Source organism: Cricetulus griseus, chromosome 6, assembly GCF_003668045.3.
Source record: "Cricetulus griseus strain 17A/GY chromosome 6, alternate assembly CriGri-PICRH-1.0, whole genome shotgun sequence".
Taxonomy (NCBI): domain Eukaryota; kingdom Metazoa; phylum Chordata; class Mammalia; order Rodentia; family Cricetidae; genus Cricetulus; species Cricetulus griseus.
In genome coordinates, this window is record NC_048599.1 from 91628811 (window position 1) to 91762943 (window position 134133).

The 134133-nt window shown below is 40.4% G+C and overlaps 1 protein-coding gene and 1 non-coding gene across 3 annotated transcripts; both read right to left on the reverse strand.

Annotated features, from left to right (window-relative positions):
• Positions 1-3154: 3154 nt before the first annotated feature.
• Itgav (integrin subunit alpha V) lies at positions 3155-82111 on the reverse strand. Of its 2 annotated transcripts, none has more exons than XM_027420065.2 (30): positions 81800-82111; positions 70004-70131; positions 58348-58439; positions 54131-54245; positions 48537-48598; positions 46497-46542; positions 45658-45783; positions 44917-44961; positions 43961-44004; positions 43497-43553; positions 42188-42240; positions 41193-41395; positions 37375-37566; positions 35287-35332; positions 33169-33276; positions 31428-31486; positions 29814-29968; positions 25802-25939; positions 22038-22105; positions 21093-21240; positions 20460-20552; positions 18196-18275; positions 17748-17828; positions 17238-17343; positions 16535-16693; positions 15494-15592; positions 8104-8217; positions 7900-8007; positions 7004-7126; positions 3155-6753 (listed from the first exon to the last, which is right to left on the reverse strand). In XM_027420065.2, the coding sequence occupies exons 1-30, from the start codon at positions 81982-81984 to the stop codon at positions 6658-6660; spliced, it is 3129 nt and encodes a 1042-aa protein (XP_027275866.1). In that variant the 5' UTR covers positions 81985-82111; the 3' UTR covers positions 3155-6657. The 2 variants fall into 2 exon arrangements, with proteins under 2 accessions (XP_027275866.1, XP_027275865.1); XM_027420064.2 differs by having other exon boundaries at positions 70004-70134.
• A 14614-nt stretch (positions 82112-96725) lies between these two features.
• LOC113836293 lies at positions 96726-96851 on the reverse strand. Its single transcript, XR_003486361.1, has one exon. It is a non-coding gene; the product is annotated as a small nucleolar RNA SNORA69 (small nucleolar RNA).
• Between the last annotated feature and the right edge of the window lie 37282 nt (positions 96852-134133).

Genomic DNA, 134133 nt, shown 5'->3' on the forward strand with positions numbered 1-134133 from the left:
TTGACAAACTCGAATGCTTTGTATTTGGAGCATCTGCAGGAAGTTCTGAAACCTGGCTCATCTGGCTGTGACATCACTCTACCTCATACCTGGCAGAGCACTTGAGCTGCTTTCTCCCCCCACCCCAAAGTTTCCTGCTTGGTGGAGACAACAGTCAACACAGTGGTGGAAAAACTACTGTGATCAAGAATATAAAAACAATGCCAATATAAAATAATAATAGATATTACAAACATGTTCTCCTTATATTCTCAGAGAAGTTCTAGAAAGTGACTCTCATTGTCTTTTTAACAGTTGGAGGCAGTAAACATCTGAGAGGCTCAGTGCTTTGTCCAAGATTATACCAGGAGTATGTGGCCATTTGCAGTTTGATATGTGTAGTTTCAACTTATATTGATTTTTAAAGTGAATTTATAATAAAATATATATGGACTACATATTGCTTAGAAAATACATGACAAAGGGAGATGCCTCACAATGCACTTTTGTCTGTCAGCTTTGCCTATGTGAGCAGGTGGTATTGGAAGAGGGGCTCCTGGCTGCGAGCCCTCCTCAGCCTCCTCAAGCTGTCTTCCCTGCTTTGTATTCCAAGCTACCTCAACATCTGAACAGAATAAAGGAGAAAATGCAGACAACTCCAAAGACCTGACTGGTGATAAATCACCTTTATTTTCCCAAAGTCAAACCTTCTTTAAACAAAAGTGCTGAAACACAGCCGTACTACAAGTGACCTACATCAGTACATATCATGGCGTGTTTTTAGAAATGAGTTTTGACATTCCTAAGTGCTCAGATGGTTCTTAAATGTTCCGTTTCTCATATAGTTGATGTGGGCAGTATCAGTATAATTTACAAAATCCACACTATCTGATTCAATCAGGGCTAAACGCTGGTAAATCAAAAATATTGGCTGAGATACATTTAAAAATCAGTATCTGGAGTATATCTTAACTATTTTACCTTAAAGTAAATGAAAGCATATTCTTTACCAAACTTTTCCTATAGAGCCAAGAAGAGTTCTAGTATCTAAGCACAATCTAGGGCTTAAGAGAAAAGCCAAATCATAACACACCACAGTGTTCTACACTGAGCCATCTCTCCAGCTCAGAACTGTGTCACTGTGTTAACTGAAGCTGTGTTTGAAACTAAGGCAAGAGTGCTTTGCCGCAAATGGCTCCCATTTGCAAGAACATTCTCTGGATAAAAAATGCTTATGAGAAAGGTGATCTAGGACAATGGTATTTAAAATGACACTAAAACCCATCAATCTGCCAGTAAAAATGTTTCATTTTTAGCAAGTATTTCCTATCCAACCATTTCTAAAAATGTTTTATAATATATATATATATATATATATATATATATATATGTATATAAATTATATATATTTAAAATATATATAGAAATATATATTACATATATATATATGTATATATATTACATATATATATATATGTATATATATAATATATATATATTACTTTCCTGCCACTTTGGTTATGTGAATATTGGAACAGGAAACCTAAAACGGTGGTTTTAATGTGTTACATTGTACAATGTCTGCATCCAGCTTACTGTTCCCATCTCAAGCAGTTAGGATGAGACTACACTACAACAGCACTCTTGAAGCACCTCCATAGAATTTGTATAGGACACTTTCTCCATGTTGACTTTCTCGGGGACAGCAGTGTTTCAGATTTGTAGCATGTGCAGTCTACCACTTAAGCATCTTGACACTGATCACCAACCTCACAGCTGAAAAGTTTGGAATATGGGAGCTGTTTGGATTTGGGTATTAAGAATGTTTTATTCTGATAGAATTGTAGATACGTAACAACCTAAGAAATGAAGAGGTAAATGTCTATTTATTATTTAAAGCAGTCAAATGGAGTAAAAATAATAAAGTTCCATGCAATGAAAATTAGAGACCATTTATTTAGAAATATTTGTATGTTTGCATTTCCAGCAAACTCATATGTATCCTAACAACTTCTATTTTCTTGGTTATTTTAGTCTACAAATCAATGAGTTGCACAATGACGTTTTCTCAAGCGATTCTTGTACTATGAACACACCCCATATTTTCCTCTCTTCATCCTCCCCTCTGCCACTACTTGCCTTCCTCTTCCTCTTCAGCTTTCCCGTCATTTTTATGTGCTATAGTCAGAAAATGAGAGAAAACATGCAACATGTCTCCCTGACTCTTATTTTACTTAATCTGATAAACTCCAGTCCCATTTATTTCCTTCAACTAATGGCATGATTTATTACAGAATAAAATTCTATTGTAAATACATAACGTATTTGATTTATCCATCCATCCGTTGGACTCCTTGACTGATTCCATAGCTTGGCTATTGTAAATAGTACTGAATAGTGCCACGATAACCATGGATGATCAAGTGTACCCTGTGTGCTTAGATGACAAAGAATGCTATACCTGAGTCATATGATAGTTCTAATTTTAGTTTATTGTGGAACTTCCATACTGATTTCCATAGTAGCCATGCTGGTTCATATTCACTCCAGCTATGACAGGAGTTCCTTTTTCACACATGTTCCCTATCACTTTATGTCTGCTTGCTTTTTAAATGATAACCACCCTAGGTTGGAATTGAATTTAACTTTCGTTTCCATGATGGCTAAAGATATTGAACACTTTTCATTTATTTACTGGCTACTTATACTTCATTTTTTATGGAAATGCCTGAATATTTCATTTGCTCACTTAGATGACTGGATCGTTTAGCTTTGTGGAGTTTATTGTTTTCTGAGTTCTTTACATAGTCTAGATATTAATCCTCTGCTGACTATAAAGCACAGATTTTCATCTCTTCTGTAGGCAGCCTCTTTACTCTGCTGATTGCTTGGATGTGAAGAACTCTTTTAGTTTCATGCAATCTCGCTTGTATGATTCTTGCTTATTTTTGAAGCTGTTGAAATACTAAGAATGTATTTTCTCCCTAAGAATGTAGCTTGACATTAGGTTCCCTTTGCTTTTGATTTGGATAAGTAGTCCTCAAAAAAAAAAAAAAAAAAAAAACTTCAACTTTCAGAGCTGTGTCACCTCCCTGACGTCACGGTTTTGATGTATTTGATGCTGGTTTGTGTGATTAGGAGACAAGAGACCTTAGGAGAGGGAAGAACTCACATATGAAGTTGGCACCACACGTTCAAGTTTATTGTACAGCCACGAGTTACACACTGGAAACAAAGCAGAACAAGGTACCTGCTTTTACTAACTCAAACCAAGTTAGCAAATGACAGATTTCAGAACAGACTCATTTTACGACTCACCCAATGTGGGCGGTCACCAGAAGCCAAAGAATATTACCTTCCATGTTACTTAAAGAGCAAAGTAATTTGATATACACAGCTTCCAAGTTACCTCAAAATCCTGGAAAGTGTTTTAAACATACGGAATAGTTCATTTTCCACCTAAAATAAAGTGAAGAATGGATGGTTTAGAAGTAAAAAAACAAACTTCACCTGTCTATCTACAGCTACAGCAGAATTGCTCTTTTCTGAAAAAAAAAAAAAAAAGACCTCTAATAAATCCTCTAATAAATGTCTATTCAGATTAGGCTTACTAAATTAATAATGACTTATAAGCTTCGTTACATTGTTATATTGCACTTGAGAACAATGACAACAAAAATCGAAGATGCAGTACCTCTCAGAGAAAGCGTGACATATCAGGAATTACAATGAATGCCAGTGTATACTGCAGACAGCACATCCACAGGTTCAGGGTTCAAAGGAAAGGAACAAAGTTCAAAGAAACCTTTTACAAATCACTGGACATTAAGCCATTTTATTTGCCCTTTTGGATCCCATACTATAATTTTGTTCATCTTTTCCCCTTAGTCATCAAATTAAACGTACAAGCCACCCATGAGTAAAAACAAGGTGACATTCAGATAGGCAATGGCCACACAGGTATTCTAGAACAACTAACTCGTCCCCTCCATGAAGCCCTTCACAACATTCTGTCATGGGAACAGATGCAGCTTAGCACTCTATTGCCCTACCAGAACCAGCTGTTCTAGCTATACTTTGCCACAGAAATCCCTCTGTGGGGTTAGGCTCACTATCAAAACCTTCACTGCTATTAGCGAATTTCTTCATTCTACAAATAATGTTGTAGCCATGAGGATTAACTAGTCAGTAATTTAATAATTCAGGTAGAATTAAGACAATAACATTGTGACTCTTTCACCTTTTATAGTCATAATTATGGTGATAATTAAACATAAGGGGGAGAAGTGACCCTGACACAGATGTTTTAAAGTATCCAGTCTAAAATAAATACTTCTGTAAGAAATCAGTATCAGCGTCAATATTTCTCATGTGTGTCAAATGTCCTCTGGATTGCTCAGTTTTTCTTTTAACTGAACTAGGTTATGAGAATTTTATACTGGCAAACGAATTTTAATTCTCAGTAAATTATAAATATTAGTCTAAAATAGTCCTTTTGATATTCTGTCGAACATATTTATATGCAGCTATAGAATAAAAAGAATCAACATGTCTTTCAGGGTTGACTTTGAAATTACAGTTCCTAAATTTACAGAGATACAAGTTTATATTTTTAAAAAGAAAATCCGTGCTATTGGAGAAAACTACACATCATGTTAACTTCTAGTTACAACATCTTTCCATCTTTAACAGAAAGTTACTCCTTGGCAAAGAAGCCATAATAGGAATGACTGTAAAAAATCAATATTGATTCTATTGTCAAAGAATGAATTTCAATGATTTTTGGGAATGACAGCTATTATGTAATAAGACAGAAAAGATGAAAGTTTTTATAGGTCAGCTTAGTGACTGTGTGGTGGTGGGCATCACTTGGCCCTAAGATAAAAACATTTTTCAAAAGTATTTAAATTTATTGGTTAAAAAATATTTGTGTATATGATTATGATCTTTCAAGCCATTAATAGAGTCTATACCCCAAAAGTTATTACTTTTAAAGTTCATTAAAGCTTAATGTAGGGTCCTGTCTATATTCTAACTTGTACAACTCACCTACATGTGTTTCATGTTATGAAAATAAATTCTCCAAATTAGCTCAGCCATATGCACATGGAATTAACATAAGATATAATGAGACAAATTTCAATTATTTTTAAAATGTAGAAAAATATTCAGTTATTTAGGAGAAATATTTTTCATTGCTTAATGAGGGCAGCAGTTTATAAAGCTATTAAAATTCTTAACTTCTAGTGCATAACATGATGTAATTGCACAAAAATAGCTATAATTGATAGTCATCCCATGGCCTTGAGGAACTGTGAATAAATCAGGGCCACTTAACTTGCTAACTCTGCTGCCTTCATTACAACCCCAGAAAATTTATTTTAACAAATATAAGAAAACTTTGGAAGATATTCAGTAACAAGAGCTGCTTATAAAAATACATTTTTTTAGCATTTATTCTGACAACTGAGGCAGGTTTTATGCATTGCCTTGCTTAACCTGAGTAATATCTATGCTAGAAACAAAGGAATGAGCTAGCTTTGAAATGTTAATTCCAAGCATTTCTCATAAGATAAGGGTGGGAGATCCAGGTTCCTATAGGTTATAAAGACAGTCTTGACCCATCCTCGATTTTGGAAATAGAAAGAAAATATGAATACAGGACAAAAATAAATTAACACCAATTAAAAGCTCCAGTCTAATTGAAGAATGTAATTTTGATGAGCAATTACAGCAGAGAACTTCTTATATGATGCAAACAGCCAGACAAATGAAATAGATGTACTTCAGAAACAACTTCCAACTCATAAGGTTTCAATCATCATCATTATTTAGCTGAGATCAGACTATTGCTTCATGGGTATTTTTAATTATAGAATTTTCTGCATGAAATGGCTTAAAGGATTTGATGTAGAATTTAAATTACAAAAGTTAAAATACAATAAAACACAATGCAGACTAAACATAAATAAAAACCTAATTTTCATATAGAAATACTGTACCGTTGTTAATAAAGGAAACCGTTGCTTTCCCCAGTGCAGAGGATTAGACCCAGGGACCTGACATACCAACTAAGCACATGCTTTGAAGTGGGCTACAGCCCCAGGAAAGAGTTCTGATGGTATCAGATTTTTTTTTTAAAGTTCAACTATGTAAATGATATTAAAATCTAAGTCCATGCAACTGCCAAGCCTTCAGTAGCTTACGACATCAACTGTAGTGTAATGTGTATTATAATGTTCTAAGTACCTGTACAAAATCATTGATGCTAAGGTCTAGATTGGAATTGCTTTAAAAATTCTAGTTGCCTTAACATAACATCGAAGAGGAGAGAAACCTCACATAGTAAATTAGAAACAGTAACTAAAGAGGTACCATGTTATATAATGTGGTAACTCAGGTGCTATCTTATGTACACTGAACAAGGATTATCACTTGAAATTTCATCACTTCGATGCCTAAAAAACACAGGTCAGTGTATGTGAAGTAAATGTAATCTGAACCTATTCATAAAGAGAAGTTGACAAATACTCATTTCAGTTTTGTGGGTAAACTGAGACTACTGGGTACCCTCAGCAATACAATCTTGGGATTTTGTTCTTCATGAAAGACATTTAACTCCATCATCAAAGTGGTAAATTTAGAGAATCCAGAAGTGGCACAGCTTAAGGACGACAGTTAGGTTTCAGAGTTTCCTTCGCCGTTCTCATGAGGTTGGAGCTGTTCTCTTTCTTGCTCTTCTTGAGGTGGTCGGACACGTTTAAAAAAGCCCATCTGTCAGTTAAAGGAAAACACATCTCTCACTAACAGAATGCTAAAAATATAATTGAGTGACTGTTACCTTCTTGAAAATTCAAATGGCATTTCTGTTTAGTTCCCCATCCTGAAATGAGCCCTGCTCACCAGGTGGCATCATTGTGGCTCCCTCTCTTCTTATCCTTACTCTTTTTCATCCTTTTTCACCACTATCCCTTCCCCTTTTCTCCTAGTCTCTCCCCTCGCCCTTCCAAAGTCCATTCCTTACCCTGTACATTACAAATACCAAAACAGCCAGTAACAGGAGTCCTGCGAGAACTGCCATGATGATCACCCACACGGGCACAGGCATGGGTGCCGGTTGAATGCCCCAGGTGATGTTGGTGGTGACCTGTTGGGGAAAACACATTGAGCTTTAGATAACTCTTTGACTTGGTAAGTACAAGTTGTAACTTTTAATTTCGATTTTAGTGGTATTCACATCATATTCTTTTTTCATGCAATAATCCTGTGAATGCACGTTAGGTGTCAATAGCATGCACACAAAGCTTCAGCTTTCATATGAAATGTCCAGTAAATAACCCAATACAGATTATGACAGCTGATCCCACTTTCAGTACTTAAATATCTTCAAAATTTGGTTACTTATTGTACTTAGTTTCCAACCATATAACTTTGTGGGGAGAAAGTAACCAAAAACATCTCCCAGCAAATTTGGGACACAGTAAAAACCCTGTTACATGGAACAAAACACTAAAGAATAAGGCCCAGCTCTAGTAATCCTAGGATAAGGAAGTAAAGGAATACCATAGGATAAGAGTATAATCCTGGGTCAGTGAGATGATTCAGCAGCTAAAGGCACTTGCCACCACAACCTGTAATCTAGGTTTAATCCTTAGGTCCCAAATGACAGAAGGAAAAAAGTCAGTCCTCTGACCTCCACATGAACACTGTGGCATGTGCCCCTCCTCCTCCACCACCACCACCACAACAACAACAAATATAATTTTACAAAAAGAGAAGGAAATGCTTTTAATTCTAAAATATTAATCCTCTCAAATAACTTTATTATTTTCAATTGTTATAGTTAAACTCCACTTTTTTAAAAAACCTAAGGTATTTCTACCACATACATTCATTCACTTTTGGAAACCAGTAACTTACGAGTGTGGAGTTGAAGAGGTCCTCGATGGGAAGATTCTTGTAAGGAAACTCTATGATATTAAATGAAGCCGATGACTTCAGGGAATAAGAATGGTTCTGGTTCTCCTTCTGAATGGAAATAACAACAGGATGGTTGCTTAGGTAGCAGGCCTTTAGTATCCCTCTGGAAAATGTGTAACTCTGCCAGTACATCTATCTGCTTACGTTCATAAATGTCTCGGTCCACAACAGGGATTTGACATACAGGATTGCACTCTTCCCTCGGTCCAGTCGCCCAACCTGGCAGATGATCTGCAAGCACTTAGCAACTCCACAGCCCTGCCAGGATAAACCATTTTACTTACAGAATAGCATTAACATTTAGCATTTGAACATTAAGCATTCTCACGTGAAAGCCAAAGAGAAATTGTATAAATTCTCCTTTAGGAATCATGCTTAACAAACATGTTAATTCTGTGCTTTTGGTTACATTGTTTTTGCTTTATTTATTTTGTTTGTTTGTTTTTGCATTGAGACAGGGTCTCCTTTTATAGCCCTAGCTGTCCTGGAATTCACTAGGTAGACTAGGCTGACCCAGAACTCACAGAGATCTACCTGCTCCTGCCTCTTCAGTGCTAGGATTAAAGGCATGAGCCACCACACCCAGTAGAAGCAGTGTTTTGTTTTTGTTTTCAACGCAAATTATTCTAGAAACATAAAATATATAATACTGAAAATTCATTTTTACGACAACTCAGCATTCTTGAGCCAATCCCTCAATGTGGTAATTTTAAGTCATCAACATCAGATCACAGTAATTGTGTAGAAAAGCAAAGCAAACAGTGTATCTTTAACTGTTCTTCTGTGTGAGACCTGCAGAGAGAAAACCACATGCTGATGATATCTGCCACAACCAATGTTTTCAGCAAGAAACTTGCAGGTTGACAGCTAAGGGAAACAACTATCCACCACCTGCCATGTGCTGGTCACATTGCACTATGTCACAGGCATGCATTTCACAATGGTGCTGCCCAGTGGGTAGCACCAGGAGATGAGGAACAGGAAGAAAAGTGAACTTCCTCCACCCAATAAAGGGCATCTGTGACAGAATCGCAACTAATACAACATTTAACAGAAGACCACACACAAGGCAAGAGGGTCTAGACATGCTGTTTCTAGTCAGTATGGTTCAACAGATACAGAAAAGCCATCTCTCTGTCGATAAGGAGATCTTTTGTATTAAATATGTATCAAAAACAGACAACAATAAAACAAGCTACACTAAAACTATTAGAGAGCTAATAAGTACAGAAACAAAAACAGAGCAGCGATCTTGCAGGGTACAAGTTCAACATTCAAATGTGACTTGTAGTTTGTACACTAGCAACAGCATCAAAAAGGACAAAAAGCATATCAATAACTACAAGTGCAAAGTTAGTACACTAAAAACTAAGAACTATTGTTGAAAGGAATCAAAGAAGACCTAACTGCATAGCCCATGTTCTGGGAGACAGGAGTTCTCAAACTCACAGTCAGACTCACAAACTGCTAATGAGATACAAATGGCCATAAGAATGTAGAAGCTGACCCTAAAGTCCAAAAGGAGTTGCTAAAAATACCAAACATGCAACATCACCTTGAAACATAAAATAAGCCAAACATAGTGTCACAAGCTTGTATTCCCAGCATTCAGGAAGCTGAGGCAGGAGGATCAGTACAAGTTCTAGACCAAGACCAACATGAGTTAGAGTGAGATCAAGAAAGAAATAGAGAGAGAGAGGAGGAGGGAGGGAAGGAGGTGTGGAAGGAAGGAAGGGATGAATGAAAGAAGGAAATTTCAAAACTTACTGCAGAGCTACAGTAATAAAAATAATGTGTTATCGTCATTAAGAATACACATATAAACCAATAGAATAGAATTAAGCAAGAAGTACGGGTGGATGACATTAAAGATGAAAAGGGTGACATTAACAACAGACACCAAGGGAAATTAAAGAATCATGAAGACATACTTTAAAATCTGCATTTCGCCAAATGGGAAAACCTTAGAGAAATGATGAAATTATTGATATATATATATATATATATATATATATATATATATATGGCTTACCTAAGTTAAATCAAGGGCGAATAAGCAATTTAAACAAACCCACAGCCTCTAATGAAATACAAACAGTAATTAAAACTCTTTCAACCAAAAGCAGTACAGGGCGAGATGGATTCAGTACAACATTCTACTAGACCTTCAAAGAAGAATGGATGTCAATACTCCCTCAAATTCTTCCACAAAATAGAAGCTAAAGGAACACTGACGAATCATTTTAGAAGGCCACAATTACCCCAATACCTAAATCACACAAAATGATCAAACAAAAAAAGAAAATTATGAACACAGACACAGAAGTCTCTAACAATACTTGCAAATATACAATCAAAAGAATTATCCACTGTGGTCAAGTTAGTTTAATTCCAGAAATTCAGGGATGGTTCAACATATATAAATCAATAAAAGTAATCCATTATACAAACAGACTCAAAGACAAAAAATTATAATCATCTCATTAGATGTACAGGAGGCCTTTGGCAAAATCCAACACTCTTTCATGATAAAAGTCCTCCAGGGAGTAGGTATACATGGGACATTCCACAACATAATACAAGCAATTTACACCAAGCCCACCACCACCATCAACCTAAAGATAGGGAAACTCAAAGGCATTTCCATTAGAATCAGAAGCAAGACAAGGATGTCTATTCTCTCTCTACCTACTCAATGTGGTACTTTAAGTTTTAGCTAAAACAGTAAAACAACTGAAGGAAATCAAGGGGATACAAGGGGAAAGGAATAAGTAAAAACGTCTTTACTTGCAGATAATGTCTGATTATACATAAAAGACCCTAAAGCCTCCACCAGGAAACCTCTGTAGCTGACAAATACTCTCAGCAAAGCAGCAGGAAACAAAATGAACACATAAAGATTAGTAGTCTTTCTACAGACCAATGACAAACAGACAGGAAAAAAATCAAAGAACTAACAGCCAAAACAAACAAACAAACAAAAATATGGGGATAATTTTAACCAACCAAGTGAAAGACTTGTATTAAATCTTTAAGACAGCAAAGAAAAAAATTGTAGAAGAGACCAAAATATGTGCTCATAGATCAGTAGTATTAATATTTGGAAATTGGCCATCCTACTAAAAGCAATCCCCATCAAAATTCCAATAGTTTTTTTTTGTACAGAAATTGAAAAAAAACAAAACAATCTTTAACTTCATATGAAAACTCAAAAACTCAGGATAGCTAAAACAATCCTGCAAAATAAAAGAATTGCTGGAGGTATCACCATTCCAGATTTCAAATTGTACTACAGAGCTCTAGTAATAAAAACAGCATGATGTTGGAGTTAAAAAAAAAAAAAAAAACAACATGATGATTTTTGGAATCTAACTGTAGACCCAGACATAAATCCACACATCTACAGAAACTTGATTTTTGACAAGGAATCAAAAACACACAAAAAGACAGCATCTTCAATAAACGGTACAGGTCAAACTAGATGGCCATATGTAGAATAATGAAAACAGATTTATATCTATTACCCTACACAAAACAGAATTCCAAATAGATCAAGAACCTCAACATAATATCAGATACCCTGAATCTTGTATAACAGAGAGTGAAGAACAGGCTGGATCTCGTTGGCACAGGAAAGGACTTTCTGAACAAAACACTGTTAACCCAGGCACTAAGACCAACAATTAGAAGATGAGACATCATGTAGCTGAAAAGCTTCTGGATGGCAAAGGACACCAGCATTCAGGCAAAGTGGAAGCCTACAGAATGGGGAAAAAGCTCCACCAATCTGATAGAAGGTTAGTATCTAGAATACAAAAGGAAAGAAAAGAAACCACCTCAACATCAAGAAAACAAATAACCCAATTTAAAAATGCTGTACAGAATTAAACAAAGAGTTCTCGAAGGATGAAACACAAATGGCTGGAAAGCAACATTCAATGTCCTTAACATTCTTAACTTCCCTAATAGGGAAATGCAAATTAAAACTACTTTTACCCAAGGCAGAATGATCAACATCAATCAAACAACAGTTCATGTTGGTGAAGCTGTGAGGAAAGGGCAATACTTCTTCATTGCTGGTGGGAGTGCAAACTGGTACGGCCACTTTGGAAATCAGTGTGGCAGCTACTAAGGAAGTTAGGAATTGGTCTACCTCAAGATGCAGCTCTGCCAGTCTTAGGCATATACCCAAAGGAGTCTACATGATGCTACAAAGATACTTGTTCCATGTTTCTTGCTACTCTATTTATAATAGCCAGAAATTGGAAACAGCCTAGATGTCCATCAACTGATGAGCAGATGAGAATCTGGTACATTTACACAAAAGTGGCCAAGAACCTGAGACTAGATAGGTCATGGAACAAGGGGAAAACCTAGTACTATTTATTATTCTGCTTAAGGAACATACTGATAAAATGACTCCTAATGACATACTGTTATACCCATAGCTCAATGCCTCATTCAACCCACATCAGAAAAGCTTCTTCTTGCAGGAAATGGGAATTAATGCAGAGAACTACAACTGGACAATGTGCAGAGAACAAACGACTTTGAAATACTCAGTCCTAAATGGAATGTCTTTATCAAAGCCCCTCCCCTTAAGGCTTTAAAGTGGCATCTAAGTGGAAAAGGAGGCAGAAAAATTCTAAGAACCAGAGGTAATGAATGACTGAGGAAAGGTTTTGTAGGGACAACAGGACTGGTGCACATCTGAATTCACAGAGACTGTAGCAGCAACATGTCCAAACCCTGCATAGAGTCAAGTCCAGCACTGAGCGGGAAGTGGACATGGTGTCCTACCCCTAACCAAGAACCTATCAGCACCTGATCCCTCTGGCAAAAGAAAAAATAGCTTTCTTCATAGAGTCTCCCTGGGCATGTCAACCACACTCCAGGGCAGACCCCATGCTCAGGAAGAGTTGGTTAACACAAAGAGGACTCAATAGTCCCCTTTTTTTTATTATTTATTATTTATTATTATTGTGGATTTTTTTCATTTTGCTTTGCTTTGGCATTTTTCTGTCTTATTGGTCTTTTAAAAATATTTTTATTTATTTTATTGGCTTTTTTCTTTCTTTCTTTCTTTTTATGTGCATTGGTGTTTTGCCATGGGTGTTCGGTCCCCTGGAACTGGAATTACAGACAGTTGTGAGCTGCCATGTGGGTGCTGGGAATGGAACCTGGGTCCTCTGGAAGAGCAACCAGTGCTCTTAACCACTGAACTATCTCTCCAGTCCCCGTCTTATTGGTCTTTTGCTTTTGTTTTGTTGGGCTTTTTTTCCCTTCATTTCTGTGTTTTTGTGGGACTTTTTTGTGTTTTTTTTTTTTTCCTTCTTGTTATTTCTTTCAAAGAGAAAGAGAAAAGGAATGTAAAACTGTGTGAGTAGGAAGGTGGGAGAGCATCTAGGAGGAACTCATCAAAATACATCGTATGAAAACCATTCCACTCTTTTTTAAAAAGAGAGAAACAAAGTGTGGGAGACATGTGCAAACAGAGAGCCAGAGAGGGCCTGGATGCGTGTGGCTTCCAGACAGCAGTATTCCAAAGCTCCTATTACATTAGGAGCTCTGATTATTTTTTTATGAATATTTTATTTTTAACTATGTGCGACTGTGTGGGGGTAAGCAAACACGAATGTGAACATGGTGCCCTCTGAAACCAGAGGTGTTGGCTCCCTCAGGAGCTGTGGTTGTAGCTGTGAGCTGTGTGCTGTGAGCACTGGGAACCCAACTCCAGCCACCTGTGACTTTTCTGAGACATCTGAGAAGGTCCTGGAGTGAAAAAACCCCAACAGGGTCTGTGGCAAATAAACTCAAGGGGAGATGAGGGCATAAAGCAGTCAGAGGCCAAGGTTGGAAAAGTCAAGAGACAGAAGGTGGTCTGAGTCATGCTATGAAGAGGTGGAGCTGGTCCAAATGTGTTAGAATTGGGTGTTTCACAAAGTAGACAGTGATGAATTTGATGGAATGTAGGATGGTGTTGAGAGACAAAGAAATTTGTACAGAGAATGGAGTTTCTATTCACTACAGGTGGGTCACTGTGGAAAGAGAAGTGTTGGGAAAACTCCATGATGTATTTTTAGATTTGCTATTCTCTGATAGACATGTAAGAGTACTTCAAATCAGCAGATAAACAGTCCCCGAAGTTCAATATAGGATCTGAAAATGGAGACAAAGGTGAAGGAGTGGCAGATGGAGAAACAGGAAAGATCGATGCCCTGAAAGTTAGTAGTTGAACAGTGATCCTTGTAAAGGACCCTAGAACTAGCTTAGGTAAAAACAGTGTCTGTAGGCTGCCAAGATGGCTTAGCAGGTAAAGGTTCTCATCCCCAAGCATGAGGATGAGTTCATTCCCAGGAGCCCCTATACTAGAAGCAAAGAAGATACTCTCGAAGTTGTCCTCTGACCTCTACAGGCATACCATGGCATGTGTGTGACACAAATACACAAACACACAAATGTGTGTGTTTGTGGTTGTAGCACAACAAATGAAAATGTAATACAAAAACATGGGTTTTTTAAAAAAATGATTGTATGCAATGGTGGTGCATACCTTTAATCCTAACACTTGGGGGTAGAGGCAAGTGAATCTCTGAGTTTGACGCCAGCCTGGTCTTTGTAGACATAGATAGATAGATAGATAGATAGATAGATAGATAGATAGATAGATAGATAGATAGATAGATAGATACATACATACATACATACATACATACATACATACATAGAATGTTTTTGTGAGGTGGTGTACACTTTTGATCCCCAGACTTGGGAGGAAGAGGCAGATGGATCTCTGAGTTCGAGGCCAGCCTGGTCTACTGAGTGAGTTCCAGAACAGGCAGAGATACACACAGAAACCCTGTCTTAGGGGCTGGAGAGATGGCTCAAAGGTTAAGAGCACTGGCTGCTTTTCCAGAGGTCTTGAGTTCAATTCCCAGCAACTACATGGTGGCTCACAACCATCTATAATGAGATCTGATATCTTGTTCTGGTGTGCAAGCATGCATGTAGGTACAGCACACTGTATGCACATTAACTAAATAAATCTTAAAAAAAAAAAACCTGTCTTGAAAAACCAAAATAATAATAATAATAATAACAACTAGTGGTTGCTAAGGGGCTTTGTCAGTTTTTCTATGTGTTGGTTTCAAATCTACTTACTTTAAAAAATAAAAAAGCTAAACAACACATTTCTTTCCAACAGGAAATCATTGGACTAATTATCCCCTTCATAAGTATTCATCCCTGGGCCTTCTGCATCCTCCTGCTATGTGGCATTGAAGTATCAAAGAGAAAGATGAGATCAAAAAAGTTCAGCTAGAGGAGAACAGTCAAGGAAGTCAGTTAGGATGCAAAATGCTTTTATTAAACAATCTATTAAATGAAATTGGTTAACTAAGAACAAGAAGGGCAAGAGGAGTGAAGGGTATGATACAGGAAGATCTTTTAGCCGCTGCTGCTGTGACTTTGTTGTTGGTCTTGTAATCGTGTATTTTTAGATGCTTACCCTTTGCATTCTTGAAATGGCACTTACCAAAGTGTGAACATCTCCCTCACTAAGGGTGAGATCACGCTTGGTGATGAGATGATGCCGGTCTCCTTGTCCAGTCGATGTGTCATTCTTTTCGGGTGTCTGCAAAGATGTAAAAGAAAGTGTAAAACACTGGTTAAATGATAAGAGTAAAACATTTCACATGGACATTTGGACATTAGAACTTAGCTATGATTAGCATACAGTCCATGAAAATGTGGGATGACAGAAATTTATCACTTAATACTCAGTGAACAGGGAAGACAGAAAACAAAAGATCAAAGTCACTAATGTTCCCTACAAATTGTCATTAATGTACATACCCTTTTCCTAACCATTTTTTTTTCCCATGCATCCCTAGGATACTGGTACCAACACTGAAAAGAACCTGAAATTCTATAGTACATCTGTGATGAGTGTCATTGGGAGTTTTGAGTTTAATTTGTTTGGGGTTTTGCAAACATATTATTACTATACACAGCAGACTGGCCTTGAACACAAAATGTAATCCCTGACAGCCTCAAACTTGTTATGGGGTTACAGGTATATGCCACTAAGCCTGGTTTATTTTTGTTTCTTGAACTTTCTTTAGACAATATATGATGTAATGTTCTTATGTCAATATTCTAGAACAAAGATCAATCCCACCAAAAATAAATAAAATCCTATAAAATGATATTTTCTTAGACTCTGCAAATCAAGAGTTACAAGTAAAATGTTATATATCTTATTCTAAGGACAGAAATTCCAACAATAAAATAGCCTCACATAATACATTTAATAAACTGAGATGCAGTGGATCATGGTCAAGAATAATTCCTGAGGCTAACAGAACACTCAAACATATGGTCCACGATGTTTTCACAGAATTGATTCTTACCTATTATATAAATGGACTAATTTTTAGTGTACTAGTTATGAACTAAGATACTTTTTGCAGAGTTCATACATGAGAATAAATGTTTTTACTTCATGTGTTTCATTTATATTTTTAGAAAGAAAATAAAAAGTCATGGTAATGAAGAGCTGCTTAAAGCACACTACCTTAATTCTCAAAGGGTTGATCTCTGTATCTGCAGTACAGTTCATTGGCCCATCGATGTCGTAATGAAGGATGTACAACAAAGTGTTGTTGTTGTATTTGTAAGGCCACTGGAGATTTAGGATTGCCTTGCTGAATGAACTTGGACCATTGTTTCTTAGCTAATAAGAAAAGACAAATGTAAGCACCTTGGACAAAGATGAGTTCTATTTTCCTTCCACTAAATCATTACTAGAAATCATATCAACAATGGGATCTGAATAGCAGCAGTTTCTACTGCTTGACTTCAAACATGACCATTATATACAAAAGTCAAACAATGTTTATCTCTCAAGCACAGAAAGATTTACTAGGATGAAAATGGCAAGGAAACAGTTAAATGCTGACTTAATAGCCTTTGTATAGACAATACATCTTTTCTTAATTACAGGCAATTCCAATTTTTAGTCAGAACTTCAAAATGCTGTGGAGCAGGCACAAAGATTATTTCTTTTTTTCAGGTGGAGTTGGTTTTCCTTTTTTTTAACACTTAAAGATATATATCTATAAAAACCGAACTTACAAAGAGTACTTCTGGTATATGTTCAAACTATGCAAACTCCACATAAAAATCACATAGGATTGGTTTTAAAAGAAGTTTAGCTGCTCTCTCCATTGCCCATTCCCCCCTTCACCAGCTTTCTACTGGGTCCAATAACTGCAGACCTCATAGATGTGCTGAACAACAGGCCCAACATCTTCTTCAGTCTCTGGGTTTTCCTTGTACTCCCAATTTGGAATTGGAAGAAAGATGTGATCAGGACTTGAGACTCTAAACAATGACCAAAGAAAACCTACCATGAATATCAAACAACATAGTCAGTTCTATTCTATATTCAGTATTCTATATTCAGTAATAAAATCAGACCTAATTTTTAAAAGCCTCAAATGAAAAGCTTGTGAATGAGCAAGACCTGTGCATAAAATTGACCATTGTTGAGTCAGTGTGCATCAGATGAACCAGTAAGCAATTGCCGTGAAAGCTCAAGCAACGTTTTGTAAGTTTGCTGTTGCTTCGCCTTTTGGAACACCCTTGGGGCCTTATCTCTACAGGGTCCACTGCCTTGGGAAACCAGCACTAAGCTGCAGTGGCTGCCCACAGGAAACCAGGGTCCAGCAGCTACGTTTCAGAAGCAATCACAACAATGTAATACTCAGCTTGAGACTTGTGCTTACCCTCTTATCTCCACAGCAGCCAAAACAGCAAGGTCAACTTTATAAGACACAACTGGGCTGACATTGTCAAAAGAATTAGAGCTGAAAAAGGAAAAAAAATGCTCAGGACTCAATTCTGCACATTTATCATCAAAGCAATAAAAGAAAAAACTCAGGAGAACTAAAACTAAACAATTATAGCAGCATAGAAACTAAAGTCCTACCGATTAAGCAATTACTTTAATTATCATGTAATTCAAAGCTGAAGATAAATTTTACTTCCTAATGATTAATTTTGTTTTATAAACTCAATTTAACAATACAATCATTCGTATAATTAAATACTGACTAAAGAATCCTATAATACAGTACTGAAATTTTAATCTACATTATTCCATCTTAAAAGGGCAGCGTGTAATATATTTATAAGGGAAGATGGCTATTTTATCCTAATACATTCTTTTCATACCTTTGGATTTTCAAGTCAAATTTCACAGAAGTATCCATTTCTGATTGCTGATGCACGCTAAAACGAAGGCCAGCAAGCAACTGGAGAGGGGAAACGTAACAATGATGGTCAGGGTCTCATTTAAATCAGAAACTTCAAATTTCACACCCAAATAAAAAGATGTGTCCTAAAATATGCTTTTTATGAGTTTAGGCTAAAAGTGACCATAAATAACTATATCTGATTTTCTACTGATATCATGATGGAGGCTATTAACAATTATAATTATCAATTATAATCATACCTCCCTATGATATTAACTGTCTTTCTAAACATTACAGTGTTTGTTGTTGCAATGAAAACACTGCAGTTGAGTGTAAGACTCTCTATAGGAAGCAGACAACTGACTGAAGAAGCCAGACAGATAACACTGGAGGGTTTACCAGCGTACAGAGTTAGAGGAGTTGGACAAGAAGCAGAATGTCTCCCTCACACTTCTCATAGTCCCCTTCCCCAGCACTTAATATGCTAAGCCCCGGGGCATAATACTGGTTGATTTTAAAGAAAACAACTCAACTGAAGGTATAAGACAGCAGCCTTCTTGAGGATCACATAAATGAAGTGTAAATATGGCCCCTCGGTAAATATGGCTACACTCACAAAGTCTGGAGTTGGCTACTTAGCAAAACGAGGAACTAAAGGAGCGATGAGCTAGAAAACCAGAGAGAATGAGAAAATAAAGAGCTCTTGCCCAGGAAGCATCTATCCAGAATAATGACTGCCTATGGAAACACACCTAAATAAGTATGCAATATTTAGACCATGGGAACGGCTCTTCACATAACTGCCATCAGTGTGCCACTCCATGAATCTGCTTGGAAAGACCACAGGTACAGCTATGTTTTCCTCAATACCAGTACCACACAAACCCTGATTCCTTTCTAGGAGACTTGGAAAGAACATTCCTGGGCACTTGGATTACTGCTCTAAAACTCCCTGCTCACCATCAGAAGTGGAGCCTCACCCAGCGGAGTTTCTTCTACTTGGATGATGTAAGGGTCTAAGTTAAAAGGATGACAGACACCATCTCATCTAAGAGTAACAGGCCTCAGTGTTTACCAGGGTGGCTTCAAGGCTCCATAGACACTCTGGCAGCTCAAAATACTAAAATCATAATTTTAGTCCTTAGTTTAAATCATGTTTTCATCTATTTACCAGATTTAAGGCAGTGTAAAGAGAAGTTTATGGAAGAGTATGCAGCTCTACCTGTAATTTTAGTATCCTAGTTAAACTGAACAGAACTCTACTAATAACTAAATTCTAAATCAAAACTAATTCAAAGATGCTACTTTGAGGGCAAGTGAAATGGCTCAGTGGATAAAAGCACTTGTTACCAAACCAGATGACCTGAGTTCAGTTCCCAGGTCCTACCATGGTGGCAGAAGAGACTCAAGTCCCAAAATGTGTCCTCTGACTTCCACACAGTGTGTGTAGCATACATGCATGCATGTGTACATAATAAATAAGGAAATAAACAAATAAAAATTGTAAATAAAAATAAAGATACTGCCTAGAGCTGCCATGATGGGCCACACCACCCTTGTAATCACAGCACTTAGGGGGCAAAGCCAGGAAGAACTTGAGTTTGTGAGCATGCTTACATGGCAAGATCCTATCTTAAAAACTACAAGCCAGGTGGTAATCCCAGTACTCGGGAGGCAGAGACAGGCAGACCTCTGAGTTGGAGGCCAGCCTAGTCGACAGTGAGAGTTCCAGGACAGCCAGCAATACACAGAGAAACCCTGTCTCAAAAAACCAAAACCAAATAAACAAAACAGGGCTAAGTATGTAACTCACTGATACGCCATTTTCCAAGCATGCTCAAGATCCTGGGCTGAGTCCTTAGCACTACACACCAAAACAAACAACAGTAACAAAGAAAAACCCAAGCCGGGCATTAGTGACACACGCCTTTAATCCCAGCACTCAGGAGGCAGAGGCAGGGGGATCTCTGTGAGTTCAAGGCCAGCCTGGTCTCCAGAGCAAGTGCCAGAATAGGTTCCAAAGCTACACAGAGAAACCCTGTCTCGAAAAACCAAAAAAAGAAAGAAAGAAAGAAAGAAAGAAAGAAAGAAAGAAAGAAAGAAAGAAAGAAAGAAAGAAAGAAAGGAAAAAAGAAAAACCAAACTTAAATTACTATAAGCAAACAGAGAAAATTATGTATAGGGAGAAATATTTATATTCTATCTAAAAGGAAAAAACTCAATGGAATTAAAACACCTTACTTGAGTTCCAGCCTTCATTGGGTTTCCAAGGTCACACACCACCTGCCGGGTTTGGTTTTCTGTCTTAAATGCACAGGAAAGTCTTGCTAAGGCCTTGGGTAGACAAAAAAAAAAAAAAAAGAAAGAGGAGTGGGGTTGGGGGTTCTCACTGTGGACTAGCGAGAAACTTAGTAGTTGCCAAAAAAGAAGAAACTACAAAGTCCTTACCCAATACCAAGTAGATATTTAAATTCCCTTTTTTTATGAAGCAAATAAATCTACTTGAGCAAACAGAAAAAGAAGCCAGAACTATGGACAACTGCTGCATGTAAATGTAAAAGCACTGGAAAGATCCCTGGAGAGCTCCCATTCTGATCAGAGTGCTCTGACTAATAATGTGATGGGCAGGTTTAGAGACTTCATCTAGCTGACCTCATTTTCCAGATGCTAGGCTAGCAAACCCAATAATTCCATACCAATTTATTATTCAAAGTATTAGGCCTGAATGGAATTAAGCAAGATATGCACTCTATTGTCTAGCAATTTTGTCTTAGATAGAATGGCTAGGCTTGGGCTTGACTAAATAGGGACTACCTCATTAATGTTAATAAGACCTGGGAGCGCGCTGTGATTTTCAAAGAGGCAGCTGCTTACTTCATTGTTTCGGACAACCCCGATGAAATCAGCCTGCGGTGGGATGGAAACGATGAGCTCCGCTTCATAGGCTCCTTCCCCTTGATTCTGCGCCTTTACAGACAGTGTCAGAGGGTTGTCATCCCCAATATAGATCTTCTTTTGATCACTGGAAGTTAATTCAAATCCAACAGTGAAAAAAGACTACATGGGAAGAGTGTGACTGTTCAAAGAGACAAGAGATAAGTCAGAATCCTCCCATCTCACGATAGTTCAAGGCGTCTCCACAGGAAACAGAAAATAGCACACTGGGTGTAAACTCAGTGCCCCTTCCTGTGACTGAACACTCATGCCATTCACATGCCACTGCTGTCTACATGTATGACCAAAGTCACATTGTATCTGTGCATGTGCTTCTAATTCCTAGATGTTCTTGCTAAGAGATGAACTGCTCTTTTGTCATAATTCTCATGACAGTCTTCCCTGTATCATATCAAACGGTAAGGACATTCCCCATTTCAGAGCAGGTCCATAAGGAAGTGTACTGGGGCAATTAGTAGGACTCATGGCACAACCAAAGCTAATGGTCATAAATTTGCCAAGCCAGGCACCCAGTGAAAACACAGTGGATATTCTTTGTTTTGTTTTGTTTTGAGACAGGGTTTCTCTGTGGCTTTGGAGGCTGTCCTGGAACTAGTTCTTGTAGACCAGGCTGGTCTCAAACTCACAGAGACCCACCTGCCTCTGCCTTCCGAGTGCTGGGATTAAAGGCACACTCCACCAATGCCCGAGCACAGTGGGTAATTTTTTTTAAAACATGGTATTAATGCTTTTATTGTGAGGAAAGTCATGAATTATCCTTTACTGTAAGTGTTTCTCCTTAAAAACTTTAGCATTTTGAATAGAAAAGTGTGCTATTCCATTTAAATTTCTTATATTTTTTTTACCGTTTGAAGTAAAACTTACCTATCTACAGAAACTTCCAGTTTAGGTTTACAAACATTGTCTTCCCCACAGTCAAGTAGAATATGAGCCTAAAAGAAAAATGTTTTATTATTTTCTACATGTATCCTGGCCACTCATCGTTAAACATGTCAGTGTAAGTAATCAAGAATAAGGGAAAAAATATGATGAAATAGAAATGCTTAGAATTTTGCATATCTCAAATTAGCTGTTAACATTTTGGAATAAAATCTAGTATAAGAAATGAGGGTTCGTTTTAACTGCGCTCCTGTCTGAACTGTATGAACTGGGACAAAATACATGTCCTTGTAGGAACTCCTCATTACGACAGTGGCCTCCACTGCTATTACAGACACTGGCTGCAAACATCAATCAAGGAGAAAATGGTCAAAATAAGCCCAGGATGAGAAAGATACGAAAAAAAGAAAAGACAAGACCAGCAAGCAGTAAAATGATAAAACAGAAGAAAGTAGTAAAAAGTCTAAACTTGTTTTTTCTGGATCCAGCCAAGGGAATATGCTGAAAGCACAGTGTGGGGAAAAAAAAAAAAAAAAAAAAAAAAAAAAAAAAAAAAAAAAAAAAAAAAAAAAAAAAACTCAAAAGAAAGAATGCATGAACACAAATCTCACTAGAATTCATAGAAGGAATAAGAAACATGAGAAAAAAAAGGAAAATAAAGGCAAAGTGATTCTTGGTTTATTTGTTGCTATTTTAGTGACACTTTGTCTCAAAAAAAAATAGTGACAATAATAGAGATTTCTAAAATAATTCTAAAATTATGAAGAAAAAGTTATCATAGCCCATATATTAAAACACACACTATAAGGCACAAGTGCAATGTTGTTTCTAAATAAAGTGCCCCACTGAAGCACACCTACTAAGAAGCTCAATATTGCCGGGCGTTGGTGGCACATGCCTTTAATCCCAGCACTCAGGAGACAGAGGCAGGCGATCTCTGTGAGTTTGAGGCCAGCCTGGTCTACAAGAGCTAGTTCCAGGACATCCTCCAAAGCCACAGAGAAACCCTGTCTCGAAAAACCAAAAAAAAAAAAAAAGAAAAAAGAAGTTGTATTAAATGAGCCATCGGTACAACATCCATCCACTAACCCAGACTGATATAGTTTGAATAAGCAAAACCCCTGAAGCAGTAGCCCAGGGGTTCCAACATCCATAACAACTGAGACCATTCAACCTCATAGACCATATAACCAGGATTTTCCCAGGGTTCTGGGTTTTCTCAGGATCCCCTTGGGATTGACAGCACCCTCAAACAGTAGGAAGCAGTTTGGAGAGAACTACGACCAAATTCCCAAATACTGTTTATAAATGTTTGCTTTTATTTAAATGGGGTTGCTTATAAATGGTTAATAATCACAATCAAACTATTTCTTAAGAAAAAAGAGAATACAATATAGAAATGAATACTTTACATTGGTATGGATTTTGATTTATTGATATAAATTTAAGGTCAATTTTGTTATATGTATATTTTCTACTCTTGTTTAGATATTGTGTTTATTATACAGCTCATTAAAATGTAATATATAAATAGAGATTATAGATAGTCACCTATAATAGTCAAAATTTATAGCTATGTTAGTTAGTTTTTTAGATATACAGAGGTTTATTTCAAATGGATAGGTATTCTTCAAAACCTTTCAAAGGCCTACAGAATATGGCATTTAAAAAGATTTATTAGGGTTTTTAATGACAATGAGATACATCTCCTGGCAGCACCAATTACATCAGAGAGGAAAATGGGCATCAAAGAAACTTGTTAATGGAGTTTGCCTTCAACATGGCAGGGACAGCTATTTGGGCAAAGAACTGTCCTTGTCTCAACTGCTGACAGTAAGCACAATGTCCAAACTGGAGAAGCAAATTACAAAGGAAAGTGACTGCTGAACTTGCCAAGAGACAGGATGGTCCTTCAGAGTTCCTGCTTTACAGAAGAAAGCAACTGATGAACCTTGCCAACACAAGACAGAACAGATCTTCAAATTCCCTACTTCATTAAAAAGTTTGCCAGACACCAAGGCCTATGGGCTGAAGATGGATGACACAATGTTACAGAGGAACTTTGGATGACTATCCAGGCAATGAGATGTCTCTATCAGTTCTAGAGTTTATATATTATCCCTCTGGGGTCTTTGATGGAGTTGAAGACAGATAGTTATGGTTATGGTTTTCCTTAGTTATGATAACAGATAAGTTATATATGACTTTAGACTCACAAATATAGGATAGATGATAAAATATTTCATTCAAATTTTGCTAAATTTAGTGGACTAAATATTGTTAACTATAATTCTTTCTTGATAACTCTTTTGGGGTGTGTGTGTGTGTGTGTGTGTGTGTGTGTGTGTGTGTGTATAATTAAAGTTAAAACCTTCCTTTTTATTTAGACAGAAAAGAGGAGATGATGGGAGATGTCCTTCTGTATGTTGTGAATGTTTCTCCTATTGGTTGATGAATAAAGCTGTTTTGGCCAACAGGCAGGCAGGATGTAGCCAGGCAGGAAGTATAGGCGGAGCTACCAGACTAGGAGAATTCTGGAAGAGGACCACTGGGAGTGAGTTACCAAGGAGACACTATGTAGCTGCTGAGGAAACAAGAGGTCCAGGTATCGCCTGGTAAGCCATGACCATGTGGAAGTACACAGATTAATAGAAATGGGTTAATAATTAAGAGAGAGCTAGCCAGTAAGAAGCCTGAGCCATCAGCCAAACAGTTCATAATTAATATAAGCCTCTGTGTATTTCTTTGGGACTAAATGGCTGCAGGACCAGGCAGGACAAAATGGTCCTATGAACATGAAATAAAATACAGAGCAGAGATAGGTAATAATAACATTTAAAGAGAGATGTTTTGTAAAGGTTTTTGCAAAATTACCAAACTGAAATGTTGTGTTGCATTATGAAAAGAATTGCTTGTGGGGAGCCAAGGGAGCCCTGAAGGAACATGTAAAGAGAGATGGAGTCCTGAGTGAATATATATTGTTTGACATGGGCATAGCCATGTTGAGAGCCAATGCCTCCATCCAGTAGGAATGGCAAAGTCTTCCCCATATAGGTCAGGCTTGGAAGTGGCAAAGCCTTCCTCTGCTTTCAGTGCAAAAATTGGCAGTGTATAAAAACTAGAAACTGCAGCTTCTTCCTCCCAGATGTTTACAGCCTGAAACTGCTCAGAGACCTCTTACAAGACTAGCTAACCCTCCCTCTGTGCTGTACATAACAATCACACTGAGGTCCTCAGTTGTTGAGTGTTGGATGGTGCCACCCCATCAGAGTGCACACACAATCCACCTGACTCCAGCTTTTCTGTACATGTATGTTTGTCTCTCCTTCATTCCCTCACCACGGCAAGTCAGGTTTCAAGGACCAAGCAGTGCTGGACTCAGCAATACTTATATATGATGTATACATAAAAGTACATATATATACTTTTTCAACATAAAATACACACCCAAAATAAAAGAGTTATTGTAGATGTTTGGTAAGTGCTAAAAACTGCATGCAAATAAACTGGTATTTTGTTCTTTTCCTTGGATCACTTTACTATTCTATGATATGTGACTTTGTCTTCCAGTGCATATGACTATTGAAAAGGTTTAAAGATCTCAGACCTAAATATTCGGATTATTTCTCCTCCAGTTTCTTTAGTTAAACATCTACCAACACTATTAAAATAATCCCTTATGATATTTAAGAAGGCAAACTATAAAACTTTAACAAAAGATCAAAAGATGAGATTGGGAAGTGAATTACCTGCCGGCTGACATTGGCAGGAGTGAACTGGTTCAGAATGGGTTGCAAGCCTGTCACATCAGCAGCTGTTCTGTGGTCCAACCGATATTCCATAAAAATAGTGATGGGAGTGAGTTTGTCTCTAAATTCAGATTCATCCTGAAACAAAAGAGCTTCAAGTTAAAGATGACATTAAACTAAACTGTTTTGAAGAAATCCACATTCAGAGAAGGCACAAAACCAGCCGAATTCATCACTAGAACCTTCAATTCTAACAACCTCTGAAACACTGTGGTAACTGTAGTAAGCATGAAGCGAAACTCACATGGTTGTTCAGTAAGAACTATTCATCAAGTTTTGTTTCATGTAAAATCTGACTCACAAAAATACCTATGAAGCACATTAATTGTCAACCAAAGTTCTCTGGAGAAACCACACATGTACAATAACAGCCAGCCAATAACTGACCTCTGACAGTTACAGAGAGATGTAACATTGCAGATAAAGAACCAGAGTAGTTATAGACTATCATTAGTCCTTTTTAATAGCTCTTAGCTATAAATCTAGGCATCTGGCTTGTTTCTGTGGTTGCTAGCTGAAGCTATTGGAATTCATCTGTGAGCCTGGTGGGTCTCTCACCTCCAGCAACCAAAGAACAAGATAAAGATCTGAATCCTGTAGATTTTCCTCCCTTATTAAAGATGACATCTGAACTCTACAGAATATATTACACTGTTCTTTTTTTCTCACCTAGCTGATGACCCTACTAATCTCCCTTTGTTCTGTGTCTATAAAAATACACACAGCACAGCCTAGACTCTGCTCCAGGGGAGGAGGCTTCCAGGCCATGGTCACGCACATTCCCAGAATAAGTTATGTTCTTGTCTTCTTTAAAATGGAACTGTTATTTTATGTCAGCATGGTAAGATTGGCACTCAGGCAACTACCCAACATAGAAACAAAACAACACCAACATGGCTTTAAGTTGTCCCTGTCAACTTTCCCTTCCCTTCTCATCGTAAGGGCTACCAAAACTTCAGTTTGCCAGTCCCTGCCTGCTCTACTGACACCACTGTTTTCAAGCTTTGTCTTGACATCTTGTGTGGTCACTTCTTTTATGATGTCCTATATTTATATATCCAATTTGCTGGTGCCACATTTTATATAGATCTGATAAACACTGCGTATGTCACCGAGCAGTGTATTCTTCAGTTTTGTTTCTCTTTTGGCTATCTGGAAAGGAGCTCATACATAATCTCTGATTCTCTTTCTGTCTAACACGTTAAGCCTCATCCATGTCTTCAAGATTAATCTTCACTGCAGGTTAATATGTTATCTTCGGGCAAAGATTCTTTTGTTCTAAGATTACTTGTGTTATATGGATTTGGTTTTATCATCACAAAAAATTGTTGCAATGATGATTCTTATAGATCGTGACAAGATTCACCAGTTCGGTGTTACCATACTATTTATCTTCCCAAATCTTCTTAACTACTAAAGCAACAAATGAATTTCCATCGCTCATCCCATGACTAGTTAACAAACATTAGCGGACTTCAATTAAATTTAAATCTGGGTTCCTTCTTCATGACTGAAGAAGCTTGACTCTCCTGTCTCTTAAGTCCTGACTGTCTCTTCAGCTCAGAGGATTTTCTGTTTTGTTTTTTTCTGCAGCTAAATAAAATAGTCAAGTTGTTTTCCTTCTTTATTCATGGAGAAAGTTCTCCTTCTAAATTCTTAGTGTTAGTCCACCCTAGAATGAATTCTCTTTGGTCTACTTATTGATTTGATGGTTTGAAAAACTTCATAAAATATTAGAAAGTTTCCAGCTTTACTATTCCCTTGAAGTGTGTTTATTATCAGAAATGGCTCATTCCTGAACTGGAAAATTCCATTTAAAAAAATCATGGAGGCCTTATGTTAATTTGTGTAATTTTTTTTTATGGGCACTTGGTATATGAAGGCAGGAGGATCATGAATTCAAGGTCATGCTCAGTTACAAAGCAAGTTCAAGGCCAACCGTGACAACAGGAGACACTGTCTCAAAAACAAAACTGAAAAACTATTTTCAATGAAAGTTCCATTTTTAAAATAGCAGTAAGATCACTCATATAAAGATATAAGTATATTTCATATGATGATTGTATATAGAATACAATATATATTCATTATATATAATAAGCATATATCCTAGAAAGATATGAGTGATCCTATAGCTATCGGTTTTTCTTCTTATGGTAGACGTGTTATGTGTGTCTAAGAATTTTTCTTTTTTTATCCAAGTTTCCTATATGTTGGCACATAGTTATTCAAGGAATTCTTTAAGTCTCAATTTTATCATTTTATCTATCATTATGTCCCTTTTCAATTTCAAATTTTGTGTTTGTTCCTTTTTTTCAAATTTGTTAAACATTTCATGTAAATTAAATAGCATTTAAAGTACACAAACATTTTCCCTATATTCAACTTCCATGATTCTGTTGTGACGCACAGAGTTCTCAAGATAAGCAGATATAAATAATTCTCCATTATAATTGCTTTCACCTAAAATCACATTTCTGGTGGTTTTTTTTTCCAGAAAAGTCACTTTTTCAACTTATTTTTCTTTTTTTATTTTTCTTGGCTTTTCGAGACAGCATTTCTTTGTGTAGCCCTGGCGGTCCTGAAACAAGCTCTGTAGACCACGCTGGCCTCAAACTCACAGAGATCCTCCTGCATCTGCCTCCTGAGTGCTGGGATTAAAGATGTGTGCCACCACTGCCTTAAATTATTTTTCTGATTTCCAAAGTGGTTTGAATCTTAAGTATCCACCATAAATCTATGTGGTAGAGGGAGGTGACACAATTTTCAGAAATAAGCCTAAGGATTGCAGAGATGGCTCAGGACTGGAGAGCACTGGCTGTTCTTCCAGAGGACCCAGGTTCAATTCCCAGCACCTGCATGGCAGCTCACATCTGTAACTCCTGACTATCATGGGCACCAGGCATGCACATGGTACACAGTCATATATGGAGGTGACACCCACACACATAAAACGCTCTAAAAGTAAGCCAAGTATAAGGTCTTACTCTTTGGAACATGCCTTTGAAGGGAATATAGGAAGCTGCGGCTGCTTCTCTCTCTCTTTACTTCCTAGCTGTGAAATGTGAGGTGTTTTGATTGTTGTTTTCTTTTTTTTAATATGAATCTAATGGGACTGGAGAAATGGCTCATTAAAGAGCATTTGCTGCCCTTAAAGAAGCCCTGTGTTCAGTCCCCAGTACTCACATAGCAGCTCACAGGGGATGTAACTACAGTTCCTGAGAAGTTGGTGCATCCACATGCAAGTAAAACAATCACACACGATAGATAGATAGATAGATAGATAGATAGATAGATAGATAGATAGATAGATAGACAGACAGACAGACAGATACATACATACATACATACATACATACATACATACATACATACATACATACATACATAAGATTCCTGCTTGATTGCACTTCACCTGGCTCCCAAACTGTACAACTCCTATGCAACGGCCCTGCATTCCTTCATGCTGGTGTCAAGGTGTATCTCTGTGCCAGGAACCTTCCGTGTCAGGCAAGGATCAATCAAGTCTCAAACTGCAGAAGGTCCCAGGTAAATCTCAATCTCTGCCTGATGCCTATAGTCAAAACCATCCCTGCTTTGGATGGTTTTGCCTCAAACTAGGCTCACACAGTAGTTTACAACTCAGACTTCAAATTTGGCCACTGGGGACTTCCAGTGGATTGCTTACTTTTTGGACCCTAGAGAGCCCAGCAATATTTTAAAATATGTTTTTTTCAGGACTTATTCAGAATTACCACAGTGGAAGGCTTCCTCAATCACCCATCTGATAGGGATAAACTATCTCCATTGGTCTTTAACACTGGAAAAGCCAATTTTCTCAGGTATATTTCTCTGAGCTTTGATTAAACACCCATTTACAGAAAGGAAAAGACACACACATGAAAGAGAAATAAGCGACAAGGAAAAGATAATGGTGCAGAGTGTTTCTTACCCGAAGATAGGCGACCAGCTCCTCACACTGCATCTGTCCCCCCCTGAAAACAGTCATGTTCTTGGAGTGCCCTGGGGACCTGTTATGGAGAAACAGTGCTCGTCGGATTGCTCCCTTTTGCTTGAGTTTATCCAAAAGAAGCTCCACCTGGAAGTCTATACAAACCAAAGCATTTATAACCAACACATTCCTTGGGGAAAGGTCACTGTCCTAGCAATCTAGAGTTTCCCTGGAAGCAGAGAAACTCATTTCTGAAAAGTAAATTACTTCTAAATTCATTAAAATGCTTAAGCACTGTGGTAAGACAGCAACAAATTAATTCCAGAAAAAGAATAGCTAAATAATTCACTTATCCCCCGTCCCAAAAGAATACCATACATAATTTACAGTGACAGTAATGAAACCAGGTTATCAGAAGGAAAAAAAATGACTTTTAATTTAAGCTTAGGAAGGAACATTATGGACTGAAACATAAGTAAATTAAAACTTTTACCATTGGATGAGGGGTACAGATTGGTAATAGAGTATGTGAGACCCTGGGTTCTACCCCCCTCACAATATGCATAATCACACACCACACATACAACTTAATCCAAGTGTCTTGCTGGTTTCATAAGTATTGACTAATGTGTATCTAATCATTATATTGAGTACTATGAACACTTTATATCACTTGAAATGGTGTTTCCAATGAAGCTGGCCCTTAAAGTGAAAACTATGTTCTTTTTTTTTTTTTCCCAGAGACAGGATTTCTCTCTGTAGCTTTGTAGACCAGGCTGGCCTGGAACTCTCAGAGATCAGCCTGCCTCTGCCTCCCGAGAGTGCTGGGATTAAAGGCGTTTGCATCACCATCTCCTGGCAAATATAGTGCAATTTTTGAAAACCTCAAGTCTCTTTGTAAATTTCTTTAGATGTTCAATTTCAAAAATGCAGACATATCCCCTTTCTGGTCTTGACAACTACTTTGCCCTATTCTTGCAGCAGTGAGTTCACTCCAGCACAGGCTTCTTGGGGCCATTCTCAGGTGTGAAACAGTCCCAGCAACATCCCTTGTTCCCTCATTTCCTTGAGGTCTCTACATACATCTGATCCCCCAGGGAGATCCCGCTTGCCATCCTCTGTACATTCCCACTGAGAGTAGTCAGCTCTTTTAGCATTCTTCTTGTCCACCCTATCTGCACTAGCAGAAGTCAACTGGCAAATCTGCTTTCAGAGCCACTCCCATCATTCCAGCAAAGAAGGGACACTGTCGGCTCCACAGACTGAATGTAGCAACAAAGACCTTTCTCCCTGTCTAAGGACTCAGTAGAGCATAAACAATGGGTCTCCTCCAGACCTCATTTACCTCACATCATTAACCGCTCAACATTCTAAATGCTGCCTATTCACCACTCTTACCTTCACAATGTCCAGTAACAAATACTCTGCATCTGAGCTGGCCTAGGAGCTGCTGAAGCAAGCAATCACATATAATTATGCATCATAAATGCCTTCAGCATAAAAACACAGATCACAATGATGATAACAACTATTCAAGTAACTGATGGTCTGTCCTGAAACATAAGCATTGGACCGTAGTACCATGAGCACACTAATTCTGCACAAGATACTCACTGAGCCTCTTCGGAAGAGTTCCTTTGCCATCCGCCTTTAAGCAGAACCTGACATTAAAACTGCAAGAAAAAATGTTTGCAAATGTAAATCTTACAGTCTAGTTTGCGTAGAGTATTGAATACCACCCAAATTCATTTTCTAAGGTAGCTATCCCTTGGAATCCTGGGTGCTGGGGGTTGGTTATAGGAACTAGCTGTCCACTCCCAGAGACCAAAATCAGTGGATACTGAGGGCTCTGGTAGAAAAAGGTGTTGTGTCTGCAGACAGCTGACACCCTCCGACTTTCAGTCACTCACAGAATAGTTCTGACAGTTAATATAATGGAAATAGTATGTGAACACAGCTATATTGTATTTTTAAGGAAGACAGGAAAACAGTCAGCACATAGCCAGGACAGACACAATTTTTATTGTGTATTTTTATCCGCAGTTGGTTGAATTGACAAATACAGGCGTAGAGAACTGATGATACAGAGTCTGTGCAAGAAAACACTTTCGTCTTCCTCCATGTCTTCATACTCTTCCCTGTCAGTGTGTTTGCATGTATGTGTATGTATGTATACATGCAGGGAGGAGGTCACAATTCCACTTTGGGTGTCTTCCTCTATTGTTCTCTGCCTTTTTTTTTAGACTTGGTCTCTTATTCACTGAAATAAGATGTAAAATATATTTGTCACTCTGTACCACGGTCACAATTACAAAAGCCTGAGGGCTCCTATAGAAAATGGTGTTGTCTCTCCATACACTGCTCTACGTATCCTACTTGAACCTTTTAATTTTGACTACATAGCAACACTAACTCGACACCCACAGGAAAAGCAAGTGTGGAGGAGAGCAGTAAAAACGACGCCAAAGCCTTCACAACTTGGTTGCCAGCCAATAAAACAAAAGGCTAGTGTTACATCATGTTTAACCTAATTCAATGGAAAATAAGAATTACAAGCTCTCAGTGCTTACAGTAATAACCGAGTAAGCTAGGAAAACATCCTCCTCAGACTCCTTCCTATAAAGTTTTCCCATCTGCTCATGTGTCCATTACACCCATAAGTTCTACCTAGCTTTTCTGTGTAAAAACCAGTGAAAGTATTCCTCAAGACAGGTTGCTCTTTGTGGCTCTTGTTATACATGAGTCAAGACTTTTTATTAGTTAACTTTTATATTTACTTTGACATACATGAAAATAAAAAAGTTTGTAAAATAACACAAGTCCACTTAAATAAAAGATAACTATAGGACAGTTGAATGAAAATGTAGTGAAAATTATGAAAATTGCATATGCAAGACAAAAGAGAAAGTATAATATAGAGAACTCAGTTACTGGATTTATGAAAATACATTCTGTGTGTGTGTGTGTGTGTGTGTGTTTGTAACAAACATATGACCAACAAACTATTAGAGAAAAATAATTTTTGCAACATTCACATATATGATTTCTGAGAAAAACATAAATTTTCAGAATGGCCTGTTTAGAATTAAACTAAAAGGTTTTGAGGGATGCTTACCTTCTTGTTGATGCATTTTTTACCATATATAATACATTGAACATTGCTTTCATATTAGCTTGTACTTAAATAGCTTTCCTGAAATTTGACTTCCATAACCTAATCTGTGACAAGGACATAGGCTGTGTTCACAGAAACTGCCTCAATGATATTTCAAACCTGCCACCTAACTCTGGGTTGTTGGTATGGTGACTGAACTATTAATCTTATTCACAACAACTACTAAACAAAAATCCTTACCAGGAAACTTTGAGAGATGTCCCAGGTAGCGGGCAGATTTTATTGTCTTGATTTAAAATGCTAGGGTACACTTCAAGGCCAGCATTTACAGTGACAACGGGTCTGGCTCTAGTTTTAAATTTAAAAAGAGGAGGAGGAGGAAAAAGGGAGAGAAAATGTTATTTAAAAATAGATGGATTAAATTCTCATTCACCTCAGATGCAGTTCAATGCCCATTACTGTTGGTAATGGCAACAACAATTGTACTAGCCTAATTGTAAACATAAGATGACCAACTTTTTCATTTTACCCACAACTGACCTAATTCAGTCCTGCATCCTGGCAATTGCTCTACTCCAGGCAAATGAGACAATTGGTCAACCTATCTGAATTTAGCACAATAAAGCCCTACTATTAATAACTTTAGGACACCCAAAACTAATTAGAGGGGACACAGTGAGGAATGTGAATGCCATAAACCCATCTGTGCTGACAGGCAGATTAACAGGAAAGGTCAAAAGATCTTGCAACACAAGTAGAATGCCTACAGATCACACATACAGGCAAACGCATGGCTTCTTAATGAATAGAATATTTACAGTATAGCACACACATGTTTACGGTATGCTCTTTTTTAAATATTTATTTTTATTTTTTTAATTATGGGGGGTGAGTGCAGATGCATGCAGAGGCCATAAAAGGACATCAATCCCATGGAGATGGAGTCACAGACCATCGTGAGCTGCCTGACATGGGTGCTAGGAACTGAACTTGGGTCCTCTGCAAAAGCAGTACATGCTCCTAACAGCAATGTTTAAATAATTTATTTACTTGTATTTTATGTACACTGGTATTTTGCCTGCACGCATGTCTGTGTGAGAGTGTCAGATTCCCTGGAACAGGAGTTTCCCCTGGAACAGGAGTTATGGATAGTTGTGAGCAGCCATGTGGGTGCTGGGCATTGAACCAGGGTCCTCTAGAAGAGCAGTCAGTGCTTTTAACCACCAAGCCATCTATCTCTCCAGCCCTCTAACTGCATTCTTAACTGCTGAGCCATCTCTCCAACCCACGTTCACCCGCTCAATTATTTGAGTATTTACCTCATGCAAGTGTTTCCTTATTAACAATAATTTTTAAACTAAAATATATAATGAGCATTACTATAACCTAATAAATCCAAACGGAAAGGCTATGGACTCTCAAACCTAAAACAGTTCAAATACCAACAAGATGCTCAAAAAATGTTTTGGACTATTTCAAGTTTTGGATTTTTAAGACTAAAAATGCCTAACTGGCAAATCTCTGCAAATACTTGAAAACCCATACAGCTCCAAAATCTGAAACGCTTCTGGTCTCAAGCATTTTAAACCAGAGATATTCAACTTGTAAATATAGTTTTGCAAAACTCAGGTGCACAACTCTAAGTATTATGCTAACAAACAGTGGGGTCAGGTCAATGAAGCTGCTTCAAATGATAAAGTCTAGAGCTCTGTAAGTTTATGTTCTCCATGGCTATGAAGAAGTTGATGGATCACAGTTCCTTAACAGAGCCAGTGGTAACAACCTCTTGCCAAGTTCACCCCATAACAGTGCAGGAACCTCAGCCTACTTAAGAGGCCAGCTGGTGTTCTGAGGCTGAGGAAGTGATGACACACAGAACTGAGAGCATGGCTATAGCTGAAGCATGAGAATTTATACACTATGCTATAGTTTAAATGAATGAGTTTTGGTACCTATGACATACCACATTAATGGTCATATAACGCTGAGGAGAATGTAGATCTCTATCACCTCAATTCATTTCTGTGGAATTTAAGAATAGAGCCCAGTACTACCCAAGGCAAGGACACACCCCATCTACTAGTCTTCCATTTTTGATGACTAAAAGTGAAGAAGAATGTCTCCAAGCAAAATTTAAAAGTTAATGAGGAGAAATTCTGAATGTTTTCCTTAAAATATTTTTTAAAAACTCTAACTCTCTGTTCTTTGAGACTTCCTTGAATATACACTATTTTGAAGCAAATATTGAATAGAACAAATAATTTTATCAAATTAAACTGAAATTCAAAAATGAGTACTTAAGTAAAATTTTTTTCAAATAATTCTGAATATTCTTGTATTAAGGAATATGGAACATACCTGTATAAGATAGCTCGATCCACACCAAAAGCTCCTACAACTAAGTCTTGAGAGAGTAAAAAACATGTTAAGAACAAAAATGTTTTTTAAAATATGCATTATTCTATGACATGCTTAATGTTCCCAGATTTTATTCTCAAAGCCAGGAAATTTTAAGATAATATGCACAAGGCAAAACTATGTCAAATGGTGAATAAACCATCAACATCAACTAGACTTTGGTTTGAAAACCAAACCCCAAACAAACAAACAAACAAACATTCTACATATGAGAGTAGATAGAATTCAAGCAGCAAGGACAAAATGCATTTGTTTTTATGTAAAACTGGTTCACAATTTGGATAAAATTAAGTCAGAGTTCTATCCCACAAATACCCAAGCTAAATTTGAGGAGGCTCTCTCAACACAAAAGAAATGTAAGAAAACATAAAGATAGATTGGATTTCAGGAAGATCTAAAATTTCTGTACACCTCATACAAATATGAGAAACTGGGAAATAAATTTAAGAATTAAGAAGATAGTATCTCAATATGTGAGGCACTGAACAAATTAAAAAAAAAATAAATGAATGAAAAGGGAAAAACCACTTCAAATGAGGAGAAAGATATTTTTAGTATTTACAAAAGTGAATATTCAATATGCAAAAATACTTATCCTTACTAATATCCAAAAACTACCCACTGAAATTATTACTCACCTACTATATAGACAAAACTATTATAAAATAAGAACAAGTGTGGGGAAATAAGCACACACACTGTTATTGGGTGTTTAAAAAGTTGACAAAAGCCACTTTGTGGAGGAAATAAAACTGAAAATTGGCAATGTCTATTAATGGCTTCAAAAAGGGCATGCTTCTTGGGGCTGAGGAGACAGCTCACTGGGTAAAAGTGTTTACCAGTTAAACCCGATGACCTGAATTCAGGCTGTCACAACCAGGTAAAAGCTGGACATGATACAAATGCCTACAATCCTAGCATGTTCCTACTAGGAGATGGTAGAATCCAAAGCTCCCAGGCAAGGTATGCTGCAGCATACAGACCCTGTCTCAAGTAAGGTGGAAAGGCAAGAATCAACCAGAAGGTTATACTCTGACCTCCACACACATCCTCTAATCTCCTCATATGCCCTCAGCTACACATACAAACAAGCACTACAACAGTACGTGTGCATATGTATGCACCTTCAGCCATGCATACAAAGAAGCACAGCCACAGTACACATACGCTCTCTCTCTCTCTCTCTCTCTCTCTCTCTCTCTCTCTCTCTCTCTCACACACACACACACACACACACACACACACACACACACACACACACACAAAGAGCATGCTGTTGAAATAACAAATACAGAATTTTGTCCTAAGGAAATATTTAGGGACATACAACAAAGTTATAAGTATAGGTATAAACACCAAAATATAAGGTAAAGTAAGATACACAGTTATTTGTTCCTATGGGAACATGAAATTCATGTTTTAGAATAAATGTTCCCGATATTCTAAAGAAATACACACACACACACACACACACACACACACACACACACACACACTCCATTGTATCAGTCCATAAAAATGCTCATTAAACGCTGGGTAGTGGTGGCGCATGCCTTTAATCCCAGCACTAGGGAGGCACAGGCAGGTGGATCTCTGTGAGTTCGAGGCCAGCCTGGTCTCCAGAGTGAGTGCCAGGATAGGCTCCAAAGCTACACAGAAAAACCCTGTCTTGAAAAACCAAAAAATAAATAAATAAATAAATAAATAAATAAATAAATAAATAAATATGTTCATTAAAAACAAACATCAATGGGTGCCATTCTCAAAACTTGTAATGTTCATTTGGCTTTTGTTTATTGCTTCTATAATTTTTTTCTGATACTTTAAGTGATTAGACAATGGAAAAAAGTGTGTTTCGTATTGCACACTCCCATCAAACATGACTGTGTTTTCTTCCTGTCTCTGTTGATGATGACAGTAAAGCCTTCATCAGCATTTGGACATCACATGGCATGACAGACAAGAAGAGAATAGCTAATACAGTTGGGACTGAAACAGCCAAGATCCACGCGTATTTGTAGAAAGTACCTGGATATCCATTTCTGTCTACATCTGTAGCTCCTTTCATTGAATAGCCGAAGCTTGGGGGCATGCTCTGAGCAGCCCACTGCCCCTCAAGGATCTGAGACGGCACTGAATTCAAGCCTGTCGATCTTCCATTGAAGATGTAAACAAGTCCCTTTTGATCTTCACCTCCGTATGGAGCGGCGATTGCGATATCTGTGGACAGAGGGAGCAGGTGGAGAAGATGAATGACACAGGGGAGGAGGAGGAGGGATGAATTAGGAAAGTGGGCAGGGATGGCCAGAAGAGATTCTCAGTACTAACATGATTCACACAAACCATGTTATGATAACTGTTGATTTGAAGTTCTGCAGAGTAGCAGTCTAGGGTGTCACAGGGTCATGTGCCCATAATCTCAACACTCAAGAGACTAACACAGGAGGATTCTGAGTTTGAGGTCATTCTGAGCTACAGAGTTGACATTCTCTCAACACAATAGAAAACAAAACAAAAAGTGACATTCTAATCCAAAGAGATCCAAGGAAAACTGCAAACATGATGTTAATTTGGAGGCAGAAGCCCTGGGTCTGATCTTGGACGAGAGGCTTCAGTTTTCTGAACTTAAAAAGAGTCATCTTCTATTACAGATGTGATTTACAGATCGTCTAAAATTCACCCTGGTTCTCCTTCTAATTTGTGCATTAGTTTTATTTTACAAAATTAAAATCTGGCTCATCAATTTCAAAGTTCTGACTTCTTGATGTTATTCAATTTATACTATGATGGGGGAGATCCTTCTGTGTATATGTTTGTCTTATTGATAAAAAGTATTGTTGGCCAATAGGAAAGCAAAAATGGGTGGGACTAGGAGTCAAGGAGGATTCTGGGAAATGTAGTAAAGAAGTCTTGCCATCCAGGCAGGAAGTGACATAGCAGGCAGACTCATATATAAGCAAGGACAAGAAGGAAGTCATCCTTTTTCTGTTGCCCTTCCTCCTGGTTTCTGCTCTAGAGTCGCCATGTGATCTGCCAGCAAGAGAGGGCGCCAGCGGAAGGCATCCTCGATAAGTCTTATAAAATATATAGATTTATGATAATTAATAATGAGCTAGCAGATAAGAAATTCTAGTCTTTGGCAAAGCAGCATTTGTAACAAATATAAGTCTCTGTGTATTATTTGGGACCTTAACGTGGTGGCAGGTGGAACTTGGGCAGCCTGGCGGAAAGCGCCCACATGGCAGCAGGGCTTGGGCAGCTTGGCAGAAAGACTTATTGTTACAATACTGAAACAACAAAAACATATAAAAGTTTTAATTATTTAAAACAACCCTAAATGGTACTAAATGGTCATAATGGCCACAACTAACTTGAAATTAAATGCCATATATTAATTTCTCCTTTCTCTGATGCTACCAGTCTAGACATGGATGTCTCTTTGGCTTATAATGGCTTCTCTGTACTGACCACACCAAACTGCTCTGATGTCCTCACTGTACTAAACCACCTCATGCCTCCTCAGTGATATCCCGAGATACCAAACATGCCTGGATGGCTCATTCTTTATGAGAGACCACCATGCCTGGGAATATCTCAAACACCATGGTATTCATATTCTAGTGTCCTTTTAAAAACAGTATTTCCTACACATACACACTCTATTGTATGTTGGGTTCCCTAAGAATTTTTGTGGATGATTACCCTCTTTTTTGCTTGTTTTCTTGGAGACAGGATTTCGCTATGGAGAATTTGCTCTGTAGACCAGGCTGGCCTCAAACTCAGAGATCCACCTGCCTCTGCCTTCCCAGGCACAATGAGACCAGGCCCTTTATGCTTCTACTGCCATTGCTCTCCTGGCCATGAGGGACTGCACCCCCGAAAACTGTGAGCCAGAGTAAACCCTTCCTCCCTAAATTGCTTCATATGGATGGGCTATGGTGGCGCACACCTTTAGTCTCAGCACTCAGGAGGTAGAGGCAGGCAGATCTCTGTGAGTTCAAAGACAGCCAGGACTGTTTCACAGAAAAATCCTGTTTTGAAAAACAAGCAAAAAAACAAACAAACAAAAACTTGCTTCATATCAGGTAACAGAAGCAAGTAACAAATTCACCTTTTGATGATATCTAAGTTTTCTTTTTGCTGGGGGTTTGGGAGACTGAAACAGTGGCACTCACTGTTATCAGATCTGAACAAAATTAGATTGGAGTTAGCTAACAGCACATATGAGCATAGTTACATAAACATAGCTCAGGAAATCTTCCACCAGAGACAATACTATTCACAGTTCTCTAGACCTTCAACACTTCTCTTTTTTTAATGATTTATTTTTGTTTTATGTGCATTGGTGTTTTGCATACATGCATGTCTGTGTGAGGGCACAGGGTACACCAGAACTGGAATAACAGACAGACAGATAGCTGGGAGCCGCCATGTAGGTGCTGGGGATTGAACCTGTGTCCTCTGGAAGAGCAGCCAATGCTCTTGACCACTGAGCCATCTCTTCAGTCCCCAACTGTCAACACTTCTAAGGTATTTATCTCTAAACATTAAACTTTTTTGTAAAAAAAAAAAAAAATCTTTATAAACCAGGCAGTGGTATCATGCCTTTAGTCCCAGCAGGCAGAGGCAGGTGTTTGAGGCCAACACAGTCTACAGAGTGAGTTCCAGGACAGGCCAAAAAGAAAGGAAGGAAAGAAGGAAGGAAGGAAGGAAGGAAGGAAGGAAGGAAGGAAGGAAGGAAGGAAGGAAGGAAAGAAGGAAGGAAGGAGGGAAGGAAGGGACAGGTGTCTTAGCTGTTCCACAGAGCCCAGTTACAATGCAAGGGACCCATAAGATAGAAAATCAGACACGGTTTTCCTTCTTAGCTCAGGTTTTGTTATCACTGAGTAATGATTTGGCCTGACCCACAATTGTCGTCTTTCCAGATATTGCTATGAGCTTTATTCTACAGTTGCTTCTATGTTCTTTGATCTAAAAAAAAAAAAAAAAGATTTAAGACTATTTTAGGAAGCAAAATATAACTTTAGCTAGGTGGTCACTGAAGCTGAAATCCTCTATGGTTATTCGAGCTGGTGTATGATATACTACTGTCCACAAGGCAGGAGTGGAGGCATTTCCTTTTCCTAGATAGTCAGAGTCAGCTGTACTATCGAGTTTCTCAAGTCTTTTTCTTAATAACTTTCTTTCTATTACATTATATACAGCTGATAACACAAACAAACCAACAGCTCATCTCTCCTTACTATTCTTTTACAAAAAAATCCTTCTTATTTATTTCATGTATCTAATTTTTCATCTGTTTTTCAGGTTCTGAAAAAGAGCTGTGTAGTAAAAGTCAACTATTGTTTTTAAAGGTATCTTTAAAAACTATTGAAATGGGACTACTATAAAACTACAGGCTTATGCCCTTTACAGGTCCCCATGAAAAAGCACACAACCTCTCTCCGAGGTTTCACAGCCACTATAAAGCTATAGCTATAAGAGAAATATTAGTGGAAACTCAGACTGGAGGCAGGCATTAAGTCATCATTGCTTTGACAATGAGCCTGGGAGCTTTTACATGGAGTCAAATGGACAGTAGAGGGCGCTACCGTGCAGCAGGATGCAGAGGGCTCCCTGGGAATGAAGGCTCCTTTCAGAATTTAATCAGTTGACATTCTAGCTCATGACAGTCACGTTTTGAAAATTTTTGCTCTTTTTTCAGAAGAAAAAAAAAACAACTTGTTTTTAAATTTAGTGTCAGTGATGTGCTCGCCATCTTTCCGGCGGGTAGGTTTGCCCATAAGAGGTTCTACAGATGGCATTTTTGGACTTCTTCGGGTGACAGAAAAGCACTTTGATCTTACCATTGAAACCATCCTGGTCCAAGTCTCCCAAAGGCGCTATGGCGCTTCCAAATCTGGCAAAAACCTCAAATCCGTTCAGCTTTGTAGTCTGGAAGTCTCCCAACGCTCTCTGCAAAGACACTGAGACCTGGCCCACCTCCTGGAGTTTCCCGTCAGAGCCCCGGTCCATGAATAGAGGTGCTCCAATAAACACATCTGCATAACTGAAGGAAAAGAAATGTCCTCACACACAAGATCAAAGTCCATCCAAAAGCATTTCTCTTAATTTTCTATTTTATGTGTATGCGTGTTTTGCCTGCATGTACGTCTGTGTGTGCCCGAGTGCCCTCAGATGCCAGAAAAGGGCGTTGGATCCCTAGAACTAGAATTGAGATGGTTATGAACCACCATGTGGGGGCACTGTGAATCAAACCCAAGACTTCTTCAGGGTTAGCCAGTGCTCTTTCCCGCTGAGCAGTTTTTCAGGCCACCCCCCCCCTCACCCCCTCATCAGCACACTGTTAATAAAACTATTTCCCACCCCCTTTGCAAGCCTCTTATGGCTACATAGAAGCATTGCAGATGACTCATAAAATCACATGGTCGTGTTTAAGACACCGGTTCTCAACCTATGGGTTGTGGCCCCACGGGGTCTCATATCAGATATCCTGCACATAAGATATTTACATTACAATTCTTAACAGTAGCAAAATTACAGTTATAAAGTAGCAATGAAATAACTTTATGGTTTCGGGGTCACCACACCGTGTGGAACTGTATTAAAGGGTCCAGATATTAGGAAGGTTGAGAACCACTGCTCTAGAGTTATTTTAAAGCTTAGGACCAACTCGGAGGTCTTCCCAAATTCATGATTAGTTAGTGTCAAATTCCTTTCTTAGAGTGACAGAAGATTAACAGGGAGCAGACAAAGAAACAGAAGAAATACTGTTTAGTTTTAATCAAGCATTTATAAACACAGAAGAAAATGGTTTCTGGAAACATTTTTTTTAACTTACTCATCCCCATTAATGTCCGTGGCAGCTACAGAAAATCCAAAATATGCAGCCATCTGCAGAAGAAGATGGGACAAGACATGTACATTTCATCTTACCGGAATATGTGGTTAGCATTTATATCACATAGATAGGATGATTTCTTTTTCTGTGCATTTAGCGTTTCAATCTCAATGTCTTTGTCTATTTTACTAACATGAAGACAACTGCTTAATACAGCTTTTTAATTTTTCTAGATCTATGGGAAAAAACACATTTCATGGTCTCAGCCATGAGGTTTCTCGTCCCCTCCTCCTCTCCCAAAGCCCAAACACGAAATAAGAAGGTTGCTACTCTGGATACAAAACTGGGAGGTTTTTCCCCCTCTGCTTCCTGTGAAACTTTTCCTTTATTGTTACCAACTTGTAACCTAATTCTGAGACACACAAACAAGATATACTCATTCAGAATAGCTTGTATCACACTTAACTGAAGAATTTTTATTTTGAAGTGCAACTATGAATATATCATCAATAATACACACATCTGTGTTGTGCCCTTTCTGGCATCTAATAAAACTGAAACACATAGGTCATTCTTTTCTTTTTTTCTCTTTCCTTCTCCTTTTCCTTTTCTTTTTCCCTTTGGGTTTTTGAGGCAGGGTTTCTCTGTGTAATTCTGACTGTCCTGGAACTTGCTCTGTAGACCAGGCTAGCCTCAAACTCAGAGATCCACCTGCCTCTGCCTCCTGAGTGCAGGATCAAAGGCGTTCCACCACACTCAGCTCATAGGTCATTCTTTTAGGAAACTTTAATGACATCAAGGGGAAATTTTATGCTTTTGTGTATGTACAATTTTACTTTTATTTTTAAAAAAAACCAGCAAACAAAAACCAACTATTATATGCAAGGACAAAAAAGTTTGCTAAACTAAAATATTTTGGTTAAAAACAAAGGTAAAATACCTAAAGCTAGGCAAGCAGTGCACCTTGAATCACAGCACTTGTGAGGCAGAGACAGGTAGATCACTCAGTTTAAGGCCAGCCTGGTTCCAGCACAGCTAGGGCTACAGCTAGAGAAACCCTGCTATTTATAGCATTGTATGTGTAGACTCATTAAGCCATTTCCACAAAATGCTGACTGACTAAAGACACAAACTGGAAACAAAAGAAACCAACCAACTTTCACACACACTTGCACATGAGAGAAAGCAGCAGCAAGGAGGCCCTTCGGCAGCTGGGTCAAGTTATACTGTAGATGACATCTGTATTTTCACTTCCTACATACTCTTCAGTGAATTTTTATAATGGAGGTGTGACATTTTAATAGCATACCTGTTCACCAGTAAAATTGTGTAAAGAGGACATGTTTTTCCCATCATAAATATAAACCTGTGTAGGAAAACAAAAGTAAACGAAATACAATAAAATTGACGATAGCTACAGATTTTGGCAGGGGGTGGGGGGGTGGGGGGTGTTATGAACGTGTCTGTAGGAATATATGCATGGAGGGAAGAAGGCATGTGTATTTGTGTTGTGGCCAGAGGCTGAAGTCGGTTATCTTTATCCTTTTTTGAGACAGTCACTTTCTAACCCTGGAGCTCATCCACTAGTGTGACGACAGGAGGCCCCTGTCTCTACACCCAAACCCACAGCAGCACTAGGGTTACAGTGTGATGGTCCTGCTTTTACAGGCATGTAGGAGATCCAAACAGGGGTCTTCATGCTTGTGAGGCAAGAACCCTCCCATCTTCAGACCAGCTCCCAGCCCCTGCCCCCAGATGTTGAAACACTCTTACCATTCCCAAAGTCCGTGCTGCTCTGGGAACTCCTGAAACAAAATCTGGGGGAAGAAAATAAAAACTTAATTACTCATTTTTAAGACAAACACTGGAATTTACAGATGTAGGTATTCTACCAGAGAGCTTGAAGTTTTATTAATCCAGTAGGAAACAAACTAAAGATTTTTTTTAAATAGACATTGCAAACGAGGTAACCCTCACATTTTAAATTATAAAAACGTGATTTATAAGTCATAAAAACATTACTAACAACTCAAATACGATGGGTGGTCATGGTGGTGCACACCTTTAATCCCAGCACTGAGGAGGCAGAGGCAGGCAGATTAAATTCAATGGCAGACTGGTCTACAAAGTGAGTTCAAGGACAGCCAGGACCTTACACATGCAAGTAAGACCTCAAATTGCTTGCCATTTTACTAAACAGGAATAGAAAGAGCAAGCTCTGCAGCAACTAAGAAAAGCTATATTTACAGTAATGAAAAACACCTCAAAGTAAACTGAAATGAGACTGGTGGCCGGGGCCAGAAGCATGACCTATGTGATATCCAGGATTGCTACACTCACTTCTGAACCAGGGCAAGGAGGAACAGCCGGCTCCCAGGCTTTGCCCACAAGCCACAGATCAACCTAAAAGAGGAAAAGCCTCCTCTCCACACAGACAGGTCTTGTCAGGGCCTAGAAAGGGATGGGGAAAGAGCTCCAGCCCTTCAGCCACCCTGCCAGGCAGAACTTATAGCAGAGACCAGGGGTAACTTCATCCATGTCCCGACCCATCACACACACACACACACACACACACACACACACACACACACACACACACCGGCCCCGTGCCCCTTCTGTATATTATTCCTTCTGTATATTCCATAGTAATGGTTTGCAAACTGCTGAAATTGTCTTGTGTTTCAAATGCTCATTCGAGACGCGTTAAGGATAGACCAAACTCTTCCTACCTTCAATGCCGTCACCATTGAAGTCTCCCACAGCCACAGAGTACCCTAGACAGGAATGAAAGGCGACACCATGAATCCCTCAAAGTATTTGCAGCTTCTCCTTCCTCTGGGGTAAAGAAGTCATGTGCATATGACAAGCAAATTTTAAAGGCAGTAAGTCAGTTAACTACTCAAGAAGGGGGCATCCCTGTTAGAAAACTACGGAGTGTTAAAAACAGGGTAAATCTGCAGTTTGTCCAAAGGGAACAAGGAATAACAGACTCTCTGAGTCATCAAGTCCTACTTCTGCGATGTAATTTGTTTCCATAAATAACAAAGAAATTTAAAGGGTGAGAACAGACACTAATAAATCTTGAAACCTATGTCTAAAAGTTCGGTAGTCAAAATGCCTTTGCTGGGACTCAGCACCGCCTCTGTGCCTGCCTCAGCATCATTACCTATAAAAATGCGAGTGGGAATGGTGCACACTATAGACTTGTGGGGATTACATGAGCAATACAAGGAAAACACTTAGACAATGCCTAGAACACAGGAATCAGGTTTCAAGGTTAGTGTCTATTACTAGCAGTGTATAAATAAGTACTTTCTTCATTACTGAATGGCCATTTGATGCTGTATGTCCCTTAGATTTTTTAAAATTAATCTATTTCCCATTTCCCATTCTTAAAGTAGTATATGCAAAATAATAGGGCAACTACACCACAATTTCATACAAAGAGTCCATATTTTGCATTTACTTACCCAAATAGCTGTCATCAAAAATTGCTTGTGCAGCCCGAGTTGCTAACTGGTTATTATATTTGATGCTGTAGACATTGGGGTCATATTTAGATATGATTTCTGCCACTTGATCTGAAATGAGCTGACCTGTGGTAGAGAAGACATGGATGTGTAAAATAGCCTTCTAAGGGGATCTTCGGGTTACAAACAATGGGTGGTTATGTGTGGACCAAAGTCCTGAGGGACATTATTCTAGTGTTTTGCTTAATTCTATTGTTGGTGGGGTGGGGTCCTACTATATAGCACAGGCTGGCCTTGAACTCTAAATTCTTCTGTCCCAGTGCCTGAGTGATGGTGGGCTTATTAATGTTCACCACTAGTCCTGACTAGACATCACAATTTCTACTCATTGGTCTCAAACAACCCTAAACCATACACACACACACACACACACACACACACACACACACACACACTGTCTAAAATATTCTGTGAATTGAGTCTTTAGCTGTATATTGCAGGCCACTTATATAGTCATGATATCAATATATTATAGAAGATGTATCTTACATAGATCAGTGGGATGGAGTATAGAAATAAAATACATGCCACTTACAATTAAAAAAGAATTTCAATGATTTTATATGTTCACTTTAAATTTACCTTTAAAACTGTTGATCTGGAATATATGCACATTTAACATATACCATAGATAGCACATCAAATTCAAATCTAAAAACACTGTATAACAGATAATTTGTACACTTAAGTTACATTTCATATTTCTTTCTTTAATGTAATTCAAGATACTTCATGGGCAAATGAGTAGCCAAGTATTCAGTTGAAAAATATGAACCTACCTTGCCAATAAAAGCTACCAGGACCACCAAGAAGTACTCTGTCAGCCTAGATCAAATCACAGAACAGAAGGAAGATACTTAACAAGCTTGGACAAGAAATGAATATGCTAAACTTTACAGATAACTTACACATATATTAAATTAACATTATTATTAAGTAACACCGTTGTTAACTCAGCTAACTCAGTTTCAAGTAGTATGCATTTACATTTCTAAAGGAATCAAGAATTTAATTATCACTATTACCAGTATTAAATGAGTCTAATATCTTCATCTTGACTGTCCTATACCCTGAGTGAGGTACTGGTGGAAGTAGTACTTGTTTACAATAAGGAAAAGGTTGCTTCTTCACTTCATATATTAGATTTATGCCACTTGAGACACATTTTCTAATGATCACTAAGAAATGTTCTGCCAAAGGGAAACAATGTTAGTGTCTCACCAACTTATAGATGTGTGGCTTCAGAGGGGAAAAAGTTCAGTGAAGAACATCACCCCTTTTTTTGTTTGTTTGTTTTGGGGATTTTTGTTGTTTGTTTTGTTTTGTTTTGTTTTTCAAGACAGGGTTTCTCTGTGTAGCTTTGGAGCCTATCCTGGCACTCGCTCTGGAGACCAGGCTGGCCTCTAACTCACAGAGATCCACCTGTCTCTGCCTCCCGAGTGCTGGGATTAAAGGCGTTCGCCAACAACGCCCGGCAAACACCAGCACTTTTTAAACCTGTAAGGAAGTGCAAGGATCTAATTCAAGGTATTTTGTGTTTGTACATGATGTCTTGGAATTTTTTCTTGCCACAGTGAAGGTATTTTTTTCCTCCTAAATGTACATACATAACTTCACATTCTACTTTTATTGCTGCTATTGTTGCTTTGGGTGTTGCTTTTTGCTTTGTAACAGGGTCTCATCGTGTAGCCAGAGTAGTTCTGAACTTGCTTGCAATCCTTCTGCCTCAGCCTTCTGACTGTTAGGATTATGGTATGTGCCTCCTCTCAGGCCCAGGAAGCTCTAATTAATCAATCTATTTCTGTAGTTTCTCCCAAGAGGGATTAATATCATCAACTCCATGCTCAAAACTTTTAGATAGCTGACAAAAAGATGGTGAAATGAACAAAAAAAAATCATCTAGAAGCATACTTAAAGTTTGTCTTTAAAAATGTCAATGAAATTTTTATTTAGACTGGAAACTATCAAGTTTGAAGAACATGTCAAGTTTAGTTAAAAATATGCTCATGAGCTTTTCCACCATTTTTAAATTGTCTCTGCTTCACTTGGCACCTACATACAAAAAACAGATGGTAAACAGATACATTTCTCAGCTTTTATGTAATTAGACTAATTTTGTAACAAAATTCCCATTGATAGCTTTTGTGAAAAACCAATTTCAGTTGAAAAAGAAACTGTAATATTTTATTAATTCCCATAGGTAGGTGAAAATTTTAAGTGTGTGTGTGTGTGTGTGTGTGTGTGTGTGTGTGTGTGTGTGTGCATGCTTGTGAATGTGTATGTGGGTGTTCTGTGTATATGTATATGTGTATGTAAGTCTCTCTCTCTCTCTCTCTCTCTCTCTCTCTCTCTCTGTGTGTGTGTGTGTGTGTGTGTGTGTGTGTGTGTGTGTGTTGGGGCATGATGTAAGTAAGGGAGGTATACATATGGAGATCAGAGGACAAATATGTAGAGTCAGTTCAAATGGATTGCAGGTATTGAACTCCAGTCATCAGGCTTGGATGACAAGTGCCTTTACTGGCTGAGACAGTCTCGCCTGCCTGCCCTAGACACTTCAATGTCAGCATAGTTACCAATCATTTACCAAAGAAATTTTCTACTTTCCTCCATTATCATTGTGCTATATCTCACCACTTCAAAATAAGCAACATTTATGAAGGAGGGGACATAAGTCAAAGAATATCAAAATAAACAGACTGCTTTATAACTATTTTCATTAAAATACAGTAAGTATAAAGAAGCTGAAGCAAGTACCATGTATTTTTAAATCCGGTTTACTCAGTAAAGAAGATCGGAATCTGTCTTAAATGAGAACTTACTTTAGTAAAATCAATGCTGAATCCTCCTTGACAAAATCCCTGTCCATCAGCATCAATATTTTCTAAAATAAAAAGATTGGAAATAGACACAAACCCCAAAACAAGCAATAACACAACACAAACAAAGCATGAAATAAATAAATCTGCTATTGTTTGAGCCATGGTTTCTTTAAACAACTCACTCAGGCACCTAGCTATTCTCATACTAGTTCAAATGTTCCTTGGGGTCATTTCTTCATGTCAGATAAAAAACCAGAGACATTGGGGTGTAGACTGTGTGGGCCAGTCGCCAAGGACCAGAAAGATCAGCTAAGATCATCATCTTCTTCTTCTTCTTTTTCAGATATGTAGTCCAGACTGGCCTCAAATTCAGGATCCTCCTGACTCTGCCTCTCAAGTACTGGGATTAAGACACCTGTCCCCACAGCTAGATTAAACTACTTGCTTCAAACATAACTCACAGGAAGATTATAGCTTGTATCACAATGCATCAAATACTGAGTATGCAAAATAAATACATTACTTAAAATCTCACAAGATATTATGATATGCAATTTATTCTAGAATGTACACTCTCTATTCAATTACATCTTCTTTTTTGAAAAGATGCCAATAGTGGCCCATTATACAGTAAACACCAGTGAGCTTTCATCCAAAAATTTAAGCCTTCTTTCTGAAATGCTGCTTGCTTCCTGTTATCTTATGGTTGCTATGTCTTTACTAAACATAGGGAAAACAACAAAAAGAACCCATACAGTCCTAATATATTTCCTATGTCTGCATTTTATAGATGATGATAAAAATAAAAAACTAAGCCGGGTGGTGGTGGTGCAGGTGGTGGTGCACGCCTTTAATCCCAGCACTCAAGAGGCAGAGACAGGAGGATCTCTGTGAGTTTGGGGTCAGCCTGGTCTACATAATGAGTTCCAAGACAGCCAGAGCTATGTAATAGAGAGACCCTGTCTCAAAACCAAACAAACAAACAATGAAAGAATTATAAATAACATGGTGAAGAATTTCAGAAAATTGCAAAGTTCTATAAAGAGTAAATATGCAACTATTCTTGCTATAGTCACAGGAGCTAATTAAGTTCATTTAAACATGGTTCTCAAGGTGTTTTCCAACCACAGCAGTTAATAATTTGTTTTCCTGAGATTATTCTTTTTTTTATATATCTCAGGAAAAGTGACTGATTCTGAACTAAGTAACTACCCAATTAATCTAAACTAACTTTAATCATGAGCAATACCACACCCAGAATAGAGGTGCTGATGAATTTTAAAAGTCTTCCTTTATGAATGCCATCCTTCAGTTACCAAAGAATTTGTGCCCTGATGTTGCAAACATATCAAAAGTTACACCTGGGTCACTCAAATACAGACATCAAAAATAGTTCATTTGAATCATAATGTCAAACTTCTGAGAGTGTGTGTGTATGCTTGTGTGTGTGAAAGAATCCCTTCAAAACTTTTGAACCCACTTTTAAAATCTGGGAACTGCCCCAAGATTACACAGTAAAATATTTTTTTGTTTTAAGAAAACGGCCACAAGAGTGTAACACTACTCTAATGTAAATTTTTCTAACCAAGAGGGACTGGGAAAATGTGGAGTGGGGTTTCCAGTGTCTGGTGAATCATACCAAGGAATTGAGCTTCAACCTCAAGTCAGCCGTGCATTTCCTTCATTCAAGCTGCATCTGGGGAACAATCTTAAGTTATCTATGAAGACATAAGACATGCCTTTTCTATTCCTACTATGAAACTATCTGCTTTGTTTGGTTTCCTGGGACATCCCGCTGAAATACACAACTTCCTTAAAATTTCCTTAGCCAGCACATACTAAGCTGGGTGTGTCTGACAGTTTAAATTTTTGTGCTGGATACAACTTAGTTCAGTGAAGGGCTCAGTGTTTATCTCCACAGACGACCAACACTTCTCCCTCCTGTCAAGCCTGGAGATAGTACGGTTACTGGTGAATGGGATAGTATGGTCAACTAGTGTGCATTAGGCACTTACTGGAAGCTATTCACATCACATTTTCTTTTCGAGTTTTCCAACAGTCTCTGGAGAGATGTGATTATTAGTCCTCATGCATATAGAGGGGAGGCTTGGGGGAAATTAAGTAATTTGATAATTATCAATCAGCTAATGACAACTTTGTCCCTGAATACTACTGGGCTGTGTTACTTCTCTCAGTAGCCAGACCATCATTATCTGGATAAGAAAAAAGTAGAAGAAAATCTAGAAACCTTAACTGAGAAAATGTTATATCCAAATATGGTCATCAAAATTAGAGATCAGGGACAAAGGACTCAGTGGGAACATAAGTGTTCACACCATGTGACTCGGGCAGTTTTTCAACAGATGAACATCTGGCTACTGCTTAAGGCCAACTAGGGTCATAGATGGTGTCATTGAAAGGCAGAAGTAACCACGAGCAATAAGGAAGTAAAGAAAGAAGCAGTGAAGCTCTTTATCCAGGCTGTATACACAGGTTAGAAACACAATCAGCCACCAAACCAAAAAAAACAAACAAACAACAAAAAAAACCCAAACAGAAATAAACACCATTACACACATACATTAAACCACCACAGCCAAGACAAACAAAGATACAAATAGGTCAGCATGCAGCCTCAAAAAGTTGGGGTCACCCTGGTCTGAACCATACAGTTTACTAAAGTATGAATAAAACACAAAATATCAAAATACTACAAAAACGCTTAGCGGAGATCAGTGTTCTACCAGTGATGAAGCGAGGGCTCATCGAGGTTAAGGGAATCACCTACAGGCTCACTGTCAGTAGAATCTGAGGCTGTGACCCAGAGTTTCAAGTTCTCCCTCCTCCTGAGTGTCCCCTCTGGATAAGTTGCCCACTCTTATTGGAGCCTGCAGGTGTCTCACATTTCCAAGGTTTGACCAAACAACATGTACTATAACCTGGTTTGCTCAAGAAAGACATCTCCTCTGCTTACATGTTTTATGATGCTTTCCTTTGAGATGTTTCAGTTAGAGCAGAGTACCATAAACTTTTTCTGATAAGAGCCAGACAGTTAAATATTTCAGGAAACAGAGGGGCCATATAGCATGTCAACTCCCAATGACTCATCTTCCTAGACAGTTATAAGCAAATGGGTGTGGCTATATTCCCATGAAACAAGGTTTTTTTTTTTTTTTTTTTTTTTTTTTTTTGCTTGCTTGTTTTGTTTTGATTTGATTTTCAAGTTGGTTTTCTCTGTGTAGCCTTGGCTGTCCTGGAACTCACTCTGTAGACCAGGCTGGCCTCCAACTCACAAAGATCTACCTGCCTTGGACTCCTGAGTGCTGGAATTAAAGGTGTGTGTCACCACCACCTAGCTCCATAAAACAGTAGTTTTTAAAGCGAGTTTACAAATCACAGTTAGATCACTAGATTTAGAATGTTAAGTATCAAAAGGGCCTGGATAGCTCAATTAGTAGAGCGTCAATCAGACTTTTAGTCTGAGGGTTCAGGGATTAAGTCCCTGTACAGGCATTTACAGCTCTTCCCTCTAAAACTAAGGTAATCAGAAACCAAGAAAATAGAATGTTAAGTATCTTAAAAAATGCTTCATCACTTCAAAATTTTTATGTCTGGAGCAAATAATCAGAAGCAGAGTGCTCTTCAGAGGCAGTTGAAATGGAGAGCGTATTCTCTAGTTAGTAATGCAAGGATGGGTTCTTTTGAAATATGACAGACCTAGACATCTGGGGCATAGTTCAGGGGTGAAAGTGCTTGATGCACATGAGACCTTGAACTCAACACCTGGCACCAAAAAGAAACAAATGAATTTACACCTGAGTGTAAACGCTTGTTTGGCTATTCAGTACCAGAGAATTAAGTTGAGGGGAAATGCTTCACCTGTCTTGAGTCTCAGTTTCTGGATTTCTCAAATGAAAACAAAATTATTGGTGTGTGTGTGTGTGTGTGTGTGTGTGTGTGTGTGTGTGTGTGTGTGTACATGAGCTATCTATAAGCATGCATGTGCATGTATGTGCATGTGTGTTCTACATCAGCTTTACTGACATACAATAATTAGCCCCCTCCTCATAGCTATGGAGTTGTATTTTCAAAATTAGAGTGTCTTTAAAATATTGACATTAAAAATACAAAAGTATTCCTTACATTTCTACACACTACCAAAGCTGACGGCACCATGACCTAAACACCAGCACAAATGTAGTGAGACAGAAGGCACCAGGCAATGAGGATGTAGCTCTGTCTTCATCCCTGGAGGGCATGCTCTCTACACAGGCATCATTCTTTTGATGTTTACTTCACACTTAAAATAGGTAGGATGACCAAGTGGTTAACTAAAAATTGTTTAATTAAAAAGTTGCAACTCCCTGGAGATTCAAATACTTAGAAACTGGAAGACTGTTTCATTTCTTTGACCTGATGGTATATGTTACCTAACATGGAAAGGATGAATCTAGCAGAAAGAGTCTTATGTGTTATGACTTTGCTAATTAGTTCTGTCTGCTCAACTGTTTGGTTGAGCATCATTTAAAAAAATAAAAATAAAAGGAACCAGGGGGAAAGACTACATGGAGTTCCCTTTATTGGCACAATTTTTTGTTCACTGTTTCAGTTACTCACTATTTAGCAATCATTTTCTGAAGTTACTACTTTGGAAATTACCTAAATAAATAATTAATAAAAAGAAATTTAGTAGCACATAGGATTTGGTACTACCTATGATCTTAGGTGTAGATGTAATAGCTTGCAGAATATGCTCTATAAACCAGGCAAGACTGCATTTGGACAATCTATTTTTATGTCTTTGGTATAAAGAGGATGTAAAGTCAGGGCCAATCCAACAAAAAGTAGGCTTGCAAAGTCTCTGGGATCTCCAGTGGAAGAAAGATGTGCAGACAAAGGTGTCACTGAAATGACAGCTGCTTGGAATCGCCTGGATTTTCTCTCATTGGGATTACAAATAACATTAGGAAAGAGCCTGAGGTTGCTGGGATAGCCAACAGACACATAGGCTTCCACTGTTACTTGAAATTCCAATGAAAGTAAAGCTGGCAATTTTAGACTTAAGACACTTAAACACTATCTCCACCTCCCTTTGCAAACTGGCTCAGAAAGACATCTTTTCTCAAATGTACTTTTAATATCATTATTCATCTACAACTGTGGTTCTCAAGCTTTGTGGTCCAACAAAACTACTTTATAGAACTTGTTAAAAATGTAGACTCCGGACCTGATCTAGAGACTCAGAATCTTTAGCTGTGATGCCCATTTCTCCTTGAGAAAAGCTTCCATGGGCATCTTTTCACCAACTGTGACTAGAGATAACAGACTTCCAAAATCAGATAATAACCAACACAAACCATAGATGACTAAACTGAGTTCTTAGAAACAATAAACATGATTAATTCACATTTGTAATTTCTTTGTATGAGCAGATTTTTTTTTCATATTGTTCTGTCAACCTCACGATGTCTACATATTTTGTCACACAAGCACACACACACACACACACACACACACACACACACATACATCCCACACAAAAACCAGGCTCCTGGGGTCTCTTGCTAAAAGGAGGTACAGCTTCTCATACATACTTGACCTGCATGGCGCATACTCAACAGTCTTTGTTCCATCCTGAAGAAAACAAGTTCCAACAGGCTCTCTCTCCTGCTTCAACTCAGTCCTCCAGTGGTACAGTGGAGCACAAGCCTAAAAACAAAGGTTTAGTCCGTGATACAAGAATCCTATTGTAATCCATATATCTATGCTAACTCAGAATACAAGAGCACTATCTAATCATTGAAAAATTCAAACCAACCCTCTGCTTTATCACAAGAGTGAATAAAGGTTTTAAAAGAAGTATTTTTTTTCCTCTGAGCAGTGGTGGTGCTCACCTCTAATCCTAGCACTTGGGAGGCAGAGGCAGGCAGATCTTTGTGAGTGCGAGGGCAGCCTGGTCTACAGAGCGAGTTCGGTACAGCCAAGACTGTTACACAGAGAATCCTGTTTTGAAAAGATACAGGAAAAAAAAGTATTTTTTCAGATTTTTCTGTGCTTCCCTTCTAAGTCTCTTGGGTAAGATCAGGAATAGATTTTTCCGAAGACTATACTTGTAGTCCCCATTTATTTCAAGCAGCATTATTTCTAGGTGCTATGTGCTGAACTTAAGGTCACAGATTGAGTCAGCTTCTGAACTACATCATATCCTCATGCTTGTAGGAGATACCCCTAAGTTATACAGCAAGTTATAAGAGTAATAAACAAAAAAATACCCTGTACTTTCCAAATAAACTTCCCAAAGGTCCAATTTCAATATCTCATGGAAATAGTAAAATATGAATTTTTAATGGCCTGCAAAATTTCCAAAAAAGCCAGTTTAACTTGCTGGAAAAAGCTCAGCATAATTCTAAATAACTTTTAAAGAGAACCCCGGCCTTGGACTATTTCATCTCCATTCTGGTGGAGCCTAAAGCAAAAACCATTACTTCTCTGTACGTCCCTGACTCTCCAGATTGGATGAGCAGCATGTTGAGCCTGCTTTTGCATCATACATCTTTCTGCTTCACATACCCCTTCTCACTCCTAGCCTTCAGCTCTGAGCACTAACGCTTGACATATCCTTTAATGTCCTACTAAAACTTCAACTTTTTAACAGATTTTCCCTAGTACCCTATCATCACACTAAAAAATGGTAAGTAAAAATGAAATAATTAAAGAGGGCTCTCTGAGAAAATGAAATTAAAAGTGAACACGGAATGAAAGGGGATGGCTGAATGAACATCGACAAAACACTCTCCAGGTAGGAGGGACATAAACACTAGGCACTGGTTGAAATGGAAGAAACTAGGTTCGGTTTATATGGAAGAAATAAACCAAAAGATGTGTCATTGACATATTTAAGATGGATTGAGGTTACTCCCTGAGCCTAGACACAAGGGGTTTGGCCCTATCCCAAAGGATATGACAGACTTTGAAGACCCCCTACGGAAGGTCTCACCCTCCCTGGGGAACAGAAAGGGTATGATAGGATAGGTAGGACATTATTTGGGGGGAGCAGGGGAGGAGGGGAGGAGGGGAGGGAGAGGGACCTGGGATTGACATGTAAAATACTCTTCTAATTAAAATTTTTTAAAAAGTATAAAAAAAATAGATAGATTGAGGTAATGCAGAAAGACAGCCTATAACCTTGTGCTGACCAGTTTTTACGTCAACTTGACAAAGGCTAGAGTCATTTTGGAAGAGGGAACCTCAACAGGCAAAAAGAAATCCTTGTCAAATTACCATGTGGAGCATTTTCTAGATTAAAGATTGCTATGGGAGGACACAGTTCACTGTGGGTGGGGCCATCCCTGGGCTGTGATCTTGGTACTATAAGAAAGCAGGCCTAGAGAGCCATGAGGAGCAAGCCAGCAAGCAGCAAACCTTCACAGCTTCTGCCTCTAGTGCTTACCCTGACTTCCTTGGATAATGGACTATAAAGTGCAATGTGAACTGAAATAAATCTCCTCAGGTTGCTTATGGTCATGGTGTTTTATCACCGCCATAGAAACCCTAATTACAACAAACTTGATTGTAGTGGTACTTATATGCATTTGATCAAATTCAGACATAGAAAGCCAGTCTAGTGTTTTAATCAAGAGGGTGAAATGCTGATCGCCTTAAGTCTTGCTGGGCAGAACAGATTGTAGTTGGAGCATGAGGGAGCTGACAGATGAGAAGAGCCATGGCCTAAAGGAGCAATGGCGGTGGTTCACTGCAGGGCAGATAACAAAGATGGAGCACTATCAATAGATGCGTTTTGGAGATAGATATATTTTGACAGAGATCACTGATAGAGTGAGAAGCCACACCTCTCAACACATCGGAGAAGTCATCCACAAATAAGTTACTTTTGCTTATTTGTTCATGCTCTTTGAAAGAGGGTAACAAGAGTCCCACTTTGACCACACTCATTCAGAATAGTCTATTGGACAGAAAACTAAGAAGGGCAGATGGATAATTTAGAAATATGCCTTTAAAGATTTAGAACCAGCTAATGGCTAGAGATATCAATTTAGAGATTATGACGTATAGTTTGTATTCACAGACATGGAACATATAAATAAGTGGTTTAGCTAGAGAAAACAATGGAGCCTTTAGTGGAGCTCAAAGACACTCCAACATTTAGGAACTGAAGAAGAATCATTAGCAAGACATCAAAAAAGTGAGCAAGATAGCTGGGAATAAAACATGAACATAGTGTCTCATAAACCAAGATATGAAAATGACTAAGCCTAGTATGGAGGCATGCTCTTGTAATCTCAGAACCTGGAAGGTAAAGGCTGGAAGATTGTGAGTTCAGATACAGCCCTGCTAAAGAGTGCAATCATATCTCAAAGGGAACTGGGGTAGCTACAAAGAGGGAAGAGAGCTGCAGAAATTACTCAGAGATGGCTCAGAGTTAGGAGCACTGGCTACTCTTCCAGAGGACCCAGGTTAAGTCCCCAGCACCCACATGACAGCTAACAACTGTCTGCAGCTCCAGTAACAGGAGACCTGACACCTTTTTCTGGCCACTATTGGCACTGAAGGCATGTAGTGAAGAAACATGCAAGCAGTCAAAACACCCACACCCACAAAATAAATTGTTTTAATTTAAAAAAAGGTGTGTGTGAGAACAGGATTGTCTTTTTTCAATGGTGTCGAAGGGCAAGAAAGATAAGAATTAATTATCTATGCATAAAAAAATCATGGCAACATATACTTCTTTCTTGTTTTTGCTTGTTTGTTTGGTTAGTTTTGTTTTGTTTTGTTTTGTTTTTCAGTTTGGTTTTTCAAGACAGAGTTTCTTTGTGAAGCTTTGGAGCCTGTCCTGGAACTTGCTCTTAGACCAGGCTAACCTCAAACTCACAGAGATCTGCCTGCCTCTGCCTACTGAGTGCTGGAACCAAGGAGGTACACCACCATTGCTTGACAACACACATTTCTTCAAAATATGATGTAGCAGTAACATTTTAATAATCTTGAAATCTGGGTGACCTTGTTTTGCCTTTTCATGCCTGGCTCAGGTTACTGGGAGGATAACATTAGGAATGGAGATGGTTCATATTGAAAGGACATTTTAAACAACTCCTTCGGCATAGGAATAGGGCTGTAGCATAACAGAAGACTAGAGGGTTGCTTGAAAGTGGTTTTTGATTGGTTGGTTGGTTTTTGTTTTCATTTGTTTATGGGGTTTTCTGTTTGGGGTTTTTTTGTTGTTGTTGTTGGTGGTGGTGGTGGTGGTGGTGGTGGTGTTTAAAAAGAAATATGAGCTGGGTGGTGGTCTCGAAAGCCTTTGATCCCAGCACTCAGGAGGCAGAGACAGGAGGGTGGATCTCTGTGAGTACAAGGTCAGCCTGGTCTACAAGAGTGAGTTCCAGGACAGTCAAGACTACACAGAAAAACCCTGTCTCAAAAAGAAAGAAGGAAAGAAAGGAAGAAAGAAAGAAAGAAAGAAAGAAAGAAAGAAAGAAAGAAAGAAAGAAAGAAAGACAAAAGCATTTGATTAGCCAAAGGCATTCTATTCCTAAATGTGATGGACAGAAATAAATTGGTAGGGACTACCAAAGGAGCAGGAAGAAATGTACAGTGTAGGCAGGAGGGTAGAAGAGGCAGGAGCCTCGTCTCAGGGGAGGAAGACCGACAGCATGCACACACTGTCAGCCTTTGACCAGAGCTGTTATTTCACTAAATCCGTGCCCTTGCCCAGACCAACTTGGACATAGAAAACTTCCTGTGTGCACATGAACTGGCTGGCCCCACTCACCTGAGGTAATTCCTAAAGACTTACCAAGATTTTATCCTGCTTTGACCTCACAGAGGCTCCAAACCACTGGTGGGACTTAAACTCCAGTGGGTCATCTTTGGCATAATCTCGATTACCTGCAAAAGAATGTTGTGAGTGGTCAGAAACAAATAGACTGTTCGTAGTACAAGAAAGTATATTCTATCCAGCCGGATTTAGTTTAGAATAGTGTATGTGTGTGTGCATGTGGAGTGCTTGTGTGCCTGAGGGGGTGGAGGTATGCCCTTAATCCCAGCAATCAGGAGGCCGGTGGATATCTGTGAGTTCAAAGCCAATCTGGTCTGAATAGTGACTTCTAGAACATCTGGAGCTACATAGTGAGACCCTAGCTCAAAATATCAAATTAAAAACAGAATAGTGTGCCTTTGATTAGTCAAACACTGACTGCATCGCAGTCATCTCTTGTCTTTTACACAGCTTAGGAATGTTAGCTAGTCATAAAAATGTGCGGGGCTGGAGAGATGGCTCAGTGGTTAAAAGTCCCTTACTGCTCTTGCAGAGTACTGGGGCTCAGTTCTAGGACCCACTTAGCAGCCCACAACCATCTGTAACCCCAGTCCCAGGACACCCTCTTCTAATGTCCATGAACCCTGCACACACATGGTGCACATACATACCTACAGGCAAAACACTCATACACATAAATTTGAAATTAAATCTTAAAAAAAAAAAGAAAAATGTACGATGACTTGTAAATGTCTCCAGTTTGTGGTTAATATGATTAATGTGGAGAAGTGATTGCAAACCAGGTTTTTCAGTTAAATTATTTACATTGCTAAATAACTATAACAAATACTGTGACCACCTGTTATGTTCCTAGGCATGCTGTCATAGCATAAAGATATGTATAAATATCAAATCACATGAAATTCTTCTAAGTGGCAAAGGGTAGTAACAGACAGAGTAAGATAAGTGTCCCATGACTTCACATGTATGTACACACACAGACCACACACAAATAAAGCTGTATGTAAAGATAGGTCTAAACATCACAAAGTAACAGCCTCTGCTAATATTGGTGGCTTCTATCCTAAAGAATGCTTTCATGAACGTAAAGTATAAATCTTCATTCATAAAAAGGTATTTCAAGTCAAATATCTATGATACACTAAAATTATTACTAAAATACCTACTTACCTTTTTCCCTCCAAACAATAATCTGTGATGGTATCATCTTCAGTATTGTACAATACCCCACTCCACAGCCATGTAATAGGTTGATGAATCCCTTGTTATCTCTTACTGTTTCCAATGTAGGGCTATTTCAGTCTTATTTATGAAACCTTCATTTACCCTCAAGTCACATCTATGAGTTCTTCCACTACATAGGAATCTCAATAAAGCATATCGCTGGAGTCTAGGACACAGGTCCATGGCTAAAGTAGGGTGATAAAACCTCTGAGAGCATGGCACACTGCAGATTATTATCCTAATGGATATACTTCTACTAAAGCCCGAAGATATGTCTATTATGATATGTAAGTCTTCCCTTACACCTGCCTTCAGTCCATAGAATTAGGTAGTCTCATTTCTACACACGACCTTTGTATTCAAGGCTCATTTGCCTGGAAAACTTCATTCCTGCCACTTGAAATTCTGATGCTACCTGAAAATCCAGCTAACATTTATTCATGACCTAAGGCATGATTTCTTATGGAAACACATGTCTAATTCAATAGAATCAGGAGAACCGATGGATACAGTTGTACAGTACCAACAAAGGAATACCTTCTAGACCAGCAGTTCTCAACCTGTGGGTCACAACCCCTTGGGTCGCATATCAGATATTTACATTATAATTCATTACAGTAGTAAGATTACAGCTATGAATTAGCAATGAAATAATTTTATGGTTGGAGGGGTCACTACAATATGAAGAACTGTATTAAAAGGGCGCAGCATTAGGAAGGTTGAGAACCACTGTTCTAGACCAAGACAAAGTTTTGTGCAAGGAAATGGAAGACTTCTAAGAGCATTAAGGGTCATTCTGTACAATTAGAGAGAAAAAGCCAGGAACACAGTTGTCAAGAGCCTTTCCGCCATGCTGAAAGTGGCCTCCCAGGGATCGTACTTAACAGTCTGTGCTAAGTCATTTTTCTTCAACTATTTTAGTCTTGGATGTTTGGAAGAAGTTTCCTCTTTGTAAAATGTTATTTAATTATTCTGCTTTCCAAAACTATATTAAATATTTTTCTCAACAAATGTACTTTGCTCTGTTTGTATCCAGTCCTACGGATTGCTACTGTGTTCTGTCAAGTAGTAAGAGCTAAGCACAGACACTATGGTCTACTCTCTCTTTAGAAAACAAAGTACAGACAGCAGGAGAAATGGCTCAGGCACCCAAGTTCAGCTCCCAGCACTCATGCAGAGTGGCTCACAGCCTCAGAGAATTCAACGACCTCTGAGGTCACCTGCATATACACAGCACATACTCACTCACAGACAACCCAAAATACTTATAATTAAAAAATAAATCTTTGAAAACAGTATAGAAATCAGATAAAATGGAATAGAAAATACCTCCTCCTATACCTTACTAATTCTCCCAGCCACCTACCATCCCTGGGACACAGATCCTTCCAGCAGACAACCTCAATGGGTTCCTGGAAGGACCTTCTTCTTGCTCCAAGGCCTTGGAACCTGGAGATTCCAGGCAGCTCTAGCCCTGACCCTGAACCACCTACCTAGAAGAACAGTGGCCAGAACTTCCTGAGCCTGAAGGCTGAGCAAAGCATGGACGTGGTCCTGATAGACTCCACGGAGCTGCTGTCCACTGCCTCACCCCCACCAGGCAGAGAGACAATTCAGTAATAAGTTGCTGTGAAGCGACAGGACATCGGGGACATCTGCCTGCTGTGGAAATTACCAGCTGTATATGCAGCACTCGTTATCTGAGGGAGGAATATGTGTCTCATGTAAAGACAAGCTCCTGGAGACCCTCTTCCTTTTCGATAGGACGGGAGCAAGGGCTACTGCTCCACTTGCTGCTCGGGGACATCCTGTTCTGCTGCTGGGGGACATCCTGTTCATCTGCTACAGACCTGACTGTAGCAGATGCTACTGTTTTGAGTGTGTCAATATCCTGGTGGGCCCTTAGGACCTCAGAGTGAATCCAAGCTGTGGCCTGCAGGGTTTGCTTTTCGTGTCTACCTTTCTCTAGAAGCAGGTTGCTGCAAAGGCCGAAGAAGTGACGCCACCCGCTAAAGGTCTTCTATGACCTGGATGGGGCAAGCCCTCTGGAGATACAAGACAGTGCCAGTGCAGTAGAGAAGCGGTGCGGAGTGCTGATCCTTTGTGGGGACACTGAGAAAAAGGTAGGGTTTGGGCTTTCGGGAAAGTGGATCTGGTTTTGTGTGAGGAAGACTGAAGAACTTGGAAGCTGTCACAAACATCGTGAGGAGAGATGTGTAGGGATAGGGCTCCTTTGATCTCCTGTATGACTCTAGGCAACCTCAACTCTATTTCCGTAACCACTGCCTTCGCTGGTACGGGTCCTACAGTACACTCGACCACATCCAGGCAGTCTGTAGCCCTTCTTCTGGATATTTGTGGGCAATCTGCTGCTGACTGAGGATGACCAAGCCACGGCAGCCTGTTTCCTTGAGATGGAAGCTGTGAGCTCCAGGGTGTGAGCGGCCAAATCCTCCAGAATGCTATGCAGGTGTGGAGCTACCTCCCAGGGGTGAAGAGCAAGCATGAGGCCCTGACACGAGAAGAGGAGGAGGTATGGTCCCTGCAATCCCAAGTCAGTATCAGAGCCAAGCTGGAGCCCAGCTACTGGATCCCCTGGTGAAGAATTGTCTTTTCCCTGTACTAGAGTACTCTATTTTTCCCAGAACTCACTTCCTCTTTACAAATGAACCATACAATGAAAAGGAAGGCTCCCTAGAACCCCAAGGGGCAGCCTTCCTCCTATGGCCTTTTCCCTCTACAGTTTTCTTCCATTTGCTTGCTTGCTTGCTTTTGGGTTTTTTCAGTTTGGTACCTACAACGCAGATGCCTCTGTGCGGCTCACTGTGAGGGTGGGAGGCACCCACTGTCATGTACAAGATCCTGATGGAATGGCCACAGTGCATCACCAAAAGTGTGTTCCTGTTGTGACGTTCTAAATATAAGACTGCAGCCGGGCGGTGGTAACATAGGCCTTTAATCCCAGATGCAGAGGCAGGTGGATCTCTGTGAGTTCGAGGCCAAGCCTAATCTACAGAGCAAGTTCTAGTCCAGCCAGGGCTATACAAAGAAACCCTATTTTGAAAAACTAAATATTGATTGCTTAAAAAAAAAAAAGAAAGAAAGAAAAAAGAAAAAGAAAATACTTCCTACCATATTGACTTTCAGGGACCTGTCTCTATAGATACTGGCATTGATAAAAACTAGAAAAGGTCACAGAAATTACATGCAAATTTTATATATTTGGTTTTATACTTGCCAACAAATACAAAATCCATAGCTCTTTTCCACATGAAAAACTATTTACCACTTAGAACAAATCATCATCAGTCAGGGGTTTGTTTGTTTAAAAGCATCAAACATATGGTGTTTTTTGATGAAAGAAGAAATTTTAAAAACTAATTTAAGACAGGCATGGTGATGTGAGCCTAAAATTGCAGCACTTGGGACACTGAGGCAGGTAAATCATGAATTTGAAGCCCACCTATTCAGCCTATATAGCAAATCACCCCTGTGGTGATTTGAAAGAAAATGGCCCCCAAAAGGAGTAACGCTAATGGGAGACGTGGTCTTGTTGGAGGAAGTGTATCACTGTGGAGGCAGGCTTTGAGGTCTCATATATGCTCAAGATACCACCCAGTGTGCCAGACCACTTCCTGTTGCCTTCTGATCAAGATGCAGCCAACAACATGTCTACCTGCACGATACCATGCTCCCTGCCATGATTATGGACTAAACCTCTGAAACTGTAAGTAGCCACCTCAATTAAATGTTTTCCTTTATAAGAGTTGCCATGGTCAGGGGCTGGAGGAATGGCTCATTAGTTAAGAGCACTGGCTGCTCTACCAGTGGTAATGAGTTCAATTCCCAGCAACCACATGGTGACTCACAACCACCTGTAATGTGACCTGGTGCCCTCTTCTGGCCTGGGCAGAACACTGTATAATAAATAAATAAATATTTTTTTTTTAAAAAAAAAGAATAAAAATAATAGAAGGCCTACTTTCCTTAGTGTAGTGGCTCTCAACCTTCCTAGTTCTTTGACCTTTTAATACAGTTCCAAATCATTTTTGTTGCTGCATAACAACTGTAATTTTGCTGCTACTGTTATAAACCGTAATGGAAATACTTCTGGAGATAGAGGTTTGTCAAGAGGGTGGAGTACAAGTTGAGAACCACTGCCTTACGGGAAGTGGTGCTTCATGGAGGGGCACTCATTTCAAAAACAACCTGGGAGAATTGTTTGGAATCTCTGAAACTGAGAATTGTTTGGAATCAACAGCCATGCCTTCAAGCACCATGTGATTACATTTTTCAATTGTGCAGCTGGAGAGATGATGCAGAGGTTTAAAGCACTGGCTGCTCTTCCAGAGGATCCCAGTGATTCCTAGCACCCGTGGGTCACAACCACCAGTATCTCCAGTTCCTGGGATCCAGCGTCCTCTCCTGACCTCCACAGACACTGCACATATAATATGCGAACAAAACACACACATATAAAATAAAAATAAATACATCTCTAAAAACTTTTCAGTTGTAGCACTAAGCAAAGCTGATATAATGCACCGGTCTATATCAACACCCAAAGTGAAGTCAATAATCATAAAAATACACACACACAACATCTCACTGCCTCCAGTTTCAACAGTCACAACTTCAAATTGCCATCCATTCAAGAAGCTTGCTCCAGAGGAAGTTTGTCTTCACTAATCAGAGTTTTCTTTGCAGAGCCCAAGTCCTAAAATACTGGATTCCACATCAGACAGTGGCTTCAGTGAAAGGAAGTGTGAATAGAGTGGGCGGGAGGAAGCAAGGAAAGGCTGCTCTCCAAACAAACCCACAAGCAGCTCATTCAGGACCTGGCCGGGGCTGGCAGCCACTCTGGAACACATGAGGGAAGTAAATATTTTGAGTCACAGCCCTGAAGTCACCGTTTTCGTTATGCTGGAACGCCCAGACTGCTGGACTGAGTAGCTGACACTTGAAAAGGAAACAGAACATAGACCAGGGATTCTGGAACTGGGAGAAATGCTTCTTGTTTGTTTGGTTTTGTTTTTTACCTCAAACACCATGTCACCTCAAGACTGCAAAGATTTCTGTCCATAATTACAAAATGCACTGGCTTTTATTTCCCAAATAAACTACAGAGGAGGACCGGGGATAGTGGCACAGCCTTTAACCGCAGAACTTGGGAGGCAGAGGCAGGCCGATCTCTGGGAGTTTGAGGCCAGCCTGGTTTATAGAGCGAGCTCCAGAGCAGGCAGAGCTGTTACAGAGAAACCCTGTCTCAAAAAGAAGAAGAAGAAGAAGAAGAAGAAGAAGAAGAAGAAGAAGAAGAAGAGGAAGAGGAAGAGGAAGAGGAAGAGGAAGAGGAAGAGGAAGAGGAAGGAAAATATAAAAGAATAAAATAAATATAATCATGAGACAAATCACTAGAAACTTGAAAATTAAACACCCATTTTTTTCAAGCTTCCAAAATTTGTTATTTGCACCTCACCAAACCCCCAGGATGAAATGCTTAAGCATAATTGTCACAGTCTCCTCGCAAGCACGTAACACTTATTTCCTTCGTCTCCTCTTTCCAAGTATTTCACAAGCTACTGCCAGACATTTGGCATTCAGCTTGCTGGAGAAGTGGAGCATAATTAACATAATGCTAAATTTTATGATGAAGATACCCTGTTACTCTGAAGCTGAGTGTTTTGTCTCTTCTTATTATGCCGAAAGAACATCTTTTATGCCTAAAGAACAAGATTATACCACTCTTTTTAAAAGAGAAATGCTGAATATTAAAAAGAAATAAGAGGGTAAACTTTTATTTAGAAGTTAAACGTGGTTTTAAGTCATTTGGTTCCTATTCTTCCCTGTGGCTTTTATGAATAATAAGATGGTTTAGATCTTTAGAGAATTTGTTGGGTTTTGTTTGCTAAAATAAGTTATTAAAACAATGTCATCCCACATTGATCCTTGAATAAGACAAACACTTTGAAAACCTCCTTAAGCAGGTTTTTTTACCCCAACTACCACTTCAGCTCAGATATTACTAAAAATAAATTTGGTTGAAAGAAAAATCTCCCGGTTGAATTTATTATTTATGTGAAACTTCAGAGATCAGAGGAAGAAATCTCTTTGATCATACATTAAACCCTCTGTCTAAATGCTAGGAATGCAAAAGTAAATGAAACACAAGGTCTTTGCTTTCCATGGTGGTGAAACACAGATGCAGGAGCCACATGGCTATGACATCTGTCACTCGGTTGATCACCAGGGTTGATTCAGCTGATCTGGCTGGCTAGGTGCATGTCCCCTCCCTCCCTCCCTCAGACTATGTGTGACCCTCCCAAAGCTGCAAGCTGTTAATAATTTCCACAGAACTATCTAGAAACATCGTTTGCCTAAGACAGCTAACCTCTAACGGTAAACAAGAGTCAGCAAAGTACGTCCAGAAGAAACCAGCTGAAGCTCATTTTCCGGGTACCAGCATTGTTTATTTACAGTTATTCAGCCTCTCCCCCTTTATCCCATGAGCAATCTCCGAGGTTCTGCAGGAACACAGCACAAAGAACACAGGCTTGGGGGACAGCACTGCTCTCTCAATGTGGGATTGTTTCCTTCTAGTGTTGGGGAGGAAGTGATCTGAAAGCTCCAGTTTCAAACAAAATCCGTTTACTGGAGATTTAAAAAGAAAAAAATAAAATCACCCCTAGTCTTGAAAGAACGGATATGAGTCGGATCAAACTGTGAATAAAAGAAGAAGGATTTAAAGGGGTCATGTGAAACTGGTTTGTCAAATGTTGCAGACATTAAAGTATTACTAGCTGTATGTTAGTCGGTAATAAAAGAACTGGACAAAATTATCTGTTCCTAAAGTGCTTATAGGACCTCCATATATCATAAATTTCTGAATGACGTGTTGATTGATTCTAAAGGAAAAACACATTCAGTAAAGGAGAAATCTTTGGTCTAAATTCATGTTGTGGGCAAACAGGAAAAGAAGGCTGTTTCATTTGTATTAACTTAGTAATTTATAAGGCTATTCAAGCTAGACCTATCTTTGAGAGACAAAAACTCACCAACTGGAGGAATACGTTTTACAATCTACCTGTTTTCATTTAAGTGAGCTGGAAAGTGTGCACCATGGAGGGGGCCAGTTTTACATTTGTTATTTAAAGCAAAGCCTAGGAATGCGTGGGGAAATAACTCCACAGCATTCTTCTGGGTGACAGTCTGCGTGGCCAGGCTTGTCTACTGCCTGCTGCTGAAACCTTTAGGAAACAAGCTTGAGTGTTGCAACAGCAAGACGTTCTGAATGAAAAGAAGAGGTTCCTACATCTGATCTTCTCTGGGACGATGTTAGGGCTATCTTCTGCTTTCAGAAGACATGACATGCAAGCTTTCAGTCAAGCCTTCCTTCCCCAGTGGAGACCAGTGGTCTATGTTTGGGGGAGGAGAGTAGGCATGTATATGCCCTCCAATGTGTGGATGCACACACTCGTGCTCATGTATGCAGAGGCCAGAAAATTGGGTATCCTCCTTCATCACTGCCTTATTTCCTTGAGACAGAGTCTCTCACTGGACCTGGAGCTAGTCTGGCAGCCAACATACCCCAGTGACCCTCCTGTCTTTGTCCATCACAGAGCTGGAGTAAGAGGCACATGAGGCCACTTCCAGATGAAAAAGATTCTTCTCTCTCTCTCTCTCTCTCTCTCTCTCTCTCTCTCTCTCTCTCTTAAAATAAAATTGGGCAGTGTTCAATTTGTTAGTAACAAATTGAAAAGGAAAAGGAAAACACGTGGCAATAAGAGGGTTTTCCCAAAAGTCACAATAACAGAAATTAAAATGTAAATCAAGACATAATTCACTTAGGAGCCACAATTATCTTTCTTTCTTTTCTCATAATTTCTTTTTCATGATTATTCTCTATGCGGTTTTAGGAAGGGGCTATAATAAATAATCCATCCCTCCCCTGTATATTGCTTTGTAGTTAATAAAGTGACGTCATAGTTATGAACTCCTTTGATCTGCAAGACAGCCCTGCTTTCTCTGACTAACTGGGAAACTGATACCAGCAAATGAAAAACACTTTCCCAAGGTCATCAGTATCAGAGCCTGAATCTCCATCCTCTAAATCACATCTGCATTCCAAGTAACCACAGCTGCCAACAGAAAAAGAACAAGGGAAGGAGCGAGGCCTATTTATATAAACATAGTTCTTGCTGGAAGTGCTTTCAGTATAACCAATATCAACTTTTAAAATAGGTAAAAGAGACTCTAGCTAATAGAATAATGCCACTCCATAAGAGATGTATGTCCTGTTTCCCAGAATCTTCCCAATGAAGATCACATGCCATAAAAGACTTGGCAGGTATGATTAACTGCAGAACCTTGAAATGTCTAGGTGTATCCAAGAGGTGGGGCAGTCATCAGGACAGTGAGGCAGCATTTACTCTTGTGGACACTATTGGCCTTAGCAACAAAGGGGCAACAAGCTCCTAGTTTCCCTTGTTGGCTCCAAAAGAAAATGTTGATGGCTTGACTTCAGCCCAGTGAAATTCATTTTAGATAACTAACTTCTAGGACTGAAGATAATAATAAATATGTGTTGTTTAAAGACATCTAGAGGCTGAAAGGAAAGCTCAGTGGTTGTGTTTTCCCACACAAGGTCCTGAGTTCAATTCCCAGAAATAAAAAAGAAACTAGAGTTGAGATCACTTATGACATCAGCAATAGGAAACTAATACTTGCTTGTACAGGAAACAGAAGTAACATTAGCCTGCTATATGAATGGTCTCCATACTTATCTATATCCACATATATCCATGTAGTGTTTTGACTGCATGAATACTTATGTACCACATGTGTGCCTCATAACCAGAGATCAGAAGAAGGCATCAGATCCCTTGGAACTTCAGTTACAGATGGTTGTGAACCACCATGTGGGTGCTAAGAACCAAACCACAGTCCTCTACGAGAGTACAAGTGCTCTTAACTGCTGAACTATCGCTAGAGCCGCTCCCTGAACTTTTAAAAATTATATAGGAATATGTCAGGCGGTGTTGGCACATGCCTCTAATGCCAGCACTCGGGAGGCAGAGACAGTCGAATCTCCGTCAATTGGGCCAGCCTGGTCTACAGAGCTAGTTCCAGGACAGCCATGACTACACAGAGAATCCCTGTCTCAGAAAAAAAAAAAATTGATTGTGTGTGTGTGTGTGTGTGTGTGTGTGTATGTGTGTAGGAATATACCAACATAAATGTATATAGAAACCTGAACATTTCATTCCAATTATATAAATATAAAAGTTGAATTATCTCTCATCTTCCTGAGGTTAACTTTTTTTTTTTACTGCACTACCTAAATTGACATTGGAATGTATTCCAAAAATAAAATTATACTATTATCAGTAACACAACATACTCTTTCCAATATATTCTAGATAAAAATTTGTGGGGTTTTTTTGTTTTAGTTTGGTTTGGTTTTTGGTTTTTTGATACAGTGTTTCTCCGTGGCTTTGGAGACTGTCCTGGAACCAGCTCTTGTAGACCAGGCTGGTCTTGAACTCACAGAGATTCACCTGTCTCTGCACCCAAGTGCTGGGATTAAAAGCATGTACCACCACCACCCAGCTGTTGATGATTTTTAAGCTACTTATTTCTTTTGGAATACTCAAGATGATTCCACAACTTTTTTTTTTTTTTTCCATCCCACCAAGCCTGGGATGCATTCATGTTCAGAGGTAATCGGTAGAGGTCACTGAGTCATTCCTCAACTTGGCTCCCAGAAAAACAGCAGAAACCTCCAATGTTCTTGAGAGCTCCTTCTTCCCAGAAGAGATATAAACTTATCTTAATAGATTTCCCCAAAATGTCTACATATTGAAACTGTCGGTTTAAGTTGGAAAACTTAGAACAATGGAGATAACATAGTACTGCTGCAAAACACTTACAAATCATGGGTGGGGGTAATAATACTGCTAGGCTGTTACCTTTTTTAAAAAAGACTTGTTTACTTTTATTTATGTATATGAGTGTTTTGCCAGCACACATATATTTGTGTACATGACTGGTGCCTTTGGAGGTCAGAAGAGGGTACTGGATCCCCTAGAAATGGTATTACAGATGGTTGTAAGATGCCAAGTAGGTCCTCTGCAAGAGTAGCAAGTGCTCTTAAATGCTGAGCCATCTCTCCAGCCCTGTTGTTACATTAAAACAAAAACAAAAAAAAAACAAAAAAAAAACAAAAAAAAAAAAAAATAGGAACAAATGGGCCTGAGTATGGTAGCCTCTATTCCCTGTTCTCAGAAGATAGACGAAGGCAGATCTCTGTAAGTTCAAAACCAGCTTGGTCTACATAGCGAGCTGTAGGATATCCAAAGATATATAGTGAGACCCTGTCTCCAAAACAAAACAACCAACCAAATGGCATGAAATAAGAGAATGGGCAATAAAGAATGGACAAATCAAGATTTACCTGTTGAGTCAAATTCAATGGGCTGGCACCGGCGGCTAGAAGAGCAGTCACACTTGAGAACTTGCCCTCCTTCCACAATCCCAGGCTGGGTTGTGTTCGCTTTTGGTGCTCCCACCAGGAGAAACATCCTGCTAAAACACAAAAAGGCAGGTGATATTTCAAAGGACATAAAGTGTAAGATTTAGATTATGATCCATGGCCACACATTCTTCTGATATAACCCACAAATACTATTTTTATAAAACCATTTTTCAAATGGCATAATTTCCCCATTATAATTCCTGTTGCATTCGCTTAAAAATATACATTATCCAAACTGTATATCTTAAGTTTTTAGGTTTATTCATTGTATGTGTATGAGTGCTTTGCCTGAATGTATGTCTGTGTACCTCAGCATTAGTGCCTGGTACCTACGGAGTTCAGAACAGGGTGTTTGGTACATGTCCTGGAACTGCAATTACAGATGATTGTGAGCTGCTTGTGGCTGATGGGAATTGAGCCTGGGTCCTCTAAAAGAACAGTCAGTGCTCTTAACCACTGACCCATCTCTCCCACCTCAAACTGTACATTTTTAATACATAAGAGATTTGTGGGCCAGTGACATAGTAAAGGTGATTGCTTCCAAGTCTGAAGACCTGAGTTCGATTCCCAGAAACTAAATGTAGAAGAAACCTGACTACCGAAAGCTGTCTGCTGACCTCCATTCATGTTTGCCATTGTCCATATGCCTACACACAGACACACACACATACAGACACACACACACACACACACACACACACACACACACACACACACACACACACACACGAGCACTGTACTTTTTTCCCCTAAGTTCCTTCCCCACACACACACACCCTGTTTTGAGACAAGGTCTCAGCGTATACTTGGCCTGGACTCACAGAGACCAACCTGTCTCTGCCTCTCGGTACTGACATTAAAAGCATGCACCATCACACCTGGCCAACTTTTTCTTTTCTATTCATTCAAAAAATACTGCAGAGGCTTGAACATATTTGCCACATCAGGCTCAGTTCTGGCACTAAAGATGCCTGTTCTAGACATTGCTCTGTCCACAAGAAACCAGCCAACCAACAAATCACTCAACATTACAAGAGCTATGCAGGAGACAAACAATCGGTAAGAGAATATTTCTTGGAAATAGAACGGGAAGGCCTTCCATAGACAAAGGAAAGTTATCTCCCAGAAATGGAGGGTAAATAGTTCCTGGAGACAAAGGCACCTCTCTCCAGAAAGCAGTCATAGGAGAAAGGGAAGGGAGACCCTTTTGATCTCTGTGAAACTCACGGCGAATGAAGACAAAGCTGCTTAGAGCAGAGTGCCTAAGAGGTTGCCATAGGAGAGAACAGAGGGAAAGGAAGGTGAGTAGGTGTGATGACATTGTGGGCGGGAGCACCCTAATCTCTGCATGAACAGCTTGGGTGAGAAAGAACTTAAGTCTCCAGGACAGCAGAGACAAGTGGTGGTGGCTAAGCAGAGTTCAAACCAGGAGTGGCCCAAAATAGCCTGGGAGCCTGGCAAAAGCTAAATCATAAAGTGCCTTTCAGACACAGTAAAATCATCAGTTTTATCTCACTGCCATTTCAAACCTTAGGAAAGACGACTTTCTTGCCTTTAGAGAAACGAAGAAAAAGACAAACTGGAACAGAGAAAGCAAGCTCAGGGAGGGAATGGTGACCTCTATTAGCCAGAGGAGAGAGGGACAGAGGTGGGGAGATATGAGAAATACTGAGTAGAATGAACAGCACCAATGACTTTATGTGTAGACATGGAGTAGACAGAAAAACATCATCCAACTCTTCACATTCTAGCATGCTAGTTGAGCAAGTCAGGGAGAGGAAGGCAGGTCCCAGAAAGACATGGGCTCAGTTCTCAGTCTGTCCCATCGATATGTCTGTGAGGCACCTCATTAATAGCCTTGAGGTCTTTGAGAAATAATGTGTTGAAAGTCCCAACACGAGGGCCTAGAGATGGCTCAGAGGTTAAGAGCACTGGTTGCTCTTCCACAGGACCCGGGTTCAATTCCCAGCACCCACACAGAGCTCACAACTGTAATTCTGGTTTCATACCAATGCAAATAAAATAGTTAAATAAATTACAAAAAAAAAAAAAAAGGAAGGAAGGAAGGAAGGAAGGAAGTCACAACACAAAATGGACATCTGTACCCAGGAGGAGTTCAGAGAGAAGACAGACAAGGGTGAGCTCTGAGGGGTAAGGAAGAAAGAGAGAGGGGTTTCATAAAAGAAACTCTCCTCCTTGGTTTTCAAGAAACCAACAGATTTAGTTTAGAGGTGTCAAAAGAGGGTAGGCAGAGAGAGAGGGAGGAGTGGCAACACTAAGTAGATACATTCATGGCCACCATTTCATTTGGCTAAACAAGTCACTGAAATTCTGGCAAAGGAAAACTTACAGTTATAAACGTACATCTTAAATATGAAATGCTTATTGTAATTTTTAGAAATCAGTTTCAACCACACGTATTCTGGGTAGTAGTAGTAGTCACCTAGACAGAAATCTGCTGTGTGGACTGCTAAGTAATAAGTATCCTTTATCTTGAAACCCACACACTCAAAATGCAAATTAAACTCAAACCAAGCCAAGCCCTGTTTAATAAAGCTTTATGCAGTCATATTTGGCAGCAGTAAAACACCAGTGTTGGCTCCTCTCCCATCATAGCAAAATGATTCTGAGCAAGAAGCCAGCTTCATTTTCCCTTAGCAAGAATCTTTCACAAGAAAAAAAAAAAAAAAATAAGGTTGAGTGTGAGATTTAAGCCACCTACAAGATGAAAGAAAGTCCTTGTCTTTACAAACCTGTTTCTTTCAGAGCATGTTGATTCCCACAGGCAAATCAGACTATGCAAACATTCTAGCTGTAAATAAACTGTGTGTGTGTGTGTGTGTGTGTGTGTGTGTGTGTGTGTGTGTGTGTTCCTCTCAATTAAATAAAACAAAAAAATGTGTGTGTATGTATGTTTCCTTCTCAATTAGATAAAACAAAACAAAACAAAAAAATAGCCATAAGTCTGGAAATGCAGCTGAGTGACTAGTATCACTGAAGGTTGGATCTCTGGAAACACAAACCACAGGTAAGGTGAGCAGGCAATGCTCCTTAGATAGAGTACTTGCCTAGCCTGCAAAAGAAAGAAAAAAAGGAAGGAAGGAAGGAAGGAAGGGAAAAAAGGAAGGAAAAAAGGAAGGAAAAAAGAAGTACAACCAAAAGTTCAAGCCCTAGTACCACCTAAAATCAGGTGTGACGGCACATCTCATCAGATAGGAGACAGACAGGAGGATCAGAAGTTCAAGGTCATCCTTGGCTACATACTGATACATGCCAAGTTCAGAGCTAGCCTGAGCTATATGACACCCTCTCTCAAAAAACAATTTCAATGGTAGAGAGGGTACCATTAATGTTCAATTTTATGATTTTTCCCCTCAGTGTACTCTGAGAAAGAGAATATTTTGGGTTCTAATGAAACTATTTACACAAACTGGTAGTGGTCAGATGTGGCCCATGGACTATGATTTTCTAATCAGTGGTTTCATCAGTAGAGAACTAGGATAAGAGCTCAAAAGAGAGGAGACTGTGGTGGTTTGAATGAGAATGCCCTCATAGGCTCAGGGATTTTAACCCTTGGACCCCAGCTGGTGGTATGATTTGGGTCTGTTAAGGAAACCTTAGTAGATGTAGCCTTGCTGAAGGACATAAAGTACATCAGTGCGATGGAACTTGAGAGTGTATGGTTTCACCCCACTTCAGTCACTCTTTCTGCTTTGATTTTGTAGTTGAAATGTGATCTCCCAGCTTCTTATCCAGCCACCTGCTGACAATGTTTCCTCTGGAACCGTACAATCAAATAAACAGAAAAGTAACTCATACAGAGAGCAAGGCTCTGTGGATGTGTCCTCCCACTGGGGTGGGAATGGGGAGCCCAGTTCTTCCTTCCATGTGATGCTGTCAAGTCTAGATCATGTCCCTTTCCCTACCCCTTCAGGCTTAAATGTGGTGACAGTGTCCATATTTCCCTAAGCTCTGCCCTTCTCTCTGACCACATTAAGGTTGAAATGAAAGCTTTAGGATCAGGGGAGGGAGAAGGCTGAGTCATAAAATAGCCGGTTTTCTGGTTGTTGGAGACTATCTATGTGTGGCTTTTCAGTGTCTGCATCCTGAAGAAGACTGGGTCGTTCCTGCAGAGTTCCTAAGGTGGCCACACAAGTTCTTTAGTGTGTAGACCACACGAGGTTCCAAGTCACAACAGCTAGTTCTCAGATTTGCCTTGACACCCACAAGCAACTCACTTCTAGATTGCCATTTGCACATTTCTTTTTGGGGCCTTCTATAATTCTTTTTTTGTCAAAACTATTCATTACTTATGAGAAAGTGCTTATTTGAATGTAGGGCTCTAATTCACTCTTCTGCCTGAGCAGGTACCAACACATTCATTAGCGACAGGTCTCAGTCTTACACTAACCCAGTAACAGTAAGTCGTTTCGAATGTGCTCCAACTCTTGGGCCACAAAAACCATACTTTCCTAATTATTTAGGTTATCCTTAAAAGGATTTCCTCATGTAACAATTCTTTTTAATTGTGTACGTCAGATACTTTCTTGACTTGGCAACTGTAAAACAGAGAGCACTCATTAGTTATTAGGGGATGGCCTTTGGCAAAAGCAAAAGGGCACAGTAGGAGAGGGCACTGAATAAAAATGTCACTATTGGCAGCACACAATCTGCGTGCCTTCAAGCAAGAGCCCAGAGCCCAGGCTGTTGCTTTCATCGGGCTGTCTGCATATTACAGGCATGAAAGGATGGCAATTAGAAGAGCTAATGTTGGTGTTCAACCCGTTTCCATACACATCCTCTCATGTGCAGTCTTGCCCACTGGTGAAATGCATAGAAACAGGGGAATAACACAATGGGGCATGTGATGCTGTGAGGCTCTAAATCCCAGATTAATGGTTTTAGAAAAGTTAAACAATAGGATCAGTAGGTAGAGAGACTTGCTGCCAATCCTGACGACCTGAGTTTGATCCCCAGGACCCACATGGAAGGACAGGACCCACAGAAGTTATCCTCTGACGTCTCAAGATGTGCACCAGGGTGGCAGAGTGTGCCCACACTTACACACACATGCACAAATAAATACATAGAATGCAATAAAAAATTAGAATATAAACGTTTCATTATCCAAATATCACTGTAATACTTAAGTTACTTTTAATATACTTGAGGTTTTTTCTTGGAGGGCGGGTATTATTTGTTTTGGGGGGCTTCTGGGGGAGAGTTCAAGATATTATTTCTTCTCTGTGTAGCCCTGAAGCCTGGGCTGTCCTGGAACTCACTCTGTAGACAAGGCTTGTAGCAGAAATAATAAAAACCCAGAGACAGATATTAGGGCTCAAGCTGAAGATCAGAGAAGCAAAGCAGCCAGCCACTAGAGTTCTCACCTCTATCAATGCTCAGACTGAAGGGGTGATCCACCTAACCTCAGACTGCTCCTCACTGCACCGCTGCTCACTCACTGAGACTGCACTGAGCTCCTGTCTCCTCCTGCCTTATATTCCTCTCTAGCACTGGAATTAAATGCATGGGATCCCAAGTGTGGAGGTCACCTTTGTGTGAACTCTGTTTCTCTTTTAGACTGGATCAATTTCATGTAGCTCAGGGTGGCCTTGAACTAACAAAGATTCATCTGTCTCTGTCCACCACCACCCCCAGTGCTGGGATTAAAGATGTGTACCACAACTGCCTGACCTCTATGGCTAACTAGTGTGGCTGGCTTTGCACTCTGATCTTCAGGTAAGCTTTATCTGTCAGATCATAAACAAAATACCATCACACAGGTGGCATCATACTCAGAGATTCAACTGCCTCTACCTCCTAAGTGTTGGGATTAAAAGTGTGCACTACCACTTAATATTTAAGGGATACTGATACTTAAGTATTTGAAAAAGACAAACAGAGGTTTGGAGAAAATGAAGAATCTTAAAGGAGAGATAGATAGATAGATAGATAGATAGATAGATAGATAGATAGATAGATGTGGAGAGAGACTGATAATGTCTTAAAAACAAGGAAGGAAGGAAGAAAGGAAGGAAGGAGGGAGGGAGGGAGGGAGGGAGGAAATTAAGGAGTATAAAAAGTTATTTATGCTACAAAAACACAAAGCCTATCAATGAAACACTTTACAAAAAAGTAAGTAATGTTACTTAAAAGTCCACTAAAACTGTCTGCCAATTGCCTACAACAGCTTAACTCAAGTAAGAGAAGTAACAGGACAGAAACTGTTTGCACTGTAACAAGTAGCACCGCCCGGTGCAAACAGGAGGGGATGCCTCACAAGCAAGGCTAGTCAGCTGGGGAGTCATTTGAGGAGTCACTTGAAATCTCTGTTCTCCATTCTCTGGGACAGAGGTAGCATGTTCTGTCACTACTTAAATTATTTCTCAGGTGGTTAGTAGATAAGTGGGAACTTAAAATGTCTGAAGCTTAGGAATAATACAAGATGGTGCCATTAGCATTCCAAACAGCAGTTGATATAATTAATAAGCTATTTCCTAATGAAATAGCAAGTGAAAAATAAAATCTGTTTTCAAAGGAGCTTTTCTTTCCTCTGTGATCTCAAAGAGTCATTAGTGCCCAAGTAATTAACTCTAAAGAGGAAAAGCAAAGGGCAGCAAAGCTGTCTCTTAGCATTTCCCGGCGGAGTGGGGAGCCTGTTGGCATGAGGTGATAAGACCTCATTGAAGAACAAGTAGATTTTGAAGCTAAGCAATGTAAGATCCACATGCCTTCAACTTTCTCCTCACAGACTCCATCGCACTCTAAACACATCTGTCCAAGAACATTATCAAGAGCCACAGCTTTGCTAGTGCTTTCAGATAACTGGACTTATTCCCATGAATGCCTCCTTAGGACTCCAGAAATGAATGCTATTTATATGATGTCAAGACGTGGGAGGATGCCGAGAAGCAGCAGGAAAAGAAGGGTGAAGGAAAAGGGGGGGAGGAAAGGATGGAAGACAAGAGATGAGAAGGAAAACAATTAGGGAAGAAGAGAAAGAAGTCAAAGAGGAGAACAGCACCAGACAGTCTGGTGAGGGTGCCCTTCAGATGCACTTCCTACCCAGGTCAGTACAGGAAGGATAGTTGCTTCACATAATGGAAGTCCAGCTACCAAGCAGGGCAGCTGGCCAAGCAATGACAAGTACATTTTCAAACTTTCCAAATGAGCTAAGTTATTTGGCTGCTTTCAGGACTGGCCTTGCCAAGACAAAGCATGTTTCATATATGTAGCTGACTCCAGAGTGACCAATTACCCCACACCAAAAGGAACTCCTGAAGAAGACTATTTGTGTATATAAAAAGAAATGTGTATAAAACAATTGAGGTGTAATTTGGGTTTCAGATTTGCTCTACAAACAAACAAAGGCTTCAGGTCAACAATTATGTAAAGAAAAATAGAAGCAGTAACTACCAAATTTCATACATTTCCCCCTGGAACTCACAGAAATATGCCTGCGTCTGCCTCCCAAGAGCTGGGAATTAAGGTATACACCACATCTGCTCAGTAAATTTATGGTCTTAATCAGAATTGACAGATCTAGGATGTGCTTTCCAAATAAAAAAGACTGTAATTTATGCATAGGTATTATTTATGATGGAAGAAATTAACCAACACAGTAACAGTCACATTCAAGTTTATGAAAATATGCTGAAGTCTTTTTCCAGGGATAAGGAGGATGAAAACAGGTCTCATTTTGTAGCCAAAGCTAGCCAGCCTAGAGCTCAATATATAGCCCAGGCTGGCTTCAAACTTGTGAACATCCTCTCCAGCCTCAGCCCCCTGCATGCTGGGATTTCAGGTACCACCACATTCAGTCATTTTCTAAGATATTTTGACAATGACTACAACAGTGAAATTTTTTAAAGGCAGTAATCACTGCCTTAATCTAGGTTTGGATTTTCTCTGCCAATGAAACTACTGCTGAAAGAATTTAGCAACAGAATATCAAGATCAAAAAACAATGTTTCAGAAATATAAAACCAGTTGAAACATATAAGGCCTGTTGCAGATCTAGCAGCCAAATGACAAAATGATTAATGAGGCTCTCAGCAGCCCAGACCCAGGCTCAAGTAGGAAGTAGAAGCAGAGAGCAGAGATAGAAGCAAGGAAGCATTAACAAGGAAGAGCTCGGAAACTCTCTGCCTGGTGACTAAGCAGTGACTAATCTCGAGGAGTGTAGTAGGAGACAAAGTAAAATAGAAAAAGAGAGGGAGGAATATGAAACGATCTCCAGGGCAACAGAGAAAAAGTGGGTTCCATTAATAGAAATGGAGGTGCAACTGACATCTCTTGATGCAAATAGAATTCATTTTTAGACAAAATGAGTTAACATGGGCTAAATCAGGCTACATGACCTGCAAGCTATTATAATGTTGTTTCTAATGGAGAAAAGAACTTGAAACTAAGAGTTTTTCTGTGTTTTGAGACAGGGATCAAGTCACCCAGGCAGGCCTGGAACTCAGTAGTACATCAATGAGGCATGCCTTGAACTTCTGATCTTCCAGCCTCCACCTCTAGGGTGCTAAGATTCAGGTATACACCACAATGCCCAGCATTTTTGCTTTAACACTTTCTTAAAAAATAAATATCAATGAGGCAGGGCGGTGGTGGAGCTCGCCTTTCATCCCAGCACTTGAGAGGCAGAAGCAGGTAGTTCTCAGTGAGTTCAAGGACAGCCTGATTTACAAAACAAGTTTCAGGACAGCCAGAACTACACAGAGAAACCCTGTCATGAAGAAACAAAATAAATAAATAGATGGGTGAATAAATAAATAAATAAATAAATATTGGTGCATTCATTCCCACAACAATATGAAAATAGTACAATCATAATCTTCTATAATAAGGAAAATAAGAGGTGAAATCATTCTTCAGTATTTAGATCCCTGAAACTGGAATAACCATAAACATAATCTGCTGCCCTCCTCACTAATCTAATACTTTACACAAGAGAGGAAAAAAAGCTCTTTCATTAACAAACACTTGATTTAAAAGTTTATGATAACATGAAATAACAGTCTCTGCAACTGATAATACAGTTCTGGGGATTCCACTGCTTGCTGAATTTAGGCGTGCCTTTAACAAGATTAAGCATAATTTTGTTTGCTTGGTTTTTCTTTTTCTTTTTGGCTTTTTGAGACAGGATTTCTCTGTGTTGCCCTTGCTGTTCTGGAACTTGCTGTGTAGACCAGGCTGGCCTCAAACTCAGAGATCTGCTTGCTTCTGCCTCCAGAGTGCTGGGATTTAAGGTGTACACCACCACTGCCTTGCATTTTGTTTGGTTTTTGGTTTTTTGTTTTGTTTTGTTTTAAGATTAAGCATAATTCTGCAATAATCTTCATTTAATCTAGAAAAGTCAATAAGTATAATAAGTATAAACCTTTGTTTGAGAATATTTGGGGGAGACACCTCAAAGTTGCTTTCTATTTTTTAAGTCTGGCTAGAAAGAGAGTTCTGGTTTCTTATACCTAAGTTGCTGCTGACTATTTCAAAATACAACATGGAACCCCTCAAGTTCCACAATATCTTACTATTAAGATCCATGCATGAGATCATGTAAATGTGTGAGCTCATAGCATATCCTTTGGCAATATGGTTTTCCAAAGATTAGTCACATTCCTTGCAACCAGCAATAGCAAATATCACCAACAACTCAATACTGCTGTTTTCCACGGCAAAAAAGTTTAAAAGTGTTACCAGCCTGCCATGTATCTTGGACACTAAACTTTAGTCATAGATTAACAGAAGAAAACATTAATAACAATAAAATAACTAAGAGCATTTGTATAACATTCCATCAACTCTGAATCATTTAAACAATAATTCCTGACGTGATGTAAGGCAGAGAATATATTTTCAGTCAGAATTTCTGTACAATTAAATCTAAATGGTGCACCCTGGGAGTCACTAGAATGCTCACGATGTAAAAAGCAGACACTCAGAAACACCTAGAAAAAGAGGACGGTGGTGGCGCACGCCTTTGATCCCAGCACTGGGGAGGCAGAGGCAGGCGGATCTCTGTGAGTTGGAGACCAGCCTGGTCTACAAGAGCTAGTTCCAGGACAGCCTCCAAAGCCACAGAGAAACCCTGTCTCGAACCCCCCCCCAAAGAAAAAACCACCTAGAAAGGAGAAAATGTCATGACGAGCTATCTAAAATGATCAGATGGAGGGCTTGTGGCCGAGGTTCAGAGGTGCAGCCCAGACTCAGCTGCCTGGGCCCTTGGGGCGGATCCCAAGCGCTACTCCACCCCCCAAAGAGATATATCAAATCTAGGTGAAGTGGTTAAATGTAACATGCAGTTGGTGCTTCCACCAATCTGGAAAATGTGAGCTCAGGTCTCAGAGAAAGCACTGTAGGCGTGAATAAAACCGCGTGCTACGTGACGTCTAGTTTTGGCTAACTTCATCCAAGGTATGTGTTGCTTTAAAGGCTGGTACCAGTGTTACTCAGCAGTATTAGGGAAATAATGACAATAAATCATGAAGACTGCCCTAATAAACCACAGACAGATATTTAGACCACCTTCAAATTAAGCATATATCAGGAAAATGGTCCTACCCAAGTACTGACCACAAAAATTGTATAGTGTCTCTCCCCAAAACAAACATTTTGCGCAAACACACACACACACACACACACACACACACACACACACACACACACACACACACACAGAGAGAGAGAGAAAAATTCGTTGTTACCACTTGTGAGCACTGAGAAATAACCAAAGGAACAGTTCCTTTCAAAAACGATGTGCCAAATATCATAAAACATCCATTAAATCTGCGTTTCTAACACTAACGTGCAGGGGTAAGAATGATGCCAGCCCAGCGTTGAGTCAAAGACAACTTTTAATCCAAAATGACAACAAGTGCTACAAATCCTCAGGGACGTTGCAACACAGGACGAGGGTAATTTGAAAGCCTACAAGAACTGCTGCATTCTTCAGTATTGAAGTGACCAGTGACCTGCAGCGAGTGAAAACTCGGCAAACACCCGGGTTCTTTCTGAACAGTGACCTAAATAGTGGACTAGAAAAGGAACAGATGACACATTCCATTCATCTGGTGGACCTCAAATACGCAAAGGTCCCACGGTCCTTTACAATTTAAGGCAACAATGTGATCACTTTAGTCACCGTAGTGTCTTGAAGAGGAGTGAAAAGAAAAAGAATCGACTAGGGGAGAGAGTCTGGGAAGGGCTGGTTTCAGAGAGCAAACCGCACTGAAAGAGGCTAACTGGTACAGGAGAAAAAGAATTTCTGGAGCCAAGTGAAGCAAGTCACAGAATGACAGAGAAGCCAAAAGTCCCGCGGGAGCAGCCTGTACTGATTTCCTACTTTTCCTGGATGTTTAACAGAGCTCTTTAAAGCGCTCTCTCTCTCTCTCTCTCTCTCTCTCTCTCTCTCTCTCTCTCTCTCTCTCTCTCTCTCTCTCTCTCTCTCCCTCCCTCCCTCCCTCCCTTTCTCCCTCCCTCCCTCCCTCCCAGTGTCCCCAGCCAAACAGAAGTTGGGGACAGGGTGAAAGTGGATGGTGAGTGTCAAGCTAGGTCATCCCCCACAAATGTTTCATCCCTGCAGGACCTGAGCCAGCCGCGGGATGGAGTGGGTAGGCCGGTTTGGTGGAGCCAACAACCGGGTGCGGATGGGCTGGGTGGGGGCGCGCCGTGGGGGAGGGGGCGCCTGGGGACACAAGCGCGGCCACTTACGAGGACGTGCTGGGCGCGAAGAAGTCCACGGCAAACCCGAAGTAACTTCCCTCGGGGCCGGCGTACTCGGCCGGGCTTTCGACGTCCAGGTTGAAGGAGCCGGCAAGGGGTAACAGGAGGCCGGGCAGCAGCAGCAAGAGGCCACTGGGGCGAGGGCGCAGCAGCAGCCACCCGGGAGCAGCCATCGCCGGGGCGCGGAGCCCAAAGGCTACAGTGTCTGTCCCGAAGCCCGGTGCCGGTGGCCCGCCGCCTACGAGAGCCCGAGCTGCTGTGCTGTGCTGTGTGCTTGCGGCCAGCGGCGCCGAGGCGACAGGCTGAGCTGGGCGGCCACCCAGGGGGCGCGGCGCGCGGCGCGGGACTCCGGCTGGGTGGCTCGCTAGCGCGGCGGCTGGCGCTGAGTACTGGCAAGGCGAGAGCCGTACCTCGGGCCCCGAGCTCTCGGGCTGGGGGAAGGAGGAGGGAAGGAGGAGCCAGGGAGGCCGGGCCGGGCCGCCGAAAAAGGAAGTCGCGCTCACGGTGGCCTCCCACCGGAGAAGGCCGAGCGCACTTCCGTGCGTGCTGGCAAGCAGGTCCTCGGAACCCGCCCCGGGACTGCGGCCCAGACCCAAAGGACCAGGGGGCAGTGACCTCCACCTGGGCGGCTAGCCCAGACCAGCAAGCCAGAGGATGGCAACAATGAAACGAAAGAGGCCCCGGCACACCTCGTTCCCTGGTTCCTCCTGGAAGTTCTGTGCAGACTTTTGTTTAAGAATGCGGAAAGCGTTTTCCGCTTCTAGTACTTCTGCCACTTAGCCTGGCAGGCACTCTGCAACAGAACTCTGTAATTATATGTAATTTCCCTCCCTTTCCATCCCCCACACACTGAACTTAATTATAAACTCCCTAAAGGCTACCTAGCACAGCCCCTCCCATATGCGGTGTGTGGACCTGGATCTCACTGGCTGACCAAGGCAAAGGTTTGGTGATGAACCTTCCAAGTCCACCCAGAAGAGTTCAGGCCTCATTGTTGGACTTGCTGGACTCCCGCTTGGGGGGGGCGAGGTTTTGGAAAACTGGTAATCGGTTTAAGAGAGTTCAGGTAGTGTGATTTTTAGAGCTGGACGAAGAAGGTCCCTTGAGGTTCAGTTGCTGTGGAGAACAGTGGACTGACTGAGTGTTCCTCCTGGACAGAAATCTTGACCTGCTTCTTTACATGTCTAGTTCCTACTACCTAATCAATAAAAATCAATGAGTGACTAAAGTGTAAAGTTTACTCAGAGCTAGGGGACTGGAGAGAAGGCTCAGTGCTTAAGAGCACCTGCCTCTTTTTGTAGAGTGGTCCAGCACCCACATGATGGTTCACAAACATCTGTAACTCCAGTTCCAATTCCTCTACTGGCCTCTATATGCACCAGACATGCATGTGGTATACATACATACATGCAGACAAAACACCAATGCACATAAAATAATTTTTTAAAAGTTTGCTCAGAGTTTTCCTGTGTTGTACAAAAAGTACTAAAGAATTTGGCCAGCTGGGCCGGTGTGATAGTAAGCACTTTTAATTCTAGCACTAGGAAGTCAGAGGCAGAAGGATTTAGTCTGTGTACCAAATTCCAGGCTTGTCAGGTCTACATGTGAGAACCTGTCTCAAAGAAGATGAAAGAGGAGGAGATCCCTGTCTCAAACGACAGAAAAGCACCTCAGTGGGTGACAACATAACATTCATCTAATAATATTAAATAATTCTGTTCGGTGTCATATATATATATTTAATAGGGTTAATTATTTTGATTTTTAAATTTTCATTAAAAGATATGCAGCATAACCTTGGGAGGTCTTTTCGATCACAGGCCACCATCGTTGTAAAAGGCCAGGCAGTAGTGGCACATGCCTTTTATTCTAGCACTCAGGAGGCAGAGGCAGGCAATCTCTGTGAGTTCAAGGCCAGCCTGGTCTACAGCGCTAGTTCCAGGGCTATACAAACAAACCCTGTCTTGAAAAACAAAACTTAAATATTAAAAAAAAAAAGATCCTGTATCTGCTCTTCGTTCTTTGCCACCATTTGGGATTGCAGTCTGGGGTTTAAGGAGATAATGATTCACGGACAGCAAGACTGTCCTATGTTCTCCCAGTGTCCTCTCCATCTCACTCTGAAAACCACATTGCTCTCCAGACAGGTGACCTCAATACCAAAGATGAGCCTGGGGTTTTCCCAGTCCCATTCAAATAGTCAATATACACAACTTTTAAAAGGAACCATGCCTTCTACTAAACTAAGATTTAAAATTACAGCATCTTCTTACATGATAACTGCTTGAGGAGATTTGTTTTTAGATGTTTTTAAACTACAGGACTTGTTTTAACTCTTTGTTATACTGCTATAAATCCTGTCTTAATATAGTACTTTAAGCACAAAGTTTCCAGGTCTGGAAATTATTGTATGTGCTCTTCCACATGCACTGTTCCACTACTGAACAATCCAATTAGGGCTTAGACACAAAAAGCTGGGCATGTCCGGTATGTTTAGAATTTGCTAACAATATTTTTCCTTGGTGTGTGTGTGTGTGTGTGTGTGTGTGTGTGTGTGTGTGTGTGTGTGTTGGGCTAAGACAGTCTCATTTTTTAGGCCAGGTTTGATGGGAACTCACAATTCTACTGTCTCAGCTTCCCAAGTGCTGAAATTACAGGAGTGAACCACTATACCCAGCTGGGAATCCCCTCCCCCCATTTTGACCAAGGCTTCATGCACCCCGTGACTGGCCCCAAACTCTCTAGGTAGTTGAACTTTGTCAAGGTTCTTACCTTGAGCTCCTGATTCTCTTGTCCCCAAATCCCAAGGGCTGGGATCACAGGTGTGCATCACCTGTTTTAGAATTTTTTTAAACTAAAACATTAGAAGAACACAGTAGTTCATCAAGTACTTGTGCTTATGTTGTGACTCATACATAGAATCATGTGGGATAGTTTGAAATGAGGCCAGTAAGTCCCCAAATGACTATTAATGCTTTCCTCCTCCTATTCTTTTTTTTTTTTTTGTATAAATATGACCTTGCTGTTAGTGGAGTTAAACTTCGAAAATGTATTTCCTCAAGTTTATGATAAATGTAAATACTTACAGCCAGAAGGCCTTTACAAATGGTAGTGTAGGGGCTGGAAAAGTTCCTGTATAGACAGATGGCCAATACAAGTTGTCAGGATCTTCAAAAAGACTGATAGGAAGAAAGGGTACCGGAAGTATTGGGAACGCTATTTCCTGTCTCTTTTCTTTACAGCAGCTGCTGGGAGTTTGGCTGAGTAGAGCCACACAGCTGCTTTGTGAGCATGGAGAGCATACTTAGCAGTGGAAGTCATGGTCTAAGAATTGCAGAACAGGGAGAGTGAGTTTCTGATAACTGTGAATCCCCATTCCAGACCTGGATTATATGTCTTCACACTGTACTATGCAAGGAAAAGAAAGTGGAGCCTCTTTGTTTAAGCTGCTATTATTTAGGTTTCCAATTGTATTTTTGTTATTTATTTTATTTATTTTAGTGGAGTATGATATTGCACACCTTTGGGAAGCTGGATCCCTGAGTTCACAGTCAGCCTAGTCTACAGAGAGAGTTCCAGTACAGCCAGGGCTACACAGAAAAACCCTGTCTCAAAAACCAAAAAGAAAAAAATATTTATTTTATGTATATAGGAGTTTTGTCTGCATGTTCATCTGCATACGAGAAGAGGACATTGGATCCTATGAGGCTACAGTTATAGATGGTTGTGAGCCACCATGTGGTTGCTGGGAATTGGACTCAGGACGTCTGGAAGAGCAGCCAGTACTCTAACTCCTGAACTCTCTCTTAATAAACTCAGATAATGGATATATCCACTTAGTTTCCTTAACAAGATATTTAAATTGAGTGCCAAATGTTTGTATCCTTGCCTGGTCTAGGTAGAAACTAATCTACAAATGTCATCCATTCCTAGTTTGTTTGTTTAAGTAGCTAAAACAACAGCATTGTCTGGCAGTTTTCTTGCTGATCCAAAGTTATCATTATTTACTGAAGCCAGAGTAAGTTCACTTTCTAGTGACTGAGAGTTGAATATACTCGGTGGAAGGTCCTCCGATGGCTGGTATTCATATAACAAATATTAATTAAGTTCTTGTGTGCTATCCTTTACACTTTGGATGGACCAGTGCCTTTACTAGCTTTGTTCCTTTTAAACAATTCACTTGGGGTTTTTTCTAAAGTCTCCACCACTACTTCCTCTAAAACTGAAGGGATAATTAAGAATTTCTACCTTTCTCTCATTATGTAAATGTGCCAGGGGATTTTCATGAAATGTTAAATATATGGTTTAATGGAAGATGATTGTGTTCACTAATAGAGCTCTTAATTACATAATTCATTTAGGTTTAGATGACAGGCATAAAATGAATTAAAGATTTGGTACAGTACCAGCATTTTTCCCCCAAAGGAAAGACATATTTCTACAGTTAGATTTTTGTTTTGTTTTTCCAGACAAGATTTCTCTGTGCAGCTCTGGCTGTCCTAGAACTCACTATGTAGACCAGGCTGACCTTGAACTCAAAGACATCACCTGTCTTTCTCCTGAGTGCTGGGATTAAAAGTGTGAGCCACCATTGCCCTACTACTTTGATATTTTTTTCCTTTTTAGTTTTGAACTAGTAATTACTACTGTGAAGATAGTTCCCCAGATTAATTCTACCATTTAGATATAAGTGAGATTCTTCAAATCTGAGTTAACATTGTTACTCCAATGACCTCATTTTAGTTGTCGTTTTTGTTGTTATTTTTATTATTATTCAAAAGAGAACTCACTACATAGCCCACATTGCCAGTAATATAGCTAAGTAGTAGAGTGTCTTTCTAGTATTCATAAGGTCCTGGGTTCAATCTTCAGCACTGTCAGTAATAAATACATACAATAAAACAAACATATGTGGCCCAAGCTGGATTTGAACTCACAATCCTCCTGTTTCAGCCTCCTCAGTGCTAGGGTTAGGTATGTACCTGCACCCTAGGCTTCATTTTAGCTAGTCTGTTTCCATATAAATTATGGCAAATAAAAATTGTAGCTGCAGGTGGATCTCTGTGAGTTTGAGGCCAACCTGGTCTGCAGAGTTAGTTCCAGGACAGCCAGAGCTACACAAGGAAACCTTTTCTTTTCTTTCTTCTTTTTTCTTTTTCTTTTTTTGTTTTTTGAGACTAGGTTTCTCTGTGTAACGGCCCTGGCTGTCTCTAAATGTGGTGCCACGCTGCCAATCTGTGAAGGCCCAGCCCTGAGTGAAGAGAATTCAAGGTTCACTCATAATGTCTCTATTCAGAGGGAACAAGTCACAGAAATGTGTGGCATTATCCTAGAGCAGTAGGTTGAAATTGGCTTGATCTTCAGTTAATAATGTGGTGTTATTTGTGTATCTGAGATTGTCAACAGTCTTCCTAAAGTCCCTAAGGAGTCTCAAATGGACTTGAGCCAACACTGAGATTGAACTCAATCTCATTGGCACCTTGCTTTCTGTTCATTCACCTTGAACATACTCTGTCTTAACCTGGAGATATAGCTTGACCCCCTTTATATTGATTTCACAAAGTAATCTAAATATGGGAAATTGCAGGCATCAGAATTCCATAGAACACTTGAGAATAATGGCAGAAGGTAATGTTTCAGGGTAACCCAGGGAGGACCAGCCAAACACTTAACGTAAAATATTACATGATGGGGCTGGTTCAGAGGTTAAGAGCACTGATTGCTCCTCAGGGGGTTCTGAGTTCAATTCCCAGCAACCACATGGTGGCTCACAACCATCTATAATGAAGTCTGTTGCCCTCTTCTGGCCTGTAGACCTACATGCAGGCAGAATGCTATGTACATAGTAAGTAAATAAATCTTTTTTTAAAAAAGAATATTAAATGCTGCTTTTCTTTTTTAGGTAAGGTCTCATGTTGCTCAGACTCACATCAAATTTGCTATGTAGTGTATATAGCAGAGGATGACCTTGAACTCTGATTCTTCTGCCTCAACTCTAAATGCTAGGCTCACAGCATGTGTTGTTACATCCAGTTTTATGCAGCAATGGGAATCAGAACCCAATGATGGGAATTGTGCATGCCAGGCATGCACTCTAGCAACTGAGCTAGGAAGGATTAACTGAGGACAGACCTTCCTCCAGAGAGAACAGCACTTCCCAGCAGCAGCCCAGATGTAACCGGGTGGGAAGGGAAATCACCAATTCCCAGTAATTTAAAGAAGTTCCCCCTCCATCCCTGATGCTGACTGTATCTACTCTGTTAATTGCTGCCCTGCCACTATATTTTTGTTTTTCCTTATCTCAGAAGCCAGCTTCTTTCAGCTCTCAACATGTACTGAAGACCAGCAACTCTCCAGAAATCAGCACCAGATTGGAACTGATTAGGCACCCAGCCTTTTGGACGCCAGAGCTGTTGTGTAAGCCAAACTAATAAATCCCCTTTGTAATACATGTTCATTCTATTGCTTATATTTCTCTAGAGGACCCTAACAAAATGTGTGTGCTTGGTTTTCTTTTTTGACATGAATATTTTAGAAAGTATTACCAAGCATGGTAGTGCACACCTTTAATCCCAGCACTTGGGAGGCAGAGACAGGCCAGCCTGGTCTGCAAAGAGGATTCTAGGAAAGCCAGGACTGTTACATAGAGAAAGCCTGTCTCAAAAAAAAAAAAAAAGGAAAGAAAGAAAGAAATATTGTCTACACTTGGAGCACTGCATGTCATGATGGTCAAACACATGCATACTATACAACGCCAGGGTCTGTGTGCAGGGGCGATGTACAATCATAGGATGGCTTCTTCAGGCCTCATCCATGTTAAAGGAGCACTTGCCAGGATGTATTCCTCAAGGTGCTCGGAAGACTCTCCATCTGCTATCCTTGATGCAAATGTGATGCAGCTTCCTGAAGCAGGCCTACTATAGCCATTCCTGGGGAAGAGACACTAGCAGCTCTCTTTTCAGAAGTTCCTTTGAAGGAGTTTAGGATACAATGAAAAAAAATCCTACCTGAAAAACTCTAGCTGGCCCGGGGCCTGACAAACATGGCTCTGGCAGACCTTGCCCTTCTCCCTCATCCCCTCTGCCTTGCTAAAAACTGTTAGATCCCATTCCTAAAGCTAGCCACCAAGGTCTATTCCCTTATTTGGCCAATTCCTCCTCCTGAGGCTGACTACCAAAGTCCTGCTATCAAAGTATTGAAATACAGCCATCTGAAGCTCCCGTTGGCTCAACTAATTAGCATGCTCAATTAAAATTAAACGTCTCATCCTAACACAGGGTTTCCCTTTTCACCTTTACAAACCACAATTTTCCTATGTGCCATGTCTGTCTCCTATCCAGAGGCAGCCCTTGTCCTCCACTCAGGACAGCCCTGTTCCCTCCCCTTTCTTCCTTCCCCTTCCTCCCGCTGTTTCTCCTGTCTTTATCTCTTATTATCAGCTCTTTGTCTCCTTGGGGCAAATAAATCTCCTTTGTGCTGAGAACTTGGTCTTGTGGGTCCTGAGCTGATACCAATCCCTTCACTGCCTTTTTAGTTATCTATTTCTGCACACACACACACACACACACACACACACACACACGTGCAGACACTCCACGCATATCAGCCCTAGGGAATTCAGACAACTATCTATTAGTTCTTGGGATTTTTTTGAGCTTTTTTTCTGTTTCTGTTTTAAATTTTGTTTTGTTTTTGTTTTATAGTTTTTCAAGACGGTTTCTCTGTGTAACAATCCTGGCTGTCCTGAACTCACTTTGCAGACCAGGCTGGCCTCACACTCACTGAGATCCTCCTGCCTCTGTCTCCAAGGTGCTGGGATTAAAGGTGTGTGTCACCGGCTGCCACCCGGCTTGTTTTAAATTTTATGTGTACATAGCTTGTTTGAATGTGACTTGCCTGAATATAGATCTGTGCACTACATACATGCATGTAGTACCTAAGGAGGCCAAAAGAGGGCATTAGATTCTCTTGGAACTTGAATTACAGGGGCTGTGAGACACAATATGGGAACCAGACCTGGGGCCTCTGGAAGAACAGACAGTGCTCTTAACTGCTGAGCCATCTTGACCTCCTTAGCATGTACACCAATGATAGTGCCTCAGTGGCACCTTGGTTCTCATTATTCACCCTCTATATGGCTGGAGCAGCTTCAGTGGGTGTTGTGTCCTGAGGCAGAAAGATACTACGTGAAACCCTTCTTATGGTGGTTTGAATAGGAATGGCCCTATAGACCCATGTATTGGAATGCTGGGTTATCAAGGAGTGGCACCACTTGGCAGAGATTGAAGTGTGACCTTGTTGGAGGAAGTGTGTCACTGAGGTGTGGGCTTTGGGGTTTCAAATGCTCAAGACAGGCCCATTGTCTCTCTTCCTGCTTCTTGTGGATCCGGATATAGAACTCTCAGCTACTATGTCTGCCTGCCCCCTGAAGAAAATTGACCAAATCTCTGAAACTGTAAGCAAGCCGGGATTAAATTTTCCTTTATAAGAGTTGGTGCCGGGCGTTGGTGGCGCATGCTTTTTAATCTCAGCACTCGGGAGGCAGAGGCAGGCGACTCTCTATGAGTTGGAGGCCAGCCTGGTCTCCAGAGCGAGTGCCAGGACAGGCTCCAAAGCTACACAGAGAAACCCTGTCTCGAAAAAACAAAAACAAAAAAAGAGAGTTGTCATGGTCATGGTGTCTCTTTGCAGCAATAGAACACTGACTAAGACACCTCCTAAGGCATAGGCTTGTTTTTGCAACTTCATCTCCTCCACCACAATATATTGGGTAAAAGCAAGTCGCATGTCTAGACCAGGTTCAGAGTATGGAGAAACACTCTTGATTTCTGAGAGTGTTAACAGCAAACATGTGTGATGATATTTATTTTCCTTCAAAACACTTTGAGAACTTGCTATGATATCAGCAAAAACTGTAGTGCTGCGAAACTTGCAGAATACATCATTTGAGAACTTTTCTATGAGAAGGAAGCTGTTACTTAATTTCCTAGAAACAGATTCATTTGTTTGTAGGTCCTAAAAGTATGTCAGTGAAAGAAACAGCTCTCATTTTGCTTTCCTCTTTTCTTCCCCCTACACGGGGAGGGCCTAGGCCCTATCCTAAAGGATATGACAGACTCTGAAGACCCCCCAAGGAAGAACTCACTCTCCTTGGGGAGCAGAAAGGGGATAGAATAGGGGATTGATGGGGGGAAGGGGCAGATGGGAGGGAGAGGGAACTGGGATTGACATGTAAAACAATCTTGTTTCTAATTTAAATAAAAAAATAACTTGAAAAAAAGAAAGAAAGAAAGAAAGAAAGAAACAACTCTCACCTTAAAGAGACAGAAGACATAGCTTACTCTAGAACGTGTATTCCAGACCATAGCCTCAAACATTTATTGTATACCATAGATCAGGAGAACATACTTAGGTTACTCTGAAATTCTGTCTTCCAATATGGAAGCAGTTTCATGAAGTTTTTCTACTTTTACAGAACAAAGGAGATTATAAATCAAGACAAGTTTTAGAAGCACTGGTGGGCATACCAGGAGGCAGAAACATGGAGATGGCAGAAGCTTTGTTTATAGGCCAAAATGTTATCTGATGACATTCTCAGCTTGGGGATTGGTGGAAGCCAGTGTTCTGCTAAGGTAATAGCTTTTAAGAGGTTTTTTCTTTATTCCCACAAATGTTACTCCTAAGTTAACAGCTTCTAAGAGATTTTTATTGTTAGCATGAGATGTTGGTTTAAATTAACAGCTTTTAAGAGGTTTTTATTTATTATCACAAGGTGTTAGCTCAGATAGAGTAGGGCAAGGAACGGGGGCTCCAGAAGGCTAAAATCAGCTCAAGATAAAGTAACTAGCCTTTGAACCTAAAAATTCCAACCTCTCCACGGTACTGAAATTCCAATTGCTCCACCAATCTTTGCAGTCACAGGCCCCTTCCAGAAGTTTTTTGTTCACAATCAGACACAGCTTCTTTTTAGGACATTTTGTTCACAAGTAGCATATTTCAGTATCATAGCTAGTGGTTCCTTGAAGCACAAAGGGTGAACCTCAGCAGAAAGATATGAAAGAGAAGGGTGGTACCACTCATTATGGAGGAATTAAAATATACCTGTAAGTTTGGGGGAGTATTATTGCTATTGTTTGTTTTGCCTTCCAGGTGCTGGGATTATAAACATATTCTGTCAGGCACAGCAACTATGAACTTATTTAATAAGAAAAATTATTAATACAAAAGAATTGTGTGTTTTCTATAATGTTCTCATTGAACACTTTGTATAGAGCAAGAAGGCCAAAGCTAAAAAGCAAAACTGTCTACCTTTAATGGTCAGACTGAGCCGCTTGGACTAGATACAGTAGTGGTTTGTGGTGCCTTCTCCATACAGTTAGAGCATAACTCCCCATGGCCCACAGCACCTCACTCAAAATAGCCAGACTCAGGGAAGATGAATAGTATCATAAAATTTACCACCTCAAAGATAGTGAGCTGCCCTCTTATACTCTAGCCAAATAGATTTCATTCAGTTGTCACAGGTGACAAGACCAGGGAATTCATTCTTTCTCACTCCCTCTCTGGTTTTAAATTTTATTTTGATTTACTGGGTTACATAAAGCTATTTTCACACAAGCATATAATGTACATAGGGCATACCCCTACCCACCAGCAGAATGTAATGGTTCTCTTTGGTTCACATCCTCACTGACATTTCTGGTGGCTGCCACTCTGACTAGGGTGAGATGGAATCTCAATGGTGTTTTATTTCTATTTTTGCTTTTGTTTTGTCTTTTTCTGATGGATAGTGATGTTGACTATTTTTTATATGCTTACTGGCTATTTGTGTTTCATAGTTTGAGTACTATCTTCCTATTTTGTTGCCCATTTATTAATTGGGTTGTTGATTTCCCCCTCCCTTTTTGGTGTTTAGTGTGTTGAATTTTTGTATATTATAGATTTTTTTTGAGACAGGGTTTCTCTATGTAGCCCTGACTATCCTGGCACTCGCTCTGCAGATTAAGCTATCAAACTCAGATATTTGCCTGCCTCTGCCTCTCAAGTGCTGGGATTAAAGGTGTATATCACCATGCCCAGCTGTACATTCTGGATATCAGTCTTCTGTCAGATGCATGGCTAGCAAATCTTTTCTCCCATACTGTAAGCCATTTCTGCATTTGATGTTGTCCTTGCTATTAAGAAACACTTTATTGTCTGTATTGATATCTTGATATGTTTCCCCTGCATTTTCCTCTATCAGTTTTAGAATTTCAGGTCTTACATTAAGGTCTTTGATTCTTGTGGAGTTGTTTGTCATACAGAGTAAGAGAAGGGGATCTAGTTTCATTTCTCTATACATGGATATACTGTTTTCCCAGCAACAACTATTGAAAAGGCTGTCTTTTCCTTGTTGACATCCAGCTCTCAACTCAAAGGTGACTATGAAATAGTTTATTCTGGAGCCAAATCTGAGCACCTCCAGCATTGTTCTTTTTGTCCATTGTTCTCATGGTTCTTTGACATTCTGATGTCTTTTATGCATCTATGTAAATTTTAATACAGTTTTTCTAATTCTTTGAAGATTCACACTGGAATGGATTTTTAAAAGTGTGTGAACTGGGTGGTGCTGGTGCATACCTTTATTCCCAGCACTCAGGAGGCAGAGGCAGAGGCAGGCAGATCTCTGAGTTTGAGGCCAGCCTGGTCTACAGAACAAGTTCCAGGACAGGTTGAAAGAAGAAAGAATTTATGTGTATGTATGTGGGTATGTGTCTGTAACTTCAAGTGCTTAAGAAGACCAAAGACCTCAGACTCCCCATGGTACTGAAGTTACAAGCAGTTGTGAGCCACTGGGAAGCAAACCCAAGTCCTCTGGGAGAGGAGTAAGTGCTCTTTTGTTGTTGTTGTTGTTGTTGTTGTTGTTGTTGTTGTTGTTTTTCTAGACAGGGTTTCCCTGTAGCTTTGGAGGCTGTCCTGGAACTCACTCTGTAGACCAGGCTGGCCTTGAACTCACAGAGATCCATCTGCTTCTGCCTCCCAAGTGCTGGGATTAAAGACATATGGAGATTGCCAGGAATCTATAAGTTACTATTGGTAGTGCATCCATTTTCCCAATATTGATTCTTCCAGTCCATGAGCATGATAGGTCTTTCCATTCCTAGTATTATTGTCCGTTTCTTGTCCCGTGTTTGAAGTTTGACTTGCATTAGTCCTTTACTTCTTGTCTAGATTTATTCTCTTAAGAGCTGTAAGACCCTGTTCCTGGTTTAGAGGTGCATACTTTTAATCCCAGCACTCTCAGGAGGAAGAGGCAGTCAGATCTCTTTGAATTTGAAGCCAGGTTGGTCTACACAGCCAGTGCTACATAGTGAGATCCTGTCTTTTTTTTTTTTTTTTTAAGTAATAAACTAAAATGTGATTAACTTGCTTATTCTCTCATGTTAAAATGTTTCCCCATATTTTCCTGTACTCGGTATTTATTTTGGATTTCTCCCCCCTTTGATTTAAATGGAAGGAAAAGTTTGCCAAGTTCATGTCTTCCTGAGTCAGCAAGTAAATTTCCCATTAATCTCCCAACCGAATGAGTCACAAGCCTGGCTTGGGGAAGTCAGTCTTGGCCATCTGGACGGCTGAGAAACAACACCGTCAATTAGTCTAGACAGCTTGTGGGCAGGCACTTGGCCATGTATGGTGTCGTTTCCCACTTCCCACTGGTAGAACCCAGAGACTCTCCTGGGAGTATGTAAGAAGATGCCAGATTTAGCAGAAGAAAAATGCAGGATGTGCAGACAAATTTGGATCACACATAAACAGTGAGTGCTTTTACAATACATGCATTCCATGTGATACTTGAGACATATTTTGATAAACACACAAAAGGAAATTGTGTATCTGATATCCATTCTGTATTAGGCAGCTTATGCTTTATGTGCCAGCCTTACATGGATAGATCTTGCTGTGCCATCCACCCTTTGTTTCCCCAGAGAGTGCCTTAGAGACAGATGAAAAACTGTTTCCCTGCCTTAGAGAATGAAGGCACTCGGTTCTTCTTCAATCTGTTATTTGTTGTATAATTGCTGTCTAACATCAGAGAAAGACAAAATCCACAACTGACAAGAGTTCCTCCAGACTGCTCCCCAGTCTTTCCATGCCAGTCTTCCACAGGAGGTTTGGGAAAGTCCAGATTCTAACCTATCCTCAGTAACTAACAGTGCTTCCTGGGAAAGGCCATGCTAGCCACCAGGGCCCCTTTCTTAAGGTTTTTGGTGCTTCACAAGTTCTAATGGGTGTTAAGAATCTCCCGGGGAGATTTTGAAACTTTAATGACTGGGTGCATTCCATCTAAATGCAAAATCTGACTGCCTTGGCTAGGAGCTAGGTGTCAGTATTCGTGCTTATAATTCCTCAGTTCTTTTTTTAAATTCAGCCAAAATAATGGCTGTCCCCTGAGTCACATTTATACCAGGTACTGTTTATCACAGGGAGGGAGGCGATTTCTTTAAAAAAAAAAAAAAAAAAGGAATTACAGTGCTGATGATTACACACTTAGTTTTGGTTTTTGTTTGCCTTTGGACTGTTGGTTGTCTTTGAGACAGGACCTCATGTTTGCCTTGAGCTCACGATATAGATAACTTAACTGACTTTCTGCCTCCACCCCCCAAGCCACTTTACTCAGCATGATCATATTATTTTCTTTTTAGTATAATATTGAAGGTTTGGGTTTGAAACATCACCACCAAGCCCTTCCAGTGAGTCCAGTTTCAGTTATGCTTTCCATGCAACTGAGAAAAACAACACATTTCCACTAAATATTTTCCAGGTTTAGAAATTTTATCTGTAATGTCATGTTGCTGGAAAACATTTTTCCATGGATTTATGCTTCCTAATGTTCCTAGTGGAAGCCAGACAACCACCACCTCTGTGTAGTTCATCTTGAAAAAAGGTGGACTTTCTGCTGCATTTCTCATGTGAGGCTTGGCTAGAGGCAGGAATGTATCTTGAGGAAGAGCATCAAACCTTTGCGTTGTTTTTCACATGAGACACGTCAACACTACTGACATGAGTATAACATGAGACATGTCAACACTAGTGACATAAGTATAACATACACAAAACAGATGTTTAGCTCTTGGCCAAACACTTTCTCTTTTTCTTCCTAATTATGGTCAACTTAGAGTCATCCATTTGTTGCCATCTTCCTTAAATCACCATTTTTGTCTTCTGTGCAGTCTCCCTTAAACTGAGGGATGTTCTTTGTGGGCCTCGCACTTGACACTGGCTTGCCTGTCTGTGCTGGACCTTTCTTTTTTACTTTTATTCTGATTTTTTCCCTTGAAAAAAATCATGTGTTTGTTCTCTTTCATTCATGCCCTGCTTCAGCACTCCCCTCTTTACTGTTCAATCTTGTCTTATTCATTATAATTCAATGGCCCTTTACTTATTTATTATTTTTTGCAGTGTTGGTAATTGAACCCAAGACCTTGAGCATGCCAGATGAACACTGCCACGGAGCAAGAGAGGACATTAGGGTGACTCAGAAGGGGTGACTTGCAAGTTCTTTTTGAGTCCCTAACTGTGGGTGCTTCTCTTGGTGTGTCCTTTCAGAAAATGTTTGCCCCATGGTATGTGAGCGCAAAAGGGAAGTCAGTTTGAGGTCTGCTCTTCCTACAAAGTCAGCCAGCTGAAAACTGGACTGTGCATGCATGCGCGTGTGAGATTTACTTCTAAACAATGGTGGTCTGCTTTTCCTTCCATGAAAGACTCAAAAACCTGTTCAGCCCACACAGCAAGCAGCAGGGCAGTGTACAATGTGGTAATAAAACAGTAACCATGATTGTTAATGGGTCACTGTTCTGAAACGCTGAACCTTTACAACATTCTAACCATACAAACAAGCCTAACACTAGCTGTATTTTTTTGTTTTTTAACAGTTTGATGTCCCTGTCAAGGTGTCATGATTTTACCCCCCAGAAAAGCAAAATCAGAAACAATCAACATGGCTTTTCTTTCGGCAGGATAATGGCAGTACTCCCATGAAATGAAGCCAGTTGTATTTTTTTAAGTGAAACTACGACTCAGAAAGGAGGGATTTGCCCAGGATCCCATTGGTAATTACATAACAAAAACAGGATGTGACTGAAAACAAGCAAATGAAAGGTCAAATGATGAGTGTAGCTTAGCTACTGTGCATCTGAATTTTGTGGGGCTTTGGCCATGCTCAGTGGCATCTACTGCCTTTTGTAGTTTGCAAATATGACCAGACCATAAAGGAACCTGCATTTAAGTATTATTGGTGGGAAATGCATTAACTGTAGTTTTGTTCAAAATGAACCAGTAGCTTGTGATGATAAGTCTTTATGACAAGCTGCCTGAGCCCCCCTGCCACACAGAGATTTATATTAGGTACAATGCTGCTGGCCACTGACTAGGATTTCTTAATCTATATATTTTATAAAGACTTATCTTATTGAGGACGCCGAGGCATGCATCCTCTTTTCCAGGGCTCACATCCAGACTATGTCTATAATACCTTTCCCAGAATCCTCCTCAACTCCTAGTCCTACCTATCCTGCATCCTCATTGGCCAACAGTGCTTTATTCATCAACCAGTAAGACAAACATATACACATTCCCCATCAGTAGCTAAAGATTTTTTTTTAATTGTCACACAAGCTTTACATTAAATAACAATGAATGGCAGTAAGAATGGAATTCCCTTCCCTACTTTCTTCCAGTCTTTCTGACTCCTATGGAAGCTAAGCATAGATCTGCACATATTTGTCTTATTATCTTTTCTCACTTTTCCTAATTTTTAGCAAAGAAGGGCAGACCTTAGGCAGGTGTTCCAGGTGCGTTTCTGATGCTGGGGTGAAACCATAACCAAAAGCAACTTGAGGAGGAAGTGCTTTTAGTTTACAGGTTCTGCAGGAACTCAAGGTAGGAAGCTGGAGCAGGAAATGAAGACCAGAGAGGAAGGCTGCTCACTGGCTTGCTTTCTTCCAACATGCTCAGTGACTTTCTTACAGGACTACCTTCCAAGGGGATGGCACTACACACAGTGGACTGAGTCCTCCTATATCAGTCATTAAACAGAAACACCCTAGACATGCCTGCGGGCCAATCTGCTGGAGGTGATTCCTCAACTGAGGCCTCCTGTCCCCATGTGACTCTAATTTGTGGTAACTTGACATTTAGACCAGCCATCACAGCATGAAAACAGCTTTTAGTATGGTATTTCATATTCATTTCCAAGTTTACTTCTTTATTTTGGCTACTTATTCATTTAGACAGGAATGTGGCATGGTAGAGTTGATAAACTGATGTGTCAATAATTGTGACAGTAGACCCCAATGACTAAAGCAAACACAAGACCAACACATAAGAGATAAAGGATGGCATTAAACAGTTTCTTCTAGGTTATTATTTGGCCTTTGAGTCTACACTCAATTTACCTTCAAAGATCTAGATTTTTCTCTTAGGCCACAGTAGGACAATAAGAGCATGTATGTGTGTGTGACTACCTTTGAGTGTCCTCTTTCTGTGTAATTAAATTTATCTATTTGTATCCACTTATTTACTCACCTTTATTCCAAGTGCCCATCTGTAAGTTTTGTCTAGCTCTATGTACATGACTTTTGTTTCTGGGGAGACAATGAGCAGTGTAAATATTTTATTTTGTAAAGCTTCAGTTTTTGTTATCGAGAAGTTTTCCAACTTGTAGACTAGCAAGGCTTTCACTTCCTTTACACCATTCAAAAAAATATCTTGAATTATAGATGTTGCACTTCCTACTGTGATTGTGTACACTGGGGACAAAGTACAATTAATTACTACTGATCCCTGCACTGGCCCAGAGCCCTTTTCCACAGATGCTGAGAGGCACAAGCCCTCACACCATTGCTTGGAGTGAGCAGATGATCCAATTTTAGTTAGTGTCCTTACATTTTCCAGGCAGTGGATGCCTGACAAAACAAAACAACAACAAACAAATAAACAAAAAAACAGTTGAGTGAGACTATTCATACCCCTAATCTTTTGTTTGTTTGTTTTGTTTTTGTTATTTTTTTTTTAAGACAGGGTTTCACTGTGTAGTCCTGACTGTCTTGGAACTCACTCTGTAGACCAGGCTGGCCTCGAACTAACTGTCTCTACCTCCCAAGTGCTGGGATTAAAGGCGTGTGCCACTACCACCTGTCTGTGACTCCACTTTAAAACTTGTCCACGAAAGTCCTGGCACGTCTGGAGGAGAGAAAACACAATATAAACTGTAATCAAGCTTCACAGGTCACAGGTAACCACCAGGCATCAACCACATGATGTTTGTTTGCATCTTATTCCTTCAGGTGTTCACTAAGATTTGGAGCATTTTATGCATGAGCGCTAAAGAGACATAATGAGTATGGAGATCACAATTTGAGAGGATAACTACCCTGAGATTCTGTGAGGACAAAGCTACTATTTGTGGAAAGATAGTAAAATGGGAAAAGCAACATACTTGTCATGACACTCTTCTAGATAGCTGTCCTAGGGACTGTGACACCAGAAAAACTATATACATACTACCTATATACACATACTGTTTAATGTTTAGTATGCATTATGTTTGTGCATATATGATGGTTAATAGTAAACCTCTTTTTTTCTTTTCTCTAAGTTTTTCGAGACAAGGTTTCTCTGTGTAGTCCTGGCTGTCATGGAACTTACTCTGTAGACCAGGCTGGCCCCTAACTCAGAGATCTGCCTGCCTCTGCCTATCGAGTGCTGGGATTAAAGGTTTATATCACTACTACTTGACTAGCAAACCCAGCCCTTGGGATGTAGAGGCAGATCTCTGATCTGGGGCCAGCCTGGTCTACAGAGCTAGGCAGGCAGGCAGACTGAGCTTAAGTGAGAAGTTTCATTAGAAAGAGGAGGGAGGGGAAAGGAAAGAGAAAAGAGGTAAAAAGACACAGAGAGAGGACAGAAGAGAAGGAGGAGACAGGAAAAGTCCTGTCTGCTCCAGGGGAACAGCAGGGAAGAGAGCTGGAAAGAGAAGAGAGCAGAAAGAGAGCTGGAAAAAAAAAAGAGCATAAGAGGGCAAAGGTCTTTCTTTTAAAGGGATCCTGGTTGCAGACTACACAATCATGGAACCCTGGCCTGACCAGGGTACAGCCTGAGTGCATTCTGCCAGGTGGCAGGGACAGGCCAGCATAATGCCTGAATCCTCACAAAGAGTACTCACTACACCTGCAGAGGACCTGGGGTTGGTTTTCAGTATCCACACCATAGCTCAGACCTCCAATAACTCCAGTTCCAGGAGCTCCAGCTCTGGCTTCTGTGGGTACACACATGGAACACAAATATAGATGCAAGCAAAACACTTAAACACATTAAAATAGTAATTATTTTTTTAAAGTTTCCTCTTAAACAGCTCTGTGATCTGGGTGTGGCTGAAGGTAACTGATTCTGGGAATCAATTATTTCCAATGCTATAAATCAATGCAACTGATCAAACTTTCTCTGTGGCTCTAATCTATAAATTGACTGTTAGGGATGGAAGGATAGTTAAGGAGAAGAAGATAGCTAACTAGAACAGACATCAAGTGTTTTACAATCTTAAATGCTGGGTCTGGAGCTGGAAATGGTTAACAGCACTTGCTGCTCTTACAGAAGACCTAGCTTGGCTCCCAGTGCCCCAGTAACAGCTCACAACTGTATGTAACTCCAGTTCCAAAGGTTCCAACACCCTCTTTTAGTCTCTTTGGGTACTGCATACACATGGTACACAGACATTCATGCAGTCAAAACACTCCTACACATAAATAAATGAATCTTTAAAATATTACATACCCTAAACTGGGCTGTGGTGACACATTCCTTTAACCCTAGCACTCAGGAGACAAAGGCAGGTGGCTTTCTGTGAGTTTGAGGCTAGCCTGATGTACATTGCTAGTTCCAGGATAGCTAGCACTGTTACAGAGAAGCCCTGTCTCAGCACACACACACACACACACACACACACACACACACACACACACACACACACACACATATATTATATATATATATATATATATATATATATATATATATATATATATATCCCATGAAGGCAGTGGTGGTGCATGCCCTTAATCCCAGCACCTGGGAAACAGAAGCAGGCAGAAACCTTGTCTCGAAAAACCAAATAACCAAATACATACATACATACATACATACATACATACATACATTACATACATACATACAACAATATTAAAATCCCCTCAACTCTATCTTCTTAACTATCACCAGAACCCCAATAACCCACCTGCAGTTTGTAATCCCAACCAGTCTCCTAACTCCTAATCCAAAATAACTTTACACAGCAGATGACACATAGCTCAGAAGTTTAAATGAGAAATATATTACTCGTGTCACTCATTACAATCACGAATAGATGTGCTTTACTTGGACTTTCAAAACATTTCTTTTCTTTGCTAATTTCTCACAGGAATGAGACAGTTTAGGGTTTAGTGTTTTTTTCACCTCAACATGTACCAGCCTTGTTTGTCTTTGTTTTTCAAGACAGGGCTTGAAAACTGGCTGACTTGGAACTCACTCTGTAGACCAGGCTGTCATTGAACTCAGAGATCTGCCTGCCTCTGCCTCTGCCTCTGCCTCTGCCTCTGCCTGCCTCTGCCTCTGCCTCTGCCTCTGCCTCTGCCTCTGCCTCTGCCTCTGCCTCTGCCTCTGCCTCTGCCTCTGCCTCTGCCTCTGGAGTGCTGGATCAAAGGAGTGCCCCACCACCACTCTGATTTTTTTTTCAACAAGTAATTTTTACTAATATACTCATTCTAAAGACTATCAACTCAAATGAGCAGGGTTTCAATATGGAAGTAACTAGCTTAGATTCAGGCTTATTGGGAGTGCTGTGGCTTGGCAATCACACCTAAGCTGAGTTTTGGGCTCTGGGTCTGCTACTCACAAGTAAGAGGCCTCCAGGGTATGCTACAACCTCTTGGTGACTGTATTTCTCTTTTTTTTAATTTGTTCTCTTTAGTCCCTTTTCACATCTACGTTCTCCCCTTTTCATTTGTTTTTCCCATGTTTCTTTTTTTCTCTCGATGTTTACTTATTTTCAAAGTACAAAGTTTGTAGCCTATATCATACTAGTCTGCATTCCCAAGTTCTGGGAGATTCTATAATTACCTCTGAATATCTGCTGGCCTTCACTCAAGACAAGTTATTTCCTCATGAAACATGATCCAAAATTGCTTTGGCTGTAGGAACTTCCTGTGGTCTTATTTATCAACTATTCTTTTGGGGTGTTTTTAAATTTTGTTTCTAATGGCATTCTATGGTTATGCCTCAATGCAATTGTCTAGACAGAGATGGCATCATTTTTTGTTCTCCTTTACCAGCAATTGGTTCATATAGAGTCATGGCTTCAAATCAAATCTCTGTTACTTTTTCTTTTCTTGCCAGGCTAGGTAGCTGAGTATGACCCTTGATAGAATGCCTCACTCTTAAAACAGGATTCCTACAAAGTTACAGATAACTTTGGCGGACCTTGCTTGGTCATCTGTTGGGACAGCCTGTCTCTGAGTGGGCATCTCCGTCAGGGAAATGTAAGCTATGTGTTGCAATCACTTCCACTCCTCTAGAGGGTCGCAGCCATCTTTTCCCCCTGGCAGACCCCTTCGACTTCCACTGGGAGAGAATATTCCCCCTCGTTGTGGTCGCCAGTAAACATGGTCTCCTCTCTCTCTCTCTCTCTCTCTCTCTCTCTCTCTCTCTCTCTCTCTCTCTCTCTGTCTCTCTCTCTCTCTGAGACAGGATTTCTCTGTGTAACAGTCTTTGCTGTCCTGGAACTTACTTTATAGACCAGACTGGCCTAACACTCACAGAGAGATGCCTGCCTCTGTCTTCTGAGTGCTGGGATTAAAGAGTGCAACACCACCGCTGGCTGCCTTCTGTCTCTTTAAGTTGCATCAAAAATCTAACAACTCTGAACTTCTATTTTATTTATCTATTCATTTGCTCATTATTTTAACAGTAGTAGGGGTTGAACCTAAGACCTTGTGAATGCTGAGTAGGCACTATACTTAGATGGTCTTGAACTTCTACCTCCTATCTCCCGCCTCCTCCTACCACCACCTCTGCTGGGTTTATAGATACTTGCTACCATACCAAGTTTATGTGACACTTGTGGTAGCATGTAGCATTTGGGGTATGCTAAGCAAGCAGTGTGCCAACAAAGGTACATTCTATAAAAAAAGAAAATCTTTTAACTCTTTTGTTTGTTTGTTCTTGTTTTTTTTTTTCAAGATGGGGTTTCTCTGCATAGCCCTGGCTGTGTTGGTACTCACTCTGTAGACAAGACTGATCTCAAACTTAGAGATCCACTTGCCTCTGCCTCCCTAGTTCTGGGATTAAAGGTGTGCTCTACCACAGCCAGCCTCCATCTTAACTCTTGTTGAACTTCAGACAAGGTCTTTCCCCCATCTCTGGTTCAGGGATAGAGTTCATGACCTCATGCAACCAAAGCAAGAACTCTACAAACTGAGCTGTTTCCTTACCCTGTGGAGCCCTAAAGTCTAAATCCCTAGATTTTAACAAGTCTATTTCAGTTCCATAACCCTCATTAAGTAAAATTTGACCACCAAGTTACAGTTTCTTTTTAATGGTTAGCTGTAGGGAGTAACCCTAGCCCCGCCCATTAGTCCTGGGGCAGGTACCAGGTGGACCTGGGGACTCGCCCATAAGGGCGGGGTGAAGGAAAGCCGGCATGACGTAAGAGGGGCTTCTTAAAAGGCTGCACGTGGGGACCGGGCGCTCTCTTTGTTCTGGCTGCGCTGGCTGGGTTCTTAACCTAGCTCTGGCCTGTGTTTCACCCGGCTGTGCTTGGAATAAAGAGACTTTAATCCAATATCTGGCGCCCAACGATAAACGAACCTGAAGAGCCAACGAGCACCCGGAAAATCCAATGAGTTTCCAATAGCAGGGGTTTAAAGAAGGACTTCTCCATCACTTGGCAACAAGCCAAGGAGATAGTGAGAAACTGTCCTACTTGTTCCTTTTATAACCAAACTCCACTGCCAGCGGGATGTAATCCTAAAGGCCTTCGGAGGAATGAGATCTGGCAAATGGATGTTTTTCACTTTACAGAATTTGGAAATTTGAAATATGTGCATCATACCATTGACACATTCTCAGGTTTCCAATGGGCTACTGCTCTCAACTCTGAAAAGGCTGATTCCGTTATTACACACCTACTGGAGGTGATGGCAGTTATGGGCATACCGGCGCAGATAAAAACTGACAATGCTCCGGCATATGTCTCCACAAAAATGGAACAGTTTTTCAAATATTATAACATTAAGCATGTCACAGGTATACCACACAACCCTACAGGACAAGCAGTCGTCGAAAGGTCTAACAGGACACTTAAGGAGATGCTCCATAGGCAAGCTGGTAAGTCAAAACCCCCCAAACATAGGTTACATAATGCCTTATTAACGCTAAACTTTCTTAATGCCAATGACAATGGGCAGACAGCTGCGGAAAGACACTGGACTACGGAAAAAACAGCTGAACTGAACCAACCAGTGTATTACAAAGATGTGCTGACCTCGGTATGGAAACCTGGACATGTATTACGTTGGGGTAGGGGTTTTGCATTTGTCTCCACAGGAGAAGAAAATCTTTGGATACCATCAAAATTGATCAAGATTCGAGTTGAAGGAGACAACCCCCTCGACAAGGATGACTGACAGGTATTTTCTGAGGAACTGCCCTCTATAAGTCAAAGGACATTACATGTATGGATACTCAAGGAAAGAACGTAGCTATAACCATCGAACAAAAGGAACGTGATATACGGTAAAAATTTACAGCTGTCTCTCGAATAACTCTATGTCTATTCATTTCCTGGTCCCTATTCAACTAAATCGAGACTGGATTTAGAGTTGGGTTTGGCTTTCCTACTCTAAAATCCAAGTATGTTATTTAACAACATTTAAAAGTTTCTGTGTTATATCAAGAAGCCAATTGCTATAATACAGAATAAATAAAGAATAAGAGGACTATCTTTGTTTTTCTTGGCTTTTCTTTTACACCCTCTCAGAATCGTTGTTAGTCAAGGTTCATCAAGGTACCTTTTCCAGTACACATACATAAACAAGCGAACATTTCTCTGATGACACTTATGTTTGAGTCCCATACAGCCATCAAGACCCATCCTGACAGCAATCCCTACATGCTCCGGAAAAGGAATTGGACTACACCTTCCTGACTACACTGGATTCAACTCACTCCGTTTCGACTGACACTCCAACCAGAACCTCGAGTGACGACTTCAATCAAGTTGAGGATTTCAACGTAGATCTTCAATCAAACAAATCATCTAACATGGACTAGATATAACTCACTAGAGACTTTCCCTGTACTGGCATTTTTTTTTCCACAGGGCCCCCACATGACCATCTTCGTCCCGTTTCAGCAGGAAGTAACCTAGAAGATGCTACGCCCCCGTTCCCCATTATTGTGTACTAGGGTAGTGTAAGACTTTAAGACTTAGCTAGAATAGACATAGGATGTATCATAGCAGATTATTGTATATTCTTGTATTCCACCCTTATGATTGTTAGTTTTGGATATTTTACACTATTAAGTTTTAATCCTCTCTTAGACTAAAAGGGGAATTGTAGGGAGTAACCCTAGCCCCGCCCACTAGTCCTGGGGCAGGTACCAGGTGGACCTGGGGACTCGCCCATAAGAGCGGGGTGAAGGAAAGCCGGCATGACGTAAGAGGGGCTTCTTAAAAGGCTGCACGTGGGGACCGGGCGCTCTCTTTGTTCTGGCTGCGCTGGCTGGGTTCTTAACCTAGCTCTGGCCTGTGTTTCACCCGGCTGTGCTTGGAATAAAGAGACTTTAATCCAATAGTTAGCAGTTTCCCATTTTTCTTTTGTAAGTTCATCTTCGCATTTAAAACATAATCTATATTATCCTGTCAATAGCCAGAGGTATTGATGGGAAGGATTCTCTATTTATTTCATCTAACATGTCCCAGAATCATTTTTTTTTTTTTTTTTTTGGTTTTTCGAGACAGGGTTTCTTTGTGTAGCTTTGGAGGCTATCCTGGCACTTGCTCTGGAGACCAGGCTGGCCTCGAACTCACAGAGATCCACTTGCCTCTACCTCCCGAGTGCTGGGATTAAAGGTGTGCACCACTGACGCCCAGCCCAGAATCATTTTTTTTAATCTCTTGAAATTTGTGTGTTTATGCATTTAATATAGGCATGATGGCATCATAGCCATGCACAGTTTGGATAAAGATTAAATAAGACACAGATTTAAATGCTGTCTTAGGGTTTCTATTGCTATAAGGAAACACCATGACCCAGTTGGGGAGGAAATGGTTTATTCAGCTTATACTTCCACATTGCTGTTCATCCCCACAGGAAGTAAGGACAGGGGATCAAACAGGGCAGGAACCTGGAGGTAGGAGCTGAAGCAGAGGCCATGGAGGAATGCTGCTTACTTGCTTGCTCCATATGGCTTGCTCAGCCTGCTTTCTTACAGAACCCAGGACCACCAGCCCAGAGATGGGCATCACCCACCACGGGCTGTGCCCTCCCCCACTGGTTACTGTTAAGGTCCTGGAGAAGTCCCACAAAAGACTTCCATCCATGAATGTGGTCAGGAAGATTTATTATTCCAGCATACTGGGACAAGATGATAAAGACCTTGAGAGAAGCTCATAGGCTCCTTTTAAGTACAGCCAAGGGGAGTTCCTAGGGAAATTAGGTCATTCTGAATATGACTGGCTTAAACAAGTGGCAATCATGTTAGTGTGTTCTTATTGGCTATGGCTATCCTGGGGCTGGTTAGGGCTGCGGTTTTCCATTTTTGGCAGACCCAGACAAGTCCCAGGCCCCTGTTCTTGAGCTGCTGTGGAGACTGGTTGGCCTAGTATGTACTGACTGTTGGGGCTTGCTCAGTGGCCCAGGCTTGGTGTATCCTGTCTCTCTTGTCCCTGTTGTCAGGCGCATCAGTGATTAATTGCCTCTTTTTCACAGCTGTTTCAGAAACTGCCTGTTCAGTATCAGGAAACTGAAATTAAGGGTTGATCTCTGAGAGAAGACTGAGCAGCCTGTTATAGCATCTCCTTGGTCCTCTCAGTCCTGAGTTGTAAAGGAAAGCAGGCTAAGCAAACTGTGATGAGCAAGCCAGTAAGCAGTTTTCCCTCAGGGCTTCTGCTTCAGTTCATGCCATCTTTTGATGATTATATTGATACTATTCTAGTTCGCTAAAATGCCATGACCGTGACAACTTATAAAAGGAAGTGTTTAATTGAGCTTAGGGTTTCAGGAAGTTAGAGTCCATGATGACAGAGCGAAGGCATGGTATTAAGAACTAATAGTTCCTATCTGGAATCACAAGCCAGGTGACAAAAAGAGGACACACCAGGTGACACAAGTCTTTTGAAACCTCAAAACCCAACTTCAGTGACATACCTTCTCTAATAGTACTATGCCTCCCAATCCTTCCCAAACAGTTCCACCAACTGGGATCAGGTATTCAAACATGAGCCTATTGTTGGGGTCTAACCATCTGACATGGTGATACATGGTGACCCCCAGAGAAGCTCACACATTCCTATTAAGCAGGGTTAGGGAAATTCCGAGGAGGAGAGATTAGCCTGGGTGCTGATAGGTGAGTTTAAACAAAAAGTTCATAGGATTGGTACATGGCTCTAGTGTTTAGGAGCTTTTCAGCAGCAGTGTATGTAAGGAAACCTATCTTTAGCTGGCAGAAGACTGTGGGGCACCTGCTGATTGGTTGCTCCTCAATTTTGTTTTCCTGAGAACCGCTTTCTCAGCTCCAGCCACCACCAGTAACCAGAAACTAAGGCCAGGCCCCTGGCAGGGGCTATTAGAAATCTGTCATGGCTCTAGTCTAGCTCCCCAGTCCTCTAACCTATGAGGGTCATTCTCATTCAGACCAGCACAATGATGGACTATAGTGTGGTATTCAGTGTAGGCCAATGAACCCTTTCCTCTCCCAGTTGCTTTTTGTTGTGGTTTTATCACAGCCATAGAAACCCTAAAATACCAGGCAACCTACTTGGAAGAATCAGAGACCAACCAAGAAGAGCCTGGAAGAGGCTGAAACTAACTGGACTTTCTAGAAAGTATACTCTTTAACTTGTAGAGCTGCCTGCAGGCTGTACAGTGTGCTCCAAGATTCCAGCTAGTATGAGCAGTCACATGTCAGCAGTCATGCAATTTGCTTTGAGCCCTTTCTGCTCCTGTAAGCAACCCTTCACCCATATTCCCTTAAAAGCGATGAAAGTCATTGGTTTGCCAAGCTGGATTTTGGTTGTTTCCTCGCTTTGTTCTGTCATTGGCTCCCTATCTGAGGTGAGTAGATGTTTGCTCGTGTCGCCCCAGGATCAGTGTCACACAAGAGTTTTGCATGGTTGTGTCCCTTCATGGGATGAGGTGATAAGGCTAATGAACTAACTGAATGCTACATGAAGTCTCTTCTAGGTGTATTAATCCCTACTCTGATAGTCTGCCAGGAAGGGATTTATAAGTGAGTATTTCAATATAGTCTTTGTTGATTCTACCTATAGCTGTTAACTAATACCACTTTTCTCTTTTCTACCTTCATCATTGGTCCAACTTTTTAGGGTTTTTCTTTTATCAGTATTAACCCTCACATGTTCGATAGTTAGGTGGTAAACTCATGAGGTCAGGCACACTGATTATTTTTCCAGGGATTATGTTCCCATGCCTGGGGTAGTGCCTGGAGCAAAAGAAACAGACCACTGTCATGTGCTGAATTATAGAATATGCAGAGAGCACACCCAGAGGAGAAGTATGCTCAAAGAAACAAGGCTGAGTTTCTTGTCCAAACCTGTCAGGAAGAAGGCACATGGGTTTGTCAGCATCACAGCTTTCCACCATTGTCTTTGTTATGAGTGACAGCTAACGGAAACCATCAGTGTCCCTGTTATTGTGCTCTATTGCTCTGTTCTCTTCACTCTGGATGAGATCTTCCTCCTGATGTTCTGGATTCCTTACTCCATTTGAAGGGACCAGCTCCCCATTTCAGCAGCCATAACAGCTGAACACCTGCTTGTCTTAGTTACTAAGGTCAGATACCTGCTCCTATCGGCAGCCATAACAGCCAAACACATGCTTGTCTGACCTTGCCTTAGTCACTAAGAGGTTAGATGCCTGCCTCGTGGCAAGGAACCAATCAGAAGTTAGCTGGTGCTGCTATGCTTTACGGCTCTGGGTGTGCCTTACCGACAGGTGCACAGCAATGACGCGCAGAGCATAGCAACCACCTTGGGAGGGCCTATGGGCCATGACAACCAGTTGACCAATCAACACATGGCAAGCCCTCCAAGCCTGGAGCCACACCAATCCTGAGCCTGTGAGTACCCTTAGACACTCCCCTTACGCTGCCCTATAAGATCTCTATGCAGACAGTTCAAGCTGTCTTTTCTAGCCACCTGCAATGGCGGGTGGATGAAAGACCTGAGCTAACATGGGGTTAGCTCGTTAAACTATAATAAAGCCTCATGCTGTTTGCATCAAGCTTTAGACTCCTCATCGTGATTGGGGTGGCCGAGGTCCTGGGCTGAGATCCTGGAGGCCTGAGCTTTCCGGGGGTCTTACACATTGCCACAGCCAAGTCCTCAGGTCTAGACCTGATCCCCACTCTCCTCTTTCCTCCCTTCACATCATATATAACTCATTAGTATCTGCAAGAAGAAAAAATGCTGGCTAAAATATACAGGAAAGTATCTATCCCTTCTCTCTGTGTTTTGTTTTTTTTAAAACAGAGTTTCTCTGGGTAGCCCTGGTTGTTCTGGGACTCTCTCTGTAGATCAGACTGGCCTCCAACTCACAGAGATCTGTCTGCCTCTGTCGCCTGAGTGCTGTGATTAGCGGTGTCTGCCTCCATGCCCTGATATCTCGTCTCTCTTTATGGCACAGTCAATTACTGGTTGTTAAGTCTGGGGAGTTAAACTGATCTGTGGCTGAGTTTCTTGATCTATAATGTGGTCATAACATTAAACCCATGCCAGCCTTTTGAAACTCTTAGTAGGAGCACACTCTCGATTTTTTTTTAATAATTGTAATTAACTAATTATTATTAATCTATATGTTATATCTGTGTGAGCACATGGGTGTGCGTGTATGACTTTTGCAGTGTCTGCTCTCTCCTTCCACTTTTACATGGATTCCAGGGATTGAAATAAAATCATCAGGCTTGTGATTGCTGAGCCATCTTCCCAGCCCCAGGGGAGATGTATACTCAACAAATGTTAAAAATTGTTGCTTTCAGCCAGGTGGGGCTGTGTTGGGAACCAAATATTATGCTATTAGAGGATTTCTCAGGGTCCAAAGCTCCGGAGCTCTGGTCTGCATTGTATTGCAGATGCTAGCTTATTTGCTGTTGAATGGCATAGCCTCAGTGGAGAATGTCTCCTAGTTTTGCATTCTCTACAGAACTAAGCATTTGAATAGGCCTGTACCAGGGTGGAGGAAAAAGTCTAAGTGACCAGTGAGGACAGATAGGAGGTGTCAGATAGTTAGGAGGTGTCGGTCTACAGGAGAGATGGTTGGGAGAGATCTGCTGATGATAGAGTCTAGAGAGGTGGAAGAGAAATGGTCTCAGGGTCAGGGAAGAATGGTTAGATTACAGCCAGGAAGATGCTGAATAAAGAAGAGACTCAAGTTTTGCAGCATGGAACTGAGAGCTCTCTAAGGATGACAAGATGCCTGTGTCTGGTCTTTATCACCGTTGGGTTGCTAGGAATTTCCAAGTCTACACTCCCCGACTCAGGCCAAACCTTGTGGTTTCTGTGGTTTAGGGCTGAGACATGCCGGGCCACCACAGGGCTGGAGCATGTCTTTAATCCCAGCACTCTGGAGGCAGAGGCAGTTGGAGGACACCTTGGTCTATAGAGTGAGTTCCAGAACAGTCAAGATTACACAAAGAAACCCTGTCTTGAGAAGAACAAAATAAAAATTAAAAAAGTGCTGCTTTCCCACTGGGATATTATAAAATACATATTTTGAGCCAGGCATGGTGTCACACACCTTTAATTCCATCACTTGGGAAGCAGAGATGGGTAGATCTCTGTGAGTTAGAGGCCAGCCTGGTCTACACATGTGAAGGGACCAGCTTCCCTTTTGGCAGCCATAACAGCCGAACGCGTGCTTGCCATAAACTTGCTTTGGTCACTTAGAGGTCAGATGCCTGCCTTGTGACAAGGAACCAATCAGAAGTTAGTTAGTCGCTAGAAAGTCAGATGCCTGTCTTGTGACAAGGAACCCATCAGAAGTTAGTTAGTCACTAGAAAGTCAGATGCCTGCCTTGTGACAAGGAACCAATCAGAAGTTAGCTGGTGGCGCTATGCTTTACGACCCTGGGTTTGCTTTACGGACAAGCACACAGCAATGATGCACAAAGCATAGCAACCACCCTGGGAGGGCCTATGGGCCATAACAACCAATTGGCCAATCAACACAGGGCAAGCCCTCCAAGCCTGGAGGCACACCAATAGTGAGCCTGTGAGTACCCCTAGACACTCCCCTTACACTGCCCTATAAGATCTCTTGGGAGGCCCTAGGAGCTGTCTTTTGCAAGCCATCGCCATGGCAGGTGGGTGAAAGACCCGAGCTAACATGGGGTTAGCTCGTTAAATTACAATAAAGCCTCATGCAGTTTGCATCAAGCTCTCGAATCCGCCTGGTGATTGGGGTGACCGCGAACGTGGTCTGGGACCTCGGATACCTGAGTTTTCCGGGGGTCTAACACATGGAGTTCCAGGACAGCTAGTGCTATATAGAGAGACCATGACTCAGAAAGCCAAAATTAATTAAAATAAAATATATATTTTGTCTTCACCTCCATTTTCTGCCATATGACTCCTAAAATCCTTTGAGTCTCCAAACTGATTTTTTCTCCCTGTGATAATGAGTTGACTTAGTTGGCTAGAAGTCACAGTTTAGCTTCTCGATGAGGCTGGGCATGGGGGTGGGGTAGAGGTTGCTGGGCTAATTTCCTAGGATATCTGAGGCCTGGGTTTGATCCCAAACTGCCCGCCTCACACACACATTCTCTCTCTCTCTCTCTCTCTCTCTCTCTCTCTCTCTCTCTCTCTCTCTCTCTAACACACACACACACACACACACACACACACACACACACACACACAGATGGTGGGGGTGTTAATGGAAAGTGCAAAACACGATTAAAGAGTTGAGACTTATACACATGCCATCTCTAGGGAGGTGAGAATTCCTAAGGTCAATTCTAATAGCCAAGGATTTAAGTCAATTCTACCCAAAAAAGTTCAAAAGGCCTCCAGAAATGGAGGTCACAAAGAAGGCATAGAAGCATTGTGTGTTTCCTTCAGGCTTCACTCCAGACATCTACCTCCTCATCCTTATCCTTCGTAACATTCCTTATAGTAAACTAGGAAACATGTTTCCCTGAGCTCTGTGGGCCACTTTAAATTAATCAAACTGGGTGAGGGGGAACTGGAAGCTCTGATTAACAACCAGCCATTTAGATGTGCTGGCAAAACCACCTGGGAGCTTGCAAGTAGTATCTGACGTGGGCCAGAGTTTTAAGCCTGGAGACATATGAGCCAAACTGGGCTAGAAGACCAGTGTCCACAGCTGCAGAACTGCTTGCTTGCTTTTAGCAGGCAGAAGTCTGTGTACACCATGCTATGAGAGCAGAGAACAGAACATCCGGAGATGGTATCCTTGTTTCCTTAGTGATGACCACTTAACAGAGCTGCTAAGAGCCATGGTAGTGGGAATTGTGAAGGCAGAGGGGGAACCAGAATCAGGGAGTAGCTTTCAAGGTCCCACAGCCAGTAAGTGGCAGGACTACGAAATGGAGGGTGGAGTAGTTGAGCCCCAGCGGCACTGGCTCCTGGGCCCCTTCCAGGTAACTGATTAAGTCTGGGTTGAGAAATTTCCTCACAGAAGCAATAACCTGGCTGTAGTTACCTGAGTCACGATGTTTTGGAGAACAAAATAGCATTTACTCAATGGATTGAAGAGAAAGGGGATTTCCTTAATGTCTAATTTTTGACTCAGACATTGTTTGTTTAAGATAAAGTATAAGACATGCATGAGTTGTGCAGGCAAAAAGAAACCAAAAATTCAAACAATAAAAGTTTCAAACAAGAACAGGTTTAAGACAGGAAATGTAACACAAAAAATAAAAAACCCAGAGACTGATATGGGGTTCAAGCTTCAAGCTGAACATCAGAAAGGCAAAGCGGCTGACCACTAGCTTCTTACCTTTACCACCGGCTGAATGGGCTGATCCTTTCTCCAGGAGCTCTCACCAAACCTCAGACTGTGATCTCTCGTCAGCATGGCTGGAGACTGAATGCCTCTTACTTAATACTGAAGACCCTGCTTCTATCTTTTATACCCCTCTAGTGCTGGGATTAAAGGTGTGTAATCTGTTACTCTTTCAGACTGATTCAATCTCATGTATCCCTGGGTGGCCTTGAACTCAGAGAGATCCGTCTACCTCTTAATCTTGAGTCCTAGGATTAAAGGTGTGTACCACTACCTCCTAGCTTCTGGCTGCTGGGATTAAAGGTGTGTGCCTGGTTTCTATGGTTTGTGACTGACTTTGCACTCTGAATCCTCAGGCAAACTTTAATAAGCCATAAATAATATATCACCATGGGAAATTCATTGGTTTATGTAACTAAAACATAAGAGCTGCCAAGGTGGGCAGCTCTTAGCATCAGTTTCTTGGCTCAACCCTAATCTCTGTGTCAGGCTCCATGTGCAATGTGATAGGTTCCTCTTGGTGACAGATGTTCTGGAACAGAGTTCAGCAAGACAGAAGCAGCCTGCCACCCTTGTTGACTCCAACAAAGTCTGAGAGTGTTGAAGACAGGCCTGTTGGTGAACTAACAATGGACTATGTAAAATGATGTTCTCTTTGTCTGTATGTGGCTCATGTGACTCCCTCCAGGGCTTCTGAGTGAATTAGCCTGAATAGGATCCCCATGGGTTAACAGTGTGGAAAGAGGGAATTTCCAAACCAAATGTGCGACTATTGTCAGAAGCACAGTAGGTAGATAATCAACTAGCTTACTACAATGTTTAGACTTGTTTTAGGCACTGTTAACATGCTGGGGTTTTTTGTTTTGTTTTGCTTTTGTACACAGTGGGGATCTTGAGAGAAATACACTCCTGTTTTGGCATTCATTAAAAGGAAACTAGTAATTGACCCACACTTCAGACTGAATATACCAGTCATTTGACCTATAATTCTGGCTGGATCAGTGGTCATCTTTACATATTTTGTACTGTCTCTGTATTACACTGATATCAATAGTAATGAACAATCTGTCCAATGATTCAGTCACTTAACGACTCTGTTTCCACTGAGATGTGAGATAGTCAGAAGCATTTGAACACCCACTGGCTTAAAAACAGGAAATATTCCTGGCAAGTATGAAGTCACTGTAACTCGTGTTCTTTAGAATCTGAACAACACTGGGCTGATTGGGTGGATGGTATAACCCCTCAGTGGAGAGCCTACGCTTTCTTTTACATCTTTATTATTTTATGTTTATGGTGTTTTGCCTACATGTATAATGGAAAGAAAATTTCAGTTGTTTGATTGCTTTTGGTAGATAGGCCTGTGCCATTATTCTTTTGATCACAGGAAACTCCAGAACAGTGGATTTTCCACCTTTCAATTGTAACTAAGAGGTGGCTATCAATTTAGATATTGAGATGTATTCATTTAAATATGAGGCATATCAGCAGAATTTTGATCCTGCGGATAGGTGTGAGAGACAGAGAGACAGGGAGTGGGGGGAGAACAGAAACTGGCCCAGAAGTGGGGCTTAATTCATGGTACAGTGCTTACCTAGCATGATAAAGCCACTATCCATTGTAGCAGTGACCAAAGTCAACAGTGACTATGGAACTGGAAAAGTCATTCTCTGCGTGTGATGTTCTCCTGACTTTGTCTTGCTCAGCCTAGCCTACACATGTCTATAATGTTCTGGAACTTCTAACATGAATGTGATGGGGAATGTACTGTGTATGTTTATTTTATTGATTGTTAAATAAAATACTGTTTGGCCAATGAGACAGCAAGTTAGACGGGACTAGGAGTCAAAGAGGATTCTGGGAAATGTAGTAGAGAAGTGGTGATCCAGGCAGGAAGTGACATAGCAAGGAGACTCATATTTGAGTGAAGGAGAAACAGGAAGGGTCCCTTTTCCCCTCCACTCCTGCTCTAGTGGCACAATATGATCCACTTTCAAGGAGGGACGCCAATAAGGCATCCGATAAGATAAGTCTTATAAAATATATAGGTTTATGATAGTTAAGACTGAGCTAACAGATGAGAATCCTAGTCATTGGCCAAGCAGCATTGTACCTAATACAAGTCTCTCTGTGTATTAATTTGGGCCCTAACTCGAGCAGGCGGCTGGTATAAAGCACACGTGGCGGTGGGGCTCGGGCAGCTTTGGCAGAAATATTTATCGTAACATGAATGCATTCTTAGCTTTCCCTGCAGCAACACTGGGGTTTTGATTTTGGTTGTTAGGCTCTGTGTGTGTGTGTGTGTGTGTGTGTGTGTGTGTGTGTGTGTGTGTGTATGTGTGTGTGTAAGGTAAGATAGGTAACTTTGGGGTTTTCTACTGCTAGTATCATAGGAAGCAACTACTGATAACTATATGCTGCCAGTACCTCTTTTTTTTTTTTTTGGTAAGACATTACTTCTAATTAATTTTAACTCAGCCTTCAAGGAGAAAATCATTCAATTCTTTTAAGCCTGAATTTACTTGACAGGGAAGTTTTCATTGCTATGTTAATGCTTAGATGCCACACAAGCCTCTGCTTATGCTTTCTTAGTTAAGTAAAGAATCTTAGTAATTAAACTTAAAAATATGCCCAAGAATTTAGAAATTAAAAAAATGAAAATATAATCACATTATTTCCTTTTTCCTTTTTCTCTTTCCAGCTATTTCTCTTCCCTCCCTCTCAAATTAATGTCCTTTTGTCCTTTGCTATTATTGCATAAATATATGAATACATATAAATACAATGCTGAGTCTCTTTATTGTTACTTGTTATGTATATGATTTAAGGACGGACCACTTTGTATTGGATAATGATCATCTTGGGGGAAGACCATGGGGATCATGATAAAACACAGAAACCCTGTCTCAGGACAAAGAAAAAAGGAAGTAAAAGAAATAGAATAATAAATAAGCCACATAAACATGGAAAATACACAGAGAGTCTGGATACTATATGTTATATTATTTAAATTGTTTGATTGCCGAGGAACAAGCAACAACTGCTAACAGACATTTGATTATCAATGCTGCTAAATTAATCCAACGTATATATTTTTAAAATGCTTTGACTTCTAAATTTAAATATAAGGACAAGTTACTTGGGAAAAGAGTTTTTGCTTGTGTTGCCACAGAAAATGGAACGCTATGGATTCCTTCCAGACTAATACGGTTTGATCAAGCAAGACCCCCTGAAGCAGGCCCAACTGATCCTACATTCAAAACAGCTGAGATGATGCAGTCATAGACCACAGCCAGGATTTCTGTGTTTTATCATGATTCCCATGGTATGGACATCACCCCCAACCAGCAGGAAGCAGTTTTGAATTAATGACACCCAAACTCCCAAATATTGTTTATAATGCTTGTTTTCATTTAAATGGGGTTGGTTATAAATGGTAATGATCACAGTCAATCTCATTTTAAAGAAAAATAGGGGAATAGGATATAGAAATGAATACTTTGCATTGGTATGGATTTTCATTTATTGATACAACTTTAAGGTTAATTTTATGATATGTATATTTCTCCTCTTGTTTAGTTATTGTGTTTATACAGATCTTTTAAAATGTAATGCATAATTAAATACAGATTATATATTCACCTATAATAGTCAGAACTTATAATTAGGTTAGTTAGGTTTTCTAGGTATACAGAGATGTATCTGAGATGGATAGATATTCTTCAAACCATTCAAAGACCTACAGAATATATGACATTTAAATGGTTTAGGGTTTTTCATGACAGTGAGACACAACTGCTTCTGGCACACAAATTACATCAGAAAGGAAGATGGGCATCGAAGAAACTCATTATGGAGTTTGCCTTCAACATGGCAAGATTAGCCATTTGGGCAAGAAATTGCTCTTGCCTGGACTGTTTGATAAACTGGACATGCAGGACCCACAGGAAAGTGACTGCTGAACTTGCAAAACAAGACAGTCCTGAAGGGTTCTTGCTTCATGTAGAAGTCTGACAGACACAATGTGGCCTATAGGCTTAAGATGGATGTCCCAACATTACAGAGGAACTTTGGGTGACTGTCCAGGTAGTGAGATGTATCTGTCAGATATAGAGTTTATATATTATCCTTCTGTGGTCTTTGATGGAGTTGATGACAGATAGCTATGATTATAGTTTTCTTTAATTATTATAAAAGATAAGTTACATATAAGACTTTAGACTCACAAAGATAAGATAGATGATAGAATATTTTCTTTAAATCTTGCTAAATGTTAATGAACTAAATATTGTATCTATAGTTCTTACTTGATAACTGTTTTTGTTATATATTTTACTATGTTAATGTTAAAACCATTCTTTTTATTTAGACAGAAAAGAGGAGATGGTGGGGGCGATCTTTCTGTGTATATATGTTTGTCTTATTTGTTGATGAATAAAGTATTGTTGGCCAATAGGAAAGCATGATAGGTGGGACTAGGAGTTGAGGAGGATTTGGGGAAATGTAGTAGAGGGAGAGTTGCCATGTGAGCCCGGGGAAGACAGGACACTTACTGCCAACATCCTCAATAAAATAAGTTTATAAAAACATATAGATTAATGATTATGGTTGATACCTAAGACAGCTAGCAATTGAGAAATCCTAGTCATTGGCCAGCAGCATTGTATTTAATATTAATCTCTATGTGTTATTTTGGGCAACCACGTCGTGACAGGGCTGGGGAGGGGGGCTGGTGGAAAGATTTATCATTACATTTGTTATGTATATGATTTAAGGACTGACGACTTTGTATTGGATAATCGATCATCTTGGGGGAAGACTAATTTCTCCCTCTCTCAGCATTCCTTAGTTGCTTGTAGTTCTTTGTCTAGAGGTGGGATCCTGTGAGATTGCCCCCCCCATACAAGTTAGCATGTCTGTTGTTGTTATCCTTGTCTTGTTTGGGCAGCCATGTTGTTGAGGTGTTGTGTTAATTAAGACTTCTATTATTACTGTGATAAAACACTATGACCAAAAAGCAACCTGAGAAGGAAAGTGTGTATTTCATCTCACACATTGGAGTCCATCATCCAGGAATGGATGGAATGGCAGGAATCTGGAGGCAGTAACTGACACAGAAACCATGGAGGAATGCTACTGACTGGCTTTCTCAGTCTGCTTTCTTAAAGCACCCAGAACCACTGTCCACAGCAAACTGGGCCCTCCCACATAATCATCAATTAAGAAAATGCTCCAGAGGCTTGCCCACAGCCCAATCTGGTAAGGACATTTTCTCAATTGAGGTTCCTCCTTCAAAAGTGACTTGAGCTTGCCTCAAGTTGGTATAGAACTAACCAGCACAGGTATCATGGGAGAAGCTTGCTTGTAATTTCTAGGAGACACAATCTTACAGCGGATTTCCTGGTCCTCTGTCTCTCACAATCTTTCTTCCTCATCTTAATGAAATGTTCAGTAAACCTTAGATGTAGAAGTTGTGTTATAGCTGTATCAGTTGGGACTAGGTATCTCATGATCAGTTGTCCTCCCTCGGCAGCTTGAATAGGTAGTCTGGGTACTATGAATTATACTATACTAGCTATTATACTAGCTATTATAGGGAGAGGAGAGGAGGCTTTCACTTCAGATCCATTTTGGATCCTCTGAGTCCTATGTCCAAAGTGCATGGTGTCTTCAGAAGTAGGTACTTACCTTCAACCCCTGGGAACAGCAAGAGTTAATATTGTTTGGGGAGTCTCTTGGACTCCCCTAACCAACAACTGACAAGGGAGGTTCACATGCCTGGTGTTGGGGGTTTTTTTAGTCTATGGCTGTTAGGGAGAGCATTATCAGTCCAAGTGGCATAACTTCATAAACTAACTTTCTTTTTTATTTGAAAATGTGTTCGGGAGTCCCCTAGAACTGGACTTACAAATGATTGTGAGCTGCTATGTAGGTTCTGGGGATCAAATCCAGAGTCTCTGGAAAAGCAGCCAGTACTCTTAATGGCTGAGCCATCTCTCCAACCCCATAAACTGAATTTCTAAAAGAAAAAGAAATACCTACATGGATTATGGAGTGGGAATAGAGAGAAGGGCAGACATATGCACATATATACATATATATGTGTACACATATATATGTATATACAAGAGAATTTTATTACTTAAAATTTTTTACAATAGAAAAACAACGAAAAATAGTAGTAGAGGATGCTCTTTTCTGGAGGGTACTGTTGCAGAAGGCCATCAAGTTTCTGGAAAACTAAGGTTTCATCACAATGTAACCATCTAATTGTGTGCTCATACAGTAACAGGCAAACCAATAATAACTCATTATAACAAAAAGAAGCTATGGATTTTTTTAAGTTGTTGTGGGAGGAGAAGTGGAGTGTGGGTTGTGGATTCATATATCATAATGGTAAAAGAAATGGCCTTTAATAGTTTTTGCAACAAATAATTAGGTCATAGAGAGAGGAAATCTTTGTGGTCTAGCTCTGCTACTCAACAGCTATGTGACTGTGGACAACCTTTTAAGCTCTTCTTATCCAAACAGGAGATAACATCAAGAGTACGTTTCTTCAGAGTTAACTGGGAGTGAATATTGAGGAAAAGGTTTCAATGGTGCCCTTGCTCATTGTAAAGTGCAGCACATGTTGTAGTCATTACTGTCATCAGAATTGCATTCAAGGGCATCTCTAAGATTGTGTTAATCCATTTTCCATCCGTCGATGTTCCTTGTTCTATGACTCTGACTAGTGTTAGTAGAAGTCAGAATGCCCTTTCAGTTTTCACCAGATTCTTTCTTTAAACATCATTTTTACTTATCCTTTAAAGATTTTATGCAATATATTTTGCTCATTTTCTCTTTTGTTTCTCAACTCTTCCCAGATCTTCCCTCGCCCCCGTATTCATCTAACTTTGTGTTCTTTCTCTCTCTTAATAAATAAATAGATGACAGATAGATAAAAGACAGACAGACAGGTAGGTAGGTAGGTAGATAGACAGACACCAGAAGTTTCCTGGTGGAACTTTTGGGATCTTTTATGCCTCAGGATATTCTTAAAATCAGTTTCTGATCTCCATGAAGAGGGACAGCTTGACTAGCAGCTCAGTGATACCGTTTTGTCTCATCTGAATCTCTCCTCTCTCCCTGGAAGAGGAGTTATTTGTTTGGTGTGTTTGGAAAAGAGAGTAGAATATGTGGTCAGTGACTGTCACTGTGCTAACTGGATACATCTGATCTACTCTCTGCACAGTCAGGTACAGCCTCCTCGAGGACTTCAGCATGCCTAGTGCATCCGTGACAAGGTGGAAAACAAACCTACTTCAGAGATAAAAGATAAAGTCATTTGATCATATTTTCCAATCTAGTTTTTTAATCAGTAATAAGGCTGCTATTTCTGTAAAACTCTGAATTTGCTACCTTTATTTCTCGATTTTGACTTAAAGGAGAATTGTTCTTTCTTGAGTTCCCACATTTCCAGATGTGTTTTGTGTAGTGTGTTCTAACAGATTGCTGAGAGTTATATACTACTAGTCACTAATATACTTTCTTTTGTTTGAGGAGGTTGAAATCCAGTAAAAAAAAATAGTAACTTTTGAGCTGGCAAGATACCTCACTGGATAAAGGCATTTGTCCCTAGGCCTAACAATCTAAATTCATCCCCTGGATCTCATATGGTGGATGAGAGAACCAACTTCAGCAGGTTGTTGTCCTCTGACCACCACACACATACCATGGCATATTTACAATCCTCCCAACAAATAAGCCAATTAACTAACAAAGTACAAGATACTAGGTGATGGTGGTGCATGTCTTTCATCCCAGCACTTGGGATGCAGAGGCAGGTGGATTTCCATAAATTCAAGGCCAGCCTGGTCTACAGAGAATTCCAGGACAACCAGAGTTATACAGAGAAACCCTGTTTCAAAAAAACCTAATAAAAAAGTAAGTAAATAAATAAATAAATAAACAAGTTTTCATAAATAGTGGTAACAGTTGGTGAATAACTAAAGTAAGAGAAGTGAAATAAACCATTATGGAAAATTCAAAGGAGGAGAAATCACTGCTATATGGATGTTTCAAGAAAAAAATATGTGGAAGAGAGAATTTTTAATATGACTGTTACTTTGACACGTCAGGAAGGGTCAGGAAGACTTCTAAGCAAGGAGCAGAACCATGACAGGGGAACAGCATCAGTGGAGGGAGGAGAGCAAGAGGCATCCAAACAGACAGCAAACACAGCTGATTCCTTGTCTATGCATAATCAAGGTCCCAAAATACAGTACAAGAGAGATGGAGATGGGAGAAAAGAGAGGGAGGGGCAAGAGAAGGAGAGAGGGAAAGATAAATTTACTACAGGAAATTGGCTCACATGATTGACTATGGGGCTGAGAAGCCCCATAAGTGAAGCACCTCTCAAAGTATAGTCCAGGTCTGAAGACTGAGACCCACGAAAACTGATGATGTCAGTTTGACTCAAACAGGCAGAGAACCTTCTGTCCTCTCCATTCCTCACTAATTAGATGATACAAAGCCACATTGAGGATGGTAGACTACCTTTCAGAGGCCACACAAGTCAGTCACTGATACAGACATGACCAGAAACAATATTTCATCTGGGCACCCCATAGACTTCAGACTGACACCTAACAGTAACCCATGACTCAATTAGCCCGGACTTGAATAACAGCTAGAGTAACAGCCAGCAGGACATTTAGGGAAAATGACTCTAGCTACTTTTTGCTCTTTTTGTTCTTCCTGTGGGGTTTCGGGAGGAGGGGGGATTACCTTAGCAATTTTATGATTTATTACCTCAGTGACATAGAGAATTTGACTTAACCTTTCTCAACGGAGTATCCTAATGTGTCAGAGGCTTCTAAAAGGTAGATAACACTTAGAGGCTTTTTGCACAGCTCTAGATGTGCTCCAGGTTCCGGGAAACGAAAGCTGTCATCCTCATTATCCTACTAGAGACGAGGTCAAATACCAATACCAGCACTGTCACTTAGTGGGTATCTAAACCTTGGTTTTCTCATCTGTAAAATGGGAACAATAATTAATGATTGATGTCAAATTTTATGGCATGATCTGTGTATAGAACCCTTTTAAAATAAAAATAAATCTTTAAAATTAAAAAAGAAATTGAGACAGTGTCTCCTGTATCCAAAGTTAACCTTAAACTCATTATTTAGCTGGGGGTGACCTTGAACTCCTAACTCACTTGCCCTTACCCCCCAAATGCTGGGGTTACAGGCAGATGGTACCACAGGAGGTTTGCCATGGTGCTACAGATGTTTCATGCATGCAGCTAAGCACTCTACCAGCTGGGCTCCATCTCCAGTCCAGCTGTGAAGACTTCACAAGCCCTTTATGTAATGGTAGCTGGTGTGCCTTCAACACTTCACAAATGTTAGCTATCTCTAGAATTACACTGCTGTGATTCCTGCCGTGCTACATCAGGGAGACACAACCTTCACCTTTTCATTAAGGGTTCTTTAAAGGATCTTCTCTGTATCGGTACCACTTTAAAATCACACAGAGAGTAGATGCATATGTAGATATTTAAAACTATAAACTGAGGACCTCTGAAGGCCAGTCTGTTGTGGGTATCAGGAACACAAGGAAATATGGACTAACAGTGTATTTAGAACAATACACACAGAGGTGCCGTTTGAGATCCTGGAGGGAATGCTGGGAAGAGGAGCACTGAGGAGCATATACGTATTTACTCAGAGAATAAGTGAGAATAAGAAAAGCCAGAAAAGATGCCTATGGAGAGAAGAGATCCAGTTGAGTCTGGCACCAAGGAGGGAGAAAGGCACAGGAGAATGGAATGTTCCATTATGCTCAGTGGTGCATAGAGGCCTGAGAAAAACTGTAGGAATGGACTATTGTATGGTTATTGGTGATTTTCAAAGGAGCTCTTTTTAGAAAGGAGACGAAGGCTGGAATCCAAATTTCAAGAAACCAGGGAAATGAGTGAGTGATAGGAAAATGGGAGCCTAAGATGTACCCTGATTTTTAAATGTTTCTCCAGGAAAATGAGAAAAACAGGGCAGTAAGTAATAGTGTGGAAAGGTCAAGAGCAGATACTTTACAAGGAGGAAGAGTGTTCTTAGGAATTCAAACAGGAAGAGGAAATGAAAACACCTTCAAGAAGGTGAAATAATATCATAGAGAGAGTTACCGTAAAGAATCATCTGTTCCTTGGAAGCCAGAGTGAAGGTCTGGCAAGCATGTCAGAAGGAGATACTGAGACAGAAAATGGAACTGTGCAAACCAGTAAATGGGAATAGTAAATAAGAATGTGACTTTAAAACTCTGAGAATTTCACGAGTGCTGTGGGAGCCAAAGGACAGGACATGTGTTTTTAAAAAGTGGAGTGGTGTCCATTGATGAATATAAAGTAATGTGTGGGTAGTGATGGGTGTATAGCTGAAACCAGACACGTTTCACAGTGTAAAGCCAGCATACTGACTCTCCAAGCAGTGGAAAGTGTTCTGGAGTACAAGCAACAAGAGCATATTTTTCATTACCCTGAACTTGAAAAATGCTAAGACAGGAATGAGAAAAGATAAAAATGTCAAGAGATGCTGCATGACAGTTAAGAGTATATTGCAGACATGACAAATGTGTCCAAGAAAGATGATAAAGTGCAGAATAAAGAGAGTTTAGCACACAAACAGACATCATCAGGATTAAGGCAAATGCAATGATCAGGAGGATAAAGAGCAGGAGGCTGAGGCCAGGATACGGGGCTCTAGGGGTCAAGATCTTGAATGTGAATGTCTGTGAGATGCATCTTGGGAAGGTGGGCTAGGTAGTATAATAGGAAGTGGAGCTTCTGGCTCAGGAAATTGGAAAGCAGTACAGGAAGATGCTCAGATGTACATCAAGTGAGGAGAGGAGCCCTGCTCTGAGTCCCAGTCCACACTGTAGATGAGGAGCCTGGAAAAGCTACTAAATATTTGCACATCTTCTTTGTCACTCATAAAATGCAGGTCATGATAGTTCCTATGCATAGAACTGCTGAGGATTAACTGGAATAATATATGTAAAGCATTTTTATGTAACCCTATTGAGGCTAATGGCATAGTGTCTACTATTACTACTTAGTCTTTCAGACTTCAGTGTTCATCCTTGGGAGCATGACATGGGTCAAAATGGAGCTTAAATGTATCTGGGCGATGTTGTCAAGTTTCAGAAAGTCAGTGAATATCCTGCTAAGGAAAGTTAGAAAACACAACGAAATGCCTGCAAAGGTAGACATTGGAGATTCCCAAAGGAGAAAATCCCAGGGAGAAATTCGCCAATGCCTTGAAGTTTCAAAATGTCCTGTAGTACTGAAGATTGAACCCAGGGCCTCAAGCATGCTGGGTAAGCACTCTACCATTGAGCTGTAGCACACATCTGGCTTAACAGTAAGATACCGTTAAGATTTCGTTTTTGTTTTTTTTTTTTAAATGGGTGACTCGGTTTCTTTCCTTTCTGTTAGATTGTCCTCATAAGCCATTTCTTGTCAAAGCCCCAATATTGCATATACAGCTTCAACTCAGCATATATGTTACAGTTGTGTAGCCTGGTCCTCTTGTGGGACTCCGAACAGTGGGAACAGGAACTGTCTGTGACTCTTTTAGTGGCTTTTGGGACCCTACTCCCCATACTGCTTTGCCTTGACCAGCCTTAATACATTGGGAGGTGTTTAGTCTTACTGCAACTTGATATGCCATGTTTTGTTGATATCTATGGGAGACCTGCTCTTTCCTGAATAGAAATGGAAGAGGAATGGATTGGAGGAGGTGGAGAGGGTATAAGGGGGAATGGGCTGGGAAGAGAGGAGGGGAAACTATAGCCAGGATATAAAATAAATTAATTATTTAAATTTTAAGTGTAAAAGTAAGAATTTCTCCTCTTGTTTTCCAAACTTTGCCAATATCAATTTTTTTTGTTTTGTTTTTGTTTTTATTTTGGGACAGGGTTTTTCTGAGCATTGAATGCTGTCCTGGAACTCATTCAGTAGACCAGGCTGGCCTTGAACTCACAGAGATTCGCCTGTCTCTGCCTCCCAAGTTCTGGGATCAAAGGAAAGTGCCACCACTGCCTGGCTAATATCAAATTTTTAAAAAATAATTTATTTAACTTTATTTTATGTGTATTTGCCTAAGGTGTCATATGCCCTGGACTGGAGTTATAGACAGTTGTGTACAAAAGGGTGTGTAACCAAAATGGTTGGATTATATAAGGAAGAGCAGCTTAGGCCCCTGGGCTGGAGACTTCAGTGATGGGGGAAGTGCTTCTGTGTGTTTGTCTTACTGGATGATAAATAAAATACTGTTTGGCCAATGAGGCAGCAAGTTAGGCAGGACTAAGAGTCAGAGAGGATTCAGGGAAATGTAGTAGAGAAGTGGTGTTCCAGGCAGGAAGTGACATTAGCAAGGAGACTCATATTTGAGCAAGGAGAAACAGGAAATGCCCCCTTTCCCCTCCGCTCTTCCTCCAGTGGCGCAATGTGATCCACCGGCAAGAGAGGGTGCCAGCTGAAGGCATCCTCTATAAGTCTTATAAAATATATAGATTTATGATAATTGAGACTGAACTAACAGATAAGAACTCCTAGTCATTGGCCAAGCAGCTTTGTACCTAATATGTCTCTGTATTATTTTGTCCATCCATGTGTCGGGCAGAACTCGGGCCGCTGGCGGAGACCACCCACATGGCCGTAGGGCTCGGCGGCTTTTGGCAGAAAGATTTATTGTAACACTTCAGGGTGGGGCAGAGTATGCCAGCCATACCTTGTAATAGGTAGAGACTGAGGGATGCTAGGAGAACCAGGAGGCCAGGTCTGCTTTGATATGTTAAGTAGCTACCTCAGCCTTTTATTCCAGGTTTGCAACTTGACACTTTATTGCTCTTTCACCTGTGCATTGGTTACAGTGAGAAACAAAGTTATGTTTTAAGTTTTAATTACTGTGCCTAAGAAATCCATAGAACAAAAATGCCTCTAACCTGTATGCTTCTTGCCCAAGGACAGATACTACTTCCTGAAATGCTAGAGGCTATTTTTTATAGGAGATGACAAGCTATGGTTTTCATTTCCCTAAACAAATTTGTTGGATTCAATTGCATCAGATGTGCTTAATCACATGTATGTGGGAGATATGTATGCAGGAAATACTGGGAACCCTAGAATGGTCCTGGGTCAGAACCCATCCTCCTGGCATGTATTTAATTAAAGCTTGCTTCAAATGTGCTTCAAAATTGTGGTTGTGGCCTTATTCTCAACCATTGGGATTAATATTTTCTGGAGGCTCCAGTGAGATTCAGACCACTCACCCAAATTCTAAAACCCAAACTTCACCCCAGAACTCCAGAGCTGAGGGAGTGTTTCAGGAGGCATGTACCTTGGGATGTCCCAAGACTCTGGGGCTGCCTTTAGTTCTCTGTCCATTGGGGTGAAATGCCCTGCTAAGAAAAGCAGCAAGCATCTATGGAGGCCTTCATGTTAGTCATAGTCTTTTTTTTTCCCTGTGGGATCCTGATCTGGGACATGGTGGGGGTTCAATGGGACCCTAGCATTCTCCCATCCAGGGCAAATAGTTACATGTTCTGGTTGGTTGGAAGATTTTGCCCATCTGTTTCATGCAGAAAGTTTTGTCTGTTTTGTTATTGGAAAGTTTGTCTGTTTTGTGTGACTGGATGGCTCTGTGTTTTCTGGTGTGTCTGTAAATTTTATTGCAAACATGGAGCAGAGACAGAAATGAGTCAGACTCAGCTGAATGTATGAAAGTATGGTGACTGCCACATGTTTTGTTTCTGAGCATGTGAGCTTTCTGTATTCTGTGTTTCTTGCTTATACTTTTGCTGTCTCTGATGCTGCCAGCTGCCAACAACAACTGCTGTCATGGCTTCTTTTATTGGTATGGCTCAGAATTTATCTATGGGGTTTTTTTTTGGGGGGGCACTGGATTTAGGTTAGCAGGAGTTCAGATGTCTTTTGGTTGTGGATAATATTAAAGTTATTTTATGTTGTTCTACTTTATTGGAAAGCTGGCTTGAGAGTTGGATTGTTGCTCTCCATTCTCTAGACCTAAACATATTTAAAAGTTTCCTCTATGTCCTATGTCAAGTGATCCACCTGATATTGTGACAGGGAGAAGAGAGCAAAGCAGAATACCCAGAAAAATTAGAGTTGGTTTATATGAACATTCTGTACCTCAAGGTTTATAAGTTTATTTTATTGGGTATGAAATCTGTGAAAAAGTTAACTTAAAACTTGTAACATGCTAGCCAAAAATTTATGCATAGGTAATCTTAAAGGAACCATGTGGCATGATTCCATTTTTGGATATAAACAACACATGGCTTGCTGCCATCTTTAAGCAGTCATTTTTGCTAGGGTTGCAGAGAGTGGATGCCATGTGACTCTCTTGATTAAAGGTGACCATATGGTGTGGGCCAACCAAGGAGGTAACATCAGATCTCCAAGGTATTTTGGACTAGGATGGATTTTTGTATAATTCCTTTCCTAAAAGCAAGGACTTATGAAATATAGGGTTTAAAAACAATGTCTTTGTCTGGTTATCATTAAATTGATGGTTATTAGATCCCAATATAAACAGATACCCAACACAAAGTCAAGGAGTTGACTCAGGATACAACTCAAGGTGTGAATGTGAGAACCAAAGTTATTTTTTTATAAAAATTTTATTTATTTATTATGTATACAACATTCTGCTTCCATGTATATCTGCACACCAGAAGAGGGCACCAGAACTCATAATGGATGGTTGTGAGCCACTATGTGGTTGCCGGGAATTGAACTCAGGATCTTTGGAAGAGCAGTCAGTGCTCTTAACCTCTGAGCCATTTCTCCAGCCCCCAAAGTGATGTTTTAAGTTTTATTTGTTTGTTTGTTTTCCAAGACAGGGTTTCTCTATGTAGCCTTGGCTGTCTTGGAACTCACTCTGTAGATCAGGTTGGCCTCGAACAAAGATTTACTTGTCTTTGTCTCCCAAGTGCTAGGATTAATGGCATGTATCACCACTGCCTGGCTTGTTTTAAGTTTTAATTACTGTGCGTATGAGATGCACAAAATAAAAATACCTCTAACTAGTACGTCCTTTGACAAAGGACAGATACTTCCTGAAATGCTGGAGGCTATTGTTTATGGAAGGCAACAAGCCAGATGTCCCCCCCACCTCCGCAAACAAATTAGTTTGACTCCATTGTACCAGATGTGCTTGGTCACATGTAGGCAGGAGGTATGTGGGCAAGAATTATGCCAGGGTGTACACTTGCCCCTGACTGGATGTAGGCTGAGGTATACAGGCAGGAAGTACATCAAGATATGTGCTTGCCCTTAATTGGACCTCATGGAAAATACTGCAGCCTCTGAAAAATGTGACTGTGGACATTTCCTGGGAACCCTGGAATGGTCTTGGCCAGGGGCCATCCTCCTGACTGGTATTTAATTAAAGCCTGATTCAAATTAGGCTCAAAATTGTGGTAGTGGTCTTATTTTAAACCAGTGGGATTATCATTACAAAATAGTTTGAATATTTTTTCAAAATGTTTGTGGTCACTTCCTTTTAATTCTTTGATGTTTCTGTTCATGACTTTTGCTTATTTTTTCTACTGGCTTATTTTTATATATTTAAATTAAACAACTTGTGGGAGTTGTTTCCTTCCAACATGTGGCTCTTCAGACTGAACTCATGTTGTCAAGACTTTGGTGGGAAGTACCCTTATTGCTGAGGTGTCTCAATTTTTTGTTGTTGTTGTTGTTTCTATTTTGTTTTGATTTTTTAGGCATAGTCTCACATAACCAATGCTGGCCTCAAGATTGTGGGGCCTTTTTTTTTTTTTTAAGGATTTTATTTATTTATTATGTATACAGTTATCTGCATGCATCCTTGCACACCAGAAGAGGGCACACGATCTCATTACAGATGGTTGTGACCCACCATGTGGTTGCTGGGAATTGAACTTAGGTCCTCTGGAATAGCAATCAGTGCTTTTAACCTCTGAGCCATCTCTCCAGCCCAAGGGTGGCCTTGAATTGCTGATTCTCTGTCTCTACTTTCCAAGTGCTAGGATTATAAGTGTATACAACCAGGCCCAGCTTCTAGAGGGAAACCTCAACATAATAGTTTTATGTCATCTTGGCTAAAGTCATCTGAAAGGATGGAACCTCAATTAAAATTCCTCCAGAAGATCAGACTGTAAGCAAGTCTGTAAAGCATTCTCTTGACTTGTGAATGATGAGAGAGGGCCCAGCCCAATTGTGGGTGGAGCCATCACAGGGCTGGTGGTCCTGGGTTCTGTAAGAAAACAGGCAGCTGTGGCACCTTTGATCCCAGCATTCAGGTGGCACAGACAGGCAGATCTCTGTGAGTTCGAGGCCAACATGGTCTACTGAGCAAGTTTCAGGACAGCCTCCAAAGTTACAGAGAAACCCTGTCAGAAGAAGGAGGAGGACGAGGGAAGGGGGAGCAGGACAAGAAGGAAGAAGGAAGAAGGAAGAAGAAAGAAGAAAGAAGAAAGAAGAAAGAAGAAAGAAGAAAGAGGAAAGAAGAGAGCAGGTTGAGCAATCCATAGGGAGCCAGTAAGTAGATCGTAGCACTTTCCCCTGGCTTCTGCATCAGTTCCTGCCTCCTCTGCTTGAGACTCTGTTTGTAAGCTGAATAAACCCTTTCCTCCCCAAGTTTCTTTGGTTATGGTGTTTCATCTCAGCAATAGTAAGCCTAACTAAGACAACGACTGTTATACATTTTAAATTTAGTATGACAACAAAGACAAGCATTTTTCACATAGCTCTCTCACTGTCTAACAAATGATTCCAGCAAATACTTTTAAGTTAATTTAAAATTAACTTGAGAAATATATTTAATAATCAAAGCAAGAAAAAGTTGTTTGGAAACCAGGCATGGTGCTGCATTGCTTTAATCTCGAAGCCTGGTATAAGAGCAAGTTCCAGACAGTCAGGGCTATACAGAGAAAACCCTGTCTTGAAACAAACAATCCCCCCAAAACAACAACAACAAAAGTTGTCTGGAAAAGGTTATTGGATCAAAGCAAAATAATATAGAAGTGATACATTTTGTGGATAAACAAAATTTTTTGTGACCTAATTTAATGGTTCTAATAGTAATTTGTAGAGCCATACTATAAAATTCAGTACACAGACATATATATATATATATGTATATATATATATATATTGAAAATTATTTTTATATAATAATAAATTATATATATATATATATATATATATATAAATTTTATTGAAAATAATTTTCTGTTTGCTTTCTTAGGGGAAAGGGGAAATACATCTCATGCAGGTCAGGCTGCCCTGGCCTCAACTTACCATGTAGCTGAGGCTGGCGTTGCTTATCCTCATGTATTGATTCCTCAAATTCTAGAATTACAAGATGTACCACCATGCTCTGCTGATTTTGCATTTTGGGATAGGTGTAGAGCATGGTATCACTATGTCATAGCTCTAGTAGCCTTGAACTTGCATATCTTCATACCTCAGTCTGTTGAGTTCTGGGAATGCAGGCATGCCTGACTTTATTCTTTAAAAATATGCCTATTGTGGGAAACATGCACAAAACTCTTTTCCCCAATTGGCTGTGAGGATGTGCTATTGGTAAGAACCGACTGTTTGATTTTCAGTGTCAGCCCCGCCCAGGTCAATTACAGGAAGTTCCCTGTAACAGTCATTGAAAGGAGACAGAGAGCCTCAGTGGCTCAACTTTATTTCAACCCATGTGTCTCAGGCTGAAATTCCCCACATTAGTCATCCCTCAGGGCTTCTGGGAACTAGGATTTTGACTAGATAAAGGGTGTTATTATCTTCTTGAGACTGGATAGCAGCCTATTAACACATTAACATTATGTTCCTTGTTTAAACGGGATTGAATGTTTTCTTCAAAGTAGAGAGGGAATGTGGAGAGAATGGGACATTAGACTGAGCAACATGAAGCACAAGGCCAGCCTGTGTCAGCAAGGAGATTTTATGGAGATCTCTGAGCAGTGACGAAGAAGTCTCAAGGCAAATTTTCCTTTCCAGGAGGAATGGGTTAAGGAAATGGGAATATTGTCAAACTAAATTTAATTTTTCCCCTTCCTGAGTCTAGACTTTTCAGTTCGACAGTATCTGTGCTACTTGCTATCGATGGAGTAAAGTGGCTGCTCTCTATAAAACTAGCTCTGACTTTGCTTCCTTATTGAAGAACACTTAATAAGCAGTTTTACAGCTATAGTAATAGGCCTTTCAAATTTCTGAAAGAAAAGTCATTTGACATTAGAATGAGGGATTACAAAGAAAGTGGCTTGTGTTAGAGCTATGGCTCAGTCGTTAAGAGCACAGGCTATTCTTGCAGAGGACCCGGATTTGATTCCTAGCACCCACATGGTAGTTCACAACTCTAGTTCCAAAAGGTCCGATGTCTTCTGATAAACTCTGAAGGCAACAAGCACTCACGTGGTGCATATAAATACTTGTAGGCAAAACACACATAAAATGAATAATTTTTTTTAAGAGAACGAAGGAAAGGGAGGGAGGAAAGAAGGAAGGAGTTTATCAGGCTTGTTCTGCCGCTGGGTGTGTAGCTCAGCAATTCATCACTTACATAATGTGTGAGAACCTGGGTTCAGTCCCAAGCATCACCACCTCAGCAAAGACATGCTAAGTTGTGGGATTGTATCTTTGTAAGTGGTTTTAGTCTTGGAGAGAAAGGTGCTTAAAGAAAGCAGATGTTAATGAGTTGTTTAAGTGCCCCTCATTTGGAATGTTTCTATTTGTGTAGAATTCTTGTTTGGAAGGTGGTAGGCTGAAGTCCTCAATAAAAACACTACACTTGATCTGAGACAAAAGATAATAGCTCACATCTTGAAATACAGCCAAAAGGCAGAGGCGACTAGGATTGACATGAGTCTTTTGAAACATCAAAGCCAACCCCAACATACTTCACCTAACAAGGCCATACATATCTCCTAATCCTTCCCAAATAGTTCCTCCACTGGGGACCAAGTATTCAAACATAAAAAGCTATGGGGACCATTCTCATTCAAACCATCACAAATTTATACTTAAAAAATAAGTTTGTATTTTTCCCCTTGCCCTAGTTACATAGCCATTGGCTGATACATAACAGGTCCCTTTCTCCTCTGGGCACTACTTTTAGTTACTCTGCAGTCATTCACAGTAGAGGAGTCCCAGGGAAAAGAAATGTTTCCAAGTGTTACGAATGGGAACAAAGTTGGGCTTGGCTATAAAAATGCAACCTCAACTATTCAGGAATCAACTTCAGGAGGGCGTCATATCAAGGCTTGCCTGGGCTACAGGGTGAGTTCAAGGCCAGTCTGGGCAACACAGTGAGACCCTGGGTGTCTTAGGGTTTCTATTCTTGTGAAGAGACACCATTACCATGGCTACTCTTATAAAGGAAAACATTTAATTGGGGCGACTCGATTACAGTTCAGAGGTTCAGTCCATTATCATCATGATGGGACATGGCAGTGTGCAGGAGGACATGGTGCTGGAGTAGCTGAGAGTTCTGCATCTTGCAGGCAACAATAAATGAACTGAGACACTGGGTGTGGCTTGAGCACATATGAGACCTCAAAGCCCACCTCCATAGTGACACAACTTCCTCCCAACAAGACTACACCTACTCCAACAAGGCCACACCTATCAATAGTGCCACTCCCTTTGGGGTCATTTTCTTTCAAACCACCACACTAGGTCAAAATTTTTAAAAAGTGTAAAAAGGCCAGAAGGAAAAATCTTGTAGCTTAGGGGTTAACTCATCTATTTAGCATGCAGGAGTCTTTGGCTTTAGTCCAGTCCTGGGAGGAAAAAAAAAAAAAAAAAAAAAAAAAAAAAGAATAAAGCTGCTGACATGGCTTAATAGCAGCACTTACTGATTTTGCAGAGTACCCAGGTTGGGTTCCCAGAGTCCACATGGAGGCTCATAACCACCTAGAAACCCACTTTTAATGGGTCGTTTTTTTTTTTGGTTTTTCAAGACAGGGTTTCTCTGTGGCTTTGGAGGCTATCCTGGAACTAGCTCTTGTAGACCAGACTGGTCTTGAACTCACAGAGATCTGCCTGTCTCTGCCTCCTGAGTGCTGGGATCAAAGGCATGTACCACCACTGCCCAGCTGTTTTAATGGATTTTATGTCTTGTGGCCTCCTCAGACACCAGGATGAAGTTTCCCTACAACAAAGTACTGAAGTTGGATCTGACAGCCATAAAATGACAAAAAAATAAACAACAAAAAAACCAAACCAAAAAAACCCTAGAAAACCCTGTAGGAATAAGCAATACTGAATCTAAAAGTGCAGGAGGTGAGGATGAATGGGTTGGGAGCTGTATGAGCATTGCAGGTAGAGAAACTATGTTCACAGTCCTGCAGGAACCTGGATGGAAGTTCCTAAGTCTGTGAGGAAGGCTTGATAGTGATTTGGATACAGGCAGGTGATTCTCTTTCACATTTCTTGCTGCTGTCTTTTCTCTAGTAGCAGAGGGCAAATGCTGATTCAGGAACTGTACACATTATTAACTCAGCCCTAACACCCCAGTGAGTACATGACAGAGAATATGAACTCATGATTCCACCTGAGCTATCTCTGCTTTGCTTTTTCCCTCCCATTACTTACCAAGATATCATTAAGGCTTTTTTTTTTTTTTTTTTTTTTTTTTTTTTTAGGACAGGGCCGATGGGGGTTGTGCTTCTGTGTATGTGTTTGTCTTATTGGACGATAAAGTACTGTTTGGCCAATGAGGAAGCAAGTTAGGCGGGACTAAGAGTCAAGGAGCATTCTGGGAAATGTAGTAAAAAAGTGGTGATCCAGGCAGGAAGTGACATAGCAGGGAGACTCATATATAAGCAAGGGCAAGAAGGAAGTCATCCCCCCTTTACCCCTTTCGCTCTTCTTCTTACTCTCTGCTCTGAGACGCCATGTGATCCTGGGATGAGGATGCCAGCGGAAGGTATCCTCCATGAGATAAGTCTTATAAAATATATAGATTTATG

Bases quoted from the DNA above. Each gene is read 5' to 3' on its own strand.
- Itgav (XM_027420064.2), bottom strand. From the start codon at position 81,984: ATGGCTGCTCCCGGGTGGCTGCTGCTGCGCCCTCGCCCCAGTGGCCTC. The intron at 54,246-58,347 runs GTAAGTCTTTAG...CTTTGTTTTTAG, and splicing joins CAAAGCAGGATAAAATCTTG to GCTTGTGCTCCACTGTACCA. The intron at 17,829-18,195 runs GTATGAAAAGAA...TTCCTTTTTCAG, and splicing joins TTTGACTTGAAAATCCAAAG to CTCTAATTCTTTTGACAATG.